Raw genomic sequence first — 117,836 nt, forward strand, 5'->3', positions numbered from 1 at the left:
CATGTGCAATCCATCTAAAACAATCAAAATGTGGTAAAAAGAATTCCCAGAATCAGCTTCTTCTCTATAGCTTTGCAGCCCACTACTAGTAACAACCACTCCAATATGGGTTGTCACTAGAGATGAGCGAGCGTACTCGCTAAGGCAAACTACTCGAGCGAGTACCTGCCCGCTCGTCTCTAAAGATTCGGGTGCCGGCGGGGGATAGCGGTGAGTTGCAGGAGTAAGCAGGGAGGAGCGGGGGGGGGGGAGAGTGAGAGAGATCTCCCCCCTGTTCCTCCCCGCCCCCCCCCCCCCCCCCTGCCGGCACCCGAATCTTTAGAGACGAGCGGGCAGGTACTCACATAAGGCACTACTTGCTCGAGTAGTTTGCCTTAGTGAGTACGCTCGCTCATCTCTAGTTGTCACCAAGGCTCTGGGAATGACGAATTTAGTCGACAATCTGAATACACGTATTATATGTGAGATGTACATGGGCATAGTATGTGGCGAATGAATCCAATCAAAGTACATTAATTTTCATTGATCCATTCACATTTGCATATATACATTGCATATAATACGCGAGTAAAAAAAGAAAGCAGCATAATCTTTTTTACCTCCTATTACAGGCGATAGAACTAGTCACACTGCGCATGACAGCGAGCGTGGGCTACGCTGTCATGCACAGTCCAAAATTGCTGCCATATGCAACGAAACGCCGGCTCACACAGCGGTAAAAAATGGCATTATATATGCAGCATTTTACGCATACTCTAGTGCGACCCTGGTCTTACACTCAACGAACACTGATCAATTTTTTGCAAGTTGATGGGCGCTCATTAAGCCCCATTTGCATAGAGTGATGAGCACTACTACATGTGCCTCTATTACTAGTATGGTGGTTCATGTACATGCAATTCCACTGCTGTTGGCAGCATGGCGCTCTTTACATACAGCTAAGTGTTGTTGACAACTGATTTTTTTTGGTGGCACATAAAGGCCGAATGCACACGGGCGGAAATTCCGCGGCAAGATCCTGCGCGGAATTTCCGCCAATGCACACTGCCATAGGATTGCATTGGTTTATGCAGTTCTATGCAGACAGCCATGATTTTGATCACGGAAAACCCGCGCGGTAACAAAACTGCGGCATGTGCTATTTTAGTGCGAGCCTCACAAAGACTCGCGTTGCCGCGTCATTTATGACGCATGGGCTCTGCACTGCGCATGTATGGCTGTACGCCAGCCGGCACATCCGCAGAGGAGAGCGAAGACGTCAGACAGGTAAGCCGGAGGTCACTGCAGGGGCACAGGGTCGCATTTCGCTGCGAGAATCTCGTAGTCGGAATCTGAGCCGGCCGTCTGCATTCACCCAAAGCCGTATAAAAGATCTGATCAATTGACGAACAAGTGTTTGCTGATTTGGCTGATCGTTGGCATGAACATTCATTCTCAATCATCTGCCCGTGTTAAGTAACCGGGCATTTCCAGACGAGCTTTGTGATAAACCCTGTGGACGCTATAACACCATGAAATGCACTTTTTATGCCCCGGTTGTTACCCTTGGCCCAATGTCCATGGGCAAATTAGACTTGCGGAATCCGCGTGGGGCACCCGTGTGGCCAAGAATGAGTTGCGCTGAAGATTCTCTAGTGCAACTCACACCCTAAATAACACGGACACCCCACCCGTGTGCTGCGTGATGTGAGGGACACCACACACTACATGTCCCAGTCTCGTGTGAGACATGCATCAATTTGTCAATTTCAGACCGTCAGTCCAAATGAAAAACCACCCAAGTGAATGAACCCATTCACATGAATGGCCTCATTTCCCGCATGAGGTCTGTCTGTCTGAGACATGGATATGGGAATATCGAGTGGGAATATCGGCCGTGTGAATATGGTCTCAGTGGCTTTAAACTTTGACACATGGCTAGAAAAACTATTTATTCAAACATTCCTATTATGCAAAAAAACTGTGATTATTCTTTATCCTTGCTGGCATAAAATCAGTAAATCTAATTCAAATGAAGTTACATCATCATTTATTCATACCATATAACAGTAGGAAACCAATTATTGGTCTGTTCCCAGGAATTGAACATTAGTTTTGTATTGCTTAGGGGACATTTAACTGGTATTGTGCTTTTATTGAGTCATAACTTAGCTTTTTTCCCAATTGAGGCAGTATTTTAGCTGGCCCATGTCACGCATCACACCAAATCGTGGCAGATTATAGACAGACGTGTCATTGGCACGGTCTGGTATATACTTGTAACCTCTCCAGGCTACGGGAAAACCAATGCAGATACTTCGTCTGATTGTCTCCTGCAAACCACAGAAAGTATACTTCAGATTTCCAGGTAGCTCCGGACGTGCAGGAACAAACAGATGCATGACATGTTGGTCTACTTTGTGGATTTTGATGCATGATTGCAAGCAGGTTTTACGCCATTTTTAATTTTTCATCAAAATCCATAGATAGCCACACCTTTGGTGTGGAATATACCACGGCTTACAGTGCATCCTAAATCCGTCCCGTGTGACGCGTCCCTGATGGTGGTCATTATGAGAATGTAATCAAAATTTGGGCGCGGGGCTTAAAATCTAAATAGTCCTGAATGCTATCATACTTCTCATCCTTTACGGCTTTCAGCTATGACCAAGAGACTATGTTCTAGAACTGCGCTAGACACAGACAAACTAAGTGATCCAGAGGAAATCCCTGGTAAGAGGCTCGTCCTATCTAACGTAGTACCCCGCCTCGTCCTGCAGGTGGCGCTGTGCTCTGCTATATTTGCAACACTAGCGCCCTCGCTTCATACAAGGCTGTGATACTATGACCGTCCCGTTACCATGACAATAGGCCCCCTCGCGGGCTACAGAACGGTGTATGAGTTATCCCTAATAATCGTATACCAACGCCATAACTCGCACAAGTGTGCCCGGCAGCGGGACTACATCTCCCAGAGTGCCGTGCGGAGCGGCCTGCTGACGTCATCACGCAGAGCTCCAGTCCGGCCGCAGGAATCCGAGGCGTTAAGGGCGGAGGAGAAGAAGGGATCAGCAGCGGCATTAGGAGAGACATAAACAAGCGATGGCGGAAGGAGCTGCCGCCGCGGCGCAGGCCAGGGAGAGGCGGAAGGAGCAGCTCCGGCAGTGGGCCCGGTCCTGCACCAACCAGGAGGCGGCGGAGCCCCGGTGGCAGCGGCGCAGGAGGAGGACCGGAGACGGGAAGGAGGAGGATGAAGGGGAGCCGGGCTCCCGGGGAGAGTCGGACGGCCGCACGGTCAGGTTCGAACGGGCGGCAGAGTTCCTGGCGGCCTGTGCCGGCGGAGATCTGCTGGAGGCGGAGGAGATGCTGCGGGGGGAGGCCGGCACCGAGGTCATTGACAGCACCAACACCGACGGCATCAGCGCCCTGCACCAGGTGAGGGGCGGTGTGCCCAGAGAGGGAGAGGTGGGCTGTGTGCCCGCTGGTGCCCAGAGAGAAAGGGGTGTGATGTGTATGCACCAACTTGTGCCCCGAGAGAGAGGTAGGCTGTGTGTGCCCACTGGTGCCCCGAGAGAGAGGTAGGCTGTGTGTGCCCACTGGTGCCCCGAGAGAGAGGTAGGCTGTGTGTGCCCACTGGTGCCCCGAGAGAGAGGTAGGCTGTGTGTGCCCACTGGTGCCCCGAGAGAGAGGTAGGCTGTGTGTGCCCACTGGTGCCCCGAGAGAGAGGTAGGCTGTGTGTGCCCACTGGTGCCCCGAGAGAGAGGTAGGCTGTGTGTGCCCACTGGTGCCCCGAGAGAGAGGTAGGCTGTGTGTGCCCACTGGTGCCCCGAGAGAGAGGTAGGCTGTGTGTGCCCACTGGTGCCCCGAGAGAGAGGTAGGCTGTGTGTGCCCACTGGTGCCCCGAGAGAGAGGTAGGCTGTGTGTGCCCACTGGTGCCCCGAGAGAGAGGTAGGCGCTGTGTGCCCACTGGTGCCCCGAGAGAGAGGTAGGCGCTGTGTGCCCACTGGTGCCCCGAGAGAGAGGTAGGCGCTGTGTGCCCACTGGTGCCCCGAGAGAGAGGTAGGCGCTGTGTGCCCACTGGTGCCCCGAGAGAGAGGTAGGCGCTGTGTGCCCACTGGTGCCCCGAGAGAGAGGTAGGCGCTGTGTGCCCACTGGTGCCCCGAGAGAGAGGTAGGCGCTGTGTGCCCACTGGTGCCCCGAGAGAGAGGTAGGCGCTGTGTGCCCACTGGTGCCCCGAGAGAGAGGTAGGCGCTGTGTGCCCACTGGTGCCCCGAGAGAGAGGTAGGCGCTGTGTGCCCACTGGTGCCCCGAGAGAGAGGTAGGCGCTGTGTGCCCACTGGTGCCCCGAGAGAGAGGTAGGCGCTGTGTGCCCACTGGTGCCCCGAGAGAGAGGTAGGCGCTGTGTGCCCACTGGTGCCCCGAGAGAGAGGTAGGCGCTGTGTGCCCACTGGTGCCCCGAGAGAGAGGTAGGCGCTGTGTGCCCACTGGTGCCGCGAGAGAGAGGTAGGCTGTGCGTGCCCACTGGTGCCGCGAGAGAGAGGTAGGCTGTGCGTGCCCACTGCTGCCCCGAGAGAGAGGTAGGCTGTGCGCGCCCACGGGTGCCCCGAGAGAGAGGGGTAGGCTGTGCGCGCCCACGGGTGCCGCGAGAGAGGGGGGTAGGCTGTGCGCGCCCACGGGTGCCGCGAGAGAGGGGGGTAGGCTGTGCGCGCCCACGGGTGCCGCGAGAGAGGGGGGTAGGCTGTGCGCGCCCACGGGTGCCGCGAGAGAGGGGGGTAGGCTGTGCGCGCCCACGGGTGCCGCGAGAGAGGGGGGGTAGGCTGTGCGCGCCCACGGGTGCCGCGAGAGAGGGGGGGTAGGCTGTGCGCGCCCACGGGTGCCGCGAGAGAGGGGGGGTAGGCTGTGCGCGCCCACGGGTGCCGCGAGAGAGGGGGGGTAGGCTGTGCGCGCCCACGGGTGCCGCGAGAGAGGGGGGGTAGGCTGTGCGCGCCCACGGGTGCCGCGAGAGAGGGGGGGTAGGCTGTGCGCGCCCACGGGTGCCGCGAGAGAGGGGGGGTAGGCTGTGCGCGCCCACGGGTGCCGCGAGAGAGGGGGGGTAGGCTGTGCGCGCCCACGCCTACCTCGCTCTGGGCACCAGTTGCGCTGTGTGGCCACTGGTGCCCAGAGAGAGGTAGTCTGTGCGCGCCCACTGGTGCCCCCGAGAGAGAGTAGTAGTCTGTGCGCGCCCACTGGTGGTGCCCCCGAGAGAGAGAGATCGAGGGGGGGCTCTGTGTGCCCAGAGAGAGAGAGAGAGAGAGAGAGAGAGAGAGAGAGGTGGGTGCTGTGTGCTCCCACTGGTGTCCCGAGAGAGATCGAGGGCGGCTCTGTGTGCCGGGAGGGACTGATATATACACCCTGTGTGCCCCCGCAGATGCCCAGGGAGAGAGGGATCGAGGGGGGTGGTGTGAGTGCCCAGAGAGTGGTAGGCTGTGTGCCCCCGCGGATGCCCAGGGAGAGATCGAAGGGCGTCGTGTGAGTGCTCAGAGAGTGTGGTAGGCTGTGTGTGCCCACTGATGCCCAGTGGAATAGGGGAGTGGAGTGATATAAAATAAATGCAGTATTTACCTTATATTTCGCCCGCTGCTCCGTTTCTGCCCCCCTCCACCTCTGTACATTGGCTGCACATGTAAGGTGCTCTTTTCCGCCGACATGACCCTATGCGGCCAGGCTCTCGTCCCAAACTACAGCCCCAGCAGCGGCGCCCGCTATATTGTCACATGACCGATACACGGCTGATTGGGGTAGTTGGATTGTAACATACTAATAACTCAACTTCCTTAAAGGGATTCCAGCTTCCCAATCGCTGGTGCCAGTGGTGGGCGAGTATTCTATACAGTAAGTGCTCGCTGCTCTGGTCGTCTTCAGGCTGCAACAGTCACATGGTTGTTTACTCACATGACCGGCACAGCCAATAGGAGGCCTCCCATAAACCTGCCTCTGCTTCTAGCCCACATGATGGCGGTATGGGATGTCACCAGGGCTTCTCCCCCACTGATGTCCTCGTCAGATGCTGAAGCAGCAGTCCGCCAACACGGTGAGGATAGTCACTTTATATAGTTTTGGACCCAAAACTATATAGAAAAGGAAAACCTTCAGAAAACCCCTTTAAGGCGATGAATCCGGCTGGCAGCGTACATCTGAAGGAACAAGTTCTGGCAGCCCCTTTAATGATCGCAAAACAAAAGATTATTCATGGCTGTAATCCGGGGCTTCATGGAAGGGTTTACGTCTGGTACTTCCATGTGGGGTCCTTACAGCGGTGGGATTGTTAGCTGGGCCACAGACAGTGTCCTACATTCAGGGTGATCTGTCTTAAAGGAACCCGTCAGCATGCTGGAGCCGCGTACCTTGTGAGGCTCAGACCCGAGGGGCTCCTTTGCAGAAGTGTGTGCGCATTTAAGCGCGCCTTAGCACTACGTACTTGCGGAACGAGAAATGTGGGGGACGGATGTAAAGTCCCTGCGTCGGTGCGGCTTCTGATGGCCATCCAAGCAACTAGCCGGCCCTGCAGTGTCTGCAAACAGCAGTGTTATGTTTGGGGTGGTAGACCGTCGTTCTTCAGAAGTGGCGGTACACTGGGAGTCTGAGACCTCTGGGCAGTTGGGGTCCATTGGGTCATACGTGTTAAAGGGGTTGTCTGAGTCGTGACATCTGCAATCGAGCGTTGCCCCCGTGACTCCCCATAAACCGGCTGGGACAGTCGTGGAGCGGAGGACAGACCCTGTCGCGGGGAGCAGGAGGGGTGAGCAGACCAGCACTGTTACCTTACTGCATGGGGAAGGGGTTGTCCGCGGATGGTACAACTTAGATGACCTATTTAAAGTTCCATTCGGCTCTGTGACTCTTAACAGTGAAAGGGCTTCATCCTACTTGATGGAAGTGTATTACAGCGTGTACCCTGCTGGGATCCCTACTGATCAGCTGCTGGGATCCCTACTGACTAGCTGCTGGGTGTGGCAGTGCCACCCCAGGGGAATGAAGTGTTATAGTGCCAGTTTACGTCAATGGACACTGTATAATGCTGAACAGATGCCCCCCCCCCCCCTCGCCACTATTAATTGTGGATCTTAATTGCGGAATCCGAGATCGCCGTCCACATGAAAGATCAGCAATAAATGCGGGCATTGAAAGGCATGCTTTTTCGTTCACACTAGCAGATACGAATTGTGTATTCTGCTAGCGGATGAATAATCGCAGCATGCTCTATTTCCGTGCGGACGGCCCCCATTGAAGTCAATAGATGCGAGTGTTCCGTCACCCATATGCAATTAACGTTGCGTATGAGCGTGGGAAACGCTCGCAACTTCTGAGGACAGTAAAAAAGCTGGAATGCCGGCTGGCGGGGGGAGAGATCTTTTGCGCATACAATACGCTGTGCATCTGCATAGAAAAACACCCGCATCCGCGGTCTTCCTTAATTGCTTTTTGCGAATGGTCGCAGGTCTCCTGCTGCGGAAGCTGACCCGTTCGTGGGAGCCCGGCCGTTATGTTAGTGGCTTGCTGCAGCCTTGTGCTATTGCAGACGTGACATGCGGATTGTCAAGTGGGTGGGCCGGTCTCTGCTGTGGCAGAACCTGGCATCTGTGCCCTGGATGTGAAGTAGCAGCGCTCTTGGCCTCCACAGCTCAGAGCGGGCAGCTCATCTCTGCAGTTAGTTGGCATGTGCCCAGGGACGCCAGGAAGGAGCTGTCGTTTGGAGGTCTGGAGATATCTCGCCACCCGCTTCTATCTTGATTGTGCGTTTCCTGGGTGAGGAGTACAGGGGAAGCCTGATGTGTTGCGCGGCCCCTGCTGATGGACTCGCACTAGTCGGATGGGTCTGCATAGTTGGAGGATTTGTTTGTCTTATGTTATAAATATTTTATTCTCTCTGCGAGGTTTCTTATGTCATTCCAGAACTGTCCGCAGGGGTTAGTCGGCCGTCCTGTAGATCGCGTCCTGCTTTATGGCTCAGGCTTTTATCATTGCAGTTATTATGTAACTATTATTATGATGCCTTGTTGGAGATGGTGTGATACAGCCGTGGCAGTCCTATCCGTGCCCAGTAGGACTTGGGTGGCATTACTGTACGGATCACAGCTGGCTCAGCCTCTACTACCGTCATGGAGTTTTCTTGGGTGGACAGAAGGCAACAATGTAACCAGAAGGGTGTTATCCATAATGTCAGAATGATCTATAAAAAGGGTTATTCTCCCCCCCCCCCCCCCCCCCCAAAAAAAAAATAAGAAAAATGATCACCCATTCACAGAATAGGTGATTAATGAGTGATCCCTGAGAGGGGGACAGCTGGGATCCCCAGGGATCATGTGAATAGAGTAATGACTTCTGCTCTAGTCACTTCTGTGGGACTGATGAAATAGCTGAGTATATTGGAGCACGAAGCCAAGTGATCTGCAGTACAAGTACTAGTGACTGGAGCTGCTCCGTACACTGTAGTGGCTCAGAATGGTACTGCAGGCTCAGTTCCTATTCAAGTGCTTAGAGGTATAAAGTGTGTTTCCGGCACAGCAGCTCCATTCATTGGCTCAACAGACCTGGCGAACAGCTGGTTAGCAAAGCTCCTGGTTGGTTGAAGATGCTTGCCGTCCTCCTGGTATAGAGTCTCGCCCTCCTACAGAAGAGCTTTTATATCATTACCTTTTTTTTTTTAACCAGCAAATACATGTATCCACAATATACCATTGATCTTTTCGCTCATTTTTTTGCTTTTAAGACATTATGGAGGCAAAATGTATTATAATCTGTGGTTGAAGACCAGCTGGGCAATGACTGGCACAAGTGAAAATGAAGATTAGTAAATCTGCCCCATTGGGACTAATAAATCAGACAGCACAAATTTTGATAGAATTTCAAAGGGACACTCTGACAAAAACACAATTTTCCACCCCTGACTTGATTGTCTGTCACACTTTGGATGTCTCTTCTGTATACTGCAGTCACTTCCATGCAGTGCAGCCTCCTGTCTAATGCTTATCAGGTGCCCTCTTGATGCTGAGATTTCTGCTTTCACTGTTCTGTGCTATGAATCCCATAATTCATCGGCACAGCATTACATGAGCAGCTAGAGCCTGTACCATCTCTGCTGCAGGGAAAACTCTGCCATTACATTCTGTATTCACATACATAAGCTACAGCCCATAAGTATACAGTCAGGAGGATGAGCTTTGATCTCCATTATAATTATGTGATCATCAGTGACTGTAATAGGGCTGTCTGTGGCTCCCTCTAAAGAACCTGTGTGGTAGGGTCCATGTAATATCACATAGGAGTTATACTGACTAGTTTGTAAACACCTAAACCCAAGTAGATCTGAGCTGGACAGAATAAGATCACATGACCCGCCAGGAGTTTGATAGGAAGGAATAACTAACCAAGGTGGCACTAGCTGATTTATATATTCCAGGGGATAGTTTCATAATGAATTAAATAAATTCACCGGACCGGCCCTTTAAAGGAACAGATTGCAACGTAACCTGTGTTAGCTGGTTATTGGGAACAGCCCGCTGCATCCATGTAGTCCTTTACTTGCTGGTTCTACAATCGTACAAAGAATAATAATGGGGTCAGGAGGGATCCTCTGGGAAATAGTCCTCTCAGCAGTCCGACGTCTCACAATCGGAAGTCTTTGTATCCTATGAAGCCCTCCATACTTGTCTGTGCCGGTAGCGCCTGCTTTACATTATCCCTTCCTCCTAGGTTCCCATTACAGATGGTGTGTGCTCTAGGCCAGGTTTTGGGGATATTCTGCTGGACTTCTGTAGTGGGATTTGCTGCACAAAACCTCTATTGTGGCATGTAGAGAAGTGACTGCATTGTGAAGCCTTGTACTTGTAATGAGCCTTGTTAATTCTAGGTAAGAGGACATAAATATATTACATAAGGAATACCTATGTATCCACAGGATAGGTGATAAGTGATTGATCACTGGCGTCTGGCCATTGGGACACCTAGTAATCACCCGGGAGAATGGAGCGCATGTATGACCACCACTCCACTTACTGCCTGTGGAGGTTGTCAGATATCGGCCGAGTAAAGTAATGGAGTGTTGGGCGCACACACGTCATATCTGCACTCACCCAGGACTCGTTTATGGGATTCCTGGGGGTTCCAGTGGTTGGACCCCCAGCTCCTCATCATTTATCGCCTATCCGGTGGGTGATAAATAACATTGGTGAGATAACTTCTCTAAGACTCTGTTCATATGGTGTCTGGGGTATATGTTCTGGCATATGCCAAACAAATCTGTATGGCCACATTCACCCAATGTTTGCCAAAAGTGACCTTTTTACATATGCCTGGGAGGTACATGTAACTTTTTCACCGAGTACAATACTGTAGTCTACAGAGGCATCTTGTAAAAAGCATACCGCACCATATACTATGTCATGTACCTATAGACCTCGTAGGTAAACTGCAGACACACCGGAAGACCATAAGCCCCACTTCTAGAAGTGAATGTACATAGGGGGGGGGGGGGGGGGGGGGGGGGGGGGCTTCAGTCATGTGTTGTTGCATTCGTAGTAATTACATATAAAATACGGCCGCACACAACCTGAGCCCCTCTGACACAGGACGATTATTGTGCAAGCTGCTTGTTTGATCGAGGGGTTTGCACGATAATTGTGCAGTGAGAGCGCGGGCAGTGAAAGAACAATCGGCAGTAAATGGCTGATCGGATCTTCCCTGCAGACCTGAAAATCATCGTTGGGCCGCCGCTGCATCGGCCTGTGTAACCGGTCATTCATCTATGAGCAATGGCCTGTTTACTGTGTAAAGGCATAGGGGTGATCATCGCTGGGGCAGCTGTTGGGCACTTCAGCGCCCGATGGTCATCCCATGTAAAGGGGGCTTTAGTCCCTGCATGGTCTTGGCCTACAATCTAATGATTTATTACATAATTCTGTTCTTCCCTTGTGTGACTCCGTAGTAATGTTGCCAGGAGAGCTGTTAAAGCTGTAAAGGGATTTTGGAAAAGGAGAATGGGAACAATGGCGTCTCAGGTAGATGCGCTAGAGTGGTGAGAATAGTCTGCGGTCTATGCCTGTATCCCTGGTGCATAATCCCTCCCTTATACAGGGAGTAGTAATTATTAGGAAATTATAGTACCAGTGTTTCTGGTGGCGCACGGCGCCGCACAGCTCTGCTACATGGTATATCCATTATGTTCCCCACACATCACACACACAACTCTAATTATATGCATCCTGATTCCTACATATTACACACACAGCTCTACTACATCCATTTTGATTCCCACACATTACACACGCAGCTCTAGTACATGCATGCTGACCCATCACATCACACACACAGCTCTGCTACATCCTGATTAACACACACGGCTCTGCTATTCCATACATCACCAGACTCCTAGATACAGTGATCACCCCAGGTCATGTGATCCCTGAGTCCACCCACATAGGTGATCACATGACGGTGATGTCTTCACAGGTCCTGGTAGTAGCTGCTGTCGGTTTATCCAGTATACAGTCCTTTCTACCAATCTACATAATGGCTCCTCCCCCAGCAGTGATGTCGCCACAGGTCCTTCAGCCCACCAGATCTCTGTAGTGGCGGTAGGTCAGTGTCTTCTTTGAAGACCGCTGAGTTGCGTTTGACATAACGGCATAGTTGTATTCTCAGTGTGTTATTTTTGTCCTCCCCATTTCAAGAGCCCTAACTGTGTTGTTCTTCTGTCAGTCAGACTCTGTGTTTTATTTATGTTGTAGGACCTTCAATGACATCACCAGGGGGTGGGGCAATGACAGCAGGGGCGGAGCATGGGAAGCACTCACATACTGACAAGTGGTCATTAGTAGTTTGATGGGAAGGTTCTCATCCTTGTTATATGGTGGCTTTCTGTGGATATGATCAACGCTTTATTTTCTTGGATTGTTGTTTGTTTTACATTACATTATTGATGGAGCAGAGAGAGTATTTCTGATTCCCGGAAGCTATAGCCCTTGCATTGCTTCACCTCCTGGGGTTGGTAAGGCTGGTTTCAGACGAAAATTTCGTCTTTGTTCCGGCGATACTTGGGTGTCAGCAATGTGGATGCCTGCGATGCTGCTGATCACTGCTGGAATACTTTATAGCACTTATGAAAGTTGTGGTGTTGTACATCTTATGACCTGCTTATAGCTGTATGTTCCCCTATTCAGGGTTTACTGCTTAGAAGTGCATTTATAAAAGTTATTTTAACAGCAATTATATCTATTTTTCTAGTTTCTACTTAACAGGCACTAACCTTAAAGGGGGTTTGTCATTATATTAAATATCCATCCGTCAGCTGGGCCCTAAAATAACAAACTAGGGTATTTTTGCCTCTCCTTGAGCCCCGGGACACATCTGCTAGCTGGCGTCAATAGTGATTTCCGGGTAGACAGGCAGAAGCATGTGACTGCTGCGGCCGCAAATCAGAAACCACAGTGTTACCATTCCTGGCATCAGTGCTCCTATGCTGGCCTCCATGATTCCAGGGGTTTAGGGACATGATGCTGTGGCCTTGTGCTTCCACCCGGCTACTTGGAAATCACCATTGATGCCAAGGTCAGCTGTGTCCTGGGGCTCCAAGGGGCAAGTAATACGCTGGGTCCAGCTGGGGGTTTGATGACTAGACCAGTTTAAAGTTGTTGTCTGGTAATCTGTTTCTCACAGTCCAATTTAGAGCACAATTTTGGAATCTGCACCCAAATGTCTGTAAGAAACACAGAAGAATTACACGAAAAAAAATTTTGTAGCACGGTGTAATCATTCAGAGTATAAAGGCCCATTTAGACACGATTATCGCTCAAAAGATTTCTTTTAAGCGATCGTTGTGCCATTTGCAGCGCGAGATGAGCGATCACCTTGCACTGCCAGCAGAGGATGCAGAAAACAAGCAGGGTATCCCCGCTTGTCTTCTGCATTCAGCTGTTCCCCGCTCCGAGCACCCGGCTGCTATATAGCCGAGCGCTCCAAGCGGAGGATGCAGAAGACAAGCGGGGTGTCCCCGCTTGCCTTCTGTATCCACCTGGTTTCTGCACGGAGCGCCTGGCAGTTATACCGCCGAGTGCTCGGAGCAGAGGATGCAAAAGATAAGCGGGGTGTCCCCGCTTGTCTTCCGCATCCAAATGTTTTTTGCACGGAGCGCCCGGCTGTTATACAGCCGAGCGCTATGTGCCAGGTATGAAGTACAGAGCTGGGCCGCTCTGTTCTTCATATTCGGCCTGTGATCAGGGAGTGGGATATAGCTGAAACAATAGTGTGAATCCCTGATAAGGCTCATCATTGTCTTAACGATGAGTGGCGTGATAACGAAAACTGCACGATGTCATTGCAGTTACACACAACGATTATCGCTCAAAAGACGGCTTTTGACCGATAATCGTTGTGTCTAAATGGGCCTTAAATGCCGTCAGCGACTGACTGACGACCGATGGCTCATTCACTCAGTTTCTGCAGGCGTAAATGATCAGTCCATGTAAACAGGCAGATGACCATCTAGGAACTACTGCCTGTTTACTGTGAATGAAGGCATCAGAACTTGTGCAGTGACCTGGAAGCAAATATAAAGCTTGTATCCTTTAAATGCTGTGTAAACACCTTGAAGTAAGTGTGTTTTTGTTTTCCTTTTTCATATACAATGCGTTTCAGGTGGGAGCGGTTGTGATCAGCTGATCACTGCAAGTGCCACTCCTGGCACCCCCACAAAACAGCTGACTTTGCCAATGGAAGCCATGGCCAGTCAGTGGATGAATGGCCATCCAATGGGGCTAGTGGTACTATATCTCCCTATAAAGGGGCACCTTCTGTATATCCACAGTGTGTCCTCCTTTCCTGATGAGACACACACACACACAGGCCGACTTGTTTATTTCTCAGTGCTTTGGTTACAATACTAACAGAAGCAGAGAAGTCTCACAAGGCTCTGGCACTCGGCTTTGGTGCTTCTAGTTTCCCATCGGCCGCTGGTACCTATTCCTGGGGAGAACAGGTTTGACGGAGGCCGCGTCACGTGTTACTGGAGCTCCAGATTTGTCCTCCTTTTACAATCATTAATCTGCAGCCAGAGTTCATGTTTCTTTCATTTCCTATTACTCACCCCAGGCATCCCCAAGTGAGAGGCAGAACTGGTTTTAAATACAATTAAGTAATCCCAGATTGTCAAGCTCCTACATGCGAGGACTCGGTGTAACACCACTGTGACTCTGGGCCACGCTCCTCACATGTGCTGTATCAGGGCCTTCAAAAACCATTTACTGGCTAAAATAACCACTACTAAAGGGCCTGGGGAACAATGCTGCCGAATTCTATGTATTTGTGGAAGAGCTCGGTGCCATCTAAAGGGCCATTTACACGCGACAATTATCACTCAAAAGCCATCGTTTGAGTGATAATCGTTGTGTGTAAATGCTCCCATCTTTCACTCTTCTGCTGAAAGATGATTTTTATGTGAGCATAAAATTCATCATTCAGATGGAGAGGAGATAACACGGACCACATGCTGTTTGCTGTCCATGGTGCTATATTCTCCACAGGAGTGCTGATTACATTGTATTCAGCTTGCAGAACAAAGGAACTGTATGCAGAGAACAGACCACCTGCTGCTCTGTGCAAGCAACTCTGGAGGCTCATTTGCATGCAAGGTGATAAGCTGCTAATGGACATCTTTTGAACGATTATCTTTGTGTGTAAATGGGCCTGGGGTTCACCTTGCTTTGCGTTGTGTGCCCACCCTTTCTGTCTGTATCACCAGAAACAACCTTCTGATGGAATCATCGGCTTTCATTGGTCAATGACCGCTTTGGTCTCCTTTAACCAGGTTTCCTCTCCTTTCCAGCATTTGTGCTGCACAGAATAACGTAGTCAACTACACTATTTTGTCCAACAGAAGTAGAAATGCAGAGAGGAAAGCATCCAGCTCATGACCGTGGGTAAAAAAAAATCCTCTTTTTTGATGAAAAACATTAAAAGGCATAAAATCCCCTTTTTATATCTGTTCTTTTTTTGTTTTGTTTTTCATCCAATAAAGGATTATTCTTTAAAAGGTTTGTCCAACTTCTAGCTATTTTGCTTTAGGAAGCAGACAGCTCCGTACTCCACGCAGTGGCCTGGGTTGGTACTGCAGACAGTCTTACTGAAGTGCAATACAACTCCAGGTCACTGCACAATGTATGGAGCTGTCTGCTTCCTACAGCTAGAAGTGGGACAATTCCTTTACCACACGGGCAAGTTCCTGGCTTCAGGATGCTACATGGACCCCCAGTTAATCTGTTCTTGCTGAACAGAAGTAGTCCAGCATTTCGATGCTACTTATTTAAATAGTGATGCTTTTCACTCGCAATCTTAATATTTCAAAAGTAGACATATTTGCCATTGGGAACCCTGAGAATATGGGGGATACTCCCAGGAGCAGCCAGAATATTACTTCTCATCCAGCTTTCCCAGAATCGGATACAATCCCACAAAATAGGTGAATTGCGAATCTGTAGTGTTATGTCTTAGTTGAGGTGTGATCCTTGTGGGGACCCTACGGCTCTGTGTGACGGCTCTGCAGGCTCTGGGATTGTCATTACACTCCTGTTTTTCCATTACTTCATGTTTTCTTGGCTAATGCCGCTTCCTAAGACTCCCTGCCCCACACCCCGTTATTTGTGGCTGCGTGTAATGTTCTGCAGGCCTGTGTCACGAGCGGATGCACTTTTGCACCACATTTTTGCACATCGGGCGTTGCACTTTTTGCACTCACACGTTGTGCAGTGAAGCTGTCAGCCATTAATAGCCAATGAGTTGTAGTGTTCTTTCCTGCACATAGAGCATGCTGCATTTTTTTTTTTGTTGTGTGACGCAATTGCACATGCAAAATACACGCTTGTGAGCAAACACATTTTTGAGGATTCAGTGTTTTTGAGAAAAAAGTAAAAGGGTTGTGCATTGTGAAGATTGATAACCTATCCTTAGTAGCTGATTGGCAGAGAACCCCAGGGCTACGGAGCGTCAAAATTCTGCACATTGATTTTGCCCATTGACAGGGCAAATTCTGTTTGTACTTCAGCATCAAAAATTGTGTTTATAAAAAAAAAAAGAATAAAATAAAACCAAAACACTGATTTTTTTTTTTTTTTTTTTAAAGGAGAATCTATGTGAGGCTGCCAAAAAGTCTCTGCCGGGGTTTTCCATTGGGAAGCAACATAGCTACTAAAATTTATGGTCAAAATCCGCAGTGGGCATTCTGCAGCGTTTCTGCCCTGTGTGAACGTACCCTTCAGGTCACACGGGGCAAAAAATGCTGCTGTATTTCGATGGCAAATCCCAATGCGTTTCTGCTTTAGTTAAAGTTTTTACTAGGAATTGGCTGTGTATATGTTGCTTATTTTAGCAGCTACAGCGCCCCCCCCATCTCGCACCCCATCATGCGGCAGCCTCTAGGGAGCGCTGAGCTGCTGGTCAGGTGATTTGGAAAGGGCATCACCTCAGTGCTCACTAGAGGCTTCCAGGTGACCTGATTGGGCACAATGTATAGTGCATATAAAGTCTATACACCCCTGCACACAACCGGATTTGGATTGCGGAATCTGCGATCGTCACCCGTTTAGATTCGCGGCATTCCGCATCCATTAGCAAGAGTAGAACATTCACCAGTCCGCTCACATTCGCGGTCAGTGATTGCAAATGGACATTGCGGAATTCGCAGATTTAAAAAAATAAATAAATCTTTACTGCACATGTCCGATGTTGAGCTGTCCAGACCATCCGCAATCCAGATAAATACAGGGTACACCGCTGACTTCTGGTCAAAATCTGCACCAATGGCGAGGATTTTTTTTTATGCGTAAATGCTGCGAAAATTTTGCAGCGTTTCTGCTTCGTGTGAATGTATCCTAAAAAAAAGCCCACCCTTCACCTCCCCAAGCCCCACTCCACAAGCAGTCTGTGGGAGGACCATGTCTGTTTTGTGCTAGGCTTAGTATTTTACCACTTTATACTGACTGTTGAATTTGATTACATTTTAATTGATTGGTTAGTCATGTGACCCGTTTGCATTAATGAGCTGTCCTTTTTCTTTGTTATGCTCATTAATTATGCAGAGTGTACGGTGGTGACTTGTTATGCAGAGTCTAAGATGGTACTAATAATGGCGCTGCGGAATATTGAATCTAAGATGAAATATTGCTGAAAAGCATCTGCATCTTATTGTCCAGAGGCACGGGGGTCTGATGGACCCTGAGCACTGTGTTAACCCTTTCCAATCCAATTTTGGATTCAAGGTTTCCTAAAAGGCTTTCTCTTTTTGCTTCTCATACAACGGTGCCATCTGCTAGCTAAAGCCAGTGTGTGTGCGCACCAGAGAGGCTCTGACAGCGGAGTGGCTGGCAATAGACAGTAAGAATACCCTGTCGGATGTCTTCTGACATTGGAGCTGTACAAGCTTCAATCAGAATGTAGGTTAGACATCAGACAATGGATTGGAAAGGGTTAAAGGGGTTGGCCAGTTGTAAACTACTGATGGCATGGCCACAGTAGTTTACAACTGGACCAATAATAGATTGGTGGGGTCGTCCACCCAAGACCATCTGTTTGTTGGTGTGCTTATATAATCTGATTTCTACAGGAAGCAGACAGCTCTAGTCACATTGCAGTGGCCAAGCTTTGTATTGCAGGCCTAATTCTCATTCACTTCAATGTGAGCTGGGCCTGCAATACCAAGCCTGGTCACTACAGTTGGAACAGAGCTGTCTACTTCCTGCAAAAACAAGAACAGCTGATTAGCGGGCTAACAGGGTTCCTCTTCCTGGGATCTCTATCAGCAGGATACTAGTAGATTATCAGTAGTTTATAACTAGACAACCCCTTTAATGATCCGGCAGTGTACAGAAAACTCTGCGACTGCACAGCCCTACCTCTCCCTGCCCGATCAGTCCCCTCCAGCAGATAACAGGAGACCGCTCACATGTCTCCCGCTGGGTGCAGGTCTCCTGGACTGACAAGAGCAAAGTACAAATGTTTTGCAGTAGCAGCGGGACCATAAATGATATAACCCTGTGACCAGGAGGCAACTAGAGGGGGGTCATGTATGTGGGGATGTAGGCTAACTTCACACACACGAGTGCAATATGGGGCCGTGAATCCTGTCCCCATATCGTGCCCGCCATTTCAATAGGAGACCTCGCATTTCGTGCCCCTAGCACGAAAATAATGGGCGCTGCGAGAGCACACCGCGTGGTCGAACATGCTGAGATTGTTTCTTGCATTGCTGTGCGAAACAAAATCGCTCGTGTGTATGACCCCATTCAAAAAAATGGGGTTCGTGTTTGTGCACAAATCTCTCACAACACTGACTCCCGCGTGAAGGCAGCCGTAGGCCCCTCACAGGCACTTGTTACTGTGATTACTGCTCACAAATCAATGGGGCCTCGCAGACGCGCGTTCGATCACGATGCTGGATGGCGCTTCCCAGCGCTGTCTATCTTAAGCTGTTTAGCGCAGCTTATCACAATGATGGGGTGAGCTAAAATACGCTGATGGCCGCAGGGAGCTATGGCCGAAAATAAAAGTTAAATCGCGACACTTTGCCGCGTTGATGTGCAAGAGGACCTTTAGGTCGCAGTGTGCTCTATTTTATTGCAGATGTGGTTTCATTCATCCTTATGGGATCACCCGCAAGTCAGTAAAAAAAAATCATTTTTAAGATGATCCGCAGTGGATATCCGCACTAAATATCTGCACATGCCATGGACGTTGGGCCTAAGGGCTCCGGCACACGGGCAGATTTGATTTGCAGAATCTGCAACCGCATTCACTTCAATGGAAGCCGTGGGACCTGTCCGTGCGGGAAAACCGCACAAAAATGCGGCATGCAGCGGGTGTTTTCCGGGGAAAAAGGACATCCGCAGGTATTTATTTACCTGCTGCTGCCCAATGATTCCCTATGGGCACAGATCGCGCACGCGGGAAACCCGCACGTTTTAAAAATTCTATTTATGCCGTGGTCATGAGGTCTTGGTGTTAATAAAATCTGTGTTTACCATGCCGGCTGTGTGTGTGTATGGATGTTTATTTGTTGCAGAGTTGTATATGCTGCAGAACTATGTATGTATGTATGTGCATCCATGCTGTGTAGGTAGACCGTAGAATGTGAACGTATGTGCTTGAACAATTGTTTGGATAGCCTCGGCTTAGTAGGAGCGGAGGGTTCACTGCTAACACCAAAGTAAATGTCATTAGCCCCTCCACTTTGTTAGACCCCCAGGGACGTTTAAATTAGCATGATATATATTTTTCCTGTATTCTGTTGTCTAAACTTGGCGGTGCGACTTGTAATCCGAAAAATATGGTATATAACATGTTTTGATTACTTTTGATTCCTGTTTTGGTCACCTGAGATGAGCTGAAAACTGCTATTGTAGCATGTTGGGGTATTTTGTTTAAAATCTTACATTTATCCAGTATGGTAAATTCTGGCATAGTATGGGTTGTTGCCGATGTGGTAACACCAATTATGTGTAGTTATTTTTATTTTTTGTAATATTTAAAGCATTCTGTAAAATTTCTGTAGAAACAGATGGTGTGGTCAGCTGTGGGGTTAAACAGCATAGAGGAGTGGTTTATATGAGCCTCCCACTCCTTATCTGGAATTTTTAAAAAAAGACACCATGTATGACCATCAGAGAGCAAATATATTCTCTGATAAGGGGCATGATAACATGAAGACCATCCATAGAGGCCTTCCCTGGGAAAGCAGAAGAGACATGAGAATGAGAATTCTCTCTGCTGCTGGTCAACCCTGTCCCCCCACTCTGCACACAGACTACAATGATAGCTGTAAATGCAGTTTTCCCCACCCTACTTCAAACAGCTGTAACTTGGGTTTTGCAGGTGCCATGTTGGTAGCACTGATGGAACAAGAGCTACAACTATTTGAAGTAGAACAAGCTCTGTTCGTCCAAAACTGTAATCTCTTTCCTGAGGAATTGGTAGAGTTCATCTAACTCAAGGTCTATAGGGCGTTTAAGACCTCGGTGATGACTCCAACAAACTAGATTTGTGTTTTTTAGTTATGTACAATAAAATTCTTCAAGGACAAGATTTTGATCATTTCTGGTGGGAATCTTTGGTACAAATGGCTCAGGCTGGCCAAAAATTGCTCTTTAATTTATCCATCAGCGTAGCCGTCTTTGGGCTTGTTTCTTTGCGGGACAAGTTTTATTTTTCAGTGGATCTATGTAATGTACCGTTTAATGTACAAAAAAAATGTACACAATGCTGCAAAAATTACATAACTTTATACAATGGGTCAGTACCTACCACAATACCCAATTTACATACCGGAGTTTGTTCTTGTGGTGGTGTATGTGTGTTGTATTAATAATTTAACATTTTAAGGCCGGCTGCACACGAGTGTGACGGGCTCCGCCGCGTAATATTCCGCAGCGAAGCCCGTCACGGCGCCCCCCAGAGACCTCATACTTACCAGCGGATCCGGTGTCTTCGCTCCCGCATGACGCTTCCCCACCCACCGCCGCCGCGTCGCATGACATGGCGGCGGTAGGCGGGAAAGCGGTTTCACGCTATCTTCCGCTGTGTTACAGCGGGAGATAGCGTGAACGGACGACTTCCATTGACTGCAATGGAAGCCGTCAGCGCATACACCCGCGGCAAATAGAGCCTGCCGCGGGTGAGGACGGGAGATTTCACGGTGCGAAATTCCGCGGTGGAATTCCGCACTGTGAGCATTGTGCTATTAGGTTCAATAGAACCTAATAGCTGCAGGCAACGCAGCGGATTTTCACCGCGAATTACGCGGCGGAAATCCGTTCGTGGGAAGGAGGCCTAAGGCTGGGTTCTCACAGGGTGGAATCCCACCGTAAATCTCTCGGTTTGGCCGTAGCGAAAAACCGCGACATTTTTGCTGGGAAAGCGCTGCTTCAAAACCTGTTTTACTTTGCTATAGAGAGCAGCACTTCCGCAACGGGAAAAAAATTTGACATGCTGCAGCTAGGGAATCCGCGCCAGCTTTGCTGCCCTGTGTGGATGAGATGTTTGACAAATCTCATCCACATGGCTGGCTAAAGCTGGGTTTAGCGGCCGCAGGCGGATTTGCTGCAGCGACACTCCGGACGGAATTTCCGTGGCAAATCAGCCTTATGTGAACCCAGCCTAAAAGCAGCACAACAAGAAAAAATTTTTTTTTTTTTAGATAGATTTTAGTCTCCACAGGGATGAGAACTTGTCATTGGTTTGATCTCTACTCCAGTACAATGTAATCCAATAGTATTCAAGCCACGCAGCAATGGCAGCACTGGGGCTTCGATCTTGGGGACCTCTGAGCTTCAGGGCATTTAAAGGGTTAATATCTTTGAGCAGCGGCAGTGCTGCTCGAAGCTGCCGTGGGTGGGTGTCAGCTGTAAGAAACAGCCAGCATCCCGCATTGTATGAAGCATGATCGCCCCCTACCACCACCAATCCCTATCCTAGGTATTATTGTATCCATCCCGCATTGTATGAAGCATGATCGCCCCCTACCACCACCAATCCCTATCATAGGTGGTATTGTATCCTGTCACCACCGGAAACTGGGGGTCTGACAGGGCTGCAGGAACGCCCCTGTCACACCCCTAGCTCCTGATTGGCTGAATTCCTGAAGATCCTATCTGCAGCCTCTGTATTGCTTTTTTGCCTGCCCTGGAGGGTTAGGGGTTAGTTCTGCTGTTAGCCTTACATTATTAGCTGTAAATGCAGAAGCCTTTACAGCAATAAATGTAAACCTAATAGGAAAACTAACCCTTAACCCTCCAGGACAGGCGCAAAAACAGTACAGACGCTGCAGCTGTGCCTATGCTCCCTCAGTACTCTGTGCGGACTGTCGGCTCCGTACCCACCACCAATTGCCCCAGTCACTCACTCATGGGGTCTGCTGTTCGCAGTCATCCTCTCGTGTCAGGACGCCACTTGGAGTATTGAAGAGGCCCGCCCTCCCAGCCTCACCTGTGTCCTCTGGCGCCTCCGCCTATGCGGTTGCTCCCTGCCTTGCTGCTGTCCTCCAGCCTGGTCTGAATTTAGTAACACCCCCGCCCCCTCCAGGCAATCAGAAGCTGGGGGGCGTTACTAAATTCTTTGACAGCTGCTACCTTGTCACCACCCCTTAACTCCCTGGGGTGACTCAGTACAATAACCCTATCCCATATAAACCCCAAACCTTGATGATGGAAATGTATGTCTTAGGGCATTAAGGGGTTAAAATAGAATGTGTCCTGAAAAATGTCATAAGATTTGGGCGATATGGTGCCATTCCTCTAGCTTTTCAGTTTGTAATGGACCAACTGCACAGTTATGTTGGGTAGAAGCAGCGATACTGTGTGTTCTTACCTCCCTCCTGTGTGTTCTATGGTAGAACCTCCAACTGTACACAGGAATTACTGCAACACTCTCATTGTTCTATAAATATTGGTTTTATTTAACGTTTGAAGCAAAATATTGATCCTGCACTTGTTTAACGGGATTTGTTCGTCACTTTTTTATTTATTTTTTTTAATGTATTTTATTGAAGGATTTGTCAGTTTTTAGAGGTAAAATCTATGTAGAAAAATCCGCACAGGGTACGTACACGGCAGAATCCAAAGATTACACTGTCAGACTACTAGCCCAAAGAAGTGTATGCAGAGGGCCTATGGTGTCCCAGTGGATACCTGCAGGGCATCTATGTATTGGCGTACAGGGTAAGGCTGGCTGCACACGAACGGGTCGGATTCTGCATGCTGGAGCCCTCAGCGGGGTGTGACCCTGTGCCCGCTTTTCCATAGCATGTAACGAACGGCTTTGGTGTGGATCCGCGGTGGGGACGTGGACCATGGATTCTGTAATGCAAATCCATATGTGTGCTGGCGGCCTAAGGGCGTGTTACATTCTTGCATTGTATATGGGGCCATAAGCTGTATCACATGTGAAGCCATATGTGCTGTGCCATAGTGAAGGCTGGCAACTATTAAGGTGAGCAGCCCCCATTTTGCCAAAAGGAGTGTAAACTTACTGTTGCCCTCCAAAACTTTACTGAAGGTCTCCTGATTGTAAAATCTAATTATTAAGCAATTACTTGTACTGCACTGTATTATGTAAATGTGTATCTAGGTTTTTGGCCCCCTCTGCCCGCGCAGCACCTTGCAGCAGAATCTGTTGTCACTTGTAGCCTGGCACTTCTGGCGAGTTTATCTGGGACATTAGCGCTGATCTTCTCCAGGCTGAAGACAGGAAGCCCGATCTGCTGGCCAACAATAGATCAGGCAGTTACCGAAATAACCCACTTACTGTTAAAGGGGAATGGTCCTTGCTTACACTGGTGCCCCAGCGCCATACATGCGGTCTAGTAAATAGGTTTTTTAAAATGACTTTTTGCCCCCCTCCTTTTTGAAGGGTTTGGTCTGTTGCTTAGTAATACCAGCCAAGGCCAGAGGGTGACGCATGTGGATCTCTCCACGCTTGGAGCCCACGTCGTTGGTATAAAAGGGGTGTGTTCTCGGGCACTAAGTGCTGCCATTGCTTATTACTACCCTGCTGATGCTGTAATCCCTGCTGCTCCTCAGCTCTATAGGTGTGATATCCAAGTAGTTGTACAAACCATTATATATACTATGTCTGTCTTGGGGTTGTTCACAGGGGACACAAATGCTTTAGGTTTTCTGCTTGAAATTTCCGTACAGAAAGGACCCATTTTAGACCCAACGATTCTCTCTCAAAGCTGTCGTTTCAGCGATAACCGCTGGGTCTAACTGCACTGACATCTTGCAGTTTTCGTTAACGAGTCGTTTAGCTGAAAGAGAACGATGAGCCTTATCAGTGCTGCGCGCTGAGTTCTTACTGGGATACCACTGATACTATTGTTTCAGCTGGTATCCTGCTCGCAGAACACAGCTGGAGTATTAAGACAGCACTCCAGCTGGCTTCTGCATACCTCGCTTGGAGCGCTCAGCTGTATACAGCTGAGCGCTCCATGAACACTGCAGAAGTATGCAGAAGACAGCACTCCAGCTGTGTTCTGTATACCCCGCTCAGAGCACTCGGCTGTATACGAGCTAAGCGCTTCGAGAAGACAACAGCTGTATACAGAATACAAGCGGGCCAGCGTGTCTTCTGTATACAGTGTGAGCCTTCATTTACACACTTATGCAAAGTGAACTCTCACAACTGTCACTCAGACTGCCGTTTGAGCGAATTTTGAGCGGTCATCTTGCCGTGTAAATGCACACAAGGATTATCGCTCAAAAGATGTCTTTTGAGCGATAATCGTTGTCTACTGCGATGCCATGGTTAATACCCTTTTAAATTATGTAACTCTGCTTGCTGGTAGCCACCACTAGGGGGAGCTTATTGCATACAGAGATATTTGACTTCAATGGGAGCTGTACAAATCTATATTGCATCCCCAATTGGTATCTTCAGGCAACCACAGTTTTATTGTAACTAAGGTTCTGCAGTGCAGAATTTTTAAACCAAATACTTAAGTCCCCATTAAGAGGTCAGTATTTTAAGGCAAAACCAGTAGTGGGTCCAAAATAGGGGGGAGAGATGCCAGTCTTTCCATCAGACTTTCTTTGTTTCCATCCCTGATTTTTGGCTTTCAAATAGTGATGCAAACTTCTTACCAAATACTGCCATGTCTATGGGCCCTAAGTTAAATGACCTCAAAGTACCCTCAAGACTGATCAAGCAAGCAGTGTTCCTGACCTCTGTCATACTGTATCTTCTAGATCTATCCTATTTAGTCAGGGCTCACGTCTCCTTCAGCACTATCGGCACATTAAAGGGATATTCTTCACCGATCAGCTGATTCCCAGGGCCGCTGTCGCTACGGTGAGCGGTGGAAGCAGTTTTGGTATTGCTGGCAGGAATTATGACTATTAGGCCGCCTGCAGACGAGCGGAAATCCCGCCGCGGGATTTCCCGCGGGATTTCCGCCGCTGAAAGTCTGCATAGGAGTGCATTACAATACGCACTCCTATGCAGACGGCCGCGGTTTGGCCGCGCGAAATCTCGCGCGGCAAACAAACCGCGGCATGTTCTAATTTTGTGCGGAGCACGCACTCACCTGGCCGCTGGCTCCGGTCTGCGCATGCGCCGGCTGCGCGGCAGCCGGCACATCAAAGAGCCGGGGCCGCCAGGCGCGGGTGAGTACGCGCTCGCCCCTGCAGGCTCTGGGGTCGGATCGCGCGGCGAGATTTCTCGCTGCCGGATCCGACCCGCTCGTCTGCAGGCGGCCTTAACCCCTTAATGACATGGCCTATTATGGCTAGAAGGACACAACAAATGTTTGAATGAATGAAATAAGCATTTTGCCTCCTTTTTATTTTTTAAAAGCACTATTTTTATGTACTTTCACACATTTTATATCTCTGTAGGGAACTTGGCCCAGAAAAGCTCTGATCTCTATGATAATGCATTGCAGTACTTCTGTACTGCAGTGCATTATCGCTCACAATAGTGATCACAGGCCATGGAAAGCTTGGACATAGCGGAGGGCTGATGACCTCACAGGGGGAGCGTGCTGTGTAATGAGAAATAATGTTATGGTTCTTGGAAAGTAGGGGCAAAATCTTAAGAATGGAAAACATGAAGATGTCGGGTCCTTGGGGACACTGAAGTGACTTTTATCTTGTGGCTATATCTTTTATAATGTATACATGTGTATATGGATGTCTGCCTGTGTCTCATTAGGGCCGTTACCTGCTCCGATCCAAGCTGCACTACACAATGACTGCGGAGCTTGTAGGGAATGTTGTACGGGTGCTGGAAGCAGTTCTGCCGGCCTGCGGAGAGACTGTTGGTGGTGTAATCGGCACTGGGGAAGGGATCAGGGCAGTAAATGCACCTCTGCTTTTTAGTAAAACGTTGGTCGTCCTCCCATTAGTCGGACGGGATTCTCTGCCTCTGGACACGGCTCTGCGATGGGTAATGACATCAGCAGCGCTCCACTTGTGTCTCTAGCAGAGACTTCTTGAATGAGGCAGACATTGGCTCTGATCTCCATCCACGTCGTTTCCCAGTAGGGGATTAAGTCTAGTAGGATCCATGCCAGATGCAAGAAGCAGAGCAACCCATGTGTTTCATGAACAGAGGGAGCTCTGGCGCGTTCCCAGTGTTGGCCTGATGTCTGAACACTTTCACTACTCTCCTCCACGTGGAGAACACATTATGGCTCAACACCAGTGTATAGGTATAATATATGATTGCTACTAGTTGGGTGTCAACGAGCCGTGTGCCTGCAAGTATAAATGTGTGTAGTTATACTGAGCTGTATAGTGTTAGTAGACTGTCCCAATGACCAAGAGGGGATGGTGCCCAGAGTCCCGGGTAAAACATAGTGCCTTTGGGTATTTTTACACGGGGTGCACACGCTGGCGGGCGCTGAGCCACAAACTGATCACTTGGCAGTCTGTTGGTTTTTAGCAAAAGCAAAAACCGAGTGGCTGTCGGCCGTGTAAGCAGGAGCCGCTCATTGCTTGCTGCGTTCGGAGGCGGGCTGGAGGGATCGCTGAAATGACCATCACTCCTGCTATTTGTATAGTGACAGTTGTACCAAGTAAAGGTACTTCTAACATATGTTTTCCCGCATGGTACCACAATGCTAGCTTGCTGTGTGCTCTCACATCGCAGCGCACATGGTTTTAATTGGGACCCGCAGCAGCATCGCACCGTGCTCCCTTCGTCCACAAAGTGATGTAGGACTGTTTTCATGTGGTTAAGTATATTGCTGAGTGACACTTGGACAATGCGCCAGATGCCTGCTCTAAGAAAATATATGTATGGGTGCAGAAGGGGGTAGTATGGTTGTTTTTTTTATTTTGTAACTCTTTGTTTTGTTTGTACATGTCAAAAGTGTGAACATTGTCTTGGCTACCAGAGTTGCAAAATGTACAAAAAAAACCCACAATGGCAGAGAAAGGCTTAGACATTGCATGAATCTACATTCTATACTTCTAGCCTCGCCTCTACCACCACAGGTCTGGCACCTGGTTGACCCGCAGACATATCTAGCATACCCTTTTGCGGTATTAGTGTATCTTGACGCCACTGGAAACTAGGGGGTTGACAGGAGGAACGCCCCTGTTACACTCCTAGCTCCCAATTGGCTCAAGAGCTGAAGGTCCTGGAAGGAGGAAAGCTACCTCCATGTCGTCAAGAGACAGTAATACCACAGTTTGGTCCCCCGGGCATCTGCGTTGCTCAGCGGTCCTGTACGGCCATCCACTCGTATGTGTCAAACAGTTCCGGTGCTAGCACAGCCGGTCCTGCCGCTCGGCACACCTGACCGCTCCTGCAGGGGCACAAAGTGGTGGGCTCATGACACTTTGGTCCCCCACCGCTCCTGCACGACCACCAGCGCTCACAACTCGCCTAACCGCAGAGGTATGCACGTGTGAGCCGGAGGGAGGGAGAGAGAGACAAGCGCAGCACCCTCTGCTTCTTGCACGCTGCTGGGACGCCTACCATATGGCCGAGGACGGGGCAAACAACTGGGGAACACTCATCTTGCTCAGTGATGCTGGCAACCCCCCGCCGAGGAATACAGCCGGATAGTCCTGAGCTTATTGACTGCTGGTGAATGGCCGAGAACAGGGGAGACAGAAGCAGAACCCTCTGGTTATTGAGTGCTGCTGCCATGCTGCTGCTGGGACGAGGTGCCAGACAGCCAGAGACTGCTGATCTACTTCGCTGCTGCCAGCCAGCCGCCACGGGAGAGACAGCCGGAGACCACTGAGCTTCTTCTACGCTCCAGTGAGGACCTGTGAGGCCGAGGACAGGGGAACCAGTCGGAGAGCCAATCAGGAACCGGGGGCGTGAACGCCCTGTCAAACTGCCTGTATCTTGACTCCACCACCAATTCCGGTGGTGTCAAGATACACTGATACTCCTTTTTGCTAAGTCCGTGACCTCTATATCCATTGAAGCTACAGGAATGTGTGAAGACCCCGGAATGAAGGTGTTCTAAAGTGGGCTGTCTTTTATAGCGCATCCTTGATGCGGGCCGAATAGAATTGTTGCCCACTGACTCCTGGCACGGTGCAGTGCCCCACCTGTTGGGACCGGGTGATGGCCGTAGTTCTGTTGTAACCACCTGCTTTCAGCTAGATGGTTCTTGGTTCCTTGTAGCTTGCACTTATATATGATGGTGGCGCTGTGTTCTGGACTCCATATCATCCAGCTGTAAGCCTCTCCCCGCTGTCCAGCGTTCTGATCAGCCTGGAGTCTGGTGGCTTTAGGTTTACGGTTCTGTTCACACTTGCGCTTGGGATTTCTGTTCTGCCATGGGGACAAAAAATAGGAAAAAATGTTTCCTGTTAATTTCCCATTGGTTTTAGGCCTCTCTCGGCTTGTGTCTGCTCAGTCAGGCTTCATTTTCTTCCCACTTTTCAGAATAGGAAACTTTTAATGTAGCCTGCAGCGCAATTGTTTCCACCCGAAAAAAAACTGAAAACTGATGGAAAAGGAGTCTTGGTTTTCTTTTTTTAAACAAAAACGAACAGCGATGAAGCCAGTCTGTATCGGCTGTTGGTTCGGTTTAACGCGGACGGTTTTCTTCTGTGTGTTTTATACTAAAAATGGATTTGTGCAGATGGATGCCAAACTGATGGAAGCGGATCTTATCGTCTGTGTGACAGATGTGAACAGAGGCTTAGGTCCACATACGCAGTGCTTTGGCTTATTTCCCCTTTGTTTCATAGTGGGAATGCATATGAATGGCTGCCCATCCGCAGTGTAGAACTATGAACAGCATATACAAGGGTATAGGGCTCAAGCTGCGCGGTATACAGAGGTGTAGAGCATGCTGGGATCTATTTCTCATGCGTATGGATATGCGGCGTCTACACGCCGGTGCGCATAAATCACGGATAATATATGGTAAACCCCAGAGGACATGAGCCCTTTATGTAAAAGAAACCTGCATTATCAGAGTCCGTCACCTCGGGAAAAAGTGGCTACATTTTCTTGCTTCAATGTATCGTATTGACAAGTGGAATGACTGCCGGTGGTCCCCAGTCCCTTCGTACAGGCAGCTTGTGTGCGGTCTGGTCCTGCTATCATATCGATAACCATCCAGATGTAACCAATGTAAGTTTGTAAGACATTGGGGGTAAATGGGTGGAATGCTTAGTTATGAGCCATTACCGTACCGCGGGAACCAAGTTATGGGCAGGGGAGCTCAGCGTGTCCATCTGTTCTTCACACATCTGCTTGGAAACCTTCCTTTTTTCTTTTCCATTAGTGGATACTATTTGTTTCCATGGAACTTCCTCTTGCATGCCTACTTAACTCTTTGTTCACCTCTGATTTGGAGGCTCCGTCCCCTGTTAGGGCACAAAATAGCCCAGCATTCAGCACTATGTTATCCAAGAAAACTTTGGGTTACATGATGGAAACCCACCAGACCCCTTTAGGCCGCCTGCACACAAACGGGTCGGATTCTGTCATTTTGTGTGTAGGCAGCCTTCTGTGTTGCGGATGCTCCATCCGGCAAGCTGTCGGACATGCGCAGTACGCATTTTTCTAAACTGTCGCTAGGCAATAGACACTGGTCCCGCAACCTTTCTGCAATGTCAATTGCGGAAGGGCTGCAGGTTGGACGGCTTCCATTGACTTCAATTGAAGTCATCCTTGTAGAGCCCGCACGGAAATGGATTTTATATATATATATATATATATATATATATATATATATATATATATATATATATATATATTTATATTTCTCCGCGGATCGAGAATCAGTAACTGTCCTTGGTTTGAATTGGTGCAGAGCACCACAGATCATATGTGTTTGGAGACTAGCGCGGTTTCCTCAATTCAAACCCGGTTGTGTGCAGCCGGCTGGTCCTTCAGGGGCTGTTCCTGTCAATGACGTGCCGTATCTCGCACTTTGGTTATTTGCTGTGCGGAATAACGGAAACGGCAGGAGTGTAAGCAAGGCCTGAATAGGCAGATTGACTGTTCAGGGGTCTGGGAAGTCCGTTGAGGGTGTATAATGGCAGATGCATTGCTGGTCTGCAAACCTCTCCACCAACAGATAAAACTTCTATTGTGATGTGATTAACAAGCAGACAGAAGAAAACATGGAAAATGTACATTAGAGGTCAATTCCCATCTGAGACTCCCCAAGATATGCCATGAAAATGTGATAGATGTGTGTCCCACTTCATGCAGAAGGGGTTCTACCTATAATCTAGAACTCGGACAAGTCCTTTTAAGTACTCATTCATCTTTTTAATCACCTATTTGTTATTTCCTACCCTTGTGTTTGACACTATGTTCTTCTTTCCTAGGCTTGTATAGATGAAAACCTAGAAGTGGTGGAATTCCTAGTAAACCACAGTGCCAATGTAAACCAGGCGGACAACGAAGGATGGACACCGTTACACGTCGCGGCTTCTTGTGGTTACATGGAAATAGCAGAGTAAGTAAAATATTGGGGGTGCTCTTACCCTACAATGAGAGGGATTTCCGATGTGAAGCAGATTCTAGTAGCTGGGCCGGTGCTGCCTTCTGTCACTTCCTCAACGTTCCTCAATAACTTTGTAATATTTTTTATGTATGGCCTCCTATGAAAACCGACATGTATAGAAGAAAAACTTTGCCCGTAGTAGCCATTTTTCAAGAGCGCTGAGGAATGAAAGCTGGACTGTGATTGATTGCTCTTGGCAACAGGCAGTTTTTGTTTTGGGCAGAATTATGAAACTGACTTTTTGTCTATTGGACCTGCCCACCTCCCAACAAATTGGACTGTACCCATGGCACTGGACTATGGCGCATCGGAAGAAGGTGGCCTGGACTTGACGAGTCATGTCGTATGTGCATCATATTTACAGCCATTGCTTACTGAGAGGAGATGGTTTTAGGGAAGGAGGCAAAGCCGAGGTAGGCAGCTGGTGATGCTCTGCAGCGAAGGTTTGTGTGCTGGCATTCATGTGGATGTCACTTTGACATGTACTACCTACCTAAACCCTGATGCAGACTAAGTACATCCCTTGACGACAACGATATTCCCTAATGTCAGTAACCTCTTTCTGCAGAATAATTGGGCTTTATAACAATTGTTTATGAGTTGAGGAAAGATGTTACGGTATTGGAGGGGGTTCAAAGAAGGGCAACTAAACTAATACATGGAATGAGAGGACTGGAATACCCACAGAGGCTATCCAAATTGGGATTATTTACCCTGGAAAAAAGAAGGCTAAGAGGCGATCAAATAACTATGTATAAGTACATGAGGGGACAACACATGGATCTCTCCCGCGATCTGTTTATACCTAGGACTGCGTCGGTAACAAGAGGATATCTGCTACATCTAGAAGAAAGCAGGTTTCATTGTCAACACAGAAAGGGGTTCTTTACTGTAAGAGCAGTTAGACTGTGGAACTCTCTGCCTGAGGACGTCGTGATGGCAAAATCCATAGAGAAGTTTAAGAAGGAACTGATGTCTTTCTGGAGCGGAAGGATATTATAGGTTATAAATCCTATGTTAATTGTAATCTGGGTTTACAGGCAGGTAGGAACTATTAGGGGTTGATCCAGGGAACAGTCTGATTGCCATTAGGGAGTCGGAAAGGAATATTTTTCCCCAAAAGGGCTAATTGGCTTCTGCTCTTGGGGTTTTTTGCCTTCTTCTGGATCAACAACACAGAAGGATAAACAGGCTGGACTAGATGGACATTGTCTTCATTCGGCCGTACAAACTATGTTACTAGGACAAAGAGTTCAGGTTGTTGACTTGGTCTCCAAGTTTCCCTGATCTCAGATCTGAAGTCCCTGTCACCTGCTGATTGGTGGAGACTGTGGAGGAGTGGAGGGCTCCTCGGTTGGTGGAGGCCAAGAGTCCTTCAACATTTTCTTAACAAAATGTTTCCGCACAACAGAGGCGGCAATGCTGAGGATGTTTGTGATTGATCCTGGGGAAGTAGGCGCTCTCAGCATGCTAATTGACAATCTCTCACATGGCCCAACATGTAGCTTCACTGACAGACAGTGATATATTGGAATACAGATTTATTTCATATAGTAATAAGTAGGAAAGTTATGAAAGTTAAACAAATACCTATTTTTTGTCTAATAAATTAAACCTAAAAAAATCCACGTGGTATCACTGTTACACACCCGTTTATTAAAGTTAAGATGATGTTTTTACCATATTCATCTGTACTCTCCTTAATTCTAATCTGCCAAATTTAAATAAGACTAATGAAAGGGAGTATGACTGACTGCGGGATCCAAATACCCAGGTTATATCTGTTAGGTTACATTCACACCATGTCCAACCTCTACGGCCAGGGGTCCCAGCCCAGCTTGCATTGGAAATTCCAAAAGTGGGATAGGGGGGCATCTTTGGATGTAGTACACCTCGGCTATTGACAGCTGCTGAAACTGAAAAAGCAGCAGGTGTCCACCCACCAGCTCAGGGAAAACTGAAAATTAGAGTTGGAATCTGCAGAAAGGAAAACTGAATATTTCCATATACTGGGCAGAGTACTGGGCCTACCATTTCTCTTGATGATATTTGTATACATTGTCTGGAGTAATCTGTTGTAAATTCACTTGATTGGACATAATTTTAAGACGCACACCTGTCTATGTAAGAGCTCACAAGGCATATCGGAGCCAAAACCAAGCCATTAGGAGGATAAGACTGCCTGTAGAGCTCAGACAGGATTGTGTGGAGGCACAGATCCAAAGCACCCAGCCACAACAACACAGAAGAGTCTTGCGGGCAACTCTGAATGTCCTTGAGTGGCCCAGCCAGAGCCCTGACTTGAACTCAATCGAATATCTCTGGAGAGACCTGAAAATGTCTGTCCACAGACGGCCCCCATCCAACCTGACAGAGCATGAGAGGATCGGCAGAGAAGAATGGTAGAAAATCCCCAAATCCAGATGTGCAAACCTTGTGGCATCAGAGCCAAGAAGACTGGAGGCTGCAATCGCTGCCAAGGCTGTTTCAACTAAGGACTGAGTACAGGGAGTGAATACTTATGTCAATGCAAAATGTAGTGTCTGTTTTATTTTATTTATTTTTTATGAAAAACTAATTTCTAACCTTGTGTTATCACTTTGTCATTATGGGGTACTGAGTGCAGAATGATGGGGAGAAACTAGATTTTTTATTTATTTATATATTTTTTTAATTCACATAAGTCCACAATGTAACATGTTTTTGTTTTTTTTTAACCCCTTCTCACTATAGGACATACAGTTACATCCTGCGATTGGGGTATGTATGACGAGAGATCGCACGGCTATCTCTCTTCATACAGTGTGGACGCCAGCTGTTTATTACAGCTGACACCTGCAGGCAATAGCTGCAATCAGCCGTGTGATTGATCGGCACGATTAACCCTTTTAATGCCATTGTCAATTGTGCTCGGGAGTCCCGCAAGGCCTGCGTGCGATGAGATCACAGGGAGCCGTGCAGGTGTCATGGCAGCCGGGGGCCTTCTGGAAAGCCCCAGGGTTGTCTTAACAGACTGCCTATCCAGCTATCCTTGTGGGGTGGCGTTATAGACTGCCTGCCCAATAGCAGTATGATATAATGCTATGGCATTACATCATACTGCAGGAGCGATCAAAGCATCACTAGTTGTGGTCCCTTATGAGGGCTGAAAAAGAAAGAACAAAATAAGCTCAATGAAGTTTTACTAATTGTAAAAAAAAAAAAAAAAAGAAAAAAAAAAAAAAAAGGGAAAATTTGAATCACCCCCTTTTGGTATTGCCGTGTCTGTAAAAGTCCGAAAAAGAATGCCAGAAAAGCACTTTTTGGTCACACTGTCTCCCAGAAAAAATGCAATAAAAAGCAATCAAAACATCATATGTATTCCAAAATGGTACCAATGCAACTATGTCGGTGGAAAAATAAGTTAAGAAGATGGTGTCAGAAGTTTTTGGTTTTTATTTTTAAAATGCAGTTCAGCAAAATAAAAAACTAAGTTTGGCATCGTAATCATACTGACCCATAGACTAAAGATATCATGTCATTTGTGTTAAAGTTTGTGCGCCGTAGAAACGACGCAACAAAAGATGGTGAAATGTCTGTTTTTGGTTTTTGGTTTTTTTTCCTTTCATTTTACTCCACTTATAATTTAAGTTTTTCAGTACATTATATGGTACATTGAATAGTACAATTGAAAAATACAACTCGTCCCGCAAAAAACCAAGCCCTCAAAAAACAAGCTGTAGCTAGATCAATGGATAACTTAAGGAGTTATTTTTTTTTTTTTTTTTTTTTATTTTTTTAAAGGGGGTGGGGGGAAAGAAAAACTAAAATGATGAAGGGGCATGTCCTTAAGGGGTTCAAAAAACTGATAGGGTCTGAAGACTTTCCAGACTGACTGTACCGATTTTATGTTTAGTGGTTTTGAAAACCTTGCTTTTGGCACTTTGCTGGTCTGAAGTCCTGCGAAGCTCGTACATATTCATATGTGGCCATACGTGAGCTTCCCTGAGCAACTCCTCCCTCCAGATGCTGATTGGAGGTCATCTGTACCTACTGTAACACAGAGGGACGTGCCAGTCCACATCGGGTTGGTGGAGCGCGGGGGAGTGTGCATATATGAATATGTATGAGCTTCATTGGACTCCTCTCCAGTCCAGTCCTGCAAAGGTTCAATAGTAATATTTGCAGACCCCCTAAACTGACTGGTATAAGTGACAGACTTGTGATATCGGTGTGCCCATCACTGTGATATCGGTGTGCCCATCACTGCATCCAGCCAGCTTATCGCAATTGACAGCTTCCCTTTTAACACTGAAAAAGTTAAAGTGGGTTTATGGGACCTAAATATTAATGGTCTCTATCTGGTCGGCCCAGTGATGAGCACACTACCACCTAGTCCCGTTCACTAAGGATAGGCCATCAGAATTTAAGGTGTACCCCCTATATGAAGAGATGCAAGTGCATACAATGCCATCCAGTGGCTAAGGCATCCGGTTATTGCTCGGTGTATGTGGGTCCTGTTGGATGATGCTCTCCAGCTGCAGAATGGTATCAACATCTGAACTGCTCAGTATATAGTTGTATCTCCTAATGTGGGAGATCTGAAATATAGGTACACATTAAAGGGGCTATGAGCGCTGTCATTGGCTGCAGGGCAGGTTTACAGGGTGTTATAGGCTGTAAACACAACGAGACGGCATTGTGGAGCAGTGAGGATCAATTCTATTTTACACCATGGGGGACCCCTTAGGCTATCCTTTCAGAACTCTGACAACCCCTTTGAGTCCAGGACTTGAGCAGACCTTTAACATTCACTTTTTTGCTAAATGACCTTTGTGTAATCTCTCCTTCTGGGCCTTTAGCCCGTGGGTTGTTCTGAAGGCTCCTGTCTGACCTGTCTTGGCCTCTTCCTAGGTACCTCCTGAAGCATTCGGCAAACATCGCTGCTGTGAACAGTGACGGGGATGTTCCTCTGGACATTGCTGAAGATGACTGCATGGAGACTCTGCTGCGGGCTGAGATCACCAAGAGAGGTGAGAGTGCTGGCATCCTCTAATCTGCCTCCAAACAGCAGCAATTAATCCACAACAGGAAAACTACTTCATGCTGGAAAATGACCCATGACTACACAGCAAAACATTTCCACAATGAAAACCGCCTTTGAATCATTTATTCCAAAGAGGTCAAGTAAGGCTTAGAGGCTGAGAAGAATAACTTCTGATGCACATGTTGTGCGGCTCTGGTACTATTCAGGTCTAGTTGGGGGTGAGGGCATGCATTGTACTGATGGGACTACCCTTCAGCCAAGGGTAAAATGGGGTCTGTTGACTCCTCCATGAAGGTGAAAGATCTCATCTGATTTTGCATTGTTCTTCAATGATCATTTAACCCTAAAATGTGCCTTTTTCGATAATGGTTTTTGGGTTTTTTTGATACAGGTGAATACATTAAAGAGGTTTTTAACAGTTTAAAACCTTTTGCTTTGAATGCAACTTAATTAACCCCCAAGAGCAAGTGCACACAACACTGCAAGTATACCAGAGCTTTATACACATCGCAGACCTTTCGCTCTGCTGGCAGAGACTACTGCAGACTGTGATTGGCACTGCGCATGCCTGGGATTCTGGCGTCACGAACATGCTCTGTGTAAAATTTTATTTATTTATTTTTTTCAAATTCCCTTCTCTGTTCGGAGCTGGGATGCTGCCTCTTCGCAATGCCTACGTGGGGACAGCATTTCATACGTAACCCATTGAATGGAGCATTCTGTGTCTATTTCTCCTGTGTATCGATACAAGGCCTACAGACTTTCATTGCCTCTGTTCACTGCGTGTTACAGGAAATACGCGGTGACAATGCGCCCGTGTGACAGCTCTAAGGGTGCGTTTTAGATGGAGTGATTGTCGTTCTCAAAATTGTTCAAACACATGAAAGGGAACCATAATTGTTCAGTTTTAAACATGAGCCAACGACCGAATGTGAATCGGAAGCTTCCCGTCGTTCGGGTTCAGACGGTAGAAAAAACAGCGCCGTTTCGTTCACTTTTTGGAATGCAAAACGCTGAACTATAAGTGAACGAAAATTGCATGATTCTCAACCAGAATCAGGCAGACGAACAGGCCATCCGAGTGTAAATGAGCTCGCGATGACGTTCGCTCAGGCTAACGAGAATTGTGAGACTCTGGATCTGTCAAGAAGAGGCAGTTTTGAATTAACTTAGTATTCGTATCTGCCTTCTGAAGCTTCATTGCAGTAGCAGTCACGTCATGGCGCAGGCCCTGTCTGTCTCCTGTGGCATCCATCACATGGCCCAACTCTGTAAACTCCTTTCTCTAATGTATCGCCAGTCCTCCAGTACTTGGGCAGCACTTCCTCTAGCCCTCCCCTATTACAGAATTGTAGCACTATTAAAGGGATCCCTAAAAGCATGGCTTATACAATTTCTGTCGGCACTTTATATGTTGCATGCTTTGTTTGGTTTTGGACCCATAAATTTGTATCGGGTGATCTGTTCCTGTAATCGAACTTCACATATAAACCAAGTAAGTGAACCTTGATGTAACCTACAGATACATTGTGGCTCTTAGTGGAAGGAAGCTCGCAGTGATCCTGCTATACCTGAAAGCGTTTGTACTTCTCCGTATATTAATGAAGAGCTATATTAAGAACCAGTAATCTTCAGTTAGTATACGGAGGTGTATATAGTCTCCAGGGACATGTGCTGCAGGGATGATTAAAGGAATGGGTGTACATCTGTATGGCTGCTGATGTTGGATAAATAGGAGGAGTATATAAGACTGTAATGTGTTTAGCACTGGAACCTCTACAGCCAACGATGCTACTAGCTCCCAACTCCTCAAACACTGGATCTATAGGTGAGACGGCCAGGGAAGGACTTCTTCCATAGATTGGCAGGATACAGGTCGTCAGTGAATTTGTAGTTTATAGATGCCAGGTGTCTTATGCATTATGACTTCTATTCCTGTTACAGGCATAGACATCGAGGCAGCGAAGAGGGAGGAGGAGGAGGTGCTGCTGCAGGATGCCCGACAGTGGCTGAATGCGGGGAAGATAGAAGACATCCGGCACCCGAAGACCGGGGCCACCTCCCTGCATGTGGCAGCAGCTAAAGGCTACATAGAGGTCATGAGGTAATCCGCTTATATGGGAGATGGTTGGTTACATAGTGTATCTGGAGCTGGATACTGAGGTCCCTCTGTCTGCACTCTGTCCAGGCTTCTGCTTCAAGCCAATTTTGATACAAATGTTCGGGATAAAGATGGCTGGACACCCCTGCATGCGGCCGCCCACTGGGGAGTGCAGGAGGCCTGTCGACTTCTGGTGGAAAACTTCTGTGATATGAATGCCCTCAATAATGTGGTAAGACCTTGATTGTTCCGCTCTTTGGCTTTTGGCCTCTCCCTCCCCCTTCCGATTACTCATGATGCTGAATGGTCCATAAAGATCCATAGCAAAGTCCAGAAAGCCTCAGATATCCTGCCTCTATCTGTGATATGTTAATTGCTGTTTTCAGTAACGATGGGTCTTTTGTTAATCTGTAGGCTATTATTTAGCATTGCATCAGCATGTCAGGTGATGGTAAAAAAAAATGCCCACCACTTCACCCACGGACTGATGCGGTTGAGCTGGTGGGTCTGTCTCATACTTTGGTGTTTGTGTGCCGGGCATCCTTCTCACAGGACATTCTGCTTTCAGGGTCAGAGGCCTTGTGACGTTGCAGATGAGGAGATTATTAGTCTTTTAGAAGAGCTCCAGAAGAAGCAGGAAGATGTAAGTAATACTTGGTATAATGCAAAACGTTTAGTACCGTGTTGGCCAGTAGAGCAAAAAGTGAGTGCTCTTCCTCATCTATATGCACCACTTCTATACCCTCTTCTAAACATCATAGTGCAAAGTTACACCCGGTCTCAATTGCTACTTTTGTTAGAATGCCCGTACACTTTGCAGATCTCAACCACTGTTTGCAGCCATCTGCTGACTGCCGGGCCATACCTGAACTTGTCAATCAAAACCGTGACAAGTCTGGTGCCTTCTGGCAATCGGTGGGGATCCACAGGCACTTTTCCCACAGGTACACTCATAGCTTTTATTAATACAGACTCATGTAGTATAGCTTTTAATTGCACTCTAGTCTGTGTAGTTGGCGCTACTGGGGCATGAAGAGCTGAGAGATGTTGCCTAAGGGACCTCCCTCTATCCTTTAGGTCCATCATTGCTATTGAACCACACTTCCTGGCTCTCTATATTCACTGAATTGCTATTGATGTTAATTGCCAGTTTATGATACTTCAATATATCAGCGCTTGCATTTTAAAGGGATTGACACATTTGCCAGCGATCTTCTCCCCCCCTCCCCCCTTAAAGTTCACGTAACTTTACAAAATATCGTTCTTGTAATTGATGTTTAAAAGTGTTGACCTTTTTACTTTATGTTTGCAATGTACTCCAATACACTGCAATTCTGGACATTTAAGGTTCTTGTGGAATTAGTTGGGTAAACTGATGAGACTCAAAGTAAAAAAGGGAGGGTAGTTGAGGCCCTTTTACACGTAACTAGTAATACACGTAATACCCAACACTCATCTCCGTGTATCCTCGCTCCCGTGCTGTTACATAAGTGAAAGTATCGTTGAATCGCCCACTGCACGGCCAAAAGGGAGGCAGGGCGGCTGGAGGAGCGTTCTCTTTCCCCGCCCCTCTCCATTCACTGTAAGCAGCGGCCGAGCAGTACTGACCAGCTGCTGTTTACAACGAACAATGTGTCTTTCAGATTTTAAGCTGATTAAATCTGGACGACTCTCGTTCAATTTCTGCACGCTTTTACATGGGGCAGATTATCGTTCAAAACCCATCAGGAGCCTGAACAATCAGAACAATAATCGTCCCGTGTAAAAGGGCCTTTAGATGTGTAATGTAAAGTTTATAGCAGATAGAGAGAAATGGGTGGAATCTCTATTACTAATTCTGAAAGAGTCTGGTAACTAGTTTGTTACGCATAGTAACATAGTATGTAAGGCGAATGAAGACAATGTCCATCTAGTCCAGCCTGTCTATCCTCCTGTGTTGTTGATCCAGAGGAAGGCAAAAAACCCCAAGAGCAGGAGCCAATTAACCCTTTTGGGGAAAAATTCCTCCCCGACTCCCTAATGGCAATCAGACTAACCCCTGGATCAACCCCTAATAGTTCCTACCTGCCTGTATACCCAGATTAACGGTTAACCTAAGATTTATATCCTGTAATATCCTTCCCCTCTAGAAAGACATCAAGTCCCCTTTTAACCCCTTGAGTGGCAGTTTCCTACCACCCTGTCGTGCCCACCAGGGCAGGTTTTTTAAAATGGTCTAATCATTGAATTTCAACTAGTTTTGCAGTTGCGTCTCAAGAGCCATAACTTTTTCATTTTTCCATTGACATGGCCATATAAGGGCTTGTTTTTTGCGGGACAAGTTGTGATTTTTTAAACAGGGGGGAGGAAAAAAAGAAAAAAAGGGGCCATGTCATTAAGGGGTTAAATAATGTATTAACTTCCTTCTCTGGGTCATTACGACGCACACGGATACCACATGTGTGATTGTATTTTTGATTTTTTACAAAGTTAAGGGAGACCAGTTTTTTTTTTTTTTTTGTTTGTTTTTTTAAATAAATTTTTGACTTTTTTTTTTTTTTATTTTTTTTACATTTTTTTTTTGTTGTTGTCCCTTTAGGGGACTTCCACAGGGACCCATCAGGACCCCTGATCACATTCCAGGGGTCCGATGGTGACAGCCCTTTACATGCTGCAGTGACAGCCCTTTACATGCTGCAGTCACATAGACTGCAGCATGTAAAGGGTTAACACAGCAGAGATCAGAGGTTTTCTCTGATCTCTGCTGTAAGAGCAGGTACCTAGCTGTCCTCTGACAGCTAACAACCAGCTCTCCCTGCCGCAGAGACCATCGGCTTGCTTCTGACAAGCCGATGGTCTCTATGGCAACTTGTAAACAAAGCAGGACATTGCCGACATGTCGGCAATATCTTCTGCTGGTTTTTCAAAGCCCTTGCACTGCTCTGTGTGGGACTGTGCAGGCAGAGCACACTGTCACAGCTTGTGGCATTGTGCTCTGCAGCTCCCATAGTGATACATAGCCTGGAAATCTTCCCACACCCCCTCCCTCCCCCCCAATTCCTTCTCGTATTTTACACAGGCCCCCCTTCCAACGTTGCTAATCCTTGGTGTCAGAGGTCAGCAGTCTTCCTGACTGAGGAACTCTGCAAGAACCTTAGTCCTCCAGCATTGTAGTGTATTGGAACACACTGCAGACATAGAAAATAAATGGTTTAAATATTTTTAATAATTCTCTGTTGCAAAAACTTGTATGGAAAAATACAGATTTTAAAAAAAGCAGTCAGCAAAGCTGTCCAAAGCCTCGAGGACCTCTAAACAATTATTTAGCTCTTCTACTTGTCAGTAAGAGTTTATTGTAAAGGCTCCTAGCAGCCAGATCCCATGTTCAGCTTCTCTCAGGCGCCCTCATTTAATAGCATCCACATTCTATCAGATTAGACAGCACTCTTATGGTTAATAAGACTGGTGGCAAGTCTTCAGGATTAGAGATGAGCGAGTATACTCGCTAAGGATAATTGCTCGATCGAGTTTTGTCCTTAGCGAGTATCTCCCCACTCGGAAGAAAAGGTTCGGCTGCCGACCCAGGTGACAGGTGAGTTGCGGCATTGTGCAGGGGGGAGCGGGGGGAAGAGAGGGAGAGAGAGATCTCCCCGCTGTTCCTCCCTGCTCTCCCCCGCAGCTCTCCGCCGGCAGCCGAATCTTTGCTCCCAAGCGGGCAGGTACTCGCTAAGGGCAATGCTCGATCGAGCAATTGCCCTTAGCGAGTATGCTTGCTCATCTCTAATCAGGATCTCTTTTCTTGTGAGCGTCCCCAGCTTGCCTCCTAAATAAATAAAAGGCTTCTCCTATGACTTTAAAATTGCCTCACAACCACACTATTCTTCCTGGTTGCTGCTGACCAGGACATTTGACTGCTGCAGCCAATCACTGGCTGTAGAAAGTCACTGCTGTGCTCTGTGATTGGCTGCAGCAGTCATATGTCCTGGTCAACAGCAACCAGGAAGAATAGTGTGATTGTGAGGCAATTTTAAGTTTTGTGTAAACCCCGTTTTAAGAAAAATTAGCCGTGGACGCATCTCAATAATAATACATTTTGTTGTCCTTGTAGTTACGGAGTGAAAAAGAGGCAAATCTTAAAAGAGCTGTTATTGATACGGGCATGGACCAACAGACTGTAAATACAACTAAACACAGAAGGTGAGTTATGTATAGCTGCAGGTATGCATGTTTACAGCTGTAATGTGTGTATGGGCCGGTTTAGGCCAAAGAGTTCACAACGTAAAGAGAATGAAAAATAAGTGGTTTCCCCTAAAAACGTATGGTAGTGTAATTTTAAATTAAGGTTAACCACTAAGTTTCAGTTTTCCTTCCTTCCTTCATTTTCAGACCCCATGATATGCAGTTTGCAGCTTTCTCCCCGTTTCAGCTTTTCTCATGTGGATGTTTTGGCTCCCATTAATACTTGCTGGATGTGAGATATAGGTGTCCAGGATACTGCTGCCTTCTCTAGCTCTTGTGTATCACAGCTTCAGTCCTGAACTGATATCTCCTTCTACAGCTCATGAAGCATCAGCCTTGTGCAGGCAAACACTGGTGCTGACGTTCCTCCTTCCTCAAAGCACAGCTTTCCGTTGGTGCTCTGTTTTCTCTCTACATTTGTACACAGCCTATGGTATTCATCTTCCTCCTGCAGGCTGCCTTGTGCGTACCTTTTTTCCCGATCTACAGCTTGTGATCTACCTTACCTGATAACTTGGATGCTTTCCCTCCTTTCCACACTCCAATCTGCAATGTACAATCTCCTCCCCCCCTCCCAGAGTGCAGTGAGCCAACAGAGCCAGGAACAGTGCTCTGTTGAATTCAGCAAGGCAGCCAACTATGTGAAGGAGACACACCATTTAGCAGCATTGCTACCTATACATTAAATTTGATCTGCTTATATTTCATACATGTCTCCTAAAAAAAAAAAGAAAAAGTACTGGGAAAGTTGAAGTTTGTTGCTAAGACACAGCTGAATCTCGTGCATGCTTCAAGGGGGTATTTTTGGTTTCACCATATAAAGTAGGAAAAAAGGCCTATACCAATCCAATAGAGGCCAAAAGAAGATTCTTTAGACCTCTGTCCGGTGAATGTTGTCCTATGGATACCTTTGCCATGTATGGCAGATGTTTTGCCAGTGCATATGGCAAGCTAATCTTGCAAACGTAGCATGAATGTAACCTGTAATATATCACTTATAGCAATTCTACCATTGAAATGGCTTTATATACAATGCTGCATACATATAACATTTCCTGGTGATCCCACCCCTTCAAGGTTAGGTACAGCTTTTCGTTCTCTGTGAACGTGTTATATATATGACACAACTGTGATCTTCACACCTTTATTTTAGTCATTTTCATCAGTGTCGAGTCTTCCCACTTTGTTTCTGCTGACTCGATAATAGAGAGCGGCTAGTCCAAGATTTGTGTGGCCTCTACAGTCGGTACACTTCTCGGCTGCGTTGGCCGCTACAGTCGGTACACTTCTCGGCTGCTACAGTCGGTGCGCGCGCCGCGGCGGTGTGGCCCGCCTACAGTCGGTGCGCGCGCCGCGGCGGTGTGGCCCGCCTACAGTCGGTGCGCGCGCCGCGGCGGTGTGGCCCGCCTACAGTCGGTGCGCGCGCCGCGGCGGTGTGGCCCGCCTACAGTCGGTGCGCGCGCCGCGGCGGTGTGGCCCGCCTACAGTCGGTGCGCGCGCCGCGGCGGTGTGGCCCGCCTACAGTCGGTGCGCGCGCCGCGGCCCGCCTACAGTCGGTGCGCGCGCCGCGGCCCGCCTACAGTCGGTGCGCGCGCCGCGGCCCGCCTACAGTCGGTGCGCGCGCCGCGGCCCGCCTACAGTCGGTGCGCGCGCCGCGGCCCGCCTACAGTCGGTGCGCGCGCCGCGGCCCGCCTACAGTCGGTGCGCGCGCCGCGGCCCGCCTACAGTCGGTGCGCGCGCCGCGGCCCGCCTACAGTCGGTGCGCGCGCCGCGGCCCGCCTACAGTCGGTGCGCGCGCCGCGGCCCGCCTACAGTCGGTGCGCGCGCCGCGGCCCGCCTACAGTCGGTGCGCGCGCCGCGGCCCGCCTACAGTCGGTGCGCGCGCCGCGGCCCGCCTACAGTCGGTGCGCGCGCCGCGGCCCGCCTACAGTCGGTGCGCGCGCCGCGGCCCGCCTACAGTCGGTGCGCGCGCCGCGGCCCGCCTACAGTCGGTGCGCGCGCCGCGGCCCGCCTACAGTCGGTGCGCGCGCCGCGGCCCGCCTACAGTCGGTGCGCGCGCCGCGGCCCGCCTACAGTCGGTGCGCGCGCCGCGGCCCGCCTACAGTCGGTGCGCGCGCCGCGGCCCGCCTACAGTCGGTGCGCGCGCCGCGGCCCGCCTACAGTCGGTGCGCGCGCCGCGGCCCGCCTACAGTCGGTGCGCGCGCCGCGGCCCGCCTACAGTCGGTGCGCGCGCCGCGGCCCGCCTACAGTCGGTGCGCGCGCCGCGGCCCGCCTACAGTCGGTGCGCGCGCCGCGGCCCGCCTACAGTCGGTGCGCGCGCCGCGGCCCGCCTACAGTCGGTGCGCGCGCCGCGGCCCGCCTACAGTCGGTGCGCGCGCCGCGGCCCGCCTACAGTCGGTGCGCGCGCCGCGGCCCGCCTACAGTCGGTGCGCGCGCCGCGGCCCGCCTACAGTCGGTGCGCGCGCCGCGGCCCGCCTACAGTCGGTGCGCGCGCCGCGGCCCGCCTACAGTCGGTGCGCGCGCCGCGGCCCGCCTACAGTCGGTGCGCGCGCCGCGGCCCGCCTACAGTCGGTGCGCGCGCCGCGGCCCGCCTACAGTCCGTGCGCGCGCCGCGGCCCGCCTACAGTCCGTGCGCGCGCCGCGGCCCGCCTACAGTCCGTGCGCGCGCCGCGGCCCGCCTACAGTCGGTGCGGTTCTCTGCAGGGGTATTGCGCTTTAAACACCAGGGGTCACTTGCATAAACTAAATACATGGTGAATGGTTGCATCTTGCAAGCTCTTGACAACGCTGCTGATGCCGGCTTTGTTCTTGCTGATTTTTTTAGGAGCTCGGTGTGTCGAATGAGCAGCAAAGATAAGATATCTGTACAAGACCAATCAAAAGAGAGGAAGACCTTAGGAATGATAACTGTCGGTGATGAAGAAAGTCCTTCTAGCTCTGAAGAAGACAATGACTCCGTAAATGGTAAGAGAAAACATATAGGCAAAGTTAATGTGAAGTTTGTATTTACTTCAAGGCAAATCTCCCCTTCAGTGTCTGCTGGGGTTGAGATGCCGGGTTAGCGAAGGCTTGCTGGGTATACTGGCTGCACACTGGAAGGGCTTTGGATAGTAACATGAGGTGCTACCGCACAGCTTGTCACCCTTTTACATTCCAGTTCTCCCAGACTAGATATAGCGGACAACTGGAAGCTGTTGATGAGCGAGCATCGCAGGGATTTAAATAGGCTGCTGCATTGCACTACTGATCCAGTCCACCATTAGTAGGGCACGGGGCTGTCATACCTAGAAAAAGCATAGCCGTAATAGCAAAGGCTTTTGTGGCTTCCTTTTAACAGTGATGGACAGATTTACTGAAGGCTTTGACTGTCTTACTTAAGATACATGGATCAATCCTTTTTACTTAGCTGTACATTGTACATTTGAGTGGTTGGAAAGAGCGAATCCTATCATAGAACAGCCATAAATGTGAATTTCTTAGTGATGTAGAATGTAATGTTGATTTTCATGTTACTCAATGTTGCCATCTACTGGCTGAAATGGAGTAGTTCCATCTAGAGAAGGAGACCTAAAGTGTTGAAATCTTAAGTTTATATGTGGTGAACCTCTACATTGTGGAACTACATAAACTGCAATGTACTTGTGGGAAAGGAATAGCTTGCTTTAAAAGGTAAAGTGACTTAATAATAGAGCATTTAGGTGGATTCCCTATATCTTGCCGGCATCTACTGGATCACAGGCAGAAACAACAAGCATGGTTTCACACACAGGTTTTTGATTGTTATTTTGGACCAAAGCCAGAAGTGGATCCTGCAGGAAGGAGAATTAGAAGTCTGTCATCATAGTTCCCATATCTTTCTGAATCCACTTTTGGCTTTGGCTCAAAAAAAGCATGAAAAACTACCACGAAGCCACCCTAACAGAAGTATTTTAAACAGCTGCTATCTGTGTCATTGCTTCATCCAGGTATGCATCTGTGATCAGTAATGCAGCTCAACCGCATTCACTTCACACAGTCAACTAGCAACCTCTGGCTAGGCTTTATTAAAGAGACTGTCACTATCTTCTTGCACCCCTTTCTGATGACAGCATAGCATAGTGGCGGTCACACTGATTACAGTGAGTAATATGTCTGTTGTGTGGATCCGTGCAGTAGTTTTGGAGAAACTTTGCTTTTGTCAGTAGCAGCACATGGATAGAGGACTACTTAAAGGGGTTGTCCCGCGCCGAAACGGGGTTTTTTTTTTTCAACCCCCCCCCCCCCCCCCCCCCGTTCGGCGCGAGACAACCCCGATGCAGGGACCTAAAGAAAGCTTACCGGAGCGCTTACCTTAATCCCCGCGCTCCGGTGACTTCTATACTTACCGGTGAAGATGGCCGCCGGGATCCTCTTCCTCCGTGGACCGCAGCTCTTCTGTGCGGTCCATTGCCGATTCCAGCCTCCTGATTGGCTGGAATCGGCACGTGACGGGGCGGAGCTACACGGAGCCGGCATCCTGCACGAGAGGCTCCATAGAAGAAAGCAGAAGACCCGGACTGAGCAAGCGCGGCTAATTTGGCCATCAGAGGCCGAAAATTAGTCGGCACCATGGAGACGAGGACGCCAGCAACGGAGCAGGTAAGTATAAAACTTTTTATAACTTCTGTATGGCTCATAATTAATGCACAATGTACATTACAAAGTGCATTAATATGGCCATACAGAAGTGTATAGACCCACTTGCTGCCGCGGGACAACCCCTTTAAAGTAATCCTGGATATTCATGAGCTGCAGGCCAGCTACACTCACCCTCCAGACAGTGATTGACTGTTTCCTTATTACTGTGCATAGAAAAAGCTGTCAACCATTGGCTGGAGGGCTGGGTGGGTGTGGCTTGTCTGCAGCTCATGAATATACAGGACTAGTTCTGTGTCTGCTAGTTACTAATATAATACAAGTTTCTCCCAAACTACTGCACAGATACATATAAGGACATATCCTTGTAATCAATATAACAGGCACTACCTTATGCTGCCAGACCTAACTGCACACATTATGCAGCCGCAAGGGTGCTTTCCACACTGTGACTTGTTGATGAGCTATTCGGCTGAAAACCATGTCCATTCATGGTAAAGCCCATGGTCGCGTAGAGTATGGACTCCATCAAAGCTCTTCTCTCCTCGTTATTTGCTATGCACTTTATGCTAGATCATTTAAAGCCCCACATGTTCTAAATATGACCTTTACTTGTTTCCACAGAACCTAAAACAATCGTGGAGGTCAATGAAAATGGATTATTGCCAGAGCCCCAGAACAGCACTTTGAGCCCAACTTCACCAGACCAGAAGGTAAGTCTGTTTTATGGATCTTTAGACCTCTTCTGATTAGTAGTATCATGGTTTTCCTATGTATCTTTACTAGCCCCTCACACCAGATCATTATCAATATGCAACTTTAGTTTGCTTCAGTGCAATGTAATGTGGGCAGATTTACAGATGCTGTTAAAAGGCCCTTTTACACAGTTGTTGGCGCTCGTGCAGTGCTTTCACACTAAAAGTTCTGCCGGCGGGTGAGGCTTCTCACTCCCCGCTAAGCGCTTCCTAAGTGAATTGCTGTGCGGGGAGCTGTCACACCGCAGGAGAAGTCAGCGAGTGCTAACAACGTTGTTTAAGCTGACAGAAAAGACCGCTTAAACGATTGTGACCGAAAAGTGAAAGTTTCACTTTCACATGTAATGATTATCGCTCACTTTGGCTGTTTAGACGCATTTTGAGCAATGATGGTTGCGTGTAAAGCTGCCTTAATACAGTACAAGCCTTCTTAAAACACGTCAGTTATCACAATGATGGATCTGGCGCATCTTTAAGAGCGTCTAATGTTATACCGCCTATTTGGCTTAGTTTAATGATTGTTTTTGGGACAAAATTTCGATAAAGAACATTTGCATTTGGGCCACACCCAGTTGCCACACAGCCACACCCTTTTTTCTCTTGACTTTTTTGTTTTAACTATATTCTCTGTGTTACAAGCTGACTTTGAGCTGTGCCATGGAAACCCATCAGCGCGGTGCCACCATCCCTTTAACTGCCTAGCTCCTGCAGTCGCTATTAACTGCAGCAACTAAGGGGTTAAATATCTGTGATTGGAGCTAGCTCCAGTCTCTCCTGTTGCAGCAGGGCATCAGCCTTATATTACAGCTGACGCCTGTTGCTGATGGCGCATGTCCACCATCCCAGCACCGTACATTTACAGCACTTCGCATTAACGATCACACACTAGCGCCGTTTATATAGAGCACAGGGCAGAAAGGGGTTAATCCATGGAGATCTGCAGTAAGGGAATGGTATTGTCTAGTAGAGCTGCACGGCATAATATTGGTGATGATCTGGTGATGATGTCGTGTGATCTTATTGTAGTACACGTCTTGTCTGGAGGTCGCCACAACTCTTCAGCCTTTCTTTCTAAGCGGAGTGATCAGTGGCTTGATGTCACAGGCCAGAAGTATTAAATGTATAGTAAATCTTTAAAGGGCTGTTGTCCCGATGATGTGCCCTTTTAAAAATGGGGTATTCCGTGCAGATAAAACTGTTCACTGCTGGACGTATCTGTGAAATGTAATGCACTCACTAATATAATGGAGGTCTTCAGTGAGATTTTTCTCACTCCACCCGGTTGTGAGCTGTGACCCAACAACCCAAAAAATTGGGGCATTACTCCTCCCTTTGTGGAGCCCTTGTAGGAAAATTAGCAGCAACACAACTTGCGGCCAGAGTTGAGTGTGAGAAAGATCTCCCCAGATCTCCACTTCATATACACATCCAGCAGCCAACTTTTATCTGACTTCCCAAATGTATAATCGTCTCCTTACTCTGAGTAACTTGGGATGACAGACCCTTTAAGTGGTTGGAGCAGCTGTAAAGGGCTCAAACAATACATGTAACTGGTGAGAATACCTGATTTGGTGCTCCTGTTGATTACCTGTAACAAAAGGTAATTCTATGGACTCTTCTACCTTATTGGCACCTATACCATGAAGGTTGCATAGCTGCAGCAATAGGAGCCCCTAATGTGGCAGTAGCACCTGAACACAAGTTTTAGTTTGGGCTTGTTATAGCTGCTGTGACTTAAAGGGCCCGTCATCCCAAGTTATCCGGAGTGTGGGAAACCTCATACATTTCTTTCATCACACTTGTTTTACACTTATGAATGGGAGCAGCTAGCGTTGTATGATGCATAGGACATGCCTATAGGGGATATTTGGAGCTCATGTACATATTGGTATCCGACTTTTGATGATATAGCATAACTCTGTCCACTCTCATTTTGGATATTTGGCAGCCTGCCTTCTAGCTCAACAACATTGTCAATTTGGTATATTGCTTCCTTCCTCCATTATTTCATTGGCCACATGCATGTTTCCGTGTAGCAACACCTTGTGCTGTGCCAGAGCTTTTCCTCTTTAAAGTGTAGCTTCGAAGTGCACATAATGTCTTCTCTGAAAGTTTTAGACTTGAAACTTGGCAAATTCTTACGGTAGAAATTTCTAGAACTATCCCATTACATCTGAATGGGGTTTGTAGTAATCCTTCCACCTGCTGCAGAAACAACCCCCATCTAGATTTGGAACAGGTTTTGAAGTTTGATGTATGTAACCATATCCTTTTACTACCTTGTCTAGTGGATTTCCTTGTCTTGAAGTGCCAGTCTCTCATATTTTAACCCCTTAGTGACGGCGCTATCGTAAAACTACGTCCTGCTGTTGCAGGACGTGTATGGAGGGAGGTAGCGCCGCTATCTCCCTCCATACAGCGCGGGCGTCAGCTGTTACAGCTGACACCCGCGGGCAACAGCCGCGCTCGGCCGTTCGGACGATCGCGGCTATTAACCCTTTAAATGCCGCCGTCAATTCTGACAGCAGCATTTAAATCCCCCGAACGCTGTTTGGGGGTCCCGCACGGCCCCCCCGCGGTGAGATCGGGGGAGCCGTGCAAGTGTCATGGCAGCAGGGGGCTTAATGAATGGCCCCAGGGCTGCCTTAGCAGACTGCCTATCAAGCCATCCACACAGGGTGGCTTGATAGACTGCCTGTAAAAAAGCAGTATGACGTAATGCTGTAGCATTACGTCATACTGCAGGAGCGATCAAAGCATCGTATGTTAAAGTCCCCCAGGGGGACTTGAAAATAAGAAAAAAGATCAATAAAGTTTTTTAAATTGTGTAAAAAATAAAAAAGTTATAAAAGTTTAAATCACCCCCCTTTTGCCATATCAATTATTAAAAAATCTAAATCATAAAATAAAAATATGTATTTTGTATCGCCGTGTCTGTAAAAGTCCGAACTATCAAAGCAGTGCATTATTTTTCCTGCACGGTGAACGTCGTCCGAAAAAATAAAGAATGCCAGAAATACACTTTTTTAGTTACCCTGTCTTCCAGAAAAAATGCAATAAAAAGCGATCAAAATTGATACTATCGGAAACTACAGGACATCCCGCAAAAAATGAGCCCTTGCTCAACTACGTCGACAGAAAAATAAAAGTTATCGCGCGCACAAAATGAGCGCAGAAAATAATTGAAAAAAAAATTAAATATCTTTAAAAAAAAATACAAGTACTACAGCAAAAAAAAAAACTAAGTTTGGTATCATAGTAATCATACTGACCCATAGAATAAAAATATCAGGTCGTTTTTGTTGCAGTTTGTGCGCCATAGAAACAGGACGCACCAAAAGATGGTGGAATGTCGTCGTTTTTTTTCCATTTCTCTCCGCTAAGAATTTTTTAAAAGTTTTTTTCAGTAAATTATATGGTACAATAAATAGTGCCATTGAAAAATACAACTCGTCCCACAAAAAACAAGCCCACATACAGCGACGTCGATGGATAAATAAAGGAGCTACGATTTTTTAAAAGGGAGTAGGAAAAAACAAAAATGGGGAAAAAAGCAAAAAAGCTCCGTCACTAAGGGGTTAAAGGAACACTTTAAAACTGGAAACAGCAGAAGTGAATGGGATCTTAGCCTGCAATACCAAGCCTGGCCACTGCATTTGGAACAGAGCTGCCTGCTTCCTGCAGAAATTGGCTCGGTGCACGAGCACTGCAGCCCAGAGAATAGGTCATGAATGGCTTACAAGTGGACAACCTTTTTTAAGAGTTCCTTTTCATTAAGATACTTGTAGTGGTTCACATGCTATTTACAGGACGGAGCAGTCTGATGTACTGCAAGAGCAGGGAATCCACAGACTCTGTACATTGTATGTGGTAATTCAAACTTCACTATGCCTGCTCAGTAATCGTTCTATTAACCCCTTTAGTGGCACACCCAGAAAATCTCCAGGGCTTGCTGCACTGACCATGCAGTTAAACCCCGGAAGATTGCCGTGGACAGCTCTAGTGCTGAAATGCTGGCCAGGACACAGTTATTGTGCCACTGTATACGTTTGCCAATTACCTCAATAAAATCTCTGGGGCTTGCTGCGCTGACATGGTAATAATAAACCTGCCACTGAAGGGGTTGAACACTGCCTAGTTGGGTTGTGAGCTTGCAGTAATGGGATTTATTCAGAAAACTCCTGATGTACACTTGAGAATTAGGTTAATATGTATTTGGGGAACTTTTTACATTCTGAGCTTTGACAATATTTGTGTTTTGACTCTGAGCTACACTTTAAAGTAATTTTTTTTCAGGCTTTGTATGGAAGACTTGGCGAGAGCTTCCTGGCGTTGGGTGGAAGCTCTAGTATAATGGCTGTTTTCTGTCACATTATGCTTATGTTGTATGAAAAGCCGTCGCAAGATAAATTTGCAAGTTCTGGACCGATCTCTCTTCTGTCTTTGACTTTTCCCTTTCTGTCTCTAACCACTTTTCATCTTCCTCCTCCTGTCACTCTGTCCCTTTCATCTGAGATGACTGGTCTTTTTTTTTCTTACATTTCTGCTGATTTTTTAATTTCTCTCTATTAATTTTCCTTTCCATTTCCCCGTCTTCCCTACTTGCTCCCACTTACTGCGTGATTGTCTTTGTGCGCCTGCTTGTGTGTCCTCCTTCCATCCCGCCAGCCCCTTCTCACCTTTGTCACTCCCATTTTGCCCCTTGCTGGACCAATAGGTCCCTCCATGTGGCGTCAGAGCTTGCGCAAAACCGGCATCATTCTGGTGCCCCAGAGAGGCCAAAAGGCTGCGGTGAGCAACATTTGTCTTGTTTGTAGTGTATGCTTGTGCGTGTTCATTTTGGTTTTTGTGTTTAGTGTATTGTATCTTTTTCTCTCCATTTCTTTCCTATGTTACTCAGTTTTATAGAAGAATTTAAAAAATACCGACATATTCTACAATTCTGTTAACATTTTCCAGTGACCCTGGCAAATAGTTTTATCTTCTGCAAATAAACAGGACCTACAAGCTCTCTTGAAGTATTACTTGGTGAGGCCCAAATTCTGCAGCATCTTTTCTTAAAACCTTGTGTGCCTTCCCTCAGTTATTCCTCCTGGAAACGTCTGAATGAATTACCAAGTGGACATTGCCGTACACATTTGTTAGCAGGGTGTCTCTACACGGTCTGACACTCATCACTGTTTGGACAGAGTTTCTAGGGATTTGCCTCATAGACAAAGGTAGCGGAAACACCAAGTTGTCATTTTATTTATATATCTCCAGGAGTAATAATGGAGTAACACAACGCAGAGTTTTAAGAAAAGATGTTCCTAAATTATTCAATGAAAAAGGCCTGTATTGACTAAAACGGACATGTCAGGAGAGCTGAGGGGACCTCTCTGACACACAGGAGATTCACAGATCGACTTTTAGGCCTCATGTCCACGGGTACGCAGTGATTCCGCATGGGGAATCCCGCACAGAATCCACCTGTGCCGGCGACCCTGCCTGCCTGTGAGGATCTTCATTCTTCTGCACTGCGGATGTGCGCAGAACTGCTGGTAGGAAGTCTCTTGCTCTTCCTACAGAATCCGTGGCCTGTCTGCAATGTCAGTTACGGACGGGCCGAGGATTGGATGGCTTCCGTTGACTTCAATGGAATCCGTCCATACGGGAGCGGAAACCACAAATGGACTGACTAAAGGACTGCACTGTATTGCTGAGGGGAGCGGTTGATGCCACATGTATACACAGCAGTTGTTGGTCACTAGTCTGAGGGACTAGGTGGGTGCTCCCTTCATTAGTTTGGCAGATTCATTGCTGTCAGTAAGGCTGAGCTACGAGGTTTCCTTAACTCCCATAGAAGTTAATGGGAGTTACTCGAACAGTGTAACACAGCAAGCTACGCTGTTTCTGCAGCTTCTGAGCTCTGGAAACAGCATGGCTAGTGGTGCTGGATTAAACGCAAAGCTTCCATTGACTTCTATGGGAGTTATGGCAATGCCTTGGTGCAGGAGGATCAGCCATTTGTGTTGTCCTAACCACACTTAGGCAGCACACTTGGGGTAGCTAGTGGTACAGAATAGGAGGTGGGTGCGGGACCCACACCCATTGGGGAAAGTTGACATATTCTGTGGATAAGATGGGAATACCCCTTTAAACTTTAGTTGTGAACATTTTCTAAAGCTGCATCTTTAAAATGGATTAGTAATAATCGGATCCTTCCAATAATTTGCCTGGAGATTTTCTGTAGTAATCCCATCATCCTTGTACAGTGCTAGTGTGTGCCATGCAACACAGATGAATTTATAAGGGCTTAGTCACCATAGTCTACCACAGAAATGCAATTTTCTTTGATTACAATGAAACGTCTGTGCTGCATAGACTCCAATGCGGGGCGACTGCACAGCCCTTTCTGGTCTGAGGGCCCAATCGTCAGACTGAGTCACTCCCAAGGACCACACTAAAACCTAGAGGGATATTGCCATCTGAGACGGTTATAGCATATTGCAAGTATATGCTGCAAATATCTGATGGATGGGAATCCTGAAAGTAGGACCCCCATCCTTCTCCCTTCTCTATCATTTGGCACTTCAGAGAATAGACCATGGGTACTGTTGTATCTGTTCACCACAAAAATGGATGAAGACCTGGGATACAGCTGTGGGAGGTATAGGGTACGCCCACAGCTGCTGATTGGCTGGGCTCTTGTCTGGGCAGTTTGGTATGTGGACTCCCCGATGCCGCGGGGACAGGGCACTTTGCAAGCAGCGGGGTGGTCTGCACTGACAGCAGCGTAGATGGGCGGTCGGCTGCTCGGCTAGCGGGGACAGGGCAGGGAAGTGTTAAAGCAGTGGGAGGCCGGAGGGGAGAAGATGGAAGCGGAGACCCGGAGATGATGGCTGGCAAGGCAGCAGGGACAACCAGCCAATCAGCAGCTGTGGGTGTCACCTGCATCTCAACACAGCTCACTCATCCACCCCTTTCTTTCAGTGGAGACAAGATACAGTAGTACCAAGACCTTATATCTGGCTCTCCAGAATTGCCATAATGACTCTGGGGGCTACACAGAATATCCTAGTGGGCCACATGTGGTCTCCGGGATGTAAGTTATGCATCTTTGTGCTAATGTGCCTCCCAAGAATGTCTATTTAAATTTTGATATACATAGGCCTGCTTTGTGTTGTGTGTTGGGGTTATCTTCAGACTTTAGCTCACGTGTAAGAGCTCCTGCACACTGGTGAGTCATAGCCTGATATCGCTTTTGGAATGCATGAGGAACCCCTCGATGCGAGGCATTTTCATGTGAAAACAGCCTGGCATCCCTGCAGGGGTTCCCTTCATCCCATTGCTTTCAATGGGGCAGCAGCAGAGACGGCCCCATTAAAAGCAATAGGAGAACATTGTGATCTCCTGCCGCTGCTATGACAGCAGCTGCGGGGGATTCCTTCATCCCCGTGGGGAGTCCCCTCATCACTGAACACCCTGCTGCTGTCACAATGGGTGATATTGCAGAAAGAAAGGAGATGCTGCGATTTTATTTTTATGCAGCTTCGCAGGCTTGAAAACAATGCAAATGAGAATGGAACCATTGAAATTCATTGGTTTCATAATCCTGCGTTTTGTTTTTTTTTTACTCCCTCTCGCAACGCAAGAAAATCGCACGGTTTTTTTCTCGCCAGTGTGAAGGAGCCCTAATCGTAACCACCGCATGCTCCATGCCTCACTATTTTAAAGGTGGAGCCCCAACCCCTTTTTTTAATTTTTATTTTTTAATCCCCCTTCACTGGAGAGATCATTTGAAATATTAAAATCTGACCAAAATGCTGGCTGACTGAAAGCTAACATTTTGTGACTTGGTGAACCTGGGACAAATGTGCCCATTTGGCCCAACCATCCTTTATTCTGAAGTGCTGCCGCATTTCAGAAAAAACCCACTTAGAACTTTGACTCGGAGCTCTTGAGTCAGTGGCAGGCTGTGCCCACCCACCTATACACAGCAAGCAGAGGAGCTGTCGGTCTTGATGACATGGGCAGGAAGCGCGGCCCACCTCTTTGACTCGAGCTCTGAGAGCTGAGTTCCAAGTCAAACGTTTAAGGGGGGGGGGGGTTTGTCCCAGCTTTCTGCTACCTGTGGTTCGGAGAGCATGAACCTGGTGACAGGTTCCCTTTACATCAATGTAGTGTTTGTTCTAACCCCCGCACGTCTTCAGTAGATCTACTTCTAAATGATGCTTGTTCATTATTCCTTATTCCCATCATTCGGTGCATGCGTGTGCTGCGTTATCGCCTAGGGAGGATTCCGCTAGAAGGAGTATGCTCTCGAAGTCTCGCTTGGTCTGTATAGTAGATGGCACTAGTCGCCTCTTCTGAAATGTTTCCTTAAGTAAATACCCCTAGATTTGCCTTCTGGAGCATCTTTTGTTACAGCTCTCTATTATTCCACATGACTACACTGACGATGGGATAGATCACTAAAGTCTGACCATGTCCAATCAGTGTTGGCTGTAGGGACATGCCCTGTTTGTAAGTAGAATAGTAATGGTGCAGTTCTTGTTATTCATCATAGAAATACGTGAACTAAAAATTTTAAAAATGCTCCATCGTCGTTTCATGGTGAATACAGGAAATTCCTAAATCGGACATGTGCAGAGGACCGACTGCTCCTCCTTAGCGAATCTCTGATCCAAGTCTGCTTGCTTGCTTTATTTTGCTTTCTTGGTGCTGCATTTTCATTTATAGCATGTCATGTTGAGCTGGTATTTCTCACGAATTCTTGTTAGATAACCCCCCCATGTTTCATAGAGCAAGCTTTTAAACCCCTTCCCCTTAACGACTGCCCTCTTTATGGCACTGCATCAAAAGTCTGCTGCAGGTCTCCTGTGCCAAGGAGAATGGGCGCTCTGCTGTTAAACAGCCTGGCAGTTGAACTGCAGAAACTGAAGGCCTGCTGCGAGAATTCTCGCAGCGGGATGTGAGCCGTGACCCGCAGCTCGTCTCCTCCGCTCTATGTCCCGCAGAGTCGGCGCGTGGACCTCTGCAAGGCTCGCACAGAAATGGGACATGCCACGATTTGTTTACCACGTGTTTTTTACACGGTCAAATCGCGACTGTCTGCATAGGAATGCATTATCTAATGCAATCCTATGGTAGTGTGCATGGGTGGAAATTCTGCGGGAAATCCCGCCGCGGAATTTTCGCATGTGCATTTATCCAAAGAGAAGCGAACAAATTCTTGTACGGCGTTCAGTCGATCCATGCATTTACACTGAACAATATTGTTTGGATTCCCGCGGCACGGTCAGAAACCAAACTATTTTCAGCCTTTGGTAAAAAAAACAACTCTAAAGTTTGTTGAACTTTCAATAATAAATGTGCCCAATGTGTTACATAACTTGTTATAATCTATCCAACGAGCAGTAGTTACAGGTTAGCCCCTTAAAGGGGTTAATCCAAAATAGACTTCTCACCTATCCATGGGAGAGGTGATACGTCTGATTGGCGGGGGTCTCACCACTGAGCCAAAATCCACATGTAGAATTTCCCTCACAATTCCATGTTAAGGTTTTGCCCATTGAAGGGGTCAAATCACATGTGAATCCGTGGTGAAATACACGGCAGAAATGTGCTGCTCTCAGAGGAAGGATCTGTGTTGGGTTCCACCATATAAACGTATTGTAGGTTTGCACACCTTCCACCTCTATCATTGAGCTATTATAGTCTCATGACGGAACTACGCCATTGTCCCCTACAAGGTAATTCACTCCACAATTGGCTTGTATCGGCACTGACCTGACACATGGCAACATTGTCATATGTGCTTGGGCTACTAGTTAGTCTTATGTTAAAGGTGAGATTGACTGCGTGTTTTTTTTTTTTTTTCTCACTTCCGATCGCTCAATTTAGACTTTCTTCTTACAGATTGTATGCAATAAAACCTTTTCTGTACGGTGGGTCATGTTAGACTTATAGCTGATTGACTTTTATAATTGACAGTTTTGGAATGTCAAAGCAGTGTGGTTTGAGATTCTGTTCTTCTACTGAATTAAAGTGGTTGATCTGGATTGTAACCATGGGTTTGCTTCTTTTCCCAGGTACAGCACCACACTTGTCCATAGGCTGTATCTGGTATTACAGCTCATGCCCACTCAAGTGGATGGGACTAAGCTGACACAAGGGAAACGGCCTATGGTCAAAGTGGTGCACGTCCATATAATCTACTGCAGTGCAATGTCTTCAGTAATTGTTACAATATGGATGACTCTGTTCTTGCCTCCATCCAATCCGCCATTTAATTTGACCATAGTGCTTTTCCTTTTACCTTCAAATTCATCTCATTACATACATCTACCTATAGTTATTATAAAATACACTGCTCAAAAAAAATTAAGGGAACACTTAAATCACATTATAAGCCAAAGTCGGTAAATGGGATACTGCCACGAAAACACACTTTTCCATCCCTGCACTACTCTCTTGATTGTCTGCCACTTTCTAGAGGTTTCCTGTGTATGTTGCAACAGCTTCCATACAGTGCAGCCTCCTGTCGGATGCTTATCAGGCACCATCTTGATGCTGAGATTTCTCCCTGCTTTCATTATTCTGTGTGATCAGTCCCATGATGCATCAGCACATCATATGAGCAGTTAGTGCCAGTACCATCTCTGCCTGTTTGGAGGACACTGTAATTATCACTACCCTGTATAATCCCCTAAATAAACTATAGACCATAATTATATTGTTGGGAGGCCCAAACTCTCCTCTCCTTCATTATAACGGTGACAGGAGCCTCTAATCATCAGTAGTAACTGTGATAGGAATTTGTTTCCTCAAACAGTTTGTGTAGTAGGCTCCATCACACATAAAGTTTGCTTACTGAAAAAGCCAAGTAAGTCTCAAGTGGTTGGAATGAGATCACTTGACCCACCTCCAGGAAGTTTCAGAAAGGAATAACTAAACAAGGTAATACTAGCTGATTTGTGTATACTGTGGGCTAGTTACATAATGGGTGAAAAACTAATTTCACCGGAGTGGTTCTTTAAACTTTGGGGATATCATTCTGTCCGGTTGGGGTTTGCAGTTTCACCTAACTTGGTGCAAATAAAATTGCCAACGGGTACACTGGAGAGGAACAACAAGACAACTACCAAAAAGGGAATGGTTTTGCAGGTGGTGCCCATGGACAATCACTCTCTCCTTATCGTTCCTGGCTGGCTCTTCTCTAGTTCTGCATTTTGCTAGTGTCTTTGTCACTACTGGTAGCATGAAGTGGTACCTGCCGCACAGGATAGCACATCCATATATGTCATCACAGGAAAGTTGGCTGGAAGACACAGCAGATCCTCAACAACATGGAGCAGATACAAGGACATTTCCACAAGGGGAGTTTGAGAGGACTGTAGAACGGACTGGTGTATGTGCCCTTGTATGAAGAGGAACAGGGAGAGCACTGCCAAAGCCCTACATGTCTTCCAGCGGTCTACTGATCTGCATGCTTCTGATCAAACTGTCAGAAACAGACCCCATGAGCGTGGGTGAGGACCTTACAGTGGGACCTGTGCTCCTAGGCCCGCACTGTGCAGATCAGTTGGCATGCACCAGAGAACACCAGAATTGGCAGGTCCACCATAGGCGTCCTTCCTGTTCTCTTCATGTATCACATAAGAGTCTGGAGATGCCATGATGAATGTTATGCTGCCCGTAACATTAGTTTTGTGTTGGAGGTTTGTGGGACTCCTTACACACATGCCTCCTGAGACCATGTGTTAGCCAGTGGTACTACAACTGCTTTTAGGAACTAGGATAAAATGCTCAGCCACTTTCAGACCGTACACTGGTGTAGTTGGACCTGGGTTCCTCTGTGCAGGACAATTCCCAGCCTGCTATGGTCAGTGTGTAGGCAGTTCCAGGATGACAAAGGCATTGATACATTGACTAGCCCTCATGTTACCCAGACCTGAATCCAATTGAGAATCTCTGGGATATTCTTTATCAGTGCATCCAAGACCACCAGGTAGTACCACAAACTATCTAGGAACTCGCTGAAGCCCCGAATCAGGTCTGGGAGGACGTTCCCTCAGGACACCATCCGGAGCATGCCCAGACATTGTTGGGAAGTGTATGCAGACACGAAGAGACCATACACGCTAATGAGTCACAATTATGAGTTGCCGTGATGAAATTCACACACTGATTTTCTGGGTGATTGGAATCCAGCTGTCTGTTGGTTGACAGTTTGGGCTTCCATTGACCGTTCATTTGTCATTTTGTTCTCAACGAATTACATCATTTATATCGCTAAACATTTTCAACTTGACTCTTTCGTTCATTGAGATCTGATGTCCGATTTAAAGTGTTCCCTTAATTTTTTTTGAGCAGTGTAATAGCGGTGCCTGCTTTTCATTAGATTTATCTTGTATGCATTCTCTATATGGCAGCTGGTGCATCAGTTCTTCTCCGTATATATAATAATATGCAATATGCCAGAAGTGATTTTTCTTTTAAAGTGGCAAAATTGAGATGTATCCATCACAATTCCCCATACATACCCTTCTTCCATATCTGTAGTTCTCTGGGGCACCGAACAGCATCACAGAGAAATGCCAGCTTTCCTTTTCCAACTTGAGGGCAGGCTTACGGAAAACTGGCAGCTTCGGGGCTCTACAAGATGCCAAAGTAGAGGACAGTAGCTTCAAAGAGCCAGGAATCAAGCGCTCTGCTTCCAGCCCCCGACTGGACACCCACGAGAGGGTGAGCAGTTCATTCATTTGATTGTTGAGCAGTAAAGTTAGAGCAGATATATATTCTCTGTGTACACTTGTGCGGGTTACTCTTCAATGTCTTACAAGCCTTGTTTTGATCTTGAGAAGTTTCTTCATGTATTATGCCTTGACCAATTTCATAGTGAAGATAACTTCAAGGCATTTTGTCCTCTCAAGCAGTCCGCACTATCCCTAAATAGGTATTATTGTATCTTGAACCACCAGAAAGTACTGGTGTAGATGAGATTGACAGGCAAGTGACACCCCCTGTAGCTGATTGCCTGCACAGCTGGCTGGTGTGCAGGTCTTGGCAGGGCACAAAGATTGTCCCACAGATGCAGAATTGGGAGCGCCGGTGGGGAAGCATTGGCAGGGGAGGACATCGGGAAACCTTGGAGCGGTGGCAGAGGATGCCCAGGCTGCGCCGGCAGGGGAGGACAGCCACAAGCTTGCGAGCAGCAGCAGGTGAAAAGTCAGCGGCAGGACATGGACATGCAGCGGGGGCAGGTGAGGTACAGCCATCCAATATCCCCGAAGTGCTGCGGGTTGGAGTGGCTGCGGCGCAGCCAGGAGACACACTGCCAGTGCCGCAAGGACAGCCGCAGCAGTGAGGCCGCGGAGGTAGTGTCGGCTACCAGTTGCCCAGGGGAGATGCTAGGAGGACGGCTGTTTCGGGGATAATCCTAGCAGCAGCGTCTATATAGGTTATTGCCGGGGCTGGACTGTTGGGGTAAGGGGTTCGTGTTCAGGTTAGGCTTAGATTATTTATTCTAAATGCTTGCATGTTACCCCTGTAACATGGAAATATTTTAAACTAATCTAAGCCTAATCTGAACACGAACCCCTAACCCTAACCGTCCAGCCCCGGCAACAATCTATGCAGACACTGCTGCTAGAAACGTACACAAATTATCCAATCGGGAGCTAGGGGTGTGACAGGGGCGTTCCTCCATGCAAGCCTTGTCAAACCCCTAGCTTCCGGTGGTGACAAGATGCAATAATACCCCCTAAATATCGCTATGAGGGTTCCTACCCAGGAGACTTTTATTCAACAGATTGCACTAAGTAGTCTCCACCAGTTAGATTTTGGAAGAATCCAGCATAATGGTAGAAATGCCCGCCAATCTTTTCCTATGGTATTTTTCTAGGCTTAACTCTAAGGCCATCAATCATGTAGTTGATTGGTTCACAGTTTGCACTTCTTGCTGAAATCTGCAAAACTGCCATTTTATTTACAGATGAATAGCATTTCGTATACAAGTCAAAGACTAACCTCTTTATTCCTTCTTCTCTTGCATTCGAAAATAGTGACTATAGTAGGAAAATGAAGTAAAATGCATGATAATCCATGCCTGTACTAACCAGCTTAAAGTAAACCTGTCACAAATCATAAGCACCATAAAGTAAGTTATGGTGCCTTATTGTTTAGGTGATGGGGAGTCCGGGAGCCTCTTTGCATACTTTCCTGGTTCCCCGGCAAAGTCAGCACACCTATATCAAACATGCAGGCTGATCGCGGCTGCTGGTGGGCGTCAGCTGGCTCCTGCCATATATTAAGCCAGCTCGTCTTCCAGGCCTCTTCCATAAAAACCCCACTGCCGGAAAGCGTACATGTACACCCTTTAGTGTTTAGGGGTTGAACACTATTGCCGAATAGATGCATTTTAGTGGAAAAAAAATTGTCCTTCCCCTTCTCAGAGTTCCATAGCCTTTAAAATTTTATGACGCACCCTAAAGGCCCATTTACAAGTAACAATTATCGCTCACAGTTCATTTAAATGACTGGAAATATAGCGATGACCGTTACATGTAAACGCGGGCATTAAGGTGAACTTAAGGCCCATTTAAACGCAAAGATAATCTTTCAAACGACTAAGTTTGAAAGCTTTTGCGATCTATTTGCATAGAGTTAATGGCCATTAACATGTTATCTTCATTTGCATGTAAAAAGGCCTCCAGGAGCTGTTTGCAGAGCCAGTGTGGGATTAATCACACGACCGGCTGTGCAAACCGCTGCATTATTCTCTTTGCTGCTGTCGGCAGATTACAAAATTCTCTGCCAACTCCCGTGGAGATAACAGCATGCGGTGTATTGAGATACTTTTATCTCTTACTAGCTGAATGATGAATTTCACGTTCAAGCAAAAACTGCACGGTGCCTGCGCTTATCGCTAATTTTCAGTCGTTCGAACAAATTTTGAGCGGTTAATCGTTACATGTAAATAGGCCTTTAAAATCCATCATTCAGCTAGTGAACGATAAAGTATCTCTGGACCGCACACTGTTATCTCCACATTGTAATCTGCCAACAGCCACAAAGAGAACAATGCAGCTGTTTGCACAGCTGGGTGTGTGATTAATCACAGGCTGGGCTTTGCAAACAGCTACTGGAGGTCCTTTTACATGCAAATGAAGATGATAAAGTGTTAATTTAGAGTTAAAGGGCTTTAACTTTATCCCAAAACAAAAGTGCAATAGTGGGTAATCACATAATGCTATGTGCAGCTGAGATATGGGGAGGTGTTTGGTAGGATCCTCAAGCAGTAGCGGAACAGATGAAACTGGCCTCTAAATAATGCCCATGTTTTAATGGAAACTATTAGATAAAGACTATATTTTTGTCTGTGCCTAATGGATGAAATGGGGTAGTGGCCATTGATGTTAAGGGTGGGTCCAACAGAAACATTCTTGGTCATTTTTATTTCCAACCAGCCAGGTAGTTTTTGTTTTTGAGTGTGAACAGACCTAAGCTCTTGACTGAAAGGTGTGAACAAATCTATCTAGGCATTAATTGCATATTGATTGATCAGGTAAGGATTTTGTTCAGTGGGTTCCACCATTAAGGAGAGGCCAGCTGTCAGTTTTGACTGTTGTGTGAACCTCAAACAATTCCTCATAACTCAGCTTCCACAAAAGTCAAACCTAACTTTTTAGCTTGTGCGTAGAGTAACCTATAATTTTTGGTAAGTGGAGGTCACGTTGCTGTTCAGTGTTTGTTACATAGACCTTCTTTGTTCCGCTGTCTCAGAAGCCAGAGATTTGGGAGATCCTTCAGAAGTGGAAAAGAAATCTAGAAGCGGTTGCCGTGAGCAGCAGTATCGCTATGCACAGTAAACCTTTGTGCGGGCCGCTGGAAGAAAGCTTGCAAGCCTCAGTGGTAGGGTCTTACGAATGGCTGGACTTAGTAGAAGCGTAGTAGCTGCAGGATCAACAAAACAAAGCTTGCTTTTAGACATGTGACTACAGTCTTGTAATAGATGTGCCCTGTGTAATCTGTACTGTGCACCGCAGTAGAATTCAAATTTCGCTTCCGTTTCCCCTATCCTTGGACGCTGATGTGTCGCCCGTACAAAGTGGAGGCAGCCACTCTCGGCTATGTCCAGATGTTAGATTTAAATACCCGATGTAGCATAGATTTGCTGTTTGCAGTACAACGGATTCACTCACAGATTAGTCTTTGTCATTCAATGGGAACAATCCTCAGATTAATTTTTTTTAGTGTAATCTGCAGAATTAAAGGGGCTTTTACATGGACCAATTATCATTCGAATCCCCGTGGTTCAACGAGAAACTGAACGACCATCATTCGTCGTTTGTGCATGCAGAAAACTGGGCGAGGGATCGCTTATGAACAAATGCCTGTTGACTGTGAATGGAGACGGGCGGGTCAGATCGATCCACGACCCACTTCGCCTCTATTCAATCAGCAGTGCTCACTCCTGTGTTTAAAGCACAGGAGCTATTCTCACTGGGACGACCTGTCGGGCACAGGTACCCGACAGATCGTCCTGTGTAAAAGCACCTTGAGTGTCATGCCGCTTATCTCTATGGCGGACTTGCTGAAAGCTCATTCACATGCATGTGATGCAGATTGTGCTCAGAATCCGCCCTGAAATCTGATGTGTGAACTGGGCCTTCTAAGAATTTTCTTCTGAATAGCAGCGGAACAATATTGGCAAACTAGGGCTACGTTCACATTAGTGTTTTTTTTTTAATGAGCCAGCTTTACTAAAAATGGAAATCAGTAAAGCGAAAGTGAAATGGAAAGCATTCCTTTTGTTTGGTGGATTTATTATACAGACTCGTCAAAAAAAGGATAAAATTCTTTCCCTCACACAGCATTGAAAACTGGTCCGTTTTTTTCTTATGCAGCCTGGTAGAGATGAGCAAACGGTGTATGTTGTTGTTCTGCACCACAGGAGCTTTTTGTGCTACCCTTGGCACACCTGAGTTGTGGTACTAGTGGCTCAGTGGTTAGCACTGTTGCCTTGCAGAGCTGGAGTTGTAGGTCCAAATCTCCTCATAAATGACGTCTGGAAGGATAAAGAACAAGTTTGGAATTCTAGGTTCAAATTTGACGAAGGGCAACATCTGCATGGAGTTTGTATGTTCTCCTCTGGAGGAGGAAGCTTGGTAGCTTAGTGGCTAGCATTATTGCCTTGTAATGTTGGGCTCCTATGTTCAAATCTGACAATGGGCAACCTCTACATGGAATTTGTTTTTGTTTTGTTTTCTTTGTTTTTTTTCTTCTCCGCCTTCTCTTCCAGAGAAGGAAGAACAAGCATGATGGCTCAGTCGTTAGCACTATTGCCTTGTAGTCCTGGTGTCCTAGGTTCAAATCTGAACAAGGACATCCTCTGTTTTTGAGTTTTTCAAAGTCCATGCAGATGTTGTCCCTGGTGAGTTTTCAACCCAGGACCCAAACATTGCTAACCACTGAGCCACATTCATTGAAGAATCACCACAATTTTGCTAGGGGAGCACAAAAACTCCTATGGTGCTCAGGAGACGAAACGGGAAATGAAAAACTGATTGCTTTCCAGTTTCATCCATCCACCATTGACTACATTGCAATAAAAATGGATTTGCTTAGATTCTGTGTTCATAACTGGAAACGACTGCACAGCCTTCAGTTTCAGTACATGTCTGCGGGCTGCAAAACTGAACCGTTTTCTTAACAATTTCCAATGTTACAAAACTATGGAGGGGCTTGGTTTTGTGGTTTTGCATCTTCTCCAAGTTTTGTGTTTTTTTTTCTTCTTTTTTTCTTTGTGGCCAAGGTGCTCCATGAACTATATGTTCCGTCTCCGTTAGGGCTCTGTGAGCAGAATCGTGCGATAAAGCCCCATGTGACCGTATGCTGATTATGCAAAGATATACCCCTTGTGTCCTAACTGCGTGTAACGAGCAGTCTTGTATCCATGATTACAGTATTGGGGTGTTCACTATGGTTTGATGCAAACAACAAGGATGTAATGTAGATGTGACATGGCTCCGAAGCCTGCTCTAGAAAAGTACAGAATTCTTCATATGATATTCTCACATGTTGCATACTGTATATGGCATGATGTATACCCTTTAGTATTTTCCTGGTGTCTCTGGGCCTTCATTTGGACATCTGTGGATGGCTGAGAGTAAAAGATCTCCTTTTCTTTTCTTCCCCCTCTATTCGTAGAATAAAGAGCCACTTATGGCTCGTATTCCTCCAACTCCAACAAGGAGGATATTCGGCCTACCGGAGACGGACTCTCTGCCAGACGCCAAAAAAGAGTAAGTATTACTGGTCCCGAGCCTAGCCCACGGTTGTCACCATTGTAACCTCACGTCACCTACCTACTTTCTAATCCACCAAGCACTTAACCTCGATTGTTCTTTATGTCTGTTCTGTTTCTCCACTTCTCTAATACAAAACCACCCACAAACCATATCATTGTATCAAGCTGTTCTAACTTCTAGTTTTTGAAGTATGATTACGAACTGTAAAGTCTTGGATAGAAGCGCTTTGTAACAAGAAAAAAACAAACTTTACTTCGATCATAATAGAGACTTAGAAGGTGGACTACAGATGAAACTTGACATGGTTCCCACCACACAATTGCACACAAACACTTTGTCCAGCATGACTGCCACTTCATCCACCTCGTCCTCCAGCACAAGCTCCAGTACTGATCCCAAAGACAAGCGAAGGTAAGACACTTACCCCTGCATGTTCTACTTCTCCTAAAACCTTCTCCACCTCTTTGGCAGTTCAGGTTATTTGTGAATCTCACTACTGTCTTACGGTGTTACAATCTTGTGCTCGGCCAGACCTTCACTCAGTAGCTGATGTTTAAAGGGTTAACTGTATTGGTCGGGTTGGATTTTGTGGGTTTTCTGATACTTGCCTTACCTCCCTATAAAATGTATATGGGCATTTCGCTCTAATTGCTGGCAAAGACCTTTTGGTTGACTCTTAACCCCTTAGGCCTCATGTCCACTGTTAAAATCGAATTGCGGAATCCGCATTCGATTTTGCCTTAGCCATCCTTGGGCAATTAAATTGTAATTTGCACCCGCGGATGGCATTTTAATGGATTTGCGTTTTCTCCCGCACATGAGAGAAAACGCAGCATGCTCCATTTTCTGCGGGTCTCCCGCAGGCTTCCATAGAAGCCTATAGAAGCCTATAGAAGCCGTCCGATCCCGCGGTACACCCGCAGCTGAATTTCTGCTCTCTGGCGCGGGTGAGCATGAGTTCAGAGAGGGGGGGAAAAAAAGAATGCACGGCGCATGCGCCGGGCACAGAGAAGGAAGGTAAGAAAATTCTCTTTTCAGTCCTCATGTACCCGGGAAAGGAGGGTCCCGCTGTGGGCTTCTGCATGGAGAATCCGCGCGGGTCCGAATTTCCTAGTGGACATGAGGACTTAGTGATGGCCCAATAGTATTTTTACATCCTGCGGTTGCAGGACGTGTTTGGAGGGAGACACCTGTTTATTACAGCTGACACTCATACGGCCGATCACGGCTATTAACCCTTTAAATGCCGCTGTCAGAACTGCAGGAGCGATCAAAGAATCACTGGTTGTAGTCCTCTAGGAGGACTAAAAGAAAGTATCAATGTGGTCCAAAAAAAAAACCCGCCAGAAATGCACTTTTTTTGATAACCCCATCTCCGAGAAAAAATGTAATAAAAAGTGATCAAAAAGTCAATTGTATGCAACAATGGAACCAACGGAAACAGGCCGTACCTCACAAAATGAGCCCTCACACAACTATGTCGATGGAAAAATAAAGTTATTGTGCGCAGAAAACGGACACAGAAAATAATTTAAAAAAATTAAATGTCTTTAAAAAAAAAAATACAAGTACTACAGCAAAAAACTATGCAACGAAGTTTGGTATCATAGTAATCGTACTGACCCATAGAGTAACTTTATCGGGTCATTTTTGTTGCAGTTTGTGCGCCGTAGAAACAGGACGCACCGAAAGATGGTGGAATGTCGTTTTTTTTTTCTCATTTCTCTCCAGTTAGAATTCTTAAGTTTTTCAGTACATTATATGGTATAATAGTACCATTGAAAACTACAACTCGTCCCGCAAAAAAACACACAGCAACGTCGCTGTATGGGAGGAGGAAAAAACTAAAAAAAGCTCCATTGCTAAGGGGATAAACATACATGGCTGATTAGAGTTGGGCTTCGTGACTCTGACGGCAAGGGCCTACACCTCCATAGTACAGAGTTGTAGGACCTCCATGTGGTGCTCTATGCAGCGCTGTATTTAAGGGTTTTCACACCCTGATGGTCCGGCAAGAACATTTGTAGGTACTTTGGTTTGCCTCATCATTGAGCCCTGTAAAGTTGCTGTCGATCAACCAACATACGAGCAAAAGATGATATTCTTCATGTGGCACTAAAAATCTAGTTAGCGGCTGCACATCTTCCAATATAAACAGCGATTACACAATGGGATGGGTAAATGATCTCATGAATGATTGTTCGTCCATCATACATTCTGTATATGCTGTGTGAAGGCCAGGTAAAATGACACCAACCATGTTGATCTCCATTTGTTACACGTCTGAGATAAAGACTTTAGGTATTTTCCCAGGCTAGCAATACTTCTAGGGTGGAATGTCTCCTTAATATGGCATCTACTAGGGCACGATGTGGAAAAAGACCCATAAGAATTTGTAGGCATAAAGAGGTACAATAGAACTCCACAGAAGTCTATATATAGAAGCTCCTGGTCCGACATACATGAGCTCGCCATGTACTACGTAGACATTCATCTGGCCGCTACAGGGGAAATGTCTAGCTGGGCATGGCTTCTCCCAGAAGATGTTTGCATTCAGCTGATCACTCTGGCAGCTTTAATCTGAAAGGCGTTGTCTCTGATGACCTACTCCTTGTTATTTCCTGCATTCATACATGGGAGCGAATAGTAGTTCTACTTGATGAGACCCTTCAGCTGAACTAGAATAAATCATTAAATTGTAATTCTTACTTTTTATCAGGTCGTATCAAACACCTGTCCGTGATGAAGAATCAGAATCACAAAGGAAAGCTCGCTCTCGGCTCATGAGGCAGTCAAGGCGATCTACTCAGGTAAAAGGCCAAACTTCTCTCCTTTTCTAACTTTTTGCTGTTTCTTTAAGAGTATTGTGGACATTCCATGGCACATTCCTCACCATTTCTGCAGTCAAAATCTGCACAATTGCTGCAGAGATTGCCTCGCAGTCTGCTGCGTACCTGCAACTGATTTCAGAAGATACAGCAGTCACTCCTGAAGTCTTCGCTGTCGGCTCACTCCTTCACCCGGCACCCGGAGGCCTCTAGTGAGCACAGCAACGCTGGCCAGGTGATGTGGAAGTGGCATCTCCTGACCAGTGACACTGCGCTCAGTACAGGCCGCCGGGCACTGGATGAAGTCGTGCGCTGACAACCGAAGACTTCAGGAGTGACAGCTGTATCTTCTGAAATAAGCTGCTGCAGATTTTGACTCTGTTTTAGATGCGGAAGTGCTACAGAATTTGCCGCAGAACTTCCGCTGTGGACATTCTGCCGCATTTCTGCCCCGCGTAAACCTTCCCTAAATGAAAATTCCAGTAAAGCAAAAAATTCCTCTGCAATTACTCATTGGTGAAACTTCCTTGGTAAAACGGTGCAGCAAAGAAAATACTCCATGTAAATGATGGCACTTTTCAGCTCCATGGAAAGCACAGATGAAGCACATATTTCCAATGTTCCTCAACTGTCCAAGCTGTATGGTCAAGAACCAGATTGGGAATACACACAGTAGATATGATTTATTTTTTGCAATGACTATGCGCAAAAGAAAATCTACATGTACAGCACAGGAATATATGCAGTACAGCAAAAGGGTTAGTTTAGCATCTGAGAGGGCTCACTACAGTCTTGGGTTGCTGAGTTCAGTTGCATTCTGTGTCCCAAAAATCATAAGAATTCTGGTATCGTATGTTGCTGATTTGCAGTGTTTATCAGGGGTGGTAAGTCCGCTGTGTGTCGTCCCCCTCCCCCCCACCACCTAGGATAAAGGGACTGAATTTCTATAATGCACTGTGCTCATTCAGGTCATTTTGGCTTCTGTAGAGCTATGCAGAGCATTACAGTAACTAGTACGAGCAGAGAGGTACTCGGATAAAGCACATTACTCGGACGAGTAGTGCTTATCCGAGTACGTTCGCTCATCTCTAGTCCTTTGAATTTTTTTTTCTTTCTGATTCTCAAACAATCAATAAATAAAATACAGTAAATTCTGCCTTTTGTGTTTTATTAGGGTGTGACACTCACTGACTTGAAGGAAGCTGAGAAGACGCTAGGAAAGTCTGTAGAGATGCAGTCCACTGAACAAAGAGATGATAAAGAGCAGGCTACAGAAAATATGGTTGGTATTTTTAAACTTAGATTTTCTTTTTCACGCCCTAGGATCTATAGGTATGGCCTGGGTGCGCAGGGTTTATATGGAGCGGGCTTTGTAGCGAAGCCCACGCCATACATGGCTGGTGCTGGCTGTCTTTGACTGCTGACGCCTGGCCGCAACAACCACAATCGGCATTCTTGCACATCTCGGCTGTTAATTCTAGCAGCGGCATTTAAGCGGTTAACACAGCCATGATCAGTCCTCCACAGTTGCCCTATAGTTCTGCCTATTAAGACTTGCAATGCAATGGCCACAGAAATACTATAAACTGCAATGCAGAAGTGGGGTCCTGATAGGATGCTATGCAAGCAGAGGCTTGAAGATAGCCTCTGGGTCTGCCAGCTACGGTGACCTATGAGGCTCAGCCTCTGGCTGAGCTTCATAGGCTTTCGAATACACTATTCTTCAGCATAGCAGTGTATTAGAAGAATGGTGATGAAAGATGCTGATAATCAAGTCTCCTAGTGGGACAAAAATCAACTTTAAAAAATATAAAGTATAAAACAGAAAATTAGGAATACAAATGCCGAAATCCCACTTTTTTTCCTCTTTATAAAAAAAATAAATAAAAAAATCACACATGGTATTGCTGCTTTTGTAATGACCGAGCGAAAAAAAAACAGTACTTTACCCAGTGAAGGTCATTGGGGAAAAAAAGGTGAAAATAGGTTGTTTTGCCTTACAAAAAACAGAATAAAAGATCAAAATGTTGCATGGATCAATAAATAGTACTATTAAAAAGTACAGCTCATCCTGCAAAAAAAAAAACAACTCACACAGCCCCCCTCCCCCTTCCCAAAAGCTAGTTTTTTTTTTTTTCTACAAAATGCTCAGTTCAGCGCTAAATTTTTCTTGGGGCTCTTGCACACTTGCGGTTTTTTTCTTGCACATTTTTTCACACTATATTGCTGAGGTTTTTTTAACGCGAATGTCAATGGGACGTGCTAATCTTAAAAACGCATCTCATAAAAACCATGAAGCACAAACTTGCGACTTTTGTGCGATGCATTTTTAACATTAGGAAGTCACATTGACATTCACGTTTAAAAAAAAATAACGCGCAAGAAAACCCCAAGTGTGCAAGATCCCTTTATGGTGTCATAGAAATGAGTTCCCGGGAAATGTCAGAACGGAATAATATATTCTGCCCTTTGTTCTTTTTGAACAGGATCCGGTCCGAAGGTCGCGGTTAGCACTGAATACTGAAACTGTCATATCTGCACCTGTAAATACTGTGAATTCGCCAACAAAGAGAGGTTATATATAATATCATTGTGCTGCTTTATTCTATACAGAAAATGACTAAATGCTCCAGTAATGATCAGGATCAATAATCCTATACTAGCTCCAACCAAGATCACCAACTTCACTTATGTAGCACTGGTGGCTTTAGTTCCCCTACATGGAAATGATCGGAGTGTTTCTTGCTGATGACTTTTATCGTGCTATTTGGGTAATGTTTATACATACAGTATGCCTCAATTGACTTCAGTAGAAGCTATCTGTGTGAAATCTGCGCAAAAATGGAGCATGCTGCAATTTTCTATCCACGAGCGGAAACCGCAATTGGTTTCCGCTTATGTGTATGAAGAATCACTTTGCCATAGCATGCTATGAAAGGTATTTGCTGCGGAATCCGGAGACGGATCCCCTCTCCGGATTCCGCAAAGGCAAATCCGCCCGTGTGCAGGAGGCCTAACTCCCATAGTGTGAATGGAGCACACACCCAAACTCCTCCTGAAAAGGTTAAGAGCTGAGGATCCTGAACAGAGAACTCCCCTCCTACTGATTTAGTATTCCCTAATGGGGTATATGATTTTTTTTTTTTCTGACTAACCCTTTCATATAGTAAAAAATGGCATTGTGTAAGAATTCCCTAATTGTGTGTGAGGTGTATCTAACAATACTCCTTTTCTTCTACAATAGAACTTGAAAGTGTTAGCAAAGAAGATTATGACAGTGAAAACTTAAACCATTTGACAACAAGGGATCGAAGAAGATGGAGGAAAGAACGAACAGCAAACATGGAGGTAAATTCTTACTACGGAGTTGGAAAGCCGCCCATATACATATAGTTGATGGATGATCCTGCTGATTACAGCGGTATTGACCTTTAGTCTAATGAGGATGTGGTCTATAGATTGTCCCACAGGGGCAGTTTGTATTTTAACATGCCCAATCCTTTATATTTTGGGAGGTATGCTGCCGCCAGAGGTGTCTAGCAGTGGCTTATTCCCATCTGCCCTCTGAAATAAGCATGCACGCTTGTTCAGATTGTGTGTGGTTATGGTGTAGCCTTGTGAAATGGCTATAGCATGTGTATAGTGGGTTAAAGGTGGCGACACTTAAGTATTGCTACATGTAATGAAAGTCACTGGGGACACCCCTAAAACTTTTAATAATTAAAACATGGCCAATGTGACCTACAAGGTACACAAAAAATAAAGTCCGGGCTACAAATGAAAGCAATTCCAGACTATTAGTTACTAGGACAAAAATCGATGGGTGACCGCACTGATCAGACACAAAAGTTCCAAAAACTAAAAAATGTTCTTGTTCCTAATCCCTTGGCCAGACTGTCGCTCTCCTTGGCCAGACTGTCGCTCTCCTTGGCCCATGTCATAGTTTAGGCCTTTGTGTAGGGCATCAGTGGGCCAGCGAGTTAATGCCCTACTAAGTAGTAATAAAGGAACATGCTTGTAGTACCAAATGTTGACCGACCCACACTGTCAGGTATGTATTTGATCTACGAGGGCAGGAGAATAGATCTTTTCCTATAATATAATTCATTTCTGCCCAAATTGCCACATTTAGAGAGCCCCTAGCGTTTTATTTTTCTGTTGACATAACTGTAGATGCTCTTTTGCAGAAAGGAAAAAAAACTAATTCCAACATTACTTGCATTTTAAAAATGCATAATTCACCTTGCAGCATAATGAGCATGTTAATTTCATTGTTTTGGTCAATGTGATTGCAGGGATACCAAATACATGTAGATTTTTTTTTTCTTTCCTACTTTTGTATAATAATTACATATCATGTGGAATAAAGTTTTTGTTGTATTTGGAGAACCATAACTTTTTCACTTTCATTTTTTGAAAACTCTTTAATTACATTTTTAGCATATCAAAACAATACGGTATCTTACAGTATATTAGATATACAATCACAGGTAGCAGTTGTCTCATACCACTAAGGACATTCAGGAACAATGCACAAAAATTGTGCAGAAATTATCCCAATCATGTAGTCTGTTGGTGTAGGCTGATTTCGTTAGGCAGAAATACAGCAAGAAAAATACCTGTGACAGTAAGAGTTATATGTTGTTCTGCTACTGTTGTACCTTGTCACCACCAGAAGCTTGGGGTTTGACAGGGCTTCCATGGAGGAATGCCTCTGTCACGCCTCTAGCTCCCAATTGGCTGACTTCTCTCCTCTTTCCTTCCCCGTGGCCACCCGGCTGCCAATGGGCTTTCCCCTGCTGCAGCAGCGAGATCAGCCCAGCGGCAGCCACACTGTCCTTCCCCTCCCACCCCCCCTGTCCTTCCCACTGTAGCGGCGAGATGCTGATGACTTCTCCACTCCTCACCCGCCTCTTGGTAGCGGCGCAGGTGACAGCTGCTGAAGGGAGAGGAGGCAGAGGAGCGGAGAAACCGGCGGCTACCGAATTCCCTGAAAGTGCAAAGAGCGTTGAAAGGGCCTCATCCACTGCCCTGAGCACTGCTACAGCATAGGGGCAGGAAACTGTTAGCCGTGTGGGCAGGGGGAAGGATGACAGTGTTGTCGGTGGTGGGGCATCGATCTCTGTGTGCACGGTACTTCAGAGCCGGAAGGGCAGCGGGGACAGGCAAGGCAATCGGACTGTAGTGATTTTTGCCTACCCTGAAGAGTTAGGGTTTCGTGTTAGGCTTACTAATAGCAAAACTAACCCTAACCTTCCAGGCCAGCCAAAAATAACTACAGACGCTGCTAGGACCTTCAACAATTCAGCCCATTGGGAGCTAGGGGCATGACAAAGACATTCCTGCATCCAAGCCCTGTCAAACAGCTAGCTTCCAGTGGTGACAAGGTACAACATTCCTTTTTTGTTCAGACACTGTATTTTCTAGGTTTGTGTGTCATGAAATCAATTGTCTAGCTAATGGATATATTATAGAATTTTCAACTTATTAACTACTAAACCAGTAAATCAACTGATAATCAAATCTATAGGTGATCGATCCATTAACCCCTTAATGACACGGCCTATTTTGGCATTGAGGACCAAGCGATTTTTGGTATTTTTCCATCTCCATTTTTCAAAAGCCATAACTTTTTTATTTTTCCGTGGACGTGGCCGTATAAGGCCTTGTTTTTTACGTGTCGAGCTGTAGTTTTTATCGGTGCCGCTTTTGGGTACATAGGCTATATCGTAAAACTTTTATATATTTTTTTTTTTTTTATAACAGGGAGAGAAAACGCATCAATTCTGACATAGATTTTAATTTTTTTTTATACAGCATTAATCATGCCGCATACATGACACACAATTTTTTCTGCGGCCCGGTACGGTAACAACGATACCAAAATATTTTTTTTAGGTTTTTACACTTGTTTGCAATAAAAAGCCTTTTTTTTTTTTTTCTCTATAGCTGCATTCAAAGTCCTGTAACTTTTTTTTATTTTTCTATGTACGGAGCTCTGAGGGCTTATTTTTTGCGAGACGAGCTGTAGTTTTTATTGGTACCATTTTGGGGAATGTATGGCTTTTTTTAATCACTTTTATTGCATTTTTTGTGAGGCAAAATGCTAATTAGCATTTTGCCTCTGTTTTTTAGCAGGTTTTTTTTAAGCTTTTTGTTGTACAAAATAAAAAGCGTGTTCAACTTTTTGTACACGTCATTACGGACGCATCAAAACCCAATATGTGGGGCTTTAATTTTTTTTTTTACCTTTTTTTATGCTAATATTAGAAAAACCATAAAAAAAGGGGTTTTACATTTTTTTTTTACATTTTTCTTTTCTTTTTTTTTTCACTATTTGAGTCCCTCTGAGGGACTTGCAGCACTGTACCTATGATCGCTGTCATAAGGCATGGCAGAGCTACTGCTCTGCCATGCCTTATCGCTTATACAGCGATCATAGGCAATACAGGATGCCAGTGTCTGGCGTCCTGTTGCCATGGTGACAGGCCGGGCTCTCGCGATGACATCGCGAGAGCCGGCCGGAGACACAGAGGGAGCGTGCTCCCTCTGTGAACTCTTTCCCTGCCGCGATCTACTTAGATCGCGGCAGGGAAGGGGTTAACAGCGTGGGACGCATCTCCGATGCCCCCCGCTGTTGCAGCGGGGCGCCGACTGTGACTGACAGCTGGCTCCCGCTGCGGGATAGCGCGAGGTCAGTCATGATCTCCCGCTATCCCGATGACGTATCGGTAAGTCATTTTGCGCGAAGTACCAGGCTGCCATGACGTACCGGTACGTCATGGAGCGGGAAGGGGTTAAAGACCACAACACTGCATAATCCAAAATTATAGCTAGCATCTAAAGAGTTTTTCTTATGTGGGTAAGGGATATTGGTTTATGTTACGAACTGCGTACGGCAATGTTATTGATTTTTCTGCGAGTTACTGCCTATCACACGGGCATACAGCGCACGCATAATACGGGGTAATTATACACCTGTGTAACCACAGCCTTGGGCCAGGCCTTCAACATGGCCTAATGGCTCTACAGTCTTGCAGATCTTGACGACTGTTAGACCTCAGTCTGCCATGGCATCCCATCTTCACAGTACAAAGGGAGCATCCTGCCTCTAACCGCCCAGGTGTTGCCACAACATCTACAGGTTCAATGGCCGGGAGCAGTTTTCTGACCCTGGCTGTCTGTTAACCTTGGTCTTCTGTAGTGATTGTATAGACCCAGCCTTTATGCCAGCTCAGTGACCATTCTATACATCTTGGTGGTTTAATACATACCAATCCATTACATACTCATTTCGGCATCTTAAGGGGTTAACACTGGAAAGCTTTGAGTCACCCATTTAGAATGCCAATATGCAACGTGGTTTTATCAGTATTTACCTGTATGCTCTTTTATGACCATTGCTAACTGTTTATCCAGAAAGACATAATTATAACAGCTCGGTTTTTACAGGTTACAGACAATGAGGACACAGAGGCCGTAAACCACAATGACACAACTGGGCACAGGTAATTATGTCACTTCTCAGTTATTCCCTCTAGTTAATAAACCCATTAAAGGGGTTGCTTCATCTCCACAACCCTTCTCAGTAGATTGCCCTCACCCTTAGGCCGCTTTCACACAGGTGACAAAATCGCGCGAGCCTGAGCTTTCCAATGGGTTACATAGTAATATAGTATGTTAGGCTGAATGAAGACGATGTCCATCTAGTTTAGCCTGTTTTAACCTCCTGTTGCAAAAAAAAAAAAAACCATGCCAGTGGCATGCTCTATATTGCTGTGATTTGTGGTTTGTTTTTGTTTTTCTCCTTCTTAGCCCATGTTTCCCAATGGAGCCTTCATTTTTGTCGCAACACACGAAATCGTGGTTTTCATCAGATGCAACTTTATCTTTAGAAAATAAGTCCTACCATGAAACTAAGCCCTAGCTGCACTCCAAATTTTTTAAAAAAAGGAATACGTGCCTAAAAGCCTTGGCCTGTGTCCTTCCTCTGCTCTCCGGAGCTCCGCCGAGCGTCCTGCAGTCCGCGGTCGCCTACAGAAGATTATTTCCTGGTTGCAGGTTTCATAAATCCCGCCTCCGGGGAGCAATAGCTCTGATTGTTTCATCCAGTGCTGCATTGATTGGCTAAGCAGCGGCTGAAGAACCAATCAGCAGCCAGTGTGTTGTAGAGGCGGGATTTGTGAATTGGCAGCATTGTTTAGCCAATTCATAAATCCGCGCTTAACGCGCTGAGTGGCTGAGCAGCACTGGATGAACCAATCACAGTCATCACTTCCTGGAGGTCGGATTTATGAATCCCACAACCAGGAAGTGATCTTCTATGGCCGAACGAAGTCTGCAGGGTGCCCGGCAGAGCTCTGGAGAGCAGTGGGAGGACCGGGCATTTTAGGAAAGTATTCACTCTAAAAATATTCCGTCTGACCCCTCCATTTGCATGCTGGACTCAGCTGAGCATGCCTGTGTCCTAAATGGGGACAAAAGAGTAACCTCCAGACAACTCCAGTAGTAACTCAATATTTGTGAACACAGGATCAGACACATTAAAATACAACAGGACCGATCCTCAGGGCTCACATGTGAATGTAAGACGGAGTGCTAAAAGCCCATCGATTTACATTGAGGCCATTCAGACCTGCGTTTTTAACACGCACGTAAAAAACCGCAGCATGTCCTATTTTGGTGTGTAATATGCACTGTTCTAGTCTATGTGCATAACATACAGTGAATATGCATGTTACATGTGGATTGGCTGTGTATAATATATACGCATAATATCTGGTCATATTCACTAGTGTGAGTGAGCCCTAATTCGGCGCACCCCCATGTACATTAGATGGTTGTCCGCAGGATCAGCTAAGGTACGGACATGTCTTGTAACATTTTAGCTCCAGAATCAGTGCTTTCTAAATGTCATATATTCACGATGTTACAATATGGAATTGGTTTTGTGATTGCAGGGTAACGGACAGCCTAAACAGTATTTTGCCATTCAGAGCGGGGACATACTCCTTTCCCAGACACAAGGATGAGTCTGACAAAGATTACAAAAAGGTACATGGAGTTTTTCTTTACAACCGCCCTTTCATAGAGATTGTTGTAAAAAATTGCGTGTAATCCCATTATGACAGAAAATGGAGTGGAGATCAGACATTGGTAGACTCCTCTTAATGCATACTACTGAATGTGATGATGTCATTCACTTTGGACACATCAGTCCTGTGGTCTAAGTAATGTCACGGGCCATCAGAGTCTGAACGTGCCAGAAATTGTCACAATCACATTGTTACTAACATTAGTAGTAGTCTGATCAGGGTTAATGGATTTGCAAGAATTCCCAATCTTAAGAAACCATGGTGTTTATAATATGTTAAGAATGGTTGGAGAGTTCTGGGATCGGAGTAACACTAAATGTAGAAGAGGTTTTCAAAAACATCCAAGGCATTCTTCCCTTAATACAACACTAAACAAAAAATTAAAATTTAATCTCCATTGACCCTCTTATCGTCCCCTTATTGATCCTCATAATTTAGTTAAAAACAAAAAAGGACATAGAAAAGTAGCTTTAACCCCTTGAGTGGCGGGTTTCTCACCACCCTGTCAGACCCACCAGGGCAGGTTTTTTAACTGGTATAATCATTGAATTTCAACTAATTTTGCAGTTGCGTTCCAAGAGCCATAACCTTTTCATTTTTTTCATTGGCACTGCTATATGAGGGCTTGCTTTTTGCGGGACAAGTTGTACTTTTTGATGGCATCATTTTTCGGTTTTATATAATGTATTGCACAACTTGTGTAAAAACATTTGTAGGGAGATTGGGGGGAAAAAAAGAAATTCTGCCATTAATTTTTTGGATTTCATTTTTACGGCGTTCAACATGCAGAATAAATAATGTGATAACATTCTCCGAGTCCCACGATTCCGGTGATACCAAGTTTATACAGGTTTTTTTTTTTTTTTTTATGTTTTGCTATTTTTGTACATTTAAAACATTATTTTTTTCTTAAAGGTTTGCTTTTGTGTCGCCACCTTCCAAGAGACGTATTAATTTTATTTTCCCATTGCCAGAGCCCTAGAAGGCCTTATTTTTTGCAGGATGAACTTTTGTCTTCATTTATCTAATTTTTAGAAACCTGTAAAATTTTGATTGCTTTTTATTCTATTTTTTTCTAGTGGCAAGAGTAACAAAATCTGTAATTCTGGCATGTTTTTTATTTTTATTGTTCACTGCATTCTCTGAGCAGTATAAATAATGTATTAAAGTAATTCTACAGGCCGGTTCGATTATGCCAATACCAAATTGAAAGTTTTTTTTCTTTTTCACAACTTTTTCACAGTTTAAAAAAAAAAAAAGTACCGTATATACCGGCGTATAAGGCGACGGGGCGTATAAGACGACCCAACTGTCACCTTATACGCCGGTATACAGTGGAGAAAAAAAAAAAAATTCATTACTCACCTCCCACGGCGTTCTGTCGCGCTCCGGCAGGATGTCGCTCGCTCCGGCAGGCTGTCGCTCGCTCCTCGTCCCCGGCGCAGCATAGCTTTCTGAATGCGGGGCTTGAAATCCCCGCTTCCAGAAAGCTAATACACACGCCGGCAGCCATGACATCATTGAATGGCTGTGATTGGCTAAAGCACACGTGGCTTCAGCCAATCACACTATTCAATGACATCATTGAATGGGTGTGATTGCTAACACGTGCGCCTTCAGCCAATCACAGCCATTCAATGATGTAATTGAATAGTGTGATTGGCTGAAGCCACGTGTGCTTTAGCCAATCACAGCCATTCAATGCTGTCATGGCTGCCGGCGTGTGTATTAGCTTTCTGGAAGCGGGGATTTCAAGCCCCGCATTCAGAAAGCTATGCTGCGCCGGGGACGAGGAGCGAGCGACATCCTGCCGGAGCGCGACAGAACGCCGGGGGAGGTGAGTAATAAATTTTTTTTTTTTACACTTTTTTTTTTTTGTATTACCGGCGCATAAGACGACCCCCGACTGCAGAGCAGATTTTTCGGGGTTCAAAAGTCGTCTTATACGCCGGTATATACGGTAATAGTTTAAATCACCCTCCTTTTGCCATATCTATAATAAAAAAAAATCTAAATCATAAAAGATATATTTGGTATCGCCGTGTCCGTAAAAGTCCGATCTATCAAAGTAGTGCATTATTTACCCTGCTTGGTGAACGTCGGCCGAAAAAATAAAGAGTGCCACAAATGCACTTTTTCAGTCACCCGGTCTCCTGGACAAAATGTAATAAAAAGCGATCAAAAAGTCATATGTATTCCGAATTAGCACTAACGTAAACTACAGGACATCTCGCCAAAATGAGCCCTCGCTCAAGTATGGAAAAAAAGATATTGCGTGCAGAAGATGGTGTCAGAAAGTAATTTTAACAAAATTAAAAGTACTACAGAAAAAAAAACCTATACAAGTTTGGTATCGTAGTAATCGTACCGACCCATAGAATAAAGTTATTTTGTCATTTTCGTTGCAGTTTGTGCACCGTATAAACAAAATGCACTGAAAGATGGTGGAATGTCTTTTTTTTTTCTTTTTTTCATTTTACTCCACATAGAATTTTGTAAAAGTTTTTCAGTACATTATATGGTACTTTAAATAGCACCTATGAAAAATACAACTCGTCCCACAAAAAACAAGCCCTCATACAGCGACGTTGATAAATAAAGGAGTTATGATTTTTTTCCTCTCCCCGTTTAAAAAAAGAGGCTGTGTCATTAAGGGGTTAAATGTACTAACTTCCTTCTCTGGGTCATTACGACGCAGGGATACCACATGTGTAATTTTTTTCTTTAGTTTTTCACTTTTATTTGTTTAATAATTTTTTAGCTTTTTTTTTTTTTATTTTTTTTTTTATTTTTGTCCCTTTCCGGGGGTCTGTTGGTGACAGCCCTTTACATGGTGCAGTGGCATAGACCGTGGCATGTAAAGAGTTAACACAGCAGAGATCGGAGGTTTTCTCCATTCTCTACTGTGTAGAGCTGGTGCCTGGCTATCCCCTGACAGCCGAGCACCAGCTCTCCCTGCCACAGAGATAATCGGCTGGCTTCTGACAAGCCCATGGTCTCTATGGCAACCTGTAAACAAAGCAGTGCAGGACTTTGAAAATAGAAGTGGGTTGATTGAAAAACAGAAGCAGGAAGATATTGCCGATCTGCCAGCAAAGTCCTGCACTGTTCTGTGTGGGTCTGTGCAGGCAGAGCACAATGCCACAGTTTATGGCATTGTACTCTGCAGCTCCCATAGTGAAACATAGCAGTGAAGCTTGTCCCGGAAAATTTCCGGGCGTGCCACTCAAGGGGTTAAGTGGGGTTTCTGCCCTTCTTCTCCCCCCCCCCCCCCTTTTTTTTTTTCAACTTATTAACTATCCTGTGGACCAGTTGATCGTCTTGCCTACCTTCAGTGCAGTGGGCCAGACGTTGTCATCAGCGGTCAGGAGAAGAAATTGGGAGTGTCAGCTTCGCTCCTATTGATTTCAGTGGGAACACCAAGCTTGCTCTTCCACTTCCTGCTTCTTTCTTGGTCAAGATGTTGCATCCCACTTTCTTCCCTGACTGCTGACAACTGCATCCAGCCTGCTGCACTGACAGCGGACTGGAAGATCAGCTGATGGACGGGGGTCCCAAGTGGCAGACCCCCGTCCATCAACAACTGATGACCTATCCAGAGGATAGGTTATCAGTTTAAAAGAAAAAGTGCAGGCAACCCCTTTAACTTTCCCACTTTTACTTTTTAAACTATGTTGTTGTGTCCAGACACTTATGAATTACTTAACCTGATGTTCGGAATCTGTCCGTTCCACAGTTATATGAAGATTTACTTTCTCAAAACGAGTCACTGAGAGAACAGCTTCAAGAGGCAGAGCTGAAACTAACCCAGTTAAAGTTGGAGCTGGAGCGGGTCACACAGGTATTTGTCAGAACCCCTACCTGCGCCTGTTGGAACCACCGTACTGGCCAAACTCCTAGCCTAATACATTCTGTATTGATAAACATTGGGCCTCATCTAGCAAAACTGTCTAAGGCCTCCCTCACACTGATTTTTTTTCGTACAGCGTTTAGTGCTGCTTTTTCAGCACCGTCCTAAACGCTGTACAACGCTCCAAGCAAATCACCGAGGCAGAAAAAAATCTTTTATATATTTAAATTAATCACCGAAAAAGAACTAACACTTAACTTTTAGTGATTCTTATCACCAACGTATAAACTTAGTCAGACGGACAATTACTAAACATAAAGAACAAGACCATATGTTGGTTTGAATTGGGTTTATGGATGTTACCAGAATGAAGACCGGGGTGAATAGAACTGATGTTTTACTAGGTATTCAGGGTATCTGATCGTACGCCTCCTTGCTAACCCTACTGGATATCTATAGTAACACTGGACTACACCTCAGTTTCGATATGCCAGGGTATCTGGTAGTACTTCTTCCTGTAGATTCTACCAGGAGTACATACCCTGAATGTAGAGCTACTAAATATTTTACTACACAAGACAGCAGGTGTGCTGCTTGTTTTACAAGCAATGTCATAAAGTTTGCAAAGGACAAATTCTACCAGGTGAGCAGAACAGCCAAGTAGGGCCTTCTCCAAGGAAAAGCTGAGAGCTGAGTCTGTTTCTTGTGTTTTTAGAAAATTTTTGTTTTCGGCGAAGTAGAAAACCTGTCGGGAGCTGTTTATTTTTTGTTTGTATTCCTTGCAGCCTTGTGGAAGTCATTTGCTTTAATACTTAGTGTGTGCCTATGCTATTCTGGAAAAACTGCTGTAGTATTTCTAACTCCCGAATCGTATTTCTGCCTAGCTCATTAAAGGGGTTGTCTCGCGGCAGCAAGTGGGGTTATACACTTCTGTATGGCCATATTAATGCACTTTGTAATATACATCGTGCATTAATTATGAGCCATACAGAAGTTATTCACTTACCTGCTCCGTTGCTAGCGTCCCCGTCTCCATGGTTCCGTCTAAATTCGCTGGCGTCTTGCTTTTTTAGACGCGCTTGCGCAGTCCGGTCTTCTGCTCTGAGCACGAGCCGCTTCAGTGTGCTCGCCGCTACAGCTCTTCTGCGCATGCGCAGACGAGCTGTATCTTCTCGGGAGCGCGCTGGAGCGGCCATTCTGCTACCATCCTCTGTTAGAGGAAGGTGCAGAAACTGGAGCCGCCCAGCAGCCCAGCCGAGCCGCCCAGCCCAGCCACCCAGGTAAGTGATGGGTGACGGACTGACGGGGGTGACGCGTGACTGACTGCCGCTGGGGCCCCCGGGGGCTAGCGCCGGTTACCTGCTGCCTGGCGGTGGGTGACTGGTCGGCCGCGTTCAATACCGGGGTCCGGTCGGCGGCTGCGGGGCGTCTGGTTGTCAGGGAGACACAACTGGTAGTGTCTCGGGAGCGCGCACGTTGGGCTACAGCAAGCGAAGGGAAAAGAGCCGGCGGCCATCTTGGGGAAACTTTTTATAAGTTGCTGAAACGCTGGAACTGTAAGTAGAAACCAGCTAGAAAAGTCATTTACAGGGGGGCTTAGTAATGTATGCTTAATTAGGGGGACTGGGCAAAAAAAAAATTTCACTGCTTCCTCGAGACAACCCCTTTATATTTGTCGTTCATACATATGGGAAATTTTATGAAAGCAAAGGGGAGTAGCAGTGAGAAATTGACGCACAGACGATGTGCTGGAGCTGATAGTAAATTATTTGCTGTTCACATCTCCACTGCTTAGTCCTGCTGTACCCTGTCCTACATAGTCTCTGTGTATGTTACAAACAGAGCAGAATTTGCAGTTCTCTGTGTGCAGTTTATAGAACATGGCAGAGTAGTTGTCTCCTCCCACCAGTCCTCAGAGGATTGAGAATCCAGATCTATACCCAACAGAGCGAAAATTGTGCGAAAAATGCAGGCTACAAGCCTTATAATGGCCAGGAGTACTGTAATTGCTCATGTACGTACTGCAGCTTATTCTGAAAAGTTAATCGTTCTTTAATAATGTATCTTTCTTTCTTCCAGCGACAGGAGCGACATGCAGAGAGGCCTGCCCTGCTGGAGCTTGAGCGATTTGTATGTATTTAGTTCACTGTTTTAAATATTTTCAACCATTCGTTGCTCAACAAAGCAAACCACTACTTGGGTGATCAGTGGCAGGCCCAAAAGATTCCGACCCCTGAAGAAATGGCTTGTCCATCGTACGTTCAATAAGATAGCCAAAATAACGGTCCCATTGTGTGTGTGCTACCTTTTTAAAGAGGATGTTCAAGATTTGAGGGGGAAAGTAGCAAAAGCTAAAACAAAACAGTACCTTCCTGCTTTAATAGTCCTGTGGTCCTCTGCTAGGCTGTACAGGGTGCAAGCGATGACATTTGGTATTCTAGGAGAACCCCTTTTCATAGCGATTAAAAATGCTAATGTTTGGCCAAACGTGGTGCCATGAAAAGTAGTTCAAAACACATTTGTGATCGCGGGTATCCCATGTAGAGGGCATTTTGAATTGGTCTGCACAGCTGCCTGTATACAGCCTTGTGATATATGCTATGTGCCGTGGGTGCAAAAGCTGTGCAGCAAAGGATTTACAAAGTTACAGAACTTTTAAATAGAAATGAAATCTTGTTAAGAAAGACTTGCAGAATAACCTTTACTGGGCCGTGTCTCACCATAGGAAAGAAGAGCGTTAGAACGAAAGGCAGCTGAACTTGAAGAGGAGTTAAAGGTAATGGTAACTGGTATTAATATAATATGTCGGACTCGTTAAGAAAGCCTTCAGGATGCATCTTTTATTTATCCTGCACTTTCATCCTCGCATTACAAAAATATGAACTCCCCCCACCCCCGCTGTCCAGGTAGCCGTATAAGGGCTTTATTAAATTTTGTGGGAATATTACATTTTTTTCAGGATGACCTTTTGGCACCTGTAATTCATTAACTAACTCTTATTAATTACATTTATTTATTTAGAAGGGAGAAAAACAGCTATTCCACCATTTTTTATTTTGGCCAGTCCTCTTGTGGTATTAACATTTTAACTTTACGGGTCCTCACATTTATGCCAATATCGGATATATAGGATTCCCTTCTTAAACATTTTTCCTGCAAATGTGTTACATTTTTTTTTCCTTTTTCGTATTTCACATTCATAAAGCCATAACTTTATTTCTCGTCTGTATCATTGCGGGACACAGCTGAAGACTGAGTATAGCTATTGCCGGACACTAAGCAGAAAGTATTGGCTTTCTGCCTGCAGGACGCTTACAGCTAGTAGGAGGAGCTAACCAGTTTTAGCTTGGCATCTGTAGGACTTGGGGAATATAGGGCTGGCAGGGCTCTAGAAAAAAAACCTTAAAAAAAAATTTAACTTTAAAATTTATTATTAATCCATAACACTTTTTTTAAGGAAGTGCTGGGATTTTTTTTCTATTTCCGGATCACTATACATATCTCCAAGGGTCCATTAGAGCTTTCCTGTGCCCTCCTCCAAGCAACTTGAGAGCAACATTTGCAAGATTGGTTGAGCTGACCTTTTTCTGTTTTTTGAACTTTTACCCCACTGAAAAGGGTAAACAGAACGGAGCTAACTGTTTTGTTGCCTGTCCTGACCTCAGAAGAAAAGGAGGCACATCCAAGCTCTAACTTTAATATGACCCACCAGCTATAGTGTCCCCTTCCACCAGAGCACTCACTGCCTACCTTCCTTAAAGGCAGGCTAGCACAAGGGCATATACTACTGGACCTATGCAACCCCGTTTCTTCTCAGCAAACATATCTCCCCACTTTGCAAGGTGGGTATTCTCTCTCCACAACCCCCAGTGTCCACTACAACCCCAATCGCTCTGAGGAGTACAGTGAAGGCAGGGCTACGCCCCTGCCCCAGGCGGGGGGCTCTACCAGCTTAACTGACAACACCTTGAGGCTAGGGGAACCTTCTCTCAAATCCTTTCGCACCTGGCAACAGCCTCTCTTGCCTTCTCCAGGGCTGTGTGAGGCGCCCTTAGTGGCAGACTGCCAGCTATGGGCACAAATTAAGCCCCAGGCTTCAGCCCACTCACTCTGGGCAGGCATGGTCATGCCGGTCTCCTCTATTCCCGATGCTCTGCAGGAGAGGAAGATAGCCCTCCCCTAAACATTCACTGCCCAGCGCGACTTCTTCTTAGGCTCCCATTGGTTCTTACATTCTTCTCAGCAAGGCCCGCCCTCATATGACAACGATCTTTTCAGTGTAAACGAGTGATTTGTTTTTAATGGTTTTCAAGATCTCTGCTATATTTTTTAAGCAGGACCTTTTATTGTCTACCTCCAGGGAATGTCTGTCCTGGTAATACCCCCAAGGACATTGGCAGTGCTATATTAATCAAAGCCTTTGTACATGTAGCTATTCATGGCACATGCAACCTACAGGGCCCCAACTTTAGAATTTCATTAATAAAGATATACAGGGCAAGTTAATGCTAAATAATCTTTTGTTGCCATGTCCAGTGAGTAAAGAAGTCTATTTACTTTTCACTTCAAGAAGGAGTGCCGTGGTTTTCCTGTATGTAGCTTGGTGATGCCTGTGATCACAGAAGGTGAAAACTAATTAAAAGACCAGATCTAATTACTGTACTGTATAGAACTGTATTCCTGTAGCTCCATTACATGACTCGAACACATTTGTATCCACTGTGCATAAACCATGAATGTTCCCACTGAATGACAGCAAGCAGAGATATTGAAAATTTGATTTATACAAATATTCCGTATTACAATACCCCATTAAGACTAGTATGTTTGTCCTGTAAAGAACGAGAACTATAAAGCAGGCCTTAATTTTATGCTTGATCTCCTTTTCAGGTCCTCTCTGATTTGAAGGCAGACAATCAGAGATTGAAGGATGAGAATGCAGCTCTGATACGAGTGATCAGCAAACTGTCCAAGTGAAAGCGCAGGGGATCATCGCTCACAGACTGCACAACCTGACACAGAACCTTCAGCCTGTCTGGGCCAAGAACAGTCCTACAAGTCTGCTTGGCAGAAAACGCTGTCTTCCCGACATTTGGCAGTTGCTGCAGAAAAGGCTGCATTGGGAACAGAAAAGACGTTTTGTTTGACATTGTGCCGCACACACTGGAGCCAGACTTTCAGAGCCAGCTCCCCCGATCTGCGAACGTCAAGGAAAGATCCTAGTTTATTAAATAGTTTTATTCATTTTTTTTAATGTATAATCTATAAATATATACTAGTATGTATAGCCAAGTGATGGCACTGGCATCAAGTGATGTCCATGGACAAGTTCCCTCTCTTGGCTTAACAAATGGCTTCATTCTTTGTCATAACCAAACCTCTGTTTTAACCCATGGGGCAACCACTGAACCTCCCTGCCTGTCTTACTACAACTGTGATAAACCCTTCTATATCCACTCCAGCAATTTTTAACGTGCGAATAGAAGATAACGGATCTATCCACCCAGCAATAACTAAGAGTCATCCTCCGACTGCCCTTATACTATACATGTTTTAATATTATGCACAGTTACCTTTTGTTTGCGGCCGTACATTAGGTAACCCTATCTTTATGTAAAATGACGGTTGTAAACTTTAGGTAACTCCCGCCCCACTATCCCAACTGTGAACACTTGTGCGTATCGATGTATTCTTGAATGTACTTGTATGCAGTACAAGTTTTAGAACTTTAGTTACACTGTGTATGCCTTTATGCTGCATTACCCCAAATTGTATGTTGGATGATTTCAGGATTTCCAGGAGAGGATGTCAGATCACTTGCATCCCATGTTTTATGTTTGAGGTCTTCAGTCAAGGATGTAAAGAGAACCTGTTCACTCCATTGTAATGTCTGTTTTGATAAGTACTCGTATGCCATATGAAAGGTAATTCCAGGACAAATCGCCCAAGGGGTAACACCCAACACTTTTTTTTTAAATCTATTTTTGCTCATTTTGTTCTTTAATAGAATGTATGTATATAAAAATCTCAATTTTCAGACTAGCGGAGTTACAAAAAAAATAAAAAAATACAGGGGGGTCAATTTTCCAGAAGGTCTCAGAACAATTTTTCATAATTCATATCTCTGACACTATTGGTTGTAGGAAGATGTCATTCTCTTCATAATATGCAGGTTTCAAACATCTCCTAACACTGTAATTCCAATAAAAGCTGGAGTTAAATTGGAAAAAAAAATATATATTTTTTGGAACTGAGCCACTCCAAAAAGAGAGAGCACCATTGAAAAATACATAGACGTTTCTTTCTTCAAAATATGGAATAGGAAGACATTCTTTGCGGTTTTTAAGAAAAATTACTGACTTCTTACTGACAAAATAATGCATAATTAGTGATACTGGAAGGTGATAAATATTTTGATTAATTTATTAATTAAAGTAACTAAAAATGCAAACTTGCTCAGCCACACAATCAATACATGCTTAAGCCCAAAAGCAGGTTTTTCACCCACTGTATGATGGTTGTCCCTATTGAGTTGGTCCCCATGAATATTTATCGCAAAAACTACAACGAACGCCTTCCTGACATTTTGTGGTAAGAAAATGCAATGTATGGGGCATATATAAATTTTTTTCAGCTTTCTCTTTCGAGTGGCTCAGTTCAAAAATATATATATTTTTTCCAATTATACTGTAACTTGTATTTGAACCACAGGGTTGGGAAATATATTTTATAAATCTACATCTTTCGACTAGAATGACACTGTGCACATCTCTCTACACCCCATAGTTTACAAGGTCTGAATTATGGTTCTCCGTGGCCTTTGGAAAATTGACGCTCCTGTATTTCTTGACCCAGTGGGTCTGAAAATAGAGATTTTTACGTACATTCTAGCAATGAACAAATGGGCAATAAAAATTGGAGATAGTTGGCTATTACCCCTTGTGTAATTTGCTCTAGAATGACCCTAAAATAATCTTTTCTTAGAATTCTACATTGCGGCTCCTCTGTTATTCCCCTTGTCAGGTGGCTGTGTCCTTACACATTCTCACAACTTCAGCACTGACTGAACTGTGCCCATTTTGTAGGGACCAGAGCATCCACTGGCAAAAGGAATGGTTAATTCTTAGTTGCCAAAATATTCATTCATTTCCAGGAGGAATTATAGAGGGAGCTGTACCATGCTGAGTTCTAAGAAAAGATTTTCCAAGATTGTTGTGCTATGGATATTAGGAGAGCTGACCTAGTGTCTTTAATACTCCAGACAGAGAGCATGATCAGCTTCGAAGGCTTTACTCTACAAACCACTCTGATTGTACGACATTACAAAACTGCATTACTGCCTCCTGAGAGGTAAAATTTGAGTGTAAGAACTTGTGATTGCCCCAACCAGAGTCCATTTAGTCCGTATCTAGGATTGAGCAGATGTAAGACTTCTCGTTAAGTGATTCTGTTAGCCGACGGAATGGTAGAGGCGCAGGAACGGTAAGCAGGCTCCTTGCTATATCCATTCTTTGCTTTGGATACAGTGTATTATGGACTGGATACAAAGTAACAAAGTATGGAATCCCCTTCTTTTAGGCAGCAGGCAGCTAGTTGTCCTGGACCAATCCTAGGCACTTGGGCTGTCTGTGCCTGAGCACCTGATTGTATCTGTTCCACCTGAGCTGTGTTCAGGAATCCATGCGTATTCTTCATGTACTACACAAGCACATCCGTCTAGATGAGCCACACGTGTTTTATGTCCCCACCATCTAGGAGTTCTTAAAAGCTTCAGTATTACATTGACGTGATATAGGTGGCGTTTGCAGTATTTCTGTTGAGTCTGTCTGGGTCTGTTGAGCAGATCTTACCTTGTTGGTTTATGGTATTTCCTGTAATACGGTTTTATATTCCCTTCTACCTAACAGAAAACCCAGCGGGATCCGTCGCTATGCATCCATCTGTACCCGGCAGACCTTGGGAAAGGGAAACGTGTCGCTATCTGTGATCCTGTGTTACATTGTAGCCGAGCTTTATTGGCTGAATAAAGCAGTTGATAGAAACGCGTTGGGTCGTAGCCTCTCCCAGCTGTCCGGTCTTCACAAGTCCTTTTATTACAGACTACTTGCCTGAATACGGCTTACCATGGCACTTAGAAACTAATGCTCCACAGGTTCCTGATATTACCAGGACTAGGAGCCAGATTATAGAACTGCCAATGTAAAGCCGGCGCACTGACTAGTATCTCGTGCGTTCGTATAATTACATGTCATCTGCTTTTATGTAAATTAATCTGAACTCCTGTATTTTGACCCATTTTCTGATTTGCTATGGTACATTTACCCACTATTTGCAAGAGTTCTCCTTTTGCTGTCAGTGAACGGAACCAGTTTGGCTTAGATCCGTAAGATGCAAACCAGTACATGCTTAATACTGCTCACAGTTGGGAGGTGGATACATTTGGCTGCAGTTTAGACAAACCTATGAGCGCCACACAGCCAAGGGCATGTTCACATGGCAGAATCGGGTGCAGAATTTTCCATGGCCTTTAAAACCGTAGTAGAATTTTTAATTTTTTTTGAACTTGCATGTTTTGCCCTGGCAATGGGCAACATCCACATGAGGCGTTTCTAATGCTATTACGTGCGGAAGCGCTTGAAGAAGTGACATGCCACTACGTCACACGGGAACACATTGGAAAATCTGCATTGACGAGGTTAAATTGCTGCAGAATAGCCACAGAATTCTGCCTCTATTTTACAGGTGAAATCTATGCTGAAAATTCTTCTGCGTGAACATACCCCAACGGCTCCAGACTAAGGGGTTTTGCCAACGCTGATCTATTAAAGGAGATGGGCACAGAAGAGAGATGTGTGCTTGTGTTGTCGCTGAGGATCACCCAGGTTGCATACAATTGGGGCAAATACTATTAAACTTTTTAAAGAAACAAGTTTCACTCACTGACAGCAAACAGAGGTCTTGAAAAAATTGTAATGAATTAAAGTGCATTAAGAAGTTATACTAATTTTTATATAATTAGGCTGTATTTCCCTGTAACTGGGAACCCAACCTTAGGCTGTCCATGTATATGAGTTACCTTGGCAGCTAGAGTCGCACATTGTATGCACTGGTAACACTCCATCACTTGTATGTCCTTGGAAAAAACATTACAGACAGTCTTTTGTACCAAGTAAAGGGCCTTTTACGTGGCAAATTTTTTACCTGTTATCAAGAGCTGATCGACAATATCACGTCGATCACTGCTGGTTACGGCCGATTACATGCAGCAAATCTCCAGTATGAGGGTGATCTTAAAGGGGGTTTCCGAGTTATGATCTATTGATGGCAATGGTGGGATGAGTCATATTTAAAAAAAAAAAAAACACACCAGTACTCGCCTCCCTGCTGCTGTGCACTCATGCCGCCACTACCGGCTTCCAGTGCTTTGTTTATTGGTCTGCAGTGGTCACATGGGTGGTTTACCCACATGACTGCTGCAGCTAATAGGAGGCCCGACAGGGATTTAATTAATGTCCCATAAACCTGCCAGGGCTTCTACATTAGAAGACCAAGTGACAGGCTTATGGGATGTCCCAGGCCAGAAGAACTGGTGACATCACCTGACGGGGCATTGGAGCACCGAACCGGCGTCATGGCGAGTATATTGATTCTATATAGTTTGGGGCATAGTGGGCCTAAAACTATATATATATATATATATATATATAATATAAAATAAACTCTGCCAACCTCTTTACTATGATTTGGTCCCCATGCAGTCTACATTAGTCAGTAGCAGGTTTCATGTTTTAGGCGGGGTATATGCTGTTTAAAGAGCGAGTTTTTTCTGTTGCATAAACAATGCAGCAGTCAACAAATAAGCATTTGTTTGCAAATTGTGGACGCATTTACAAAGGCTGATGATCAAACTAGTGTTCCTACCAAATCATCGTCCCATGTGAAAGGCCCTTTAGGCTCTGTTCACCTATGGATTAAAGCGACCCTCTGGCCTGAACAATCACAGATGGCCGCACCACTTCTCTATCTCATGCATTCAGAGGGTCACTTTAAGTACTTTAAAGGGGGTTTCCAGGCAGAGACTGCCAACCTACACCGAGGGCTGAGTGGAAGCCGCTGCGCCGACCCATGTTTAGTGGCTGGCGCTCATTATTTCTAAATGCAGCTCTCATTGAAATCAAAGAGAGCCATGCATGCAATAACCGCAGCTCCCATTGATTTCAATGACAGCTGTGCCTGCAATTATGAGCGCCGGCGACTACACATGGGTCAGAACAGTGGCTTTTGCTACGACCCCTGGTGTATTTTGGCGGGGCACCGTCTGGCAAACTCCTATTAAGTATTTTTTTTTCTTCCAACGGGGACCCATTTCTTTTGAAGTCCCATAATAGTGCAGCATCCACAAGATGAAGAAAGAAAACTGAAAAGTGACCAACCTATTATAGGCTAATTGGATAAGGGGTCACAATTGCTCAACCTAATCTTGTGATGCCAGTGTGAACCGCCCTTTTTTCTTTCTCAGAAATGAGTGCATCCTGAACTGTCCGGTAGTTGCGCACATCCTTTATAGACGTAACGTTCATTTGGCCATGCGTGTGAATCACATGAAGAGGATGTGATCACTTCTTCAGGAAGCCTTATTTATAGGAGGCTTTAAGGCCCTTTTACACGGTCCAATGATCACGAACAGAGCCGAGATCAGCCGATGGACTAGCAAACACTCGTTCGCCAGCTGATCTCATCTCTTGTGAAGCCAGACAAATCCATTATGATGCTAAAAAGCGATGAATGTGAATGTGAGGCCGATCGTTCCTTCCCCTACAAGTCTGACTCGACCTGTGGAAAAGGCCAGGTCTAGGAGCGCCCGCGTGAAAGCAGTGGTCTGTTGCAAAATGGCCAGCGACAGTCGGGGCATTTTACAAGTTGCAGACCCCTAGGCTAAAGTTTTCCGAAACCTATAAAGTGGCCAGATATTGGGCTAATGGATTATGATGGATGTCAACAAACTCATTGGCGACTTGTATATCAGTGGTTTTTAAATCTGTGTATAAATACCCCGCTAACCCGCTTTATCCTCCGTCATTCTCGATTTTATTTAAGACTTTGTGAAGTGAAGCACTGTGTTCTTGCTACCTCTTCGGCCTCATATCCTGAAACTTTCCGCTCCCTATCGTCCATCAGTGACTACTGTTCTGGAGAACTTTTAGGATTGGGTCGCTCAGTGGTGTCTGTAGGTAACGTACTGCTTGTTGTAACTCCCACCTCTGAACTAAGGCAGCAGGGAAGGCTTTAGTTAGGCATGGCAAGCATTAATGGGTAGACATCAGTAGCGGTTATATGTATATGCTCAATGTATCTAAACACAAGGGCTAAATTAGCGAAGCAAGAAATAAGCAGATGTAGTAGATACAAGGCTATTTGCTTCAATTAGGCCTCACGTGAAGTCGCCCAAGTAATAACAATGAATGTGGTCTATGGCTTTACTGCATGCTGAATCTAGATCTGCTACTCCATTCTACACAGATAGTCCCATTTGAAGGCTCAGGTTTACCCAATCCTTCCCTGGATGCTGCCACCGCATGCTGCCACCTGCTGCTCTTACACACCCCTTCTGAGTATTACTGCCAACTCTGCCTTCTCTATGCCAAGATATAACCCACAAAGTTGGTCACTGCTTCTAATCTATCTTCTGGTTTTAAACTGTGCCATGACAGTTCAATGACTAAACAAAACAGGCAAAAAAAAAAATCAACTAGATATCTTGTTTTTGTATATAAAGAAAATTATTTTCTATACATAGTGTTGAAATGTGCAATATGCATGAGTTTGTTTTTTTCACAGAAATATATATAATGTATTTGTTACAACAGATACAGCTGCAATCTCCTATCCCTCAGGTTCTACACGCGTGTGCAGTACATTCAGCTAATGCATTGCATGCACTTGTCGCACTGAAAGGGGATGAAGCACATGAAAAGAATTAAAAACTATATATGGTAACGTGTCTTCCTTTTGTCTTTCATTGTATTCGGCTCCAAAACTGCAAAAACAGATATTTTTTGCAATGGTTACAACTTTTTTTTTTTTTTTTTAGTATTGACAGAGATAATCCTTTAATTTTGTATGGGGGGGGGGGGAGGAGGCACACTCTTATTACGGCTTCATTTTGTTCAGAGCTGTAATAGTGTTGCCATAGAGGTGTAAGTGGCCACAAGTGTAGCTTCATATGTCTCCAATTCCATAAAGAGGCATATAGTTTTGGGGGGTTTTTTCTGCAAAAACGGTGCATGCTGCATTGGGTCCCCTGGGGCATAAATCACGATTCACTGTTTGGCTTCATACTTGCCGTGTGCATGAGCACTTTTTGTAATAGTGTTTTTGAATGGAGTGGGTTAACTTCTTTAGCATTAGCAATATATACTACTCAATATAAGCTGAAGTAAATGAGAAAACGCAATAGTAAAGCGATCTATGTTGGTCGGTGGCCACGCCCCCTCATGACAAGCCCAGCCCAGTTTCCCCAAAGTGTGGAGGACCGTGCAGAAGGATGAAAAGTTGCAAAATTTTTGCATTATGTGGCCTTTGTGCCAAATTTTGCCACTTTTCTACTCCAATTTTCAGGAGAAAAGCCCTGGAAATGCCCCCCAAAGTGCTTACAGATCTTTAGGACTTGGTAGTTTTCTAAGTTTTTCCATTGCTTTAAAAATAACAACTCCAAAAGAACCAAGTGGAAATTTAACACGGATTCCAGCAAAAGATGTTCGTTCCCAGTCAGCTTTGTGTAAAATTTGGTGCAAGGTTGGTCACAGAAAATTAGCCCGGCACCGCACTCTTATAAAAGCTGTCTACAAGGAAATATTTGTTCCTCATAGCAACCAATCACAGCACAGCTTTCATTTTACTTCAGGAGTATAAGAAATGAAAGCTGCACTGTGATTGGTTGCCATGGGCAACGAAGATCTATTCTTTTAGAATGCTTTCATGAGAGTGTGGTGCTGGGCTACTATTCCGTGTCCAACCCTGTATAAACATAATGTGAAGATTATATAAGGTAAACCAAGGAAGACGGCAAAGCGTCACGGTAAAATAAAAAAGCAGTATGTCTTGAAAATGGCAAATTTACAACAAAACAAACAAAAATGGGCTGTAAAAAAATCTGATTAAACAGGGTGTAGTCAAAAAGACCGATCCTGCTCTATATCTCAAAACTGGTGTATATATTGAAATACCAGTAATGTACTTGTATAGGAAGGCATGGATGGTGTGCCTTTACAATGGTATAGTCCATGGGCCCCTGGGGGCCTCGGAACATAGATTTCAATTTTGTATTGTGGCCCTGTAAGAGATGGAGAGTAACATCAAATTACAAAGTTGGAGTAACGTGAAGTAGATATCTGTTTTTCGTGTCTCTCGAAGTCCTGCCAGACGAATGTTATTCCTGAAGTAAGGAAAGCATACTGGAAGTGGCCTCTGCCAGGACAGAGCTTTAATTGTCCTTATTAGTAAACGCCCATTTACACAGAGCGATAATCGTTGCATCTAAATGCGCGACCATTGTGCACTGTGAGCTGATCGTTAATTCAGTTCAACCTAAAAATCGGCCTTCACTCTTATCAGCAGTTCTCCACAGGGAGTGCTGATAGCATTGTTTTCCGTGGTGAACAAAGGAACTGAATGCAGATAAGAGCCAGCGGGCTAATAACTACATTCAGGGAAGGCTTCATTTGCACACTTAATTGCTCTTAACTAGCGGAGTAGCTACTTAAAAGTTTATGCAAAATGATCGCTCAAAGCTGTCACTCACTGTGGTTTGAGCGATCATCGCACCGTGTAAATGGGCCTTTGCAAATAGAAATTGGGGCCCAAATTTGACACTCTTAGCAACTATATTTTCGTAGTTTTGCTCATCCCTTTCCCTGGCCATTCTGTGTGTTGTAAATAATTATGCAAAGAGGTTTTCTTCAAAGGAATTTCAAACTTACAGACTACCAGTTACTTTTACACAAAGCGAGAAAGCGTTAGAACAAGTGAGCTAATGATGACACGGTTGGGTCGTTCGCTCTGATCTTCAGATTAAACACAAAGATAATTTTTTCTTTTACTGGATTGTTCAGTTCTCTGTAGCATCTGGAATGGGTGCTTTGCTGCACTAATCTTATTAAATACAATTACCATCTACCACTGCTCGGACTGAAATAGGAGATAACGGAGACAGAGTGCAGTGGTTTATATATTGTTACTGCCTTGGTTTTACATGGTGCATTCGGCAAACAGCCCAACATCTCCTATTATACATAACAGGCAGTATTATAGTACTTGTATTCTTTTACAGAGGTGGCAGTATTACATTGGTCATGTTCTTGTACATAGAGGCAGTATTATAGTACTGTAGTTATATTTTTGTCCATAGGAGGCAGTATGATTGCAGTTATTCTTCTAAGTATGGGCAGTATTATAGTTGTACTCTTGTACAGAACAGGTCGGTAGTATAGTAGTTCTAATCTTGTCTGTGTGGCAATTATATACTACTCGTGCGGACAGCAGTATCAGTTTGCACTCTTCGTAAACCTAGTGTTACAATGGCTACTAAACAGATGATCGTTACTTCAATGTCTAGAATTCAAGTTGTCAGGAAATGAATCCAGGCTCATACTAATGACGTCAGCTGTACCGGTCATCAGATGACTCCGGGGAACCTGTTTTCGCAATACCTTTATTGTTGTTCATTCATTAATGGTTGCTGTAATATGTACATCTCCTTAGCAAAATAAGGGTGGAGGTGCTAAGGCAGACTTATTGGAAGTATCAATTACCATTTCATAAGACATGTATTTATTTGTGCAATGATAGAAACTAGCTGTTGTGAGAAGTCCTGTGACTGGTCATTAAAGGGATTTTCCAGGACTCCAATATTTATGCGTTATCCCAGGACCCAACACTCAGCTAGTGCTGCAGCCTCTTCACTGCATACCGGGCACAGCGCAGTACATTTTGTATCGGGACTGAGCTACTCTCAGCCCACATGACCAAAGAGCATGACAATAACTGGCCTGAAAAGAGTCTTCAAGCAGCTGATTGGCAGGGTTTCCAAGTGGCAGACCCTTACCAATCAGATATTGATGACCTATCTCAAGGATAGGTCATCAATATCTGATTGGGGAGGGTCTGCCACTTGGGATTCCTGCCAATCCATTCAATTAAAGAGACAACATCTGCTGGTATTTGCATCAAAAACCATGTCAAAATCTATACCAAGCAGTGCGTATTTTGGTGCACATCCATATCGATATCCACAGAACTAAATATGCTGTCGATTTTGGAGCAGATCCACACTAAAATGTGAACGTACCATTAAGCTGGATAAAGCTAAAATGCTCACCTTTGGTTGGAGAGAATGCACCAACCCCTACAGTTCTAGTCGCTTGGTCTTGCCAAGCCAGAGATTCATAGTGGTGAACTCCATCATGGCTACACATTTAGTTCTTCAGCATAGTATTTGTTATGACCCATGGGGAAAAACGCTTCATATGTGAGATTTTCAGCTGGCCAAAAGTAGGTGTTGAATATGGTCATCACTTATATTTGTGCTTGTAAGACCTCCATAGGTGTTCAGATGAAGTTGGGCTTCTTTATGGAGCTAATCCAACCTCCATTCTACTGGCAAGAATATTTGTGAGATCAGGCACTGATGTTGGATGAGAAGCTCTGGCTCGTAATCGGCATTCCAAATTTTTCCTAAGGCGTTGGATAGGGTTGAGCTTAGGCCTCTGTAGGCCACTCGAATTCCAACACCTCACACTGTCATACTACATCTTTATAGACCTCACTTTGCCACATTTCATGACATTCCTGATGCACAGTTCAGGTGCTGTCACTTCCTGAGGCAGTTTGGAACTCTGCATGTTCTATCACTTTGCTTAGCTATTGTGACTCTTAGACCAGAGGTAGGCAACCGTAGTAAAGTGGACATTTACCATGGTACTGACTCGTAACAGAAAATTGGGGGGGGGGGGGAATGCTGTGACAGCACTATATATGCTCCGCAAATGGTTAAAAAGGGTGCTTGGCCACTCAAACATACTTTAAGCTCACACAATCATTGCATAGGGCCTTCTTATACATATATATATATATTATATAATTTTTTTCCCAACATTGCTGAAAAATGTCTGATGTAAAAGCCTGCTAGGCCAGTCCCCATCCCCCAAAAATATTGAAATTTGCAATAAATTCTTTGGAGCCAGGTGGAAAGCATTAACGTCATTCCTCCCAAATTTTGAAGAAGTGCAGTATGTATCTCCATCCTTAATGGTTCGCAAAATTTTGGAAAACGTAAACTCCCAGCATGCTTTGAAAGCCTGCAGCTCTCAGGGTATGCTGGGAGATTTCATTTCCCAAAGGAATGAATGAAGGGCCACAGGTATTTGAGCTGAGCTAATCAGGATCCAGAAACATCTAGCAAGCTGTCAGTTGTAGAACACCAGTGTTTGACTTGGTTCCCCAACCAGCTCTACTGATTCAAGAGGTAGGAAACGGTATGTGACATGGCCTCCTCTACCATGAAGAAAGCTGGGTAACAGGCCAGAACATCTATTCGTGAGCTCTCCCTCCATGTCCTCCCTGAGAACGCTCATTCTAAGAACCAGAAGAGGCATCGATGCACTGACGCATGAGTGGAGAAGAGGCTGATCCCTTCCCAGGCTAATGCATGCAAGTTAACCCTTTGAAATCCAATTCTGGATTCAGAGTTTCCTAGGTGGCTTTCTCTTTCTGCCGTTATAGAATGGCGCCGTCTGCTGGCTAAAACCAGTACTGCAGTATATAACATGCCGGAGAGGCCTCCGACAACAGAGTAATATACAGTAAGAATACCCTGCCGGACGTCTTCCGACATCAGAGCTGTACAGCCTTCAATCAGAATGTCTTCAGATGTCAGCCAGTGGATTGGAAAGGGTTAAAAAAAATAAAAATTGGGAAGATGGGTCCTTTCCTAACTTTCCCGCACATAGTATTAACATGTGGGAATCCCGATAGTGGAAATGAAACCATTGAAATCAGTGGTTTTGTTTCATCCCGTTATGTGGCCATGATTTTCACGGCCGCACAAAGGGACTAAAGCACACAAAACAACTAAACACTAAAAACAACGGGACTAAAACACTAAACCATCTGTTTAAGCCCTAAGGCTGCCGTCACACGGGGCGTAAATCCCGCAGAACGACTGCAGCGGGACCACATGGAAATACCGCAAGATTTCGGCAGCAGAAATGCAGCTTCAAAGCTTCGGCACCTGTATTCCACTGCGGCCGGCTCTCCCCATAGAGAGGGGAGATGGTGATAAAATTGACATGCAGCGGCTTTGAATTCCGTGCGGCATATCCGTTTGAGCGCAGCTTCTCCGCAGCGCGTGGAGGAGATTTATGCTATGAACTGTGCATGCTGGTTGGTATTAACTGGCCAAGTGCAGCACAGATCAGCTGCTGTATTGTAATTGGATATGGGTTCTAGTTATGGCTATCCAAGAATCCACAGTGCTATGTATGATGGGTAGTAGACTACTTCATAGCTCATAGTAGTCAGTGGACATTACAAGGCATATGCCCGGGGTTTATGGCTCTGAGAGCTGCTCTGTATGTTACAGGTCACCATATGCACCTTTCTGTAATGTACCACAAAGACTTCAGTCTTCATCACAGATTGGGGGTCATTCAGCCTCTGTATACGGTGCCACAAGGTCACATTCGGTTTTTAATGTCTAGTTTCTGTGTAAAGTCTTCCAGTCTGCTCAGCTGGACTGAGATATGAGAGTCGTTACATTTAAGGTCAACTCTTCCATTATAAAGAGGGAGGCACAACCTTCACATAATCTTCAGGAGAGGTTCTGGATTAATTAAACAAGGAAACTGCTTTATTTTTCATTTAATCAGCTTTTGCGTCACATTAACAGGGTTTCCCACTACCCAAAAGTGCTCCACAACCTCTCTGTCCTTCCTGAATGTTGGGCCCAGGACATGTGACTGCTGCAGCCAATCACTGCCTAGAGAAGGTTACTACTGTGGTCAGTGATTGGCTGCAGCAGTCACATGTCCTGGTCAGCAGCAACCAGGAAGGACAGAGAGGTTGTGGAGCACTTTTGGGTAGTGGGAAACCCCATTTAATGACCTTTGTGGAGGCAAGACCTGCAGCTAAAACATACCTGCTTTCTCTGCCAGATTGCATGCTCCATTTTCCTGCGGCTCTTGCAGGGATGGCTTCCGTTGAAGTCAATGGAAGTTGTCCTATGCGCAGCACATCCGCAGCTGTCACTGTGGCTGTGCCGCAGATCTGCGGGAAAACGGGATTAAAAAAACAAAAGAGATAGCACTGCACATGCACCAGGTGCGCTGGCCGATGCTCCTGGATGCATCCACCGTGCTGAAGAAAGAAGATCCGACCGGCTCAGAGGAGACCCATTCTGGAACCGGAGAGGTAAGAAACTTGTCTCTTCCTCTCCATGTCCGCGGGTATGAACAGATACCAGTGCGGGATTCAGCAGTGGAATCCATGCATGCAAGTGTACATTGGGCCTAAGGGCGCAGTATGCTTACGATGAAAACTAATTATTTTTATTATTATTAAATTCTAATTTAATCCCAATTATCCTGGAAGTATGAGCTGATATTATAGACACTTTGTGCACTTTCGGAAGTGTTTCTTTTTTAGAACTAATTTTCACTGGAAAAAAAAAAGTAGCAAAACGAAGAAAAGCTCCTCCTGTAAAATGGAGGCTGGGGCAGCGCAGGGTTGTCAACTGTTCAGAAATTCCTGCACAGTCCATAACAATAGGGCACTTTCTTCCAGCGTCTGAAAATATTATATGTATCCGTGAATTTTTCAAGGCTGGTGTTACTTGGGAAGGTTCTTATGACTGTAATTACTATCCTTGTACAGCTCTCAGTAAATGCTGGTAACGAGATTATATCAGTATCCGACCTGTAAACGTATCACTTATAATCTTTAGGCGTCGTTTAGACGAGCACTATTGTCACGCTGCTAAGTAGTGCACAGAACGCGCTTCTATTGGAACCAATAGGTTCCTATAGAAGCGTTCACATGGACGATTGTTAGACACGCTAAATTAGCACACCTAACAAAGATAGGACATGCATGGCTGCAATGCCCATCATCACAGGTCCGTGCTACGCGAAAAGATAGGACCAGACCTATCTTTGGTGTGCTGTACGGGAGTTTCCATTGACTCCCATTGGAGCAGGAGTTTATGGAAATTCTGGTGCAGAAAATAGATTCCCCACTGCTTAAGACTAACAGGAATTTACAATGGGACATTTAAAATGTGCTTCTGGGCAGCACCTTTTAAATGCCCTGTTGTAAGCAGCAGGGTATTCCTCCAGCCCCGCTGCTGGGCAATTCCCTCCACCTCTCTTCCCAAGGGATTTCCCTATAGCAGGGAGACAGAAGGGGGCAGTGTTACAGGGCTTCCCCGAGAGTGTGGGGTGGGGGAGGGGAGGGGCTAGAAGGATCCGCTCTCTCTCTCTGCCTGCTATGGGGAAATCCCGAAGTCCTGCAGGGCTTCTTCTCTCTCTCCTCCTGGAGCAGCTGTGCTTTTTCAAGCGCAGTTCCTCCAGTGAGCAGCTTTCCATTCATGCGATTTTAGCGCAGTATAGGTGTGCTTTTTTTGCGCTCCTATACTGCGCTAAAACAGTGCTAGTCTGAACGAGACCTTAGGATTCATTATGGTTTTCCCAATATGTACATAAAAATGCTGACTCTCCTCAAATTTTGGAAAAGTTGTCCAGACAAAAAAAAAGGTTTAGTTGGCAACTCCGTGACAGGCCTTAGGCTAAATTTACACGGGCAAGCGTGATATCGGGGTGAGAAACCCGGTCTGATATAACACTTATCAATGTGCATTTTACTCATGGACATGAAAAGTTTTTCATGCAAAAAACGCCTTGTGTTACTTAAGTAAAGTTGTGATCCTCCGGCGCTTGTTTCACGCGTGTCAGAGGATGCCCCCAAGTGCCCTCCATTGATTTCAATGGGAAACATCACATCACATCAGCTTTGCAACACATTAACTAGATGCCATTTTAACCTATGGCTGATGGATGCCATTCATAGTGATAAAAGACTTTCATTTAATGGATACATCATGAAAAGCTCAAATCCAAGTCCTTAAAAGAAAATGAATTGATATGTCACTTCGTGATGCATTAAGGGTATGTTCACACTATTGAATTCACCGTGGAATTTACGTGAACTTCTAAAAATCACGTCAAAATCTGCATCTTTTTTAATGCATTTTTTGTTGCAGATTTAGCCCTGTCATGTCACTTCTTGATTTGGACACACGATTTTCCACATTAGAATTCCATACATGGATATTGCCCATTGACAGGATAGGCACCAAAAAACGCATCAATAAGACTCCGATTTTGACATGTTTTTTAGAGGTGGATTGTCTTATCATCATAGACAGGATTACGATGAAAAGTGACAGTTTTACCATAGGAGATAGACACAGCTCACCTCCTCCCCCTCCTTGCACAGCAATCTCTGCCCAGATCACAGTATGTATGGAGAGTTCTTCCTTAAAGTACCTTTACATGGGGCCATAATCGGCCAAATAATCACTGAAGAGAGTGAATGTAGGCGTTGGTGGGCCCGTGTAAACAGGCAGTCGTTTATCTATGAATGATTGCCGGTTGGCAGTGAATGGAGGCGCCCACCCCTTCCCCCCCGGTAGAGATCTCCAGCCCGCTCTGCCTCCATTCTGTGAACGAATATCGCCCATGTGTGACAGCAAGGAGCAATAGTCTGTGGTACTCATGCACCAAACAGTTGTCCCATGAAATGTACCTCTAGGCATCCACTTTTCATAGCCGTCTTGTTCACCACTAATTATATCTTTCATTTTTTATCCCTCTCCCTGCTCTAGAATTTAAAATCCTGAGCTTTTATCCAGCTGTGATGAGTAAGCTCAGCTCTACAGATCATCGTTATATTATAGATTGTGCTAAGGTGTCATGGCCGAAGAGTCTGATGTTGACTAACTGACCAGACCTTTCTCATTCTTTTATCCATATACTTATATGGCTTCTTCAGTGGTGACATCTTTTCACCTTTATACAACCCTTAATTGCTAGGACATCTAAATTATACAGGTTATATTGTTAATGACTCCAAGTAAAAGGAAAATATCTCCAGTCAGCTGTAGATCCGGCATTATTTAAATATGTTGGTAATTATATTGTTGAACTGACGGCTCTGACAACCAGCAGTGGCATATCACAAGTACTCATACCTCATCATCTGTCAATCTTCACCAGGCAGCCGTAACCTTAAAATCAGTAATAGGTGAAGTGTATCATATTGATTATCTCATGACAATGGCACCTGTCAGGGATGGGATATACTAGGCAGAAAGTGACCAGTCAGTTCTTGAAGTTGATGTGTTGGAAGCAGACAAAGTGGGCACGTGTAAGAAGCTGAGAGATTTTGACAAGGGGTGAAATGTGACTACACGACTGGGTCTGAACATCTCCAAAACAGCAGGTCTTGTGGGGTGTTCTTGGTAGTTTGTCCTTCTCTGGACCACTTAGGTAGGTACTATCAGTGACTCGGCACCAAGGTCATGGATGTCGAAGACTCTGAAATGCATGTGGGCAATAAAGGCTAGCCCATCCAGCTTGATCCTACAGCAGATCTGCTTTTTGGCCTTTGTCAGACTGGAATACGTCTGGACTTTTTCATATCCACCCCCACGCTGAGCCTATAATGGACATATGGGGTTCAAAACTAGAGCATGGAGTAATGGAAGAAGATATGGTACTAGGAGGCACTATATAGAAGAATAAGCTGGTGAAAGTAAGGGTGATGTCCCTGGTACTTACTTTGAGATTTTTTTGACACATAACACTCCGTGTTCGCTCTGAACCTTGGCCGCTGTTCAGTTGAGCAGTTGAGGTGGTGGGTAATGTTCTATCAAAGGTGGGTGATCTGAACACTGGACATATAGTGTCACTTATTGCATTTGTCGCTTATATGGGTCCTAAGAAGCAGTAAAATATTTGGTTAATGGGAGGAAAGAGTGGGGGCGGGTAGCAGAGTGGTTTTCTAGGGAAACCAGCCAACCGGATGAGCATCAAAAAGGCCAGATGTATACCGGTCTGACAAAGGCCAAAGAAACACTGTTTTCCCACCCATCAGAAGAAAGGGGGCTTTGGATATTTTTTACATATACGCCGAGAGCTTTCCTGACACATACACCAAATACACATGCCAAGCACCCAGTGAATGTAACAACTTAAGTCTCTTCTCCATTGTTGAATTATAAGTCTTGGAATTCCCCAGTAATTAAACCAGCAATTTTTAGTTTTCTTTCCTTACACATGCCCACCTGCTGCCCATGCAAAATATTTGTATGTGTTCATTGACAGACCTGAATCATATTCAGCTGCAGAACCTCATAATACACAGAACAATAATACACAGATAATAATACAGTGTCTCAAAAGCTAGAATGAAAACTGTATGGCAGTTTTGCACACAAGCTGGGGAAGGAGAACTCTGTTAGGACATGTCACCAAAATGACGGCCATTTTGAATGCCATCTTGATTTCAACACTAACTTTTCCAATAGAAAGGTAAAGGTGGGATATATCAAACTGACAGAGAATTTCAGCACAAAAACAATGGTGCGCTTTATTTTAACATAATTTTATTTGTTCTCACGTTAATACAGTGATTTTTCTTTACCAACGCTGATGCAGAACATCACACTATGAGGGGGTGCTGATAAGTATTAAGCCTTACCCAGAAAAAAATTGAGCTAGGAAGCTGTAAATTGCAGGGTGTACTTGTCTATTTGTCTATATTCAATGATGCAAAAATCAACTACCTATGATCCTAACTTATCTTTTTTTTTTACGGTCCAAAGTGAACATGCCGGCATCTCTAAAGACGTTCAGTGTGGAAGAGCAGAGGACCATAATTAAGTTCCTGTTTCTCCAAGGAAAGGGTGCAAAGCAGATCCATGATGAAATGTCACAAACTTTGGGTGACAGTGGCCCTTCATATGCAACTGTTAAACGTTCAGTTGTAAATTTAAAAACTGGCCATTTCGGTGTTGAAAGTGAGAAACCGAGTGGAAGGCCTGTCTCTGTCTCCTTGCATGCAAATGTGAAAGCCATCCATGACATAATCATGGAGGACTGCTGAATATCAGCCAAAAGTACTGCTACATATCTGGGGATATCAGGTGAGAGAGTTGGTGCCATTATCCACAATGACTTGGGAATTAGAAAGCTTCGAGCCAAATGGTTTCTCTAGGCCAAAGAAGTTCCTTGCGCAAAGGTCAGCGCAGAAACAAATGGCAACCATTTTTTGGGATAAGAAGGAAGTTCTGCTCGTGGACTACCTACCAAAGGGTTCAACCATCAATGCAACATATTACTTATTGACAAAGCTAAGGCAAAATATTAAGGAAAAATGTTGAGTAAAGCTCTCCAAAGGTGTCATCCTGCTGCATGACAATGCCCCGTCACACACTGCAGGTGCCAGTATTGCAAAAATGACATCCTTAGGCTTTCACCTAATGCCCTATTCGCCCGACCTGGCTCCGTCTGACTAGAATCTATTCCCCAATCTCAAAAAACACCTAAAGGGACAACAGTTTGGGAGTGTTTTGGAGGCAACTAATGCTGAAAATGAGTGGTTTGACCAGCAGTCGGAAGAATTCAACTCGCAGGGGTTTAAAAAGCTGCAGGAGAGATGTCACATGTGCATTGACATCCTGGGGGAATATGTAAAACAATGTCTCAGTTTCAGCTTCTTAGCGCAATTTTTTCTGGGTAAGTCTCAATACTTATCAACAACCGTACATTGCTTACATCACATTTATTTCCACGAAAAATCACCATGAAAGCATGGCTAGATACTGTATGGGGGTCCGCCGTGCTGCTCCTCCAATTCCTTCTCCACTTCTGGTCAGAACTGGATGTCACTCAATAGGATGAAGCTGATGCCCATACTTCTCTATCCACTGATGATAACATTCGACTTACTGCATTGGACAGTGGGCCAGAAGATCAGCTGATGGACGGGGTCTCGAGCAGCATACCCCCGTACATCAACTACTGATGTTCTATCCAGAGGATTGATCATCAGTGGAAAAGAGCACAGACAACCGCTTTAAGCAGCCATGACATAAAAGAACATCATAGACTTGCTTACCTTAAGCCTCCATGATGGACATTTATCTCAAGGGTCTGGCGCCCACATGATTACCATGAGAGTTCTGTGTTGACTGACAGCCAGGCTCAGAGAAAATTTCTGGCTCCTGTTTAGTGATAATAATGCCTCTCCTGGCCCCATTCAGTAATAATAATGCACCTTCCGGCCTGCATTCAGTGATAGTGCCCCTCTGGACATCTTTTACTAATAATGCTCCTCAAGTCCCACTCTTGCTCTCATTTCATAACAATGCTCCTCATAGTTTCTGTTTATCCTGGCCTCCTTTAATCAATATTTCCTCTCATGGCCCCATTCTTTTAAAAATAATACCCCTTCTACCCACCTTCTAGTAATAATAATGCCCCTCAGGTCCCCCTCTTAGTAATAATACCGCTCATAGTCCCCATTTAGTAATAATGTCCATCCTGGCCACCTTTAAGCAATATTGCCGCTCATAGTGCCTTTTGGTTATAATAATGCCCTCTCCCCTTTCCCCCTTAAGGTAATGATATGCACTAAAATAATTTTTTTTAAAAACACATATACTCACCTGTGTCAACTCTCCCGGGCCCTGCTGTTCACGTGTGGTACTGCTCCAAAGCCAACTTCTGCACTGCACTATCACGTGATTGCTACATCTCGTCGCTGGCCTCATCAATGCAGAGGCTGAGGATTAACTGCAGTGATCACAAGATCGCACAATGCAGAAGTCAAAATAGAACCAGTGCTACAGATGAGTGTGTTTTTTTTTCACTTCCGCAGCCAAAATAAAGAGAAAGTGTTAGCCCTAGCACCAGATCCGGGACCCGTACAGCCCACCAGGAGTTTTCCTGGTGGGTTCAATGGTCAGTTCTTCTCTGCATAGCATGTCAATTTATGCTGCATATTTTCAATGCAGATTCCCCTTCTTCAAATAAGGGGGTGATATCTGCACCAATTAGTGCATATTTGCCGCAGACTTTCTGCAGCATTTGTGCCCCATGTGAACATATCCATAGAGAATTTCAATTATTTTTCCTAACCAGATGTTAATTATTTTAACAAAATTGTTTAGAAATATGTAGCCCTAATATCTTACGTGATATATTTGCATATATAAAATCCATGAGGATGTGAGCCGTGTGACGGAGTCTTCATTCGGCATTCCTCCGTTATGCACTCACCCGCCAGTGGCATTCTAGCATGTTTCCCTTCTGCATCCAGTATTTGTGTAATCTGGCCAAACCACTTAATTTGCAGTTACTTTACCATATTACACGCATATTATTAGCTTCCAGCACTGCCTTTCAAAACAAAGTGGGAGATTCCTTATCACAACTGTGTTTGTCATCTAGGGCAGGGCATGATAAGAATGATCACTATGTTACCTTGTAAAGTCACTAAGGGGGTAATTGTATGCATGGCAGAGCTACCTGTTACAGAGTGTCCTCCTCCCCATCCTTGTCAGACTGGTTGAACCACATGTGAAATATTGCTCTGTCAATAGACCTGGAAACAAAAAATTCCAGTTCATACTTTAAAATCACCCCTAAATGCAAATCGTATGACTGTTAATATCGCTAAACACAAATGTTTGTATTTGTCATCTGTGCATTGGATGATAACAGTTCAAAGAACTGTTGTTACATGGAGAGAAATCTACTTACATCATCGTCTTATATGCCAGTCTAAGAAAAGAGTTCCCTGTAGTGAGCCAAATTTATTAAGTGGGACACGCCTCTTAATAAATTTGGAGAATGTCTGGCCAGTCTGTGTGCCAGAATGTGAAATCTACCCTAGCTATGAATTACCGTACATTTCCACTATAATTTAAGCCAGTTTCTTTTAGAAAAGTGCTGAGTGGGGCACAAAAATGTCAAAAAGTCTCAAATATTTGTGTAATTCCAATCAAGCAATACACACAGGTAAGCATTCTTATTTGTACAGTAAGAGCAGGGGCGTAACTATTTTAGTTGCAGCATATGCAACTGCAACTGTGCCTGGAGGCATCTAACTCTGATCACACCAGTTACCAGTGGCTGTCAGTTGATACCCTCCAGGTATGAAGCGGACTCGGCTCCATACAAACTTCACAACCGCCCCATGTAGATTTGCATTAAGAGTCATGAAGTAGCAAGACTAGTCTGTGTGATGCTACGGTATGCTCTGAGAAAGCAGTATTCTGAAACATGTAATTGGGTGGGCGAGGGTGGGGGGGTCTCCACCATTTAGCTGGGTTTTACACAGGTGACAAAATCGCGATGCCGCAGCGCTACAAATTGCATGTATGTGAAGCTCATGCTTTCCAATGGGTTCTTTCACTTTTCGTGCGAATGAGGCCTTAAAGTGCAAATGCAGTACAGCATTCCGAATATACCAATTTAGAGAATACATGGTAAAACAATCCTGCCCTACCCCACCAGCAGATTCTAATACCGGTAGATGACAGAAACCTAGACCGATCATCTGCACCAGTGAGATCCAACATCCATAGGCGATAATGTCATCTGTTTAAGGCTTTGTTCCCATGAGTGTATATCGGCCACCGTTTTCACGGCCGGCCGATATACACTACGATCTGAGCAGTTAAAACTCGTGAAGGGGTGCACAAATCTATCGTTTGTGCACCCATTCATGCCTTTCCCCTCGACGGTTCACCTTCTCTCTCCTCCCCTCTGGCTGATTGCAATAGGAGGGGGGAGGATAGGAGCAGAGCTAAGCGCCACCCGTCCCGTCTCCTCCCATTGCTGTCTGCAAACAAGGGGCAGAGAGGGGGCGGGTGTTTAGCTGAGATGATGAGATGGTTAATAGTTCCGTACAGTCCAGTGGACTGCTATGAGGTTACATAGAAAAATATTGAGGTAATTTACTACACTTAGGCCTCATTCACGCGAGTGTTATAACGTGGCTAATTAACATTGTGACCATCAGAACCAATGGCTTCCAATGGATTCATTCAGACAAACTATTTTTTGGTGCACCAAAATATCCGGCAGAAAAAATATAGCATATAAGGGCATTATTTCAGCGCCCGAAATTCTGCATCGAAATATAAGCCTTGTCCTATCTTTGGACTGACTGAGGCCCCCTGTCCACAGGCATGATTTTGCCTGCAGTAAACCCGCCGGTGAATCACGCCGGCTGAAGCTTTCCATAGCATTGCTATGGAAAGCGCCGGCCCCCTGTCCACGAGCGGAGAATCATTGCAATTCACCGCTCGCGGCTGGCAATTCGCAGCATGCTGCGAATTGCCCCGATTCTCCGCGGTCAGCCTATCTATCAGATTAGGCTGACCGGCAGAGATTAGTCTGCGGCTCCTACTCCCGGGCGGCGGCTCCCACGGCAGAGCTCCGCCGCGGGATAACGCAATGCCCATGGACAGGGGACCTAATGCTGAAGGTTCCATAAACTCCTATGGGAGCCGTCAAAAGAAGGGTTTATTCACACAAGCATATATCATACGCGTTACCACGGCCGACCGATATACTCGACCATATGAGGCAGTGGTTTCCAATGCAGTCTTTCACATGGGCGAATTTACGGTGCGTAAAAACGTTGCACCGTGAAAAATATATGTGATCAAAAAGCACGCCAGTGATTATATGCTGGGTAAAAAGATAGTTCTGGTTCTATCTTTTGACCGATATACGCCGGCGGGTCCCATAGACTCCTATGGGAGCTGGGCAAAAAAGGGAGGAGGAGCATTTTAGCAGCGTCCAACACAGGGAAAAGCTTACAGGTGCCTCTATTTAGGCATTGGAAGTCATTCCGAGGATTTATGCCGAGCGAGGGTCTTCTGGGGTGCGACGTATTTTTTCACGAAGAAACATCGCACTCTGCCGTATGAATGGATGAGAAAACGCTAATTAAGCTCAGGAATTGGTTGCAGAAAATTGTCCATTCATGAGAATTTACAGCGCAGACGTGCGAATGTAAAAACACATACGTTTATGTAAAGGAGCCCCAAGGGAGGGGAGGCAATTTAGCAACGGCTAGCACTGCTAAATACTGACAGGTGCCTCTAGTCTAGGCATTTGAAAGTGATTACTAGTAGTTCTGCCGACCAAGGAATTTCAGGGTTGTGATGTAATTTCCCTGCAAGACACCGCATCCAGCCATGTGAATGGACGGAATACTTGCGAATAATAGCCGCGACTTAATTCATGCAATTTTCAGCCCCGATGGTTGCGATTTCATTGCATGGCTAATTTAGCTGTGATAAGACGCCCATGCAATAGAGGGCTTCAGGGTGCTTTCATGCATAAGGATTATCATTCAAAGAAATCACTGGAACGTTCAATGTAAACACGGCCAACGATGAATGATAATTCGTTCGCTTATCATTCATTGTTCATTTTATGCAAGTATGAAAATCGTTGTCGGTTCACTTGCTATTCGTTCAGTATTAAGTAAACACTGGTACAGTGAATGTGAATGATTAAACGATTTGCGAGCGAATGATGTATCTGCCTATATGAACAGGCTGCACGAGTGAACGTGCGAAGTCTGAAATCATTCACTCCTTTGATAAATCGCTCAGTGTAAAAGCTCCCTTATACAGTACATGTGCAGCGTTCGAGGAGCGGGCCTTCAGCCTAGGAGACTGCGGGGTAGATTTGGGCCTTGCCAAGGGGCTCTAGCATCTCCTCCCCTGGGAGTAACACAGGACCCATCCAAGTAACCGAGGGCAGGCCTTTCAAAGGGTAACCCAATCTGTGGTTTACCTTAAGTCCTTGTCACTCGTGACGCCACAGTCCCATCCTCTGCGGTGAATCCATAGGGTGCCAATAAAGAGTCCACAGACAGAGTTAATGTTTCAGAGCTAAACCGGGAACGGTCAGTAGAGCTTGTTTACTTGAAGTTTAAGTTACAGTCCAAACAGATTAAATCCACCATCAGGACACTGATGCAGGCAAATTAGTGGTGTGATAGGCAGGTTCTTTCGGGCTGCTCCAGATGATCCGCAGTCAAGTTATCTGCGTGACCCAGTTCCCGGCAAACTACTTCTTCTCTCTCTCTCTCCCTCTACCAGTACACACATTAACGTTTAGGAAAAGGCACTCAGCACTGCATGGTGGGTTCTCACACACTTGCAGTCCTCCAGGTCACTAGCATAGAGGCCTGGGTAGATTGGGCCCATGGCACACAACAGGCAATTTCTCAGCCTCTTCCATCCTGGAGCTCCTTGCAGGACCAGGCACAATTTTTCCTAATCCTTCCAAGTCTCTCAGATCTTCCCAGACTCAAACACTCTTGCATACACCTTGCAATTACATATATATTACATGGTCACCACAAGATACATTTTCCAGCCATAACTCATTCAGTGCTGCAGAGGTACCATACACATCAAATTCACTCACATAGAAGACACTGACAATACATAGGCACAAGACGAATACACTCATACTTATGGAGGGGCCCTATAACTCTGGGCCACTACACATGTAATTAAACAATAGTTGAACTGCTAGAAGAACAGCGCAATATTAAAAGCCTGTAAGGAGATATGAAACCTTGACTGGTGAATCCGCCAATTTGAAATAGCCTTTAATTGTGTAATAAAAGTATAATTGTGCCAAGACTTGGCAGCACTTTTCATTTCCACGCAGGAATTACAGCCAAGTCACTTTCAGGCTCCAGTATGTGTATCCTTGTTCCTACGACTGGCTGAGGTCGTAAAATGCTAGTTCACATAAAATTAATCCACTTAATGAATCTGCTAGTGATTCTGTACTGCTAATCTCCACCTTTTATCATGTTTCTTGCTAGGTCCAAAATTCTAGCTAGTTTCTTATATATATATTATTATGTTAATTTAGAGATCTCCAAATCCACTGCATAGACATGGATTGAAAAAAAAAACTACAAAAGCTCCAAAGAGCCAAATAAAGACTAGGAAAAAGTATTTCTACCCCATGGAAACAATGTATCAAGAAACAAGCTTACCATTATATTTATATACACTATGTATCGTTTTTATTTGTAAGGCAAGATCTATTAAAAAATGAACTCTACGTCCATATCCATCCCTACTGGTTAGGCCTCTTTCACACGAGTGTATATCGGCCGCCGTTTTCACGGCTGGCCGATATGTGCGCTATGATCTCATGCATTGGATTCCAATGCATCAGATCCCATGGCTGTATTCCTGAGACGTTAAAGCGCCAAAATAGCGCCAGGCATTTTTACGTCAGGCCTAAAAGATAGTCCTGAAACTACCTTTTGGGCCGGAATACATCGGCTGCTGCATGGGCTCCTATGGGAGCTCATGACAGTGGCCGGAGGTGGGAGGGAGTTTAGCAGCGGGGCTGTTAAACTCCCTTCCTTTTGCTCTCCTCTCCGCTCGCAGGCTCACCTCTGTTCTCCTCCCTACTGGCTCTTTGCAATGGGAGGGGGCGGGATGGGGGTGGAGCTAGGCTCCCCTTCCCTTGTCCCCAGCCAGCAATGGGAGGAGGTGGGACGGGGTGATGCTTAGCTCTGCCCCTGCCCACCCCCTCTGATTGCAAAGAACAAGCAGGGAGGAGAGCAGAGGTGAGCCTGCGAGGGGGAGGGTAAGGGAAAGGGGCGACGGCATGGTGACCTCGGCGAATACGTGCCGGGGCCCATGCTGTGTGATTTGTGCACCCGTTCTCGAGCTTCTATGCCCCAGATGGTAGCATATATTGACCGGCTGTGAAAACGCCAGCCAATATACGCTCGTGGGAAAGCAGCCTTAGAGTGTTTTTACCTATGCAGTCAGTAGTCTTTCCCTTTGACTTAAACCCACTGTTAACTTTAACCTGTTCTGTGGCATAAAAATGTAGCAATCTGTTCCGCTCATTGATCACCCACCCTGCAGAAAGGGAATGATAAATAATAACAAATTATCGTTCAGTCACTGGCGATGTTTATCTGAGCGATTGTCATTTAGTTAAGCATGATCCAGTGGTAAGCTGAACGATAATTGTTCTGTGTTAAAGGGCCCTAGGTTGGGTCCTGTAGATCAGTGGGAAACCTGGGTCTTTTTAATTTGTGGCCAAACCACAGCCATCTGGAAAAGACCTTAAGACCCATTTACACGTAATGATTATCACTCAAAATTCGTTCAAATGAGTGGGCATCGGGCACTTTTTGTTGGAATGTTGATTTTAAGGTGAACTTAAAATCCATTGTTCAGCTACTGGAGATAAAGCAAACACATTTATCTCTCAGTACACCTCAGGCTGTTATCTCCTTGGGGAGTTTACCAGAAGATAATATTGTAAAGTGCTGGCAGCCATGATGAGAACAATGCAGCTGTGGGCATAGCTGGGCATGGGATTAATCACCTGCTGGGCTCTGCAAACAGTTCCTGGAGCCCCTTTTACATGCAAATGAAGATGATAAAGTGTTAATGGTCATTAACACTTTATGCAAAAAGATTGCTAAATCTTTCAATCTTTCAGTTGTTTGAAAAATTATCTTTGCATGTAAATGGGCCTTTAGTTACACTAATTTAAGTAACATGATAAAATCTACACAGAATTCAAAATACTTGAAGGAAAGTAATCAAATGCACAACAGTAACTTTACACAAATTAAATACACTGAAACAAAAAGTTAACCACTAGATAAGAGACCAGGAAGACCAAATGTCACAAATCCCACTTTCCATAGTTATAATATATACATTGACTGACCTAATGAAATCAAAATGTAGAGATTATACATGATACATACAAAATTAATTTCTGTGTCTTCCTCACATATAACTGTATGCCGCACAGTATAGGATTGTGTAAGTGTTTGTAATGATGATCTTAGGGTCCATTTAGACCTGCCGATTTCTTGTTTGAATGAGTGAACAATGTGGACTGGTTGTCATTGTTAGGAGAACATTATGAGAACTGAGTGGAAAATGGTGAAGCACCCCAAGGGGATCCTCTACAGGAATTGCAAGGATAGTCATCCTATTCAGAGTGGACTTAACCAGTGGTAGAGAGAACCTGTGTTGATGGGCTGGGGAAAATGCCTACCCAGTGGGGAATAAACGTGATAAACTTTAGGGAAAAAACCCTCTGGCTTTGAGACATGGGTGTCATGGCAAAGAAACAGGTTGACTCAGCTGTTTCTTCGTCACCACACCTATGTCAAAGTCAGGATGTTTTGTCTTTGCCTATCCTAATGGAAACGTTATGGCTGTCAGTCATTAGGGGAGCTTTGTAACTGGTTGTCACTGTTTGGGGAGCACCTTAGTTAGATGTAATGCCAACCAGAACATGATGATGACTTATGCTTCTTCCCTGGGTTACATCATGCAGGATGAAGGATGAACTTTGATAGAAATATGCAATGAATGCAGCATGCACAGAGAAACTTGTGATTAATGCTATTACTTGCCAGGACTATTGTGACATTTGAAGGGAGTAGAGATGTGATCACATTGTTGTATAATGGAATGTGAAGGAGATGTAATCACAAACTGGGAAGGTTCAGTCTCAGAGTAAAGGGGGCTCAGCAACCCCCAGGATCCAAGCAAAATCATCAGTGCACTGCAATTTTTTGTTATTTTAGAAATATGATTAAAAGCTCTACCTGTCAATCAACATCACAAATTCCCATCTCAGCCCCCACTAAAGACAAGACAGAAATGTGAAGTGTTCGGAAGTCCTGCAGTTGGGAGTGCGAGAACATGGGACCTTCATTTCCTGTCCTTTGTCACCAAAAGGAACATTGTGATAGGAAGTTTATAGAACAGTAGCTGATCAAGCACTCAGACACCCTGGTGAGAGGGTACAGATAACAGGGAGGAGGGGATATATAGAGATCTGTGGATCCATGATACATAGTATTATAGTATGTTAGGCCAAAAAAGGACATATGTCCATCCAGTTCAGCCTATTTCCTCCCTATTGTTGATACAAGTTAGGGTGCTTTTAAACTGAACTGTAAATGTTCAAAATATCATTCAAACGAGCGAAAGTGAACGATAACCGTTCGGTCTTAACGTGGGCCAACAGCTAAACCATGAACGAAGATTGTGCGCTTCTCGCTCGTCGTTCATTATATGCAGGCATAAAAACCGTTGTTGGCTCATTCAGTCGTTCAGGCGTTCACATTGAACAATACTGCATGATGAATCTACCAGTCTAAATAGGGTGCACAAGAGTGAACAGCTGGTGATAATGTCACTGGCTCGATCGCTTGTGCAAACGACAATCATTCTGTCTAAAAGGAGCCTGAGGGTCCGTTTACACCATACAATATATCGCTTGAATGAGCGGATGATGTCAGAGTTTGCTTGGGTAGCCTGATTATACAGATAGATATATCGTTGGGTCATTCAAACAAGAACTCGTTCAGTCGTTCACATTGACCGCATAAGTGACTGATCGGCATAAAATGAACAATGAACGAAAAGCGAAGTATTCGTCATTCGTGCGGACGCAGTACACAGAGTATACAGCAATAAACCCTACAAGAGCTGTAATGACGGCCATATTGGCTGGATGTCCATATGGCACCAGATTTTTCAACTTTGGATATTAGTGTAAAGCTTCACTGCGGTTTCTCCTAAATCACAGGGTGGATCTGTTTGGTGTGAATCAGTAAGCTGTGAGAGGGAAGAAAAGGCCGCCCGCTGCCTCCTGACACCTGCGCTGATGCTGATAGTCCCTGCTACATGGTGTTCTGTAAAGAACAAGGTAAGCAGTCGCCTTGAGCGAATGTTTCAGCACGTGTGACTTATAACACACTGTTACTTAACTGGGATATCGACCTATTCACTGCAGATTAAGAAATCTGTGAACGCCTTAAAGATCTATAAATAGTTGAAGGTGGAGGCTGCTCTGGGACAAAACATCTCTTATTGATTTTCTGCATTTCTTAACCACCTTGAACTGTAACATTTATTTTTCAAATGTTTATTCTTATATTTTTTTAAATAAATATCATGTATAATAAAGTATTATATTTACATGTGAGTCCCAGTTCTGCCATGTCTGCTTTCACAACTTAATTAAATGCTTAATTGTATATGTCCTGCACACACATCATATGGTTGTGATGCAACGGTTGTGGGGGAGCTGGCCTAAGGACTTATTCACACAAGCGTATATCAGCCGCCGTTTTCACATTCGGACGATATACGCTACGTTCTGATGCATTGGACTCCAATGCATCAGATCACACAGGCATATTCCCGCTGCGTAAAAGCGCCCAGGCGCTTTTAGGACGGGCAGGAAATCGATTTTCGGTATAGGGATGTCTGTATTGAGTTGTTTGAAATCTTTATGGTGGTGTCCAAAAATAAAGATTTCAAACAACTCAATACAGACATCCCTATACCGAAAACCGATTGATCGGCCCACATACCTCAGATGGGACAGTTTCCATCCTAAACACATCAAAAAGTCCACCGTCTACAGCCAGGCCATCAGATACAACCGGATCTGCTCCAACCCAACAGACAGAGAGGAACATTTGTACCATCTTAAAAGAACATTTATAAATCAGGGCTACCATCCCACCTCAATTGATGACCAAATCACCAGAGCCACCAGGATACCCAGAAATCAACTACTCCAATACAAGGAGAAGGAAAGAAACAATCCGCAACTAGAGGTACTAAGGAAAACCGCAAGAAAACTCCACCATACCCTGCACAAGGATGACCGTCTGAAAACCATATTCCCGGACCCTCCGCTTCTGTGTTACAGGCAACCTCCTAACTTGAGGAACTTTATAATCAGGAGTGCATTACCCTCTGACACACAAAAAGGAACTTATCCCTGTAATGTAAGGAGCTGTAAGACCTGCTCACATGTACTGACTGCGGACAGGATACGGATCCCCAACACACAGCAGGACTATAAGATTCCAGGGACATTCACATGTTCCACGTCCAATGTTGTGTACCTGATCATGTGCAGTAAATGTCCTGTTGGGGGTCTTTATGTTGGAGAAACAGGACAGAAACTGAAAGCCAGGATGAGATCTCATCGCCACACGATTGAACACAGAAAAAGAGAATTACCTGTGGCCGAGCACTTCTCTAACCATGGACATAACATAGGAGATATGAGAGTTTTGATATTGAAGGGTGGTTTCAAGTCACAAAACCACAGAAGAATTTGGGAATATAAATTGATAACAACCTTTGACACGCTGAATACTGGGTTAAATTATTCCCCAGGATTTATGCGTGAATGGGAAGTGTGAGACATTTATTATACAGATAAGACCCCCATCAACAGTAATTCAGGGACCATAAACTTTCACTCCCTTATCAGTGTTTAGCTAAAAATGTTTTTGTATCTCTTGTAGCAATTCAAGCCTGCTGACCTCCCCCCCCCCCTCCAACAGTAATTTAGGGACCATAAAACTTTCACTCCGCTATCAGTGCCTAGACAAAAAAAGTTTGTTTGCTGTTGCAGAATTCCTTTTAAGTGCGAACCAATCACATCCATATCTGTGCTTTGTCATAAGTATGTATGTTATAAGTATGTATAAATATGCATGCCTCTTCAGATCCAATCCATAAGCCTGAAGAAGAACCCTGCGTTGGTTCGGAAGCTCGCTATTATTACATCATGTATTTTTGTTAGCCATTAAAAGGTATCATATCTACAAGACTACGTCGTTTCTCTTGCTGAGAACAATCACAAATAGTATCATTATTAGAGATGAGCGAGCACGCTCGGTTAAGGCAGTTACTCAAGCGAGCATCGCTCTTCTCGAATGACTGCATAGTGGTCCGAGCAGATCCGGGGGGCGGCGGCAGGGGTTGCGGGGGGGAGAGAGAGATCTCTTGAAAGCCCAGACCTGAATCCCATTGAGAATCTGTGGCAGGACCTGATGACTGCTGTACACCAACACATCTGACATGAAGGAGTTGGAGTAGTTTTGCCTAGAAAAATACGTAGACGAGCTAAACTAATAGAGACATACCTCAAGAGACTTTCATCTGTTAGGCCTCATGTCCATGGGCAGCTTTGATTTGCGGAATCCACATGGAAGATCTGCAGTTCAAGCCACCCATAGGGAACCATGGACATCCACACTTGAATTTACACATGCAGATTTTTATCCAGATTCCGCATGCGGAAAATAAATAACAGCATGCTTTATTTTAGTGTGGATTCCGTGCGTACACCTTTCATTGAAGTCAATGGAAGCCATTCGATCTGTGGCCTGGATTCCGCGGGAAAGCGGGAGTTTGAAAAAGATAAAACCGTACTCCGCATGTGCGCTGGCACGCCAGCTGGCGCTTCCAAACATATCTGCAGTACAGAAAATAGAAGACCCGGACAGGTATGCAGGGTCAGATTCCGCTTTTGGCTCTCGCATGCAGACTCTGACTTGCCCGTTGACATGAGGCCTAAGTGTAGTGAAAGGTG

General features: G+C 45.4%; 1 protein-coding gene across 4 annotated transcripts; it reads left to right on the forward strand.

Moving 5' to 3' along the window:
- The first annotated feature begins 2,999 nt into the window (after positions 1-2,999).
- Positions 3,000-93,264, forward strand: PPP1R12C (protein phosphatase 1 regulatory subunit 12C). 4 transcript variants are annotated; one of them, XM_066607757.1, is made up of 22 exons: positions 3,000-3,414; positions 30,306-30,436; positions 35,378-35,496; positions 37,455-37,614; positions 37,699-37,843; positions 38,180-38,254; positions 41,699-41,787; positions 44,654-44,793; positions 47,068-47,156; positions 59,745-59,927; positions 65,394-65,488; positions 65,762-65,905; positions 68,214-68,304; positions 69,497-69,604; positions 70,809-70,896; positions 71,567-71,670; positions 75,775-75,830; positions 77,283-77,376; positions 81,154-81,258; positions 83,347-83,397; positions 83,993-84,043; positions 86,158-93,264. In XM_066607757.1, the coding sequence occupies exons 1-22, from the start codon at positions 3,082-3,084 to the stop codon at positions 86,242-86,244; spliced, it is 2,538 nt and encodes an 845-aa protein (XP_066463854.1). In that variant the 5' UTR covers positions 3,000-3,081; the 3' UTR covers positions 86,245-93,264. The 4 variants fall into 4 exon arrangements, with proteins under 4 accessions (XP_066463854.1, XP_066463855.1, XP_066463856.1 ...); XM_066607758.1 differs by lacking the exon at positions 65,762-65,905; XM_066607759.1 differs by lacking the exon at positions 59,745-59,927.
- The last annotated feature ends 24,572 nt before the right edge of the window (positions 93,265-117,836 follow it).

This window comes from Eleutherodactylus coqui, chromosome 6 (genome assembly GCF_035609145.1).
Source record: "Eleutherodactylus coqui strain aEleCoq1 chromosome 6, aEleCoq1.hap1, whole genome shotgun sequence".
Lineage (NCBI taxonomy): Eukaryota > Metazoa > Chordata > Amphibia > Anura > Eleutherodactylidae > Eleutherodactylus > Eleutherodactylus coqui.

Bases quoted from the DNA above. Each gene is read 5' to 3' on its own strand.
- PPP1R12C (XM_066607757.1), top strand. From the start codon at position 3,082: ATGGCGGAAGGAGCTGCCGCCGCGGCGCAGGCCAGGGAGAGGCGGAAG. The intron at 30,437-35,377 runs GTAAGTAAAATA...GCCTCTTCCTAG, and splicing joins GGTTACATGGAAATAGCAGA to GTACCTCCTGAAGCATTCGG. The intron at 75,831-77,282 runs GTAATTATGTCA...TTGTGATTGCAG, and splicing joins AATGACACAACTGGGCACAG to GGTAACGGACAGCCTAAACA.